Source organism: Arachis hypogaea, chromosome 6 (assembly GCF_003086295.3).
Source record: "Arachis hypogaea cultivar Tifrunner chromosome 6, arahy.Tifrunner.gnm2.J5K5, whole genome shotgun sequence".
Lineage (NCBI taxonomy): Eukaryota > Viridiplantae > Streptophyta > Magnoliopsida > Fabales > Fabaceae > Arachis > Arachis hypogaea.
The window spans coordinates 36,577,346-36,721,524 of NC_092041.1; the positions used below are offsets into that span (position 1 = coordinate 36,577,346).

Here is a 144,179-nt window from a genome sequence, read left to right on the forward strand (position 1 = left end):
TGAAATGTAGCCAACAGAATTGTAAATGACATGAAATTTAAAGTTACAGAAAGTAAAATTGCATAAAACTTAAAGTGCAAGAAAGTAAAATAGCGGTAACTTAAATTGCACGAAATGTAAATTGCATTAAATGTAAAGGGGATTGGGTGCAGGAAATTTAAAATTCAACAAGAAAATGTAAAGAGCATTCAAGCAGAGGAGTAAAATATGAAATAAGTGCAGCAGATTTAAACAGAAATAGAAAATTGCTTGAAGAAGCAACACAGAATGTAATTAAGCTCAATTGTGAAATTTAAAGAGACAAATGAAGATCTCAGGGAATCAAAGAGACTAGAAAACAAGTCTAGATCTCAAGCCCTTCCTTGATTCAACAACAGGCAGATCTAAGAAGAAATGAAGATGAAAGCAGTAGGAGAACTTTGATTTAAATTGCAATTCACTGAAATTATGCAGCAAGGCAAAACAAAGAGAAATCTCAAAGGGAGAATGAAACAGAATTCCTTCAATTCTCCACCCAAGATTCAAACTCAGAAAAGAAAAACTAAAGAGAGAGCTCTCTACTACTACTCCTAATGCTCCCTAGTGGAGCTAGCTTTTCCTAACGGAGCTCCCTTCTGAAATGAGAGTGATGCCTTTATATAGGCTGTTTACAAAATGAAAATAAAATGAAATTGAAATTAAAAACAAATTCACAAAATGAAATTCCTAATCTAGCTTCTCTATGTGCCTTTGAGTCATGTTGAGTGGGCTTTATGATTTGGTGGAGAATTGAATTAAAATGAATTTTTAATTGAATTTTTGTTGATTTTGGCCCATATGTTGCTCCCAGGAGGCTGTGAGAGCAGAGCAGTGGAGCTTCCAAGGGGAGGTACCCGGTTCAAGCCTTGGTGAAAGCACTCCACGCCAATTTTCTTTAAATTTTTATGAAGAGAGCACGAAAGTGCCCTCCAAGAGAGCACTCTGCTCTCCTTAAGGGCAGACTTCCTTGGTTTCCTTGTGTCTCCCTCTTCGATCCTTGGTGGAAGCACTTTGGTTCATTTTCGCTTATTTTTTTCCTTAAAGATGCCTTTCACTCATGCCTCAATTGTATGTCAAATATGGATTGCTATATATCGTTGCAAAGCTCTGAATGTCAGCTTTCCAACACAACTAGAAGCACATCAATTGGACGTCTGTAGCTCAAGTTATAGTCCTTTGAAGTAGGCATGGTCATCTTGTGAGAGCTCAGATTTTAACTTAGCAAAAATTTGCTTCCAACCTCACTTTGTTTCACCAAGATATTGCCCTGCTCTTGGCAAGGGCAGAGCAATGTGCGTGCTGGTTGCTTCCTTCTTTGATTTGGTCATGGGCCACGCTTTTAAAAGCGTGGCCTAAGGCTCCAAAGTGTGCTCCAACTTCAAAGTGTGCCCGAAAGCTCTTTTTTTCTCCTTTTTAGCTTATTTTGTGCTTCTTTGCTTCTTTTTCTTCTTATTTCCTACAAGATTTATAAATTTAAAAGATCAAGGAAATATTCTAATTAAGCACAAAAGAATGCAATATTTAAGCACTAATCATCAATTTATTGTATGAAAAGCATTGAAAAATAGGTATATGATGACTTGTCTTCAGACGATTACCCCAAGCTTCCGACCTTATTAAATGACGGACCCAAGTTTTTCCTTTTAATGGACACCTCATTTGAAACATCTTCATCCCGCATATATTCCAAGGCGATTTGATAAATTTTCTCCATAGATTTTATATTTTTAGAGGTCAAGTGTCGCCTACAATTGATAGGCAAAATTGTGACTCATACTTTTCACAACTCGAACAATTCCTAGCAATGGCTCTAAAAACTTGGTGCACAATACTATGGTTCATACAGATTCTTCACAACTTCACATAACTAACCAGCAAGTGCACTAGTCGTCTAAGTAATAAACCTTACATGAGTAAAGGTCGATCCCACAGAGATTGTTGGTATGATGCAAGCTATGGTCATCTTGTAAATCTCAGTCAGGCATATTCTAATGGTTATAATGGTTTTCGAATATAAAGATAAATAAAGCATAAAATAAAGATAGAGATACTTATGTAATTCATTGGTGGGAATTTCAGATAAGCGCATGAAGATACTGTGTTCCTTCTAAATCTCTACTTTCCTATTGCTTTCATCCAATCATTCTTACTCCTTTCCATGCCAAGCTGTATGTTAGGGGATCATCGTTGTCAATGGCTACCGTCTGTCCTCTCAGTGAAAATGGTCCAGGTGCGTTATCACCGCATGGCTAATCATCTGTCGGTTCTCGATCATGTAAGAATAGGATTTACTATCCTTTTGTGTTGTCACTACGCCCTACAGTCGCGAGTTTGAAGCTCGTCACAGTCATTCAATCCCTGAATCCTACTCGGAATACGAGACTTTCCGAATTCTCAAGAATGCTGCCAATGGATTCTAGCTTATACCACGAAGATTCTGATTAAGGAATTCAAGAGATATTCATTCGAGCTTATTTGCATGTAGAACGAAAGTGGTTGTCAGGCACACGTTCATAAGTGAGAACGGTGATGAGCATCACATAATCATCACATTCATTAGGTTCTTGGTGTGAATGGATATCTTAGAATAAGAATAAGCATGAATTAAATAGAAGAACAATAGTACTTTGCATTAATACCCGAGGAACAGCAGAGCTCCACAACTTAATCTATGGTGTGTATAAACTCCACCGTTGGAAATACATAAATGATAATGGCTCAGGCATGGCCAAACGGCCAGCCTCCACAAAAGTCTAAGATAGCATAAAACTAATCAAAGATCCCTAGTACAATAGTAAAAAGTTCTATTTATACTAAACTAGCTACTAGGTTATAGAGATAAGTAATTGATGTAGAAATCCACTTCCGGGGCCCACTTGGTGTGTGCTTGGGCTGAGCTTGAGCTTTACATGTGCAGAGGCTTCTCTTGGAGTTAAACTCCAAGTTATAATGTGTTTTTGGTGTTTAACTCTGGTTTGTGACGTGTTTTTGGCGTTTTACTCCAAAATGCAGCATGGAACTGGCGTTGAACGCCAATTTGTGTTATCTAAACTCGAATAAAGTATGAACTATTATATATTGCTGGAAAGCCCTGGATTTCTAATTTCCAAAAAAATTAAGAACGTGCCATTTAGAGTTCTGTAGCTCTAGAAAATCTATTTCGAGTGCAGGGAGGTCAGAATCCAACAGCATCTGTAGTCCTTTTTCAGCCTCCTATCAGATTTTTTGCTCAGGTCCCTCAATTTCAGCCAAAAAATACCTAAAATCATAGAAAAACACAAAAACTCATAGTAAAGTCCAGAAATGTGAATTTTGCATAAAAACTAATAAAAACATCCCTAAAAGTAGCTAGATCCTACTAAAAACTACCTAAACACAATGCCAAAAAGCGTATAAATTATCCGCTCATCACAACACCAAACTTAAACTGCTTGTCCCCAAGAAACTGAAAATCAAATAGGATAAAAAGAAGAGAATATACTATAAATCTCAAAATATCAGTGAATATTAGTTCTACTTAGATGAACGGGTCTTGTAGCTTTTTGCTTCTGAACAGTTTTGGCATCTCACTTTATCCTTAGAAGTTTAGAATGTTTGGCATCCATAGGAACTCAGAGTTCAGATAGTGTTATTGATTCTCCTAGTTAAGTATGTTGATTCTTGAACACAGCTACTTTTATGAGTCTTGGCCGTAGCCCTAGGCACTTTGTTTTCCAGTATTACCACCGGATACATAAATGCCACAGACACATGTCTGGGTGAACCTTTTCAGATTGTGACTCAGCTTTGCTAAAGTCCCCATTTAGAGGTGTCCAGAGCTCTTAAGCACACTCTTTTTGCTTTGGATCACGACCTTAACCACTCAGTCTCAAGCTTTTCACTTGGACCTTCATGACACAAGCACATGGTTAGGGACAGCTTGATTTAGTCGCTTAGGCCTGGATTTTATTTTCTTAGGTCCTCCTATCCATTGATGCTCAAAGCCTTGGATCCTTTTTACCCTTGCCTTTTGGTTTTAAGGGCTATTGGCTTTTTCTGCTTGCTTTTTCTCTTTCTTTCTTTTTTTTTGCAAGCTTTGTTATTCACTGCTTTTTCTTGCTTCAGGAATTAATTTTATGATTTTTCAGATCATCAATAACATTTCTCTTTTTTATCATTCTTTCAAGAGCCAACAATTTTAACATTCATAAACAATAAGATAAAAAATATGCACTGTTCAAGCATTCATTCAGAAAATAAAAAGTATTGTCACAACATCAATATAATTAAACTAATTTCAAGGATGAATTTGAAACTCGTGTACTTCTTGTTCTTTTGTATTAAAAACATTTTTCATTTAAGAAAGGTGAAGGATTCATGGAATTATTCATAGCCTTAAGACATAGTTACTAAATACTAATGATTCTGTAGTAAAGACTCAAAACATAGACAAACATATAGCATAAAATTGAAAAACAGAGAGATAAGAATAAGGAAGTTAAGGAATGAGTCCACCTTAGTGAGGGTGGCACCTTCTTCTTGAAGGACCAATGGTGTTCTTGAGCTCCTCTATGTCTCTTCCTTGCCTTTGTTGCTCCTCCCTCATAGCTTTTTGATCTTCTCTAATCTCATTGAGAATGATGGAGTGCTCTTTGTGTTCCACCCTTAAGTGGTTTATGTTATGACTGAATCCTTCTAGAGAAGTGTTGAGTTGTTCCTAATAGTTGTTTGGAGGAAAATGCATCCCTTGAGGCATCTCAGTGATTTCTTGATGATGAGCTTCCTCATACGTCTCTTGGGATCCCTGAATGGGCTCTCTTGTTTGCTCCATCCTCTTCTTAGTGATGGGCTTGTCCTTTTCAATGAGGATGTCTCCTTCTATGACAACTCCAGCTAAGTTGCATAGATGGCAAATGAGATGAGGAAAAGCTAGCCTTGCCAAGGTGGAGGGTTTTTTGGCTACTTTGTAGAGTTCTAGAGAGATGACTTCATGAACTTCTACTTCCCCTCCAATCATGATGCTATGGATCATGATGGCCCGATCCACAGTTACTTCGGATCGGTTGCAAGTGGGGATGATGGAGCGTTGGATGAACTCCAACCATCCTCTAGCCACAGGCTTAAGGTCCAGTCTTCTCAATTGAACCGGCTTGCCTTTTGAGTCTCTTTTCCATTGAGCTCCTTCCACACATATGTCAATGAGGAATTGGTCCAACCTTTGATCAAAGTTGACCCTTCTAGTGTAGGGGCGTGCGTCTTCTTGCATCACAGGCAAGTTGAACGCCAACCTTACGATCTCCGAACTAAAATCTAAACATTTCCCTCGAACCATTGTAAGCCAATTCTTTGAGTTTGGGTTCATGCTTTGATCATGGTTCCTAGTGATCCATGTGTTTGCATAGAACTCTTGAACCGTTAAGATTCTGACTTATTGAATGGGATTGGAGAGAACTTCCCATTCTCTTCTTTTAATCTCTTGTTGGATCTCCGGATATTCACCCTTTGTGAGCTTAAAAGGGACCTCAGGGATTGATGAGCGGATAATTTGTACACTTTTTGGCATTGTTTTTAGTATGTTTTTAGTATGTTTTAGTTAGTTTTTATTATATTTTTATTAGTTTTTGGTTAAAATTCACTTTTCTAGACTTTACTATGAGTTTGTGTGTTTTTCTATGATTTCAGGTATTTTCTGGCTGAAATTGAGGGACCTGAGCAAAAATCTGATTTAGAGGCTGAAAAGGACTGCAGATGCTGTTGGATTCTGACCTCCCTGCACTCGAAGTAGATTTTCTGGAGCTACAGAAGCCCAATTGGCGCGCTCTCAACTGCGTTGGAAAGTAGACATCCTGGGCTTTCCAGCAATGTATAATAGTCTATATTTTTCCCGAGATTTGATGGCCCAAACAGGCATTCCAAGTCAGCTCAAGAATTCTGGCGTAAAACGCCAGAACTAGCACAAGAATGGGAGTTAAACGCCCAAACTGGCATAAAAGCTGGCGTTTAACTCCAAGAAGAGTCTCTACACGAAAATGCTTCAATGCTCAGCCCAAGCACACACCAAGTGGGCCCGGAAGTGGATTTTTATGTCATTTACTCATCTTTGTAAACCCTAAGCTACTAGTTCTCTACAAATAGGACCTTTTGCTATTTTATTTGACATCTTTTGATCACTTTATATCTCTAGATCATCTTTGGATGTCTAGTTCTTAGATTATGGGGGCTGGCCTCTCGGCCATGCCTATACCTTGTTCTTATGTATTTTCAACGGTGGAGTTTCTACACACCATAGATTAAGGTGTGGAGCTCTGCTGTACCTCGAGTATTAATGCAATTACTATTGTTCTTCTATTCAATTCAGCTTATTCTTGTTCTAAGATATCACTTGTTCCTCAACTTGATGAATGTGATGATCCGTGACACTCATCATCATTCTCACCTATGAACGTGTGCCTGACAACCACCTCCGTTCTACCTTAGATTGAGTGGATATCTCTTAGATCCCTTAATCGGAATCTTCGTGGTATAAGCTAGAATTGATGGTGGCATTCTTGAGAATCCGGAAGGTCTAAACCTTTTCTGTGGTATTCTGAGTAGGATTCAAGGATTGAATGACTGTGACGAGCTTCAAACTGGCGATTGTGGGGCGTTAGCGACAGACGCAAAAGAATCACTGGATTCTATTCCGACATGATCGAGAACCGACAGCTGAATAGCCGTGCTGTGATAGAGCACGTTGAATATTTTCAGAGAGGACGGGACTGTAGCCATTGACAACGGTGATGCCCAACATACAGCTTGCCATGGAAAGGATTAAGAAGGATTGGATGAAGACAGTAGGAAAGCAGAGAGACGGAAGGGACAAAGCATCTCCATACGCTTATCTGAAATTCTCACCAATGAATTACATAAGTATCTCTATCTTTATTTTAAGCTTTATTCATAAATCATTCATAACCATTTGAATCTGCCTGACTGAGATTTTACAAGATGACCATAGCTTGCTTCATACCAACAATCTCCGTGGGATCGACCCTTACTCGCGTAAGGTTTATTACTTGGACGACCCAGTGCACTTGCTGGTTAGTTGTGTGAAGTTGTGATAAAAAGTTGAGATTGCAATTGAGCGTACCATGTTGATGGCGCCATTGGTGATCACAATTTCGTGCACCAGGGATCACCTTTTTCTTGGCCACAACTTCATAGAAGTGGTCTTGATGGGCTTTTGAGATGAATCTCTCCATCTCCCATGACTCAGAAGTGGAAGCAATTGCCTTCCCTTTCCTCTTTCTTGAGGTTTCTCTGGCCTTAGGTGCCATCAATGGTTATGGAAAAACAAAAGCTATATTTTTACCACACCAAACTTAGAATGTTGCACGCCCTCGAGCAAAAGAAGAAAGAATAGAAGAAGAAGAAGAAGATATGGAGGAGAGGGAGAGAGGTGTGGGTTTCGGCCAAGGGGGAGAAGAGAGGGTAGTGTTGTTTGAAAATAAAGAAGGATGGAGGGGTTTATATCATGGAGGGAGAGGGATTTGGGTTCGGTCATTTAGGGTGGGTTTGGGTGGGAAAGAGATTTTGAATTTGAAGGTAGGTATGGTTTATGAGGAAGAGTGGATGGATGTGATTGGTGAAGGGGTAATGGGGAAGAGAGATTGAGGTGATTGGTGAAGGGTATAGTGGTATTGGATTGTGTGAAGAAGAGAGAAGTGGGGTAGGTGGGGATCCTGTGGGGTCCACAGATCCTGAGGTGATCCGATGGAGTCCACAGATCTTGAGGAGTCAAGGATTTCTCATCCCTGCATCTTTTAGGCATGTAAAATACCCTCTGTATGCAATCCTGGTGCCAAATTGCAGCTTGCGTTAAACGCCCATATGTGGCCTATTTCTGGCATTTAATGCCAGCCTGATGCTTGTTTCTGGTGTTAAACACCTGACAGATGCTTGTTTCTGGCGTTTAAATGCCAGACAGCTCTTTGGTGCATGAAAATTACACTCACACTATGTAATTCCGCATAACTAACCAGCAAGTGCACTGGGTCGTCCAAGTAATACCTTACGTGAATAAGGGTCGACTCTCACGAAGATTGTTGGCTTGAAGCAAGCTATGGTTATCTTATTATTCTCAGTCAGGATACCAATAGGGTTCTTTAGTTTCGATTGAAAAAAGTGAAAGGGCATAAAATAAGTAATTGTTACTCAATAATGGAGAATATGTTGGAGTTTTGGAGATGCTTTGTCTTCTGAATTCCTGTAACATAATGCTTTCTCACTTTCAAACATGCAAGGCTCCTTCCATGGCAAGCTGTATGTAGGGCGTCACCGTTGTCAATGGCTACTTCCCATCCTCTCAGTGAAAATGGTCCAAATGCTCTGTCACAGCATGGCTAATCATCTGTTGGTTCTCGATCATGTCGGAATAGGATCTATTGATCCTTTTGCGTCTCTCATTATACCCAACACTCGCGAGTTTGATGCTCGTCACAGTCATCCAATCCTTGAATCCTACTTGGAATACCATAGACAAGGTTTAGACCTTCCAGACTTTTAAGGATGCTGCCAATGGATTCTAGCTTATACCATGAAGATTCTGATTAAGGAATCTAAGAGATACTCATTCAATCTAATGTAGAACGGAGGTGGTTGTCAGGCACACGTTCATGGGTTAAGAATGGTGATGAGTGTCACGGATCATCTCCTTCTTCATATTGAAGTGCGAATGAACATCTTAGATAGGAACAAGCGTGCTTAAATAGAAAACAGAAATAATTGCATTAATTCATCGAGACGCTGCAAAGCTCCTCACCCACAACAATGGAGTTTAGAGACTCATGCCATCAAAAAGTACAGAGTTCAGATCTAAAATGTCATGAGCTCTAAAATAAGTCTTTAAAAGTTCTTTAAATACTAAACTGGTAACCTAGGTTTACAAAAAATGAGTAAACTAAGATAGATGGTGCAGAAATCCACTTATGGGGCCCACTTGGTGTGTGCTGGGGCTGAGACTTGAGCTTCTCACATGCCTGGGCTGTTTCTGGAGTTAAACGTCAGGTTGTAACCAGTTTCTGGCGTTTAATTCCAACTTGCAACCTGTTTCTGGTGCTGAACGCCAGAATACAACATGGAACTGGCGTTAAACGCCAGTTTACATCATTTATCTTCGCGCAAAGTATGGACTATTATATATTGCTGGAAAGCCCTGGATTTCTACTTTCCAACCCAATTAAGAGCGTGTCAATTGGACTCTTGTAACTCCAAAAAATCCATTCCGAGTGTAGGGAGGTCAGAATCCAACAGCATCAGCAGTCCTTTTTCAGCCTGAATCAGATTTTTCCTCAGCTCCCTCAATTTCAGCCAGAAGCAAACTGGAACTGTTGAACTGTTGCTTGTCCCCAAGCAACTATATAAATAAAATAGGATAAAAAGAAATCAAGAAGCAATAGTATCTCAAAGCTTTAAGTGAAGCTCAGATTCTAATTAGATGAGCGGGGCTAGTAGCTTTTTGCTTCCGAACAGTTTTGGCATCTCACTTTATCCTTTGAAATTCAAAATGATTGGTATCCATAGGAACTCAGAATTCAGATAGTATTATTGATTCTCCTAGTTTAGTATGTTGATTCTTGAACACAGCTACTTGATGAGTCTTGGCCGTGGCCCTAAGCACTTTGTTTTCCAGTATTACCACATGATACATATATGCCACAGACACATAACTGGGTGAACCTTTTCAGATTGTGACTTAGCTTTGCTAAAGTGCCCAATTAGAGGTGTCCAGAGTTCTTAAGAACACTCTTTTGCCTTGGATCACGACTTTAACCACTCAGTCTCAAGTTTTTCACTTGGACCTACATGCCACACGCACATGGTTAGGGACAGCTTGATTTAGCCGCTTAAGCCTAGATTTATTTCCTTGGGCCCTCCTATCCATTGATGCTCAAAGCCTTGGATCCTTTTCACCCTTGCCTTTTGGTTTAAAGGGCTATTGGATTTTTCTACCTCTTTTGATTTTTTTCACTGCTTTTTCTTGCTTCAAGAATCAATTTCATGATTTTTCAGATCAGCAATAATATTTCTCTTGTTCATCATTCTTTCAGGAACCAACAATTTTAACATTCATAAAATTCAATATCAAAAATATGCACTGTTCAAGCATTCATTCAGAAGACAAAAAGTATTGCCACCACATATAAATAATTAGAATTTTCCTTATTAAGAACTCGAAAAATATTGCCTTTTTATTCTAAAAATCTACTATTTTATTCATGTTTGATGATGATGAGAAAAATAAATTATAGCTTAATTAGAGATAAAATCAAAATAGAGATACTAATTACTACTACTTCATATATAACTTCTAAGGTAAATTCCTAATAAGAACAATTATCACAGAGTTAAAACTAAGATTAGGACTCAACAACCTTTATTTTGGGAGGTGGATGCTTCTTTAATCTGTGGGGTGCTTGGCCCTTCAAGAGACAGCTTCTGACGCTTTAGTTCCCTCAATTCACGCCCATGTTCTTCTTGTTCCTTAAGCAGTTTGCAAAGCATGCTATTTTGATTTTGTTTTTCTTCCTTTAGTTGCTCCATAGCTTCTTGCAAATTGGTGACAGATGCTTCAAGGCACTCCCAGTATTCAATTTGAGGGATTTCTGGGAGGAACTCATGTGCTCTCCTCTTGATGGGGTCATTCTGCACCTATTGTCCCTCCATTGACTTTTTGGTGATTGGTCTCTCAACTGAGATATACTCAGTTACTCCCATCTTTACCCTAGCATCTTTACATAGCATAGAAATTAAGCTTGGATAAGCCAATTTGGCATCTTTGGAGTTCTTGTTTGCAATTATGTAAAGTTCACACGAAATCAGCTCATGAACTTCCACTTCTTTTCCCAACATAATGCAATGGATCATTACTGCTCTTTTAATGGTGACTTCAGAGCGGTTGCTAGTGGGCAGTATAGAATGCCCAATGAAGTCCAGCCAGCCTCTGGCAACTAGTTTGAGATCATCTCTCTTGAGCTGATTTGGGACACCCTTTGTGCTGGTTGTCCACTTGGTTCCAGGGAGGCATATATCCTCTAGAATCTTGTCCAAGCCCTTATTTGTTCTCATCATTTTCCTATTAAAGGAGTCTGGGTCATCTTTCAACTGAGGTAGCTTAAAGATCTCCCTGATTTTGTCAGGGTGGATGTGAACAATCTTTCCTCTGACCAAGTCCGATAGTCATAGAGGGCAGTTCCAAATATTCTCTGCCTGTCTGTTTGCCACAGATTAGAGTAGAATTCCTGAACCATATTTCTTCCCACCTTTGTTTTAGGAATAGCTAGGATTTCCCAGCTCCTGTTTCGAATTTGCTCTTGAATCTCCAGATATTCATCTTCTTTCAAATCGAATTTGACTTCCGGGATCACTGATCTTAGACCCATTATCTTTTAGTAATGGTCTGAATGTTCTTTGGTTAAGAACTTCCCTTGATTCCAAAGTGGTTTTGGAATATTCTCTTTCTTGCCTCTTTGAGTGGTTTGCTTTCCCTTAGGAGCCATAATCTTAGTCGGTATGGCTTAGTGATCACGGATAAACACACCAAACTTAGAGGTTTGCTTGTCCTCAAGCAAAAGAAAGGAGAGGAGATGGATAGAAGGAGAGCTAATTTTGAATGGTGGATGAGAGGAGGGAGGCCGAATGTGAGCCTAGAATTAAACAGCAAAACTTTCTGTCCTGGCTCAAAGACTCTGGATGACATCTTCTTGTCATGCCATCTTTTTGCTTTCTCTTTGTAAATTTTTGCATTTTCGAAAGCATTGATTCTGAATTCCTATAGCTCATTTAACTGGAGCAATCATTTTTCTCCAACTAACTTGGCATCAAGGTTTAGGAATCTAGTTGTCCAATAGGCCTTACGTTCCAGTTCCACTGGCAAGTGATAGGCTTTTCCATACACAAGCTGGTATGGAGAAGTTTCTATAGGAGTCTTAAATGCTATTCTGTATGCCCACAGAACATCATCCAAGCTTCTTGCCCAATCCCTTCTACGGTTAATCACAGTCCGTTCCAGCATTCTTTTAAGTTCTCTATTAGAGACTTCAGCTTGCCCATTTGTCTGTGGATGATATAGAGTAGCTACCCTGTGGCTAACTCCATATCGAACTAAAGCAGAGTAAAGCTGTTTATTACAGAAATAAGTGCCCCCATCACTGATTAGTACTCTAAAGATACCAAATCTACTAAAGATGTATTTCTGGAGGAATTTCAGCACTGTCTTAGTATCATTAGTGGGTGTTGCAATAGCTTCCACCCATTTGGATACATAATCCACTACCACCAGAATATAAGTGTTTGAGTATGATGGTGGGAAAGGCCCCATGAAGTCAATACCCCATACATCAAACAACTTAATCTCCAAGATCCCTTGTTGAGGCATGGCATAACTGTGAGGCAGATTGCCAGATCTTTGGCAACTGTCACAATTAAGTACAAACACTCGGGAGTCTTTATAGAGAGTAGGCCAGTAGAAGCCACATTGGAGGACTCTTGTGGCTGTTCGCTCACTTCCAAAATGTCCTCCATATTGTGATCCATGGTAGTGCCAGAGGATCTTCTGTGCTTCTTCTTTAGGCACACATCTACAGATTACTCCGTCTGCACATCTCTTGAAGAGATATGGTTCATCCCAAAGATAGTACTTTGCGTTCGTGATCAATTTCTTTGATTGCTGCCTACTGTACTCTTTGGGTATGAATCTCACTGCCTTGTAGTTTGCAATATCTGTGAACCATGGCACTTCCTGGATGGCAAAGAGGTGCTCATCCGAAAAGTTTTCAGAGATCTCAGTAAGTGGAAGAGACGCCCCTTCTACTAGTTCTATTCGAGATAGGTGATCTGCTACTTAGTTCTCTGTCCCTTTTCTGTCTCTTATTTCTATATCAAACTCCTGCAGAAGCAACACCTATCTGATGAGTCTGGGTTTTGAATCCTGTTTTGTGAGTAGATATTTAAGAGCAGCATGGTCAGTGTACACAATCACTTTTGATCCTACTAAATAAGATCTGAACTTGTCAATGGCGTAAACCACTGCAAGTAACTCTTTTTCTGTGGTTGTGTATTTCTTCTGTGCGTCATTTAAAGCACGACTGGCATAGTAAATGACGTGCAGAAGCTTGTCATGCCTTTGTCCCAACACTGCACCAATGGCATGGTTACTGGCATCACACATCAGTTCAAATGGTAATGTCCAGTCTGGTGCAGAGATGACTGGTGCTGTGACCAGCTTAGCTTTCAGAGTCTCAAATACCTACAGACACTCCTTATCAAAGATAAATGGCGTATCAGCAGCTAACAGATTACTCAGAGGTTTGGTGATTTTTGAAAAATCCTTTTTAAACCTCTTATAGAATCCTGCATGCCCCAGAAAGCTTCTGATTGCCTTAACATTGGCAGGTGGTGGTAATTTTTCAATTACCTCTACCTTAGCTTGATCCACCTCTATTCCCTAGTTCAAAATTTTGTGTCCAAGGACAATTCCTTCAGTCACCATAAAGTGACATTTTTCCCAGTTTAAAACCAGATTAGTCTCTTGGCACCTCTTTAGAACAAGTGCTAGATGGTCAAGAAAGGAGCTGAATGAGTCTCCAAATACTGAAAAGTCATCCATGAAGACTTCCAGAAAATTTTCCACCATATCAGAGAAAATAGAGAGCATGCACCTTTGAAAGGTTGCAGGTGCATTGCACAGGCCAAATGGCATCCTTCTGTATGCAAATACTCTGGATGGACATGTGAATGCTGTTTTCTCTTGATCTTGGGGATCTACTGCAATTTGATTATAACCTGAATATCCATCCAGGAAGCAGTAGTATTCATGACCTGCCAGTCTTTCTAGCATCTGGTCTATGAATGGTAAAGGAAAATGATTCCTTCTGGTGGCTGTATTGAGTCTTCTATAATCAATACACATATGCCACCCTATGACTGTTCTTGTAGGAACCAGTTCATTTTTTTTTCATTATGAACCACTGTCATACCACCCTTCTTAGGGACGACTTGGACAGGGCTTACCCAGGGGCTATCAGAAATAGGATAAATAATCACAGCCTCTAGTAATTTAGTGACCTCCTTCTGCACCACCTCCTTCATGACTGGATTCAGCCGCCTCTGTGGTTGAACCACTGGCTAAGCGTCACCCTCCAATAGGATTTTGTATATGCATCTGGCTAGGCTAATGCACTTAAGATCATTGATAGACCACCCAAGAGTTGTCTTGTGTGTCCTTAGCACTTGAATTAGTGCTTCCTCTTCCTGTGGCTCTAAGGTAGAACTTATGATTACAAGAAAGGTATCACCTTCTCCTAGAAATGCATATTTCAGGGATGGTGGTAATGGTTTGAGCTCGAGTTTAGGAGGTTTCTCCTTTTCCTAAGGGATTTTCAGAGGTTCTATTATTTTCTCTGGTTCCTCCAGATCAAGTTAAGCATCTTTAAAGATATCCTCTAGCTCTGATTCAAGACTCTCAGTCATATTGACCTCTTTTACCAGAGTCAATAATATCAATGCTCATGCAGTCGTTTGGGGTGTCTGGATGCTGCATAGCTTTGACAACATTCAACTTAAACTCGTCCTCATTGACTCTCAGGGTCACTTCCCCTTTTTGGACGTCAATGAGGGTTCATCCAGTTGCTAGGAAAGGTCTTCCTAGAATAAGAGTTGCACTCTTGTGCTCCTCCATTTCCAGCACCACAAAGTCAGTGGGAAAGGCAAATGGCCCAACCTTGACAATCATGTCTTCAATCACGCCTGATGGTATTTAATGGAGCCATCAGCAAGTTGGAGACATATCCGGGTTGGTTTGACTTCTTCAGTCAAACCAAGCTTTCTGATAGTAGATGCAGGTATTAGGTTGATACTTGCCCCTAGGTCACATAGAGCTTGCTTGGTACAAGTACCCTCTAGTGTGCATGGTATCATAAAGCTTTTGGGATCTTTAAGCTTCTCAAGTAATCTTTTCAGAATGACTCCACTGCATTCTTCAGTGAGGTAAACTTTTTCAGTTTTCCTCCAATCCTTCTTATGACTTAAGATCTCTTTCATGAACTTAGCATAAGAGGGTATTTGCTCAAGTGCCTCTGCAAATGGAATCTTTATTTCAAGAGTCCTGAGATAGTCTGCAAAGTGGGCAAATTGTTTATCCTGTTCCGCTTGGCGGAGTTTCTGAGGATATGGCATTTTGGCTTTGTATTCCTCAACCTTAGTTACTGCAAGTTTATTGCCTACAGATGTGGTTTGAGAAGCCTTTTTAGAGGGGTTACTATCAGCACTTGTATGTGTCTGATCCCCCACTGGCGTTTGAATGCCAGGGGTGGAAGCTGAAGTGGCGTTAGACGCCAACTCCTTACCTATTTCTGGCGTCTGAACGTCAGAACTGTGCTTTCTTTGGGTGTTCAACGCCAATTCCTTGCCTCTTTCTAGCGTTGAACGCCAAGACTGAGCATGGGTTGGGTGTTCAACGCCAGCTCTCCACCCTTTTTCTGGTGTTTGAGCGCCAAAATTATTCCTCTCTGGGCTCTGACTGTCCTCAGAGAGATTTTGGGTAGCAGTTTGTTCATTTCTTGGCTTCCTGCTGCCTTAAAGTGAGGTATTTAATGTTTTCCCACTTCTTAATTGAACTGCTTGGCACTCTTCTGTTATTTATTTTGATAACTGCTGTTCTGTTTGCTTTAGCTGCACTTCCATATTCATATTAGCCATTCTTGTCTCTTGTAGTATCTCCTTGAATTCGGCTAGCTGTTTTGTTAGAAAATCTAATTGCTTATTGAATTCAGTAACTTGTTCTGCAAGATATAGTTCAGCAATTACTATTTTAGCCTCTTCTTTCATGGAAGGTTCACTGCTTAGGTACAGATGCTGATTTCTCGCAACTGCATCAATGAGTTCTTGAGCTTCTTCAATTTTCTTTCTCATGTGTATAGATCCACCAGCTGAGTGGTCTAAAGAAATCTGAGCTTTCTCTATAAGCCCATAATAGAAGATGTCTAACTGCACCCACTCTGAAAACATTTTAGAGGGGCATTTTCTTAGTATCTCTCTGTATCTCTCCCATGCATCATAAAGAGATTCATTATCTATTTGTTTAAAGTCTTGAATGCTCAGCCTTACTTGTGTCATCCGTTTTGGAGGAAAATATTGATTCAGGAATTTTTCTGATAGCTGTTTCCATGTCCTTATGCTAGCCTTAGGTTGATTATTTAACCACCTCTTAGCTTGGTCTTTTACAGCAAATGGAAACAGTAACAATCTGTAGACATCCTGATCTACTTCCTTATCATGTACTGTGTCAGCAATTTGTAAAAACTGTGCTAGAAACTCTGTAGGTTCTTCTTGTGGAAGACCAGAATACTGGCAACTTTGCTACACCATGATAATGAGCTGAGGATTCAACTCAAAACTACTGACTCCGATAGAGGGTACACAGATACTACTCCCATATGAAGCAGTAGTAGGGTTAGCATATGACCCCAGAGTCCTTCTAGACTGTTCATTTCCACTTAGGTCCATGATGGAGAAAGGGAGATGATGTGGATTTATTTTATTTATATTAGTATAAAAAAATAATTTTCGAAATAAAAAAATAAAATAAAATAAAAACTAAAATAAAAAATAAAAATAAAATTTAAAAAATATTTTAAAAATTTTCAAAAAAAATGAGGAGAGAAAAAGTGGTTAGGATATTTTTGAAAAAGATGTGATTTTTTTAAAAAAATTCTTAAAAGGATAAGATTTTGAAAATTTTTGAAATTGAAATCTGAATTTTTATAGAAAATTTTGAAAAATTTGCTTAAAAATAGTTAGAAAAGAAAATTTTTTTATTTTTGAATTTTATGATGAAAGAGAAAAACACACAAAAGACACAAGACTTAAAATTTTTAGATCTAATGTTCCTTACTTTCGAAAATTTTGGAGGAAAAATACCAAGGAACACCAAACTTAAAAATTTTAAGATCAAAACATAAAAAAGACTCAAGAACACTTTGAGGATTCACAAGAACAACAAGAACAAAATAAAGAACACCAAACTTAAAATTTTTTTGAAAACCAAACTAAATTTTCGAAAAATAAAGAAAATTAACAAGAGAACACCAAACTTAAAGTTTCGCACAAGATTCAATCAAAAAAAATTATTATTGAAAAAGTTTTAAAAAGGAGATACCCAATTGCCAAGAACATAAGCCAATGCTCTAGCCACCTGAGCTATAAATTTAACGTGTTTTAAAGAGGTAATTAATAAATAAATTTTTTTTTGAAAACTAAAAATTTGAAAAAGCACAAGAAAAACAAGAAAAGACACAAAACAAGACAAACCAAAGATCAAACAAGAAAAATTGAGAAGAACAATTTAAAGATCAAGGAAAAATAAGAACACACAATTCGAAAAATTGAGAGACAAAGAAAAGCATGCAATTGACACCAAACTTAGAACATGACACTAAACTCATAAAAAAATGAAAATTCAATTAAAGAAAAATAATATTTTTGAAAAATTTTTAAAAGAAATAATAGAAGATGCAATCCTAGTGACTCTAAACCAAAAATACAAATTTTTCCTAATCTAAGTAACAAGAATCACCATCAGTTGTTCAAACTCAAACAATCCCCGGCAACAGCACCAAAAACTTGGTGCACAAAAATTACACTCACACTATGTAATTCCGCACAACTAACCAGCAAGTGCACTGGGTCGTCCAAGTATACCTTATGTGAGTAAGGGTCGAATCCCACGGAGATTGTTGGCTTGAAGCAAGCTATGGTTATCTTATTATTCTCAGTCAGGATACCAATAGGGTTCTTTAGTTTCAATTGAAAAAAGTGAAAGGGCATAAAATAAGTAATTGTTACTCAATAATGGAAAATATGTTGGAGTTTTGGAGATGCTTTGTCTTCTGAATTCCTGTAATATAATGCTTTCTCACTTTCAAACATGCAAGGCTCCTTTCATGGCAAGCTATATGTAGGGTGTCACCGTTATCAATGGTTACTTCCCATCCTCTCAGTGAAAATGGTCCAAATGCTCTATCACAGCACGGCTAATCATCTGTTGGTCCTCGATCATGTCGGAATAGGATCCATTGATCCTTTTGCGTCTGTCACTACGCCCAACACTCGCGAGTTTGAAGCTCATCACAGTCATCCAATTCTTGAATCCTACTCGGAATACCACAGACAAGGTTTAAACCTTTCAGATTCTCAAGGATGCTGCCAATGGATTCTAGCTTATACCACGAAGATTTTGATTAAGGAATCTAAGAGATACTCATTCAATCTAATGTAGAACGGAGGTGGTTGTCAGGCACAAGTTCATGGGTTGAGAATGGTGATGAGTATCACGGATCATCACCTTCTTCATATTGAAGTGCGAATGAACATCTTAAATAGGAACAAGCGTGTTTGAATAGAAAATAGAAATAATTGCATTAATTCATCGAGACGCTGCAGAGCTCCTCACCCCCAACAATGGGGTTTACAGACTCATGCCGTCAAAAAGTACAGAGTTCAGATCTAAAATGTCATGAGCTCTAAAATAAGTCTCTAAAAGTTGTTTAAATACTAAACTGGTAACCTAGGTTTATAGAAAATGAGTAAACTAAGATAGATGGTGCAGAAATCCACTTCTGGGGCCTACTTGGTGTGTGTTGGGGCTGAGACTTGAGCTTCTCACATGGCTAGGCTATTTCTGGAGTTAAACGCTAGGTTGTAAGCTGTTTCTGGCGTTCAACTCCAACTTGCAACCTGTTCCTGGCGCTGAATGCCAGAATACAACATGGAACTGGCGTTAAACGCCAGTTTACGTCATCTATCTTCACGCCAACCTGTTTGGACTATTATATATTGCTGGAAAGCCCTGGATGTCTACTTTCTAACCCAATTGAGAGCGCGCCAATTGGACTTCTGTAGCTCCAAAAAACCTATTCCGAGTGCAGGGAGGTCAGAATCCAACAGCATCAGCAGTCCTTTTTCAGCCTGAATCAGATTTTTGCTCAGCTCCCTCAATTTTAGTCAGAAGATACCTGAAATCACAAAAAAATACACAAACTCATAGTAAAGTCTAGAAATATGAATTTTGCCTAAAAACTAATAAAAATATACTAACAACTAACTAAAACATACTAAAAACTATATGAAATTACCCCCAAAAAGTGTATAAAATATCTGCTCATCACTCTTCCTCCAGGGTGTGCTTTTACTTCTGTTGTTTTTTATTCTATTTTTAAATTTTTGAAATTGTTTTGTGACTGCATATGATCATAAACCTAATAAAACATAAAAGAACAATAAAAATATAGATAAATAAAAATTGGGTTGCCTCCCAATAAGCGCTTCTTTAATGTCAATAGCTTGACAGTGAGCTCTCATGGAGCTTCATAGATGTTCAGAGCATGATGAGGGCCTCCCAACACCAAACTTAGAGTTTGAATGTGGGGGCTTCTCAACACCAAACTTAGAGTTTGGTTGTGGCCTCCCAATACCAAACTTAGAGTTTGATTGTGGGGGCTTTGTTTGACTCTATATTGAGAGAAACTTTTCATACTTCCTCTCCATGGTTGCAGAGGAAGATCCTTGAGCTTTAAACACAAGGTAGTCCCCATTCAATTGAAGGATTAGCTCTCCTCTGTCAACATCAATCACAGCTCCTGTTGTGGCTAGGAAAGGTCTTCCAAGGATGATGCATTCATCCTCATCTTTCCCAGTGTCTAGGATTATGAAATCAGCAGGGACGTAAATGCCTTTAACCTTCACTAACACGTCCTCTACCAATTCATAAGCTTATTTTATTGACTTGTCTGCCATTTCTAATGAGATTCTTGCAGCTTGTACCTCAAAGATCCCCAGTTTCTCTATTACAGAGAGTGGCATAAGATTTATACCTGACCTCAGGTCACACAGAGCCTTCTCAAAGGTCATGGTGCCTATGGTATAGGGTATTAAGAATTTACCAGGATCTTGTTTCTTTTGAGGTAAAGTTTTCTGAACCAATGTATTTAGTTCACTAATGAGCAAGGGAGGTTTATCTTCCCAAGTCTCATTACCAAACAACTTGGCATTCAGCTTCATGATGGCTCCTAGATATTGAGCAACTTGCTCTTCAGTTACATCTTTATCCTCTTCAGAGGAAGAATAGTTCTCAGAGCTCATGAATGGCATAAGGAAGTTTAATGGAATCTCTATGGTCTCTATATGAGCCTCAGATTCCTTTAAGTCCTCAATAGGGAACACCTTTCTGTCTGGAGGACGTCCCATTAGGTCTTCCTCATTGGGATTCATGTCCTCCCCTTCCTATTTGGATTCGGCCATTTTGATTATATTAATGGCCTTGCACTCTCTTTTTGGATTCTCTTCTGTATTGCTTGGGAGAGTACTAGGAGGAGTTTCAGTGATTTTTTTACTCAGCTGACCCACTTGTGCCTCCAAGTTTCTAATGGAGGACCTTGTTTCATTCATGAAACATAAAGTGGCCTTAGATAGATCAGAGACTATGTTTGCTAAGCTAGAGGGGCTCTGCTCAGAATTCTCTGTCTGTTGCTGAGAAGATGATGGAAAAGGCTTGCTATTGCTAAACCTATTTCTTCCACCATAATTAAAGCCTTGTTGAGGCTTTTGTTGATCCTTCCATGAGAAATTTGGATGATTTCTCCATGAGGGATTATAGGTGTTTCCATAGGCTTCACCCATGTAATTCACCTCTGCCATTGCAGGGTTCTCAGGACCATAAGCTTCTTCTTCAAAAGATGCTTCTTTAGTACTGTTGGATGCATTTTGCAATCCATTCAGACTCTGAGATATCATATTGACTTGTTGGGTCAATATTTTGTTCTGGGCCAGTATGGCATTCAGAGCATCAATTTCAAGAACTCCCTTCCTCTGAGGCGTCCCATTACTCACAGGATTTCTCTCAAAAGTGTACATGAATTAGTTATTTGCAACCATGTCAATGAGTTCTTGAGCTTCTGCAGGCCTTTTCTTTAGGTGAATGGATCCACCTACAGAATGGTCCAGTGACATCTTAGAGAACTCAGATAGACCATCATAGAATATATCCAAAATGGTCCACTCTAAAAGCATGTCAGAAGGACACTTTTTGGTCAACTGCTTGTATCTTTCCCAAGCTTCATAGAGGGATTCATCATCTTTTTGCCTGAAAGTCTGAACATCCACTCTAAGCTTGCTTAGCTTTTGAGGAGGAAAGAACTTGGCCAAGAAGGCCATGACCAGCTTATCCCAAGAGTCCAGGCTATCTTTAGGTTGTGAGTCCAACCATGTTCTAGCTCTGTCTCTTACAGTAAAAGGGAAAAGTATGAGCTTGTAGACTTCAGGATCTACTCCATTAGTCTTAACAGTATCACAGATCTGCAAGAACTCAGTTAAAAACTGATAGGGATCTTCTGATGGAAGTCCATGAAACTTGCAGTTCTGTTGCATTAGAGCAACTAGTTGAGGCTTCAACTCAAAATTGTTTGCTCCAATGGTAGGGATTGAGATGCTTTTTCCATAAAAATTGGAAGTAGGTGTAGTATAATCACCAAGCATCCTCCTTGCATTATTGTTGTTGTTATTATTTTCGGTTGCCATCTCCTCTTCTTTTTTGAAAATTTCTGTAAGGTTTTCTCTGGATTGTTGTATTTTAGCTTCTCTTAGTTTCTTCTTCAAAGTCCTTTCAGGTTCAGGATCTGCTTCAACAAGAATGCTCTTGTCCTTGCTCCTGCTCATATGAAAAAGAATAGAACAGAAAATAATAATAGGGATCCTCTTTACCACAGTAGAGATATTCCTTTATGTGAGTAGAAGAAAATAAGAAGAAAATCTGAACACAGGTAGAGGGGAGAAGAGGTTCGAATTTTGAGTAGAAGAGAAGTGTTAGTAGATAAATAAATAAATAGAAGAAGATAAGAGAGAGGAGTTTTCGAAAATTAACTAAAATAAATGAAAAATATTTTTGGTTTTATTTTAAATTAAAGTTAAAATTCAAATTTATAAAAAGGAATAAAATTAAAATTTAAAACAATTAGTTAAATAAAAGATTTTTGGAACAGAGGGAAGTGATTTTCGAAAATTAGAGAGAGGAAAGTAGTTAGGTGGTTTAGAAAAAGATAAGAAATCTTTATAGTAATACAAATCGGGAGCCTATATGCTGACGTGGCACTCATACGTTAAGTCTGGGAGTTTATTTGCTTACGTGTCGTCACTAGAAAATTTTTAGAATTGTATTTATAAATTATAAATTATAAATTATTTTTTGCCTAGGTTGTTATTTTCAAATTATTTGGGTTATTATTTTTTAAATTTCAAATTATTTTATTTAAGTTGTTATTTTTTAAATTTTAGATTGTTGTACTTAGGTTGTTATTTTTTACATTTTAAATTATTTTACTTAAATTGTTCTTTTTTATATTTTAACACTATTTTTTAAAAAATCTTTTGTTGATTTTTTTTTAAATTGCAGGTACATAAATTCTTTTAAAGAAATTTAGAGTTTTAAAAAAATTTTATGTGTTAATTATACTTTTATAAATTATAAATTATTCATAAATTCTTTTAAACAAATTTAGAGTTTTAAAAAAAAATTTACGTGTTAATTATACTTTTATAAATTATAAATTATTATTTTTCTAGGTTGTTATTTTTAAATTTTAAGTTTGGGTTGTTTTACTTAAATTGTTATTTTTTTATTTTAAATTGTTTTATTTGTCTGGGTTGTTTTACTTAAGTTGTTATTTTTTAAATTTTAAATTACTTTATTTATTTTATTTAAGTTGTTATTTTTTAAATTTTAGATTGTTGTACTTAGGTTGTTATTTTTTACATTTTAAATTATTTTACTTAGATTGTTCTTTTTTATATTTTAACACTATTTTTTAAAAAAAACTTTTGTTGATTTTTTTTTAAATTGTAGCTACATAAATTCTTTTAAAGAAATTTAGAGTTTAAAAAAAATTTTATGTGTTAATTATACTTCGGTTGATTCATGTTAGTTTAGAGTTTTAAAATTATTATTTGTTTAGCTTGTTATTTTCAAATTTTAAGTTTGGGTTGTTTTACTTAGTTTGTTATTTTTTAAATTTTAAATTAAAGTCAACAAAATTTAAGAAAATTTAGATATGATGCAACTATAAAAGTATAAGTTATGAGAGATGTAAAGCACCACAATTTAAAGTACATCAATCATTTTCTTTTTATATATCCAAAATCTCTATACTTATTACAATGGCTGGTATTCACAAAATTGCTGACATAAATCCTACAATCAACAATTTGTGTGTACGTATACAAGTGATACGGTTATGGACACTACCAAGTTATGAAAATTCTCCATTGCCATACTCAATTGAGATGGTTTGGCTCGATGAAGACATAAGTTTTCTACTAATATTTATCTATTTTATATTTTAAATTTATTTGTTTATTCCCATCTAATCATTTTTTATTTTTGTTCATTAATTCTAGGGAGGAAAAATACACGCCTCAATTAAGAGGGTTTTTGTGTCTCGATTCATGAATTTGCTGGAAGAAGAAATATCTTACCAAATAAGATATTTTGGTGTTAGACTCAACAATGGTTACTTCAAGACTACACATCATGAGTATGTGGTTAATTTAAACCAACGTACTGATGTGCACATACTTCCAGAATCGTCGATCCCACGATATGGATTTAAGTTGAGTTTGTGAGTTTTGACACTCTCAATGCTCCTGGGTATGATTGCACCTATTTAGTTGGTAAGTTTATTATTTTAGAAAAAAATTAATTTATTTTAAATTATTTCAAATGTTGTTGGATATCTTGTTGGAATTGGGAATGAGAGGATTCTTGAAAAGGATGCAAATCTACCAAATATACTGTTATCGAGTTAGAGATTGATGATGGATAATTATCTATTTATTTTTATAAATATAAAAATTTTGATAATCTCATCTTTTTAAATTAATATTTTAATTTATTTTATTATAAATATTTTAATTCATATTATTAATAAGTAACAAATGTATCTTAACTAACATTAAGCTTAGTTAAATTTTTTTTATATTCAAAGGTACGTTTAAAGACGTCTAAGTATTTAAATTTTTTGAAAAAATCACTTCGGATTGATTTAAAAAAAATTCAGATTTTACAAAAAATTAATAAAAACCGTTCTTTCCTTTCATTTGTTACTTACGAATTTAAAATAATTAATTAATTATTTATTAATTTTTTAAATTGTATTTGACATTTTAATTTTATTATTAATTTTTAAATTTTAAAAATATAAAATATAATTAATTTGATATTATTTTATTGGTAGTTACTTTTTTAGTTATAACTATTTTTTATTTATTTTGTTATAAAAAAATATATTTAACATTAAATATTCTATTTGATATAGAAAAATAATGGAATGTGCACTTTTTGGCAACTATGCACATCAATTAAATGCTTTTCTGGGATCCGGCAATAAGGATGGAGCTGTTGTCGTCTTACAGTTTGTTAAAGTGAAATTATATAACGGTAATATTTATCTATAATTTTTAACAATATATTTTTATATGTGAACTTTTACTTATTGTTTATGTGAATTTTTAATCATTTTGTATTAAATTAAATTTTTCAGAAAAGATTGTTTTACAAAATTCTATGTATGGCACAAAGATGTTCTTCAATCTTGAAGATGCAAGTGTCATCCAATTTAAAAATAAGTGGATATTTTTTTTAATTCTTTAGTTTCATACTATGTGTATGTTATCTAACATAATTTTTTTTTGCTTTATTTATCTAGCTTTATAAGATTTGGAGAACCTAGAGGTAACATCAGCGGAATTCCAAATGAGGCTGCATTCTTAAAAATTTATCAAGGCAAAATCATTGAGCAGTTAAAAGAATTAGATACGATAATTTCCTTTTTTGAAAAAAAGTTGAGAAAAAAATAATTGAAATTCGTTGTACATAGATTATTTTTGTTTATTCATCTTATTTATTTAAAAACTCACAAAATTCAGGGAATCTAAATCATTATTTTTTTTTAGAATGCTGTTTGTGTTGTCTTGGCTACTATAAGTCATATTATGGATACTCCAGACTGGTGGTACGGCCAATGTGAATGCATCAGGTCCACATATGCTTTTACAAAAACTTTCAAATGTTCAAGTTGTGGCCGTCTCCTTTTATTCATAACTCCAAGGTTATTTATTTATTTTTTTAAATTAAAGTCTATGCACATTGGATTAGATATTGAATAAGTCTATATTTAATTTTTTTTATGTTATTTTCTTTTTTAAGCAGGTACCGAATAAAGCTTGGTGTCATTGATGATTCTGACTGTGCATGTTTTGTGGTCTTTGACAAGGAGGCAAAACAAGTTTTGGGAAAGAGCTGTATAGAGATACTTGATCCACTCCTATTGGTAATATATTTTTATTGGTAAAAACATTAGTGAAGATATTTTTATTGGTAATTTTTATATTATTTATTATTAATATATTATGTAATACCCTGTAGAAAGGAGATCTATCGGATACACCTGCAGTTTTGCTCAATCTAATTGATAAGACCTTTCTCTTCATCATTGAAGTTCAAATATATGATAATCCACATTTTTCACCTTCTTACAAAGTTAAGAAGATGACTGATAACGTGGACCTCATAAATAAATTCAAAGAGGCTCACCCTATTCAAATTGTGAGTATAATTATAAGTTTACTTTTTATGAAAAATTAATTATTTTTTGCTTCCTTGGTCATTAGTAGTATCTAATTTATAAATAATAATTAATAATTAATTATAATTTTAGGATGTTGACTACACTGGAGGTTTGCTTCCAATTTCAAAAACATCCTCAATCATTGAAGGGGAAAAAGTGGAAGGTGCTAAGATAATTTGTACAAAAAATAAATTTTTTTTGTTTGTTCTCTCAAAATTAGATCTTAATTTTATTCAAAAAATATTAGTGAAATAAAATCAAAGGTTAGAAAGAAGTCTTTAATTTAACGTGGTATTTTATACAGAATTTGTTGCTTGAATTCTCCAATAAAGTTGCGGCCAACGATGAATCCGAATTGTTAGAAAATGCTATTACACCAACTAAGTGACTATCTTCGGAGTCGGAAGAATCGAAGGTGAAAGGAGATACCTCAACTTGGAAGAAGATTGAGAAAGAAACTTGAGAATTTGGATGCACATGTTTTGGAATCCCTTTTAGAGTCTATCTAATAGAATAATGCTAAACATATGTTCGTTTTGGTGGAAACATTGTCTTTTCTTGAGTTGTTATTTTTCTTTTGGTTCTTTTCGATTTTTATGTTTGAAATTTAGAATTTTTTTAAATATAAATTGAAGTTATTTAGTTATTACTTATGGTTTTATTTTTAATTTGATTTTCACCGTTGATATTCTGATAATTTCTAATTTAATATTTAATATCATAAAGTTATAAATTTCTTCTCTAAATTATTGTTGACACAATTAAGTTAGTTACTAATTTTTAATATGTATTTATTTTAAAAAATCTAATTATAATTTTTTAATTGAAGTATTATGCTTAGAATTTAAAATTTAAATTCAAATATACTTTTTTTAATCTTTACGTAAGCAATTGGGTTTGAGAATATTTTTTAAAAATTTATATAATTTATAAGCTACTATGCTAATTACAAAGGATTATAATAAAGTAACTAGAATTATCAGTCTTACTAAAATGTGAGATTATTTATACTATTTAAAAAAAATGTATTACTATTTAAATTTTATAAAAGGTATAATAAATTTAATACTATTTATGACAAAAGTAAAAAAAATTATTTTTAAATTAAAAAATTTCTATATTCCTAATGGACAACGAACGTTTGATTAGAATATTTTATTTAAAAATTTAAAATTTATATTAGCTAATTAAAAAATTTTATTTAAAATTTTAAAATTTGAATTTCTAATACTAATTTCTAATTAGCTAAGTTTTTAACCATTTCGATTTTTAAATTTAAATTTTTTTACTTGCCACATTTATAAATTTTTATTATTATCTTTTAGATTGTCTCTCCATAATAGAAATACTTTCATCTTTTTCTTTCTTTTTAAATATTTTTTTCTAAATTTACGTAATTTATAAGGTTATTAATTTTTAGATTCTATTTAATTTTATTTATTTTTTATCGATAAATAACAGGATTGATATTATTTATGACGAAACTAATAAAATTATTTTTAAATTAACAAATTCTTATATTCTTAATGAACAATAAACACTTAATTAAAAAAGTTTATTTAAAAATTTTTTATTTGCACTAGCTAATTAGGATACTCTATTTAAAAATTTGAAATTTAAAATTCTAATATTAATTCCTAATTAAGTGACTTCTTAACGGTTTTGATTTTTAAATTTAAATTTTTTTATTTGTCACATCTATAAATTTTTTTTGTTTACTTCGTTTACATTGTTATTTTTTAGATTATTTCAACACAACCATAGAGGTACTTTCATCTTTTTCTCTCTTTTTACTTATAAGTTATTCATTTTCAATCTCTTTTTTTAAGGAAATGAAAAAAAATATTTTAACTATAAATTAAATTTATTGATCGTGAGATTAAACTTATATTTATTTGAAACTAATGGGTGTTTGTGTATGACCATGTATTTCATCATTGTTGTCTCAGTAAACAAACACTATACATGTACTCATGTGTACTCCCGTGTCTATGTCTTGATGGACATGTATACCAAAAACAAACGCTGCCATATGTGTACTCCTGTGTACTTTTTTTTAATAATATAAAAAATTTGATAATAAAAATGTATTATGTATAATGTATATATATTTTTAATTGGTTAAAAAAATTATTTATTTGATATTTTCAGGTATATATTGAAAGATGTAAAAAGTTCAAAGAGAAGTAAGATTGAAGAGAAAATTGATATTAAAAGACAAAGAAAATATAAAGCGGAGCACAATTGAAAGTAGATTTCATACAAAAAAACTAACATGTCATGAGTATTTTGGTCGAATGAAAGCTCATAAAATACAATATTTTCTATATATTATTTAGCTATTGACAAGTAATAAATTATTAATTTACATTGTTTTCGTAATATGTTACTAAATTTGTTTATGAAAAAATTACAGAAAATTCCAGTGGTGGTTCCAATGGTGTGCATTTTCAATCGGTGTCGTCAAACATTACAAATAGCATTAATACAGGTTAATTTTTGGATTTTTTTTTGAACTTACTTATGTGAATGTACATGCACTTTATGTATTTTGATTTTCCTACTATTTATTCAATTATAATCTTTAATAGGAAATAAGTTCAAAACTAACATCTCGAGTTATTGTATTAGATAATAACCCAACACCATATCGATCAAGGTCTCCAACTACTAATCTACACCAAAAAGAACGATGTTCCAATATTAGTGATATCAATAATTCGGGTATCACACGTGAAGTATATGATAGCCCATGTCGTTAGACAAGTCAACAACAGCTTCAACAAACATCAAACAATATCGACCAGTTGCAAAGCCAGCGTATGTTAATATGTTTTTATTACTTAAAGATTAAACATTTAACTTTTCAATTGGTCTATTGAAAATAATCTTTGGTATCTGCTAAATAACTATTATAGATTCATTGGAGTACACAAATCGAATTAGATTGCAAAGGGATGCAAGACTGAATAGGAAGACTATGCTATTTCAAAAGAGACATGGTAAGATAAGCATGATAGATTGTAATTATCACAAAGCTAAAATTTTACTTCTTTTATCTTTACTATAAATTCAAACATTGAACATATATTCATTTTTCTTTTTTTATAATATAAAGTACCTTATATATTATCTCTAATGATTATAGGAGCAAGTACATCTAATTCAAATTTAGATACTAAAGAATTAGAAGTGTGTATAGCTGAAAAAGGAAGACACCTGAGACAAAGAAAAACATTCTTGAAGGAATTGGCTATAAATCTTTCAAAAATTTTTGAAGAAGTTGAGGATATTACTGAAAATACGACTATATTAGATGATTCTATGCAAATTAAATACCCAGCCATATTCGATGTTGCTGAGAATACAGGTAATCTAAGAAGTAGCAATATCAGCACTCTATTATTTACTATTGTTATGCTTTTTATAAACAAAAAATATCGTTTAAATTGCAATCTTTGGTAATCTTTTATAAATATTATTTTTATACTTAACATGGTGAAAGAAAGGTATATTTTTATATAAAGTATTTGTTGCAAATATAACTGAAACATAATTTATTATTTTGGTGATTATTAGATGTGATAGATATTGGTGACACAGAATTTTTTGTCGGCATTGCGACGCCATGATGTGGTATGAGGAGAGATTAGAGAGGTCCAAAACAGAATCCAATATTGAGTTCTCAATATGTTGTATGCGAGGGAAGGTACAACTGCCGTTTTTGCAACGTCCACCTCAGCTCTTGTAAGGTTTAATATCTGGAGTAGACCAGAGAAGCAAACACTTTAAGGATAATATAAGAACTTATAATAGTATGTTTTGCTTCACGTCCCTCGGAGGTAAAATAGAGACCTCCATCAATGATGGGACAGGTCCTCCCCAGTTCATTTTGAGTGGACAAAACTACCACAGAATTGGAAGCTTGGTGCCAATTGAGAGACAAAGACCAAAATTGGCGCAGTTATATATTTATGATACAGAAAATGAGGTCTCAAACAGGATAGAGATTTTTAGGTTTGTATCATGCATTTCAAATTGATTAAAAATATATTCAGGTAGTTCGTACATTGATATTGGTTAATTATGAATACTAATATTTTTCAATTGATATTTTATACAGTTCAAGAACAACCAACAACAACATTGACCAGTCCTTAGTTCTAGACCTCAAGAACATGATCGATCAACATAATGTTCTTGCTCACACATTTAGGATAGTGAGAAACTACCTGAATCAAGGAGATATCGCAAATATAAGGCTACGGTTGTACCGGAAAAGATCAAAGGACGCGAGAGTCTACAATTTACCATCTTCTAATGAGGTCGCAGCTCTAATAGTAGGAGATTTTGATTCTGGAGATGCAGGGCGTGATATTATAGTTCAATTAAAGTCCGGACATTTGCAAAGAATTCATGAGACACACACCGCATTTATTCCTCTTCAGTACCCTATGATGTTTCCTTACGGTGAAGATGGCTACCAAGAAGACATTCCTTTGCGAGAATCTCATAGGGCTAATGAAAATAGAAAGAGACAGTGTGTGAGTTTAAGGGAGTTCATAGCATTTAGAATACAAGAGAGAAAGGTCGAGTATGCAACCATTGTCAATGGTGGAAGATTATTTCAGCAGTTCTTGGTTGATTGCTTTTCTATGATTGAAGCACAAAGGTTGACCTACTATTGAAACAACCAAACCAAGGTGAGGAGTGATATATACAAAGGGATTCAAGATGCAGTTGTTAGGGGTGAGACACGTGCTTCCAAAGCAGGTAAACGTATCATCCTACCTGCGTCCTTCACTGGTGGCATGAGATACATGTTTAATAATTGTCAAGATGCTATGGCAATTTGTAAGAAATATGGATATCCAGATCTCTTCATCACAATGACATGTAACTCGAGTTGGCAAGAGATTGGTGATGAGCTGATAATTTATACGCTTTTTGGCGTTGTTTTTAGTATGTTTTTAGTATATTTTAGTTAGTTTTTATTATATTTTTATTAGTTTTTAGTTAAAATTCACTTTTCTATACTTTACTATGAGTTTGTGTGTTTTTCTGTGATTTCAGGTATTTTCTGGCTGAAATTGAGGGACCTGAGCAAAGATCTGATTCAGAGGCTGAAAAGGACTGCAGATGCTGTTGGATTCTGACCTCCCTAGACCTTGTTCTTATGTATTTTCAACGGTGGAGTTTCTACACACCATAGATTAAGGTGTGGAGCTCTGCTGTACCTCGAGTATTAATGCAATTACTATTGTTCTTCTATTCAATTCAGCTTATTCTTGTTCTAAGATATCACTTGTTCCTAAACTTGATGAATGTGATGATCTGTGACACTCATCATCATTCTCACTTATGAACGTGTGCCTGACAACCACCTCCGTTCTACCTTAGATTGAGTGGATATCTCTTGGATTCCTTAATCAGAATCTTCGTGGTATAAGCTAGAATTGATGGCGGCATTCTTGAGAATCTGGAAGGTCTAAACCTTGTCTGTGGTATTCTGAGTAGGATTCAAGGATTGAATGACTGTGACGAGCTTCAAACTGGCGATTGTGGGGCGTTAGTGACAGACGCAAAAGAATCACTGGATTCTATTCCGACATGATCGAGAACCGACAGCTGAATAGCCGTGTTGTGACAGAGCGCGTTGAACATTTTCACTGAGAGGACGGGACTGTAGCCATTGACAACGGTGATGCCCAACATACAGCTTGCCATGGAAAGGAGTAAGAAGGGTTGGATGAAGACAGTAGGAAAGCAGAAAGACGGAAGGGACAGAGCATCTCTATACGCTTATCTGAAATTCTCACCCATGAATTACATAAGTATCTCTATCTTTATTTTATGCTTTATTCATAAATCATTCATAACCATTTGAGTCTGCCTGATTGAGATTTACAAGATGACCATAGCTTGCTTCATACCAACAATCTCTGTGGGATCGACCCTTACTCGCGTAAGGTTTATTACTTGGACGACCCAGTGCACTTGCTGGTTAGTTGTGCGAAGTTGTGATAAAGAGTTGAGATTACAATTGTGTGTACCATGTTGATGGCGCCATTGATGATCACAATTTCGTGCACCAATTGGCAAGGTTAACAATCCAAAGAATTTAAAGGTTGAAGACCGGCCGGATATATCGTGTAGAGTGTTCAAAATTAAGCTTCACATGATAATCTCAGATCTTAAGCAAGGAATTTCATTTGGAGTGCTAGATGCAGGTATTGCTCATTGATGAGCGGATAATTTATACGCTTTTTGGCATTGTTTTTAGGTAGTTTTTAGTAAGTTCAGGCTACTTTTAGGGATGTTTTCATTAGTTTTTATGTTAAATTCATATTTCTAGACTTTACTATGAGTTTGTGTGTTTTTCTATAATTTCAGATAATTTCTGGCTAAAATTGAGGGACTTGAGCAAAACTCTGAAAAAGGCTGACAAAAGGACTACTGATGCTGTTGGAATCTGACCTCCCAGCACTCGAAATGGATTTTCTGGAGCTACAGAACTCCAAATAGCGCGCTCTTAACGGCGTTGAAAATTAGACATCCAGAGCTTTCCAGAAATATATAATAGTCCATACTTTATTTGGAAATTGACGACGTAAATTGGCGTTGAACGCCAAGTACATGCTGCTGTCTGGAGTTAAACGCCAGAAACACGTCATGATCCGGAGTTGAACGCCCAAAACACGTTATAACTTGGAGTTCAACTCCAAGAAAAGCCTCAGCTCGTGGATAGATCAAGCTCAGCCCAAGCATACACCAAGTGGGCCTCGGAAGTGGATTTATGCATCAATTACTTACTCATGTAAACCCTAGTAGCTAGTTTAGTATAAATAAGACTTTTTACTAGTGTATTAGTCGTCTTTTGACCACGTTTCATCTTTGGTCTCAGTTTTGTTTTATTCTTCAACTTAGGAGGCTATTGATCATGTTTTAGCGGGCTGGCCATTCGGCCATGCCTGAACCTTTCACTTATGTATTTTCAACGGTGGAGTTTCTACACACCATAGATTAAGGGTGTGGAGCTCTGCTGTACCTCAAGTTTCAATACAATTACTATTACTTTTTATTCAATTCTCTTTTATTCTTATTCCAAGATATACATTGCACAACACTTTGATGAATGTGATGATCCGTGACACTCATCATCATTCTCACCTATGAACGCGTGTGACTGACAACCACTTCCGTTCTACTCTAGGCCGGGCGCATATCTCTTAGATTCCCCAACAGAATCTTCGTGGTATAAGCTAGATAGATGGCGGCATTCATGGGAATCCGGAAAGTCTAACCTTGTCTGTGGTATTCCGAGTAGGATTCCGGAAATCTGGAAAGTCTAACCTTGTCTGTGGTATTCCGAGTAAGATTCCGGTATTGAATGACTGTGACGAGCTTCAAACTCCTGAAGGCTGGGCGTGACGACAAACGCAAAAGAATCAAGGGATTCCATTCCAACCTGATTGAGAACCGACAGATGATTAGCCGTGCTTTGACAGAGCATTTGGACCATTTTCACTGAGAGGATGGGATGTAGCTATCAACAAGGGTGATGCCTCCAGACGATTAGCCGTGCAGTGACAGCGCATAGGACCATTTTCCCGAGAGGATTAAAAGTAGCCATTGATGATGGTGATGCCCTACATACAGCTTGCCATGGAAAGGAGTAAGAAGGATTGGATGAATGTAATAAGAAAGTAGAGATTCAAGAGGAGCACAGCATCTCCATGCGCCTATCTGAATTTTCCACTATTGATTTACATAAGTATTTCTACCCCTTTTTATTTTCCATTTATTATTAATTTTTGAAACCTATCACCAATTAATCTGCCTAACTGAGATTTACAAGGTGACCATAGCTTGCTTCATACCAACAATCTCTGTGGGATCGACCCTTACTCACGTAAGGTATTACTTGGATGACCCAGTACACTTGCTGGTTAAGTTGAACGGAGTTGTGAGCTTCTCTAACAGTGCCTAGAACTCTTTTATCAAAATTTCGTCCACCAAGTTTTTGGCGCCGTTGCCGGGGATTGTTCGAGTATGGACAACTGATGATTCATCTTGTTGCTCAAATTAGGTAATTTTCTTTTCAAAAAGTTTTCAAAAATCTTTCAAAAATATTTTTTTATTATTATTTTTCGTTTTTCCAAAAATATTTTCGAAAAAAAAATTAATAAAAATCTAAAAAAATTAGAAAATCATAAAAATAAAAAATATTTTGTGTTTCTTGTTTTTCGTCTTGAGTCAATTTTTAAGTTTGGTGTCAATTGCATGCTTTAAAAAATTTTTCTTGCATTTTTCGAAAATTCCATGCATTCATAGTGTTCTTCATGATTTTCAAGTTGTTCTTGATAAGTCTTCTTGTTTGATCTTGATGATTTCTTGTTTTGTGTTGTTTGTTGTTTTTCATATGCATTTTTCGTTTGTTAGAGTCTATGCATTAAAGATTTCTAAGTTTGGTGTCTTGCATGTTTTCTTTGCATCAAAAATTTTTCAAAATTATGTTCTTGATGTTCATCATGATCTTCAAAGTGTTCTTGGTGTTCATCTTGACATTCATAGTGTTCCTGCATGCATCTTGTGTTTTAATCCCAAATTTTCATGTTTTGGGTCATTTTTGTGTTTGTCTCTCTCATAATTAAAAATTCAAAAATCAAAAAAATATCTTTTCCTTATTTTTCTCATAATTTTCGAAAATTTAAGTTGACTTAGTCAAAAAAATTTTCAAAATTAGTTGTTTCTTACAAGTCAAGTCAAATTTTCAATTTTAAAAATCTTATCTTTTCAAAATCTTTTTCAAAAATTATATCTTTTTCATTTTTTTCTATTTTTCAAAAATTTCAAAAATCTTTTTCAAAATATTTTCAAAATCTTTTTATTATCTTTATATCAAATTTTCGAAAATATGCTAACAATTAATGTGATTGGTTCAAAAATTTGAAGTTTGTTACTTTCTTGTTAAGAAAGGTTCAATCTTTAAATTCTAGAATCTTATCTTGTAGTTTCGTGTTAGTTAAGTCATTTTAAAAATTAAATCTTTTTCAAAATACCTTTCTCTTAAAAATCTTATCTTTTTATCTTATCTTTTTCAAAATTAAATCTTTTTCAAAAACTTGATTTCAAAATATCTCATCTAACTTCCTATCTTCTAATCTTTTCAAATTTGATTTTAATATCTTTTTCAACTAACTTTTGGACTTTGTGTTTGTTTCTTATCTTTTTCAAAACCACCTAACTACTTTTCCCTCTCTAATTTTCGAAAATATCTCATCTCTTTTTCAAAAATTCTTTTTTGTTTTAAATTTTAATTTTAATCTTATCTTATATCTAATTTTCGAAAATTACTAACACCTTCTTTAAAATTATTTTTGAAATTCTCCCTCTCTTTTCTTATTCTATTTAATTATTTATTTACTAACACTTCTCTTCACCTCTCTTCATCTAAAAATCCGAACCCAATATATCCCTTGTGTTTGGATTCTTCACTTTTCTTTCTTCTACCCCCTTTCTTCTTCTACTAACATAAAGGAATCTCTATACTATGCCATAGAGGATTCCTCTTCTTTTCTTGTTTTCCTCTCTTTCATATGAGCAAGAACAAGGAAAAAGGCACTCTTGTTGAAATTGATCCAGAACCTGAAAGGACTTTGAAGAGAAAATTAAGAGAAGCTAAGTTACAACAATCTAAAGGTAACATTTCAGAAACATTAGAACAAGAGAAGGAGATGGCAGCCGAAAATAATAATAATGCAAGGAGAATGCTTGGTGACTTCACAAAGCCAACGTCCAAGTTTGATGGAAGAAGTATCTCCATTCCTGCCATTGGAGCCAATAACTTTGAGCTGAAACCTCAGCTAGTTGCCTTAATGCAACAAAACTGCAAGTTTTATGGACTTCCATCTGAAGATTCTTATAAGTTTTTAACTGAATTCTTGCAGATCTGTGAGACTGTAAAGACGAATGGAGTTGATCCTGAAGTCTACAGACTCATGCTTTTCCCTTTTGCTGTAAGAGATAGAGCTAGAATATGGTTGGATTCACAACCTAAGGATAGCCTGGACTCCTGAGATAAGCTGGTCACAGCCTTCTTGGATAAATTCTTTCCTCCTCAAAAGCTAGCAAGCTAAGAGTGGATGTTCAAACCTTCAAACAAAAAGATGGTGAATCCCTCTATGAAGCTTGGGAAAGATACAAGCAGCTGACCAAAAGATGTCCATCTGACATGTTTTCAGAATGGACCATATTAGATATATTCTATTATGGTCTATCTGAATTTTCGAAAATGTTATTGGACCATTCTGCAGGTGGATCTATTCACCTAAAGAAAACTCCTGAAGAAGCTCAAGAGCTTATTGACATGGTTGCAAATAACCAATTCATGTACACTTCTGAGAGGAATTCCATTAATAATGGTACGCCTCAAAGGAAGGGAGTTCTTGAGATTGATGCTCTGAATACCATATTGGCTCAGAACAAAGTGTTGACTCAGCAAGTCAACATGATCTCTCAAAGTCTAAATGGATGGCAAAATGCATCCAACAGTACTAAAGAGGCAGCTTCTGAAGAAGCTTATGATCCAGAGAACCCTGTAATGGCAGAGGTTAATTACATGGGTGAACCTTATGGAAACACCTATAACTCATCATGGAGAAATCATCCAAATTTCTCATGGAAGGATCAACAAAAGCCTCAACAAGGCTTTAACAATGGTGGACACAATAGGCTGAGCAATAGCAAGCCTTTTCCATCATCCTCTTAGCAGCAGACAGAGAATTCTGAACAAAATACTTCTAATTTAGCCAATGTAGTCTCTGATCTGTCAAAGGCCACTTTCAGTTTCATGAGTGAAACAAGATCCTCCATCAAGAATCTGGAGGCACAAGTGGGCCAGCTGAGTAAGAAAGTCATTGAAACTTCTCCCAGTATTCTCCCAAGCAATACAGAAGAAAATCCAAAAGGAGAGTGCAAGGCCATTGATATAATCAATATGGCCGAATGCACAAGGGAGGAGGAGGACGAAAATCCTAGTGAGGAAGACCTCCTGGAACGTCCCTCAAGCAAGAAGGAGTTTCCTATTAAGGATCCAAAGGAATCTGAGGCTCATATAGAGACCATAGAGATTCCATTAAATCTCCTTCTGCCATTCATGAGCTCTGAAGACTATTCTTCCTCTGAAGAGGATGAAGATGTGATTGGAGAGCAAGTTGCTCAATATTTAGGAGCTATCATGAAGCTGAATGCCAAGTTGTTTGGTAATGAGACTTGGGAAAGTGAACCTCCCTTGCTCATTAGTGAACTAGATACCTGGATTCAGCAAATTTTACCTCAAAAGAAACAAGATCCTGGCAAGTTTTTGATAACTTGTACCATAGGCACCATGACCTTTGCAAAAGCTCTATGTGATCTAGGGTCAGGGATAAATCTTATGCCACTCTCTGTAATGGAGAAGCTGGGGATCACTGAGGTACAACCTGCCTTGTTCTCATTACAATTGACAGACAAGTCATTGAGACAAGCTTATGGAATAGTAGAGGACGTGTTAGTAAAGGTTGAAGGCCTTTACATCCCTGCTGATTTCATAATCTTAGACACTAGGAAGGAAGAGGACGATTGCATCATCCTTGGAAGACCTTTCCTAGCCACAGCAGGAGCTGTGATAGATGTCAACAGAGGTGAATTAGTCCTTCAATTGAATGGGGATTACCTTGTGTTTAAGGCACAGGGCCATCCCTCTGTGACAAAAGAGAGTAAGCATGAAGAGCTTCTCTCAGTTCAGAGTCAAAGAGAGCCCCCACAGTCAAACTCTAAGTTTGGTGTTGGGAGGCCACAACCAAACTCTAAGTTTGGTGTTAAGACCCCATATCCAAACTCTAAGTTTGGTGTTGGGACTATACAACATTGACCTGATCACCTTTGTGGCTCCATGAGAGCCCACTGTCAAGCTATTGACATTAAAGAAGCGCTTGTTGGGAGGCAACCCAATTTTATTTATCTAATTTTTATTTTATTCTATTTTATTGTTATTTTGTGTTTTATTAGGTACATGATCATGTGGAGTCACGAAACAAATATAAAAATTAAAAATAGAATCAAAAACAGCAGAAGAAAAATCACACCCTGGAGGAAGCACAGACTGGCGTTCAACGCCAGTAAGGAGCATCTGGCTGGTGTTCAACGCCAGAACAGAGCATGAATCTGGCGCTGAACGCTAGAAACAAGCAACATTTTGGCGTTTGAACGCCAGGAATGTGCCTAGAGGAAAAGCTGGCGCTGAACGCCAGTAACAAGCATGAAACTGGCGTTCAACGCCAGAAACATGTTACATGTGGGCGTTGAATGCCCAGAACGTGCACCAATGGGCGTTTAAACGCCAGAATGGTGTGCAAAGGCATTTTACATGCCTATTTGGTGCAGGGATGGAATTCCTTGACACCTCAGGATCTGTGGACCCCACAGGATCACCTCAGGATCTGAGGACCCTACAGGATCACCTCAGGATCTGTGGACCCCACAGGATCCCCACCTAACACATTCCCACCTTACCTCCTAATCCTATTTTACTCTTCCCCATGTCACACTTCCCAAAACCCTTCACCAATCACCTCAATCTCTCTTTCCAATTACCCTCTTCAGCATTCACATCCATCCACTCTTCCCCATACACCCCACCTACCTTCAAAATTCAAAATCCATTTCCCATCCAATCCCACCCATATAGCCGAATACACACATCCTTCCATCTCCTCCATATCTTCTTCTTTTTCTTCATCTTTTCTTTCTTCTCTTGCTCGAGGGCGAGCAATTTTCTAAGTTTGGTGTGGTAAAAGCATAGCTTTTTGTTTTTCCATAACCATTGATGGCACCTAAGGCCAGAGAAACCTCAAAAAAAAAGGAGAGAAAAGGGAAGACAAAAGCTTCCACCTCTGAGTCATGGGAGATAGAAAGACTCATCTAAAGGGTTTATAGCTCAGTGGTAGAACATTTGACTGCAAATCAAGAGATCCCTAAGATACCTCAGGGGATAAATTGTCCTCCACACAATTATTGGGAGCAACTAAGGATAGGAGCACCAAAATTACTAGGAATCATTCAACAGAAGCAAGGAAGAGACATAGAGGAGCTCAAAGAGCACCATTGGTTCTTCAAGAAGGCGCCACCCTTACTAAGGTGGACTCATTCCTTGTTCTTATTTTTCTGTTTTTCAATTTTTATGCTTCATGTTTATTTTTGTTTTGTGTCTCTACTTCATGATCATTAGTGTTTAGTAACTATGTCTTAAAGTTATGAATAATTCCATTAATCCTTCACCTCTCTTAAATGAAAAATGTTTTAATTCAAAAGAACAAGAAGTACATGAATTTCGAAATTATCCTTGAATTTAATTTAATTTTATTAATGTGGTGACAACACTTTTTGTTTTCTGAATGAATGATTGAACAGTGCATATTTTTGATCTTGTTGTTTATGAATGTTAAAATTGTTGGATCTTGAAAGAATGATGAATAAGAGAAATGTTATTGATAATCTGAAAAATCATGAAATTAATTCTTGAAGCAAGAAAAAGCAGTGAAAAAGAAGAAGCTTGCGAAAAAAAAAAGAGAAGAAAGTGGCGAAAAAAATAGAAAGATAAAAAGAAAAAGCAAGCAGAAAAAGCCAATAGCCCTTAAAACCAAAAGGCAAGGGTAAAAAGGATCCAAGGCTTTGAGCATCAATGGATAGGAGGGCCCAAGGAAATAAAATCCAGGCCTAAGCGGCTAAACCAAGCTGTCCCTAACCATGTGCTTGTGTCATAAAGGTCCAAGTGAAAAGCTTGAGACTGAATGGTTAAAGTCGTGATCCAAAGCAAAAAGAGTGTGCTTAAGAGCTCTGGACACCACTAACTGGGGACTCTAGCAAAGCTGAGCCACAATCTGAAAAGGTTCACCCAGTTATGTGTCTATGGCATTTATGTATCCGGTGGTAATACTGAAAAACAAAGTGCTTAGGGCCACGGCCAAGACTCATAAGTAGCTGTGTTCAAGAATCAACATGCTTAACTAGGAAAGTCAATAACACTATCTGAACTCTGAGTTCCTAGAGACGCCAATCACTCTAAACTTCAAAGGAAAAAGTGAGATGCCAAAACTGTTCAGAAGCAAAAAGCTACAAGTCCCGCTCATCTAATTATAATTAATATTCATTGATATTCTGAAATTTATAGTATATTCTCTTCTTTTTATCCTATTTGATTTTCAGTTGCTTGGGGACAAGCAACAATTTAAGTTTGGTGTTGTGATGAGCGGATAATTTATACGCTTTTTGGCATTGTTTTTAGGTAGTTTTTAGTAAGTTCAAGCTACTTTTAGGGATGTTTTCATTAGTTTTTATGTTAAATTCACATTTCTGGACTTTACTATGAGTTTGTGTGTTTTTCTGTAATTTCAGGTAATTTCTGGCTGAAATTGAGGGACTTGAGCAAAACTCTGAAAAAGGCTGACAAAAGGACTGCTGATACTGTTGGAATCTGACCTCCCAGCACTCGAAATGGATTTTCTGGAGCTACAGAACTCTAAATGACGCGCTCTTAACGGCGTTGGAAATTAGACATCCAGAGCTTTCCAGAAATATATAATAGTCCATACTTTATTCGGAAATTGACGACGTAAATTGGCGTTGAACACCAAGTACATGCTGCTGTCTGGAGTTAAACGCCAGAAACACGTCATGATCCGGAGTTGAACGCCCAAAACACGTTATAACTTGGAGTTCAACTCCAAGAAAAGCCTCAGCTCGTGGATAGATCAAGCTCAGCCCAAGCATACACCAAGTGGGCCCCGGAAGTGGATTTATGCATCAATTACTTACTCATGTAAACCCTAGTAGCTAGTTTAGTATAAATAAGACTTTTTACTAGTGTATTAGTCATCTTTTGACCACGTTTCATCTTTGGTCTCAGTTTTGTTTTATTCTTCATCTTAGGAGGCTATTGATCACGTTTTAGGGGGCTGGCCATTCGGCCATGCCTGAACCTTTCACTTATGTATTTTCAACGGTGGAGTTTCTACACACCATAGATTAAGGGTGTGGAGCTCTGCTGTACCTCAAGTTTCAATACAATTACTATTACTTTTTATTCAATTCTCTTTTATTCTTATTCCAAGAGATACGTTGCACAACCCTTTGATGAATGTGATGATCTGTGACACTCATCATCATTCTCACCTATGAACGCGCATGACTGACAACCACTTCCGTTCTACTCTAGGCCGGGCGCATATCTCTTAGATTCCCCAACAGAATCTTCGTGGTATAAGCTAGATAGATGGCGGCATTCATGGGAATCCGGAAAGTCTAACCTTGTCTGTGGTATTCCGAGTAGGATTCCGGAAATCTGGAAAGTCTAACCTTGTCTGTGGTATTCCGAGTAAGATTCCGGTATTGAATGACTGTGACGAGCTTCAAACTCCTGAAGGCTGGGCGTGACGACAAATGCAAAAGAATCAAGGGATTCTATTCCAACCTGATTGAGAACCGACAGATGATTAGTCGTGCTGTGACAGAGCATTTGGATCATTTTCACTGAGAGGATGGGATGTAGCTATCAACAAGGGTGATGCCTCCAGACGATTAGCCGTGCAGTGACAGCGTATAGGACCATTTTCCCGAGAGGATTAAAAGTAGCCATTGATGATGGTGATGCCCTACATACAGCTTGCCATGGGAAAGAGTAAGAATGATTGGATGAATGTAATAATAAAGTAGAGATTCAAGAGGAGCACAGCATCTCCATGCGCCTATCTGAAATTTCCACTATTGATTTACATAAGTATTTCTACCCCTTTTTATTTTCCATTTATTATTAATTTTTGAAACCTATAACCAATTAATCTGCCTAACTGAGATTTACAAGGTGACCATAGCTTGTTTCATACCAACAATCTCTGTGGGATCAACCCTTACTCACGTAAGGTATTACTTGGATGACCCAGTACACTTGCTGGTTAAGTTGAACGGAGTTGTGAGCTTCTCTAACAGTGCCTAGAACTCTTTTATCACAATTTCGTCCACCACTCATCATCCAACCTTATTTTTAGATAAATATTCCTTTAGATTGTTATAAAATAAATGGAAAAATATTTTCTTACTTAGCATATTATTGATTTTTTATTATCATCCTTAATTTATCAAAGCACATACATAAAATAGATAGTTTAAATATAACATATTTTTTTTGTCTTTTTGGTATAAGGAATGTATACGGTGGAATTCCAAAAAAGGAGGTCTACCACATGCTCACATTCTTTTATGGTTAAGTGGAGACCATAAGATAACAACGACAACTCAAATTGATCAGTTAATATCTTCAGAGTTGCCAGATCCTGTTCGGCACCCAAAATTGTTTAGAGTTGTATCTACATATATGATTCATGGACCATGTGGTAGAGCATTCTCAAAATCTCCCTGCATGAAAGATGGGTACTGCACCAAATATTATCCCAAGACATTCAGTAGAACCACGGTTATCGATGATAGTGGATACCCATCATATAGAAGACGAGACACAGGGGCGGTTACTGAGAAGAAGGGAGTCCATATGGATAATAGGAATGTGGTTCCATATAATGCATATCTGCTGATATCTTATCAAGCGCATGTTAATTTAGAGTACTGTAACAAGTCAAATGCTATCAAATATTTGTTTAAGTACGTGAATAAAGGTCCAGACAGGGTAGCAGTTGGAGTTACAAAGGAAACTTCCAGTGGAGAGGATGCTCAGGTTATTGATGAGATCAAACAATTTTATGATTGCAGATATTTGTCTGCATGTGAGGCTGTGTGGAGAACCTTAGCATATGATATTCATCAAAGGTGGCCTTCAGTGATGAGATTAACTTTTCATTTGCCTGGAGAGCAAAATATCATCTTTAAAGATGATGACGATCTTGAAGAAATCGTGGAAGAAGAGGAAGGAAAATGTACGATGTTCTTAGCATGGATGGAGGCCAATAAAAAATTTGAAGCAGGTCAAACTTTGACGTATGCTGAGTTTCCAAATCAATTTGTTTATGATAGAGAATCAAGGGAATGGCATCCATGAAAAAGAGAGTATTCTATCGGGAGGTTAAATTATGTTCCGCTGGGTACAGGTGATATTTATTATATGAGAATTTTGTTAGCTGTTCACAGAGGTTGCACAACATATAAGTCTATTAGGACAGTTAATGGAATTACATATTCTAGCTTCCAAGATGCTTGCTATTCCATGGGACTACTGTGCGATGATAGGGAATTCATTGCAGCTATTAATGAGGTAGCTGAACTTGCATCTGGTGGTCAATTGAGAAAATTATTTGCGATGCTACTGATATCTAATAGCATTAGCAACCCAGAGCGTGTTTGGAATGCAACTTGGACATTATTAGCTGATGGAATACTATATGAGAGGAGAAAAGCTTTGAAATATCAAGGTATTTTACTATGTCTTTTTTTTATATCAAGATTTTATTCTCTTATTATCTTTATTTTTATTAATAATATTAATAGTTTTATTTTGAAATTACTTATTAAATATTTCATAAAATCACCATGTGCTTTTGCTAGGAGTAAACGTGACTGATGATGAATTGAAAAACCTCTGCCTTATTGAGATTGAGAAGATACTTAACAACAATGCGAGATCTTTAAGAGACTATCAATCAATGCCATATCCTGTGATGTCTGATGTTTGCCTTTTTCAGAATAAGCTGATAGAGGAGGAGTTAGCATATCACACAAATGAGTTGACTCATACAAACTTATATACGGAACAAAAGATGACTCATGAGCAAAGGTTAGTATTTGATGAGATACTCAATGCTGTTATTACAGACTCTGGTGGCTTTTACTTTGTTCATGGGCATGGTGGGTGTGGTAAGACATTTATTTGGAATGGACTTTCTTCTGCTATTCGGTCTAGAGGAAAGATCGTTTTAAATGTCACATCCAGTGGAATTGCTTCTTTACTCCTACCTGGTGGCAGAATGGCTCATTCTAGATTTTCAATGCCCATTACAATTACTGATGAATCTACTTGCAACATCAAGCATGGCAGCTTGAAGGCTGAGCTGCTCATTCAAAGTAGCTTAATAATTTGGGATGAAGCTCCAATGCTCAATAAAATGTGCTTTGAAGCACTTGATCGGACGCTCAGGGATCTTATGTCAGTTACCGATCAACATAAGACACATCAACCATTTGGTGGTAAGGTTGTTGTTCTAGGAGGTGATTTCAGACAGATACTTCCGGTGATTCCGAAAGGGAGTAGACACGATATATTGGCATCTACTATTAACTCATCCCATCTGTGGTCGTTTTGTAAGGTTCTGAAACTGCATACGAATATGAGACTTCTAATGTCTTCTTCGGATCAAGATGAAGGTGAAATGAAGAGATTCGCTAATTGGATACTTGATATTGGAAATGGAAATATTGGCTCTATTGTTGGTGATGAATCAGAAGTTGAAATTCCAGATGATCTATTGATTACAACTACTGATGACCCTCTCTCTCATTTGGTAGACTTTGCATACCCAAATTTGTTGCAAAACATGTCAGATTACAGGTATTTTCAGAGTAGGGCAATTCTTGCACCCAAGCTTGAGAGTGTCGAGAAGGTAAACGATTTTGTCTTAACAATCTTTCCAGGAATAGAAAAGGAGTATTTGAGCTCTGACACAACACGTCAAGCTGATGAGAATGAAGATGTACAACAGGAGTGGTTCACACCAGAGTTCCTAAATGACATCAAATGTTCGGGACTACCCAATCACAAGTTGACTTTGAAGCGAGGAGTCGCTATAATGCTACTGTGAAACATAGACCAGACTTCAGGTTTATGCAACGGGACAAGATTAATAGTTAACAAACTTGGCAGCAACGTAATTGGAGCGACGGTAGTGACTGGTAGAAATATTGGAGATAAAGTGCACATTCCAAGAATGAACTTGATCCCTTCAGATTCAGGATTGCCATTTAAGTTCCAACGGAGACAATTTCCATTAACAGTGTGCTTTGCAATGACCATTAACAAGAGTCAGGGTCAATCATTATCACATGTAGGGCTTTATTTGCCAAAATCAGTTTTCACACATGGACAACTTTATTTTGCTTTGTCAAGAGTTGAGAGTCGCAGTGGCCTGAGGGTTTTAATTCTAGACGAAGACGGCAATCCAAAGTCATCAACAACAAATGTCGTGTTCAAAGAGGTTTTTAATAATATTTAGGTAAGAATAATATTATTTTCATTTTAATAGCAAGTTATGATTCATACTTTTGTAAAATATTTACTATAGATATAACTAATTTATCTATAACTCTTTTTTCAGATTTGAAATGAAATGTATAACAAGGAGCACAACATCCTATGCCAATTTCTTTTCTAATGAAGTTAGTAAGATATTAGGTTGCCGATAAATTTTTATTAGCTTTTTAATATAAAATTTAGTGTAAAATTAACATGCTATTATTACAGTTATATATGTTCTTTTTTTTTCATGTCTCCCTCCTTATGGTTCAAGAATATTATAAACTTCAAACTCTTCTATTTATATTTTACTTTGAATAAAGATAAAACAACATATTTAACATGTTTATTATATAACGACGATGATAGTATTATACTAAATTTAAAAAATATATTATTATAAAATATTATTTTTAATTTAACTTATTAAATTTAAATATAAGCCCGTGCATCGCACGGGTTTAACACTAGTAGTAAAACAAACAAAAAGTCAATTAGTTAGTTGAAAAAGATTTGAAAATCAATTTTGAAAAGATAAGGAGTTAGAAAAGATTTTGAAATTGATTTTGAAAAAGATATGATTTGAAAAGATATGATTGAAAAGATATTGTTGAAAAAGATTTGATTTTTAAAATTAAAATTGATTACTTGACTAAGAAGAAACTAAAAGATATGATTCTAGGATTTAAAGATTGAACCTTTCTTAATAAGAAAGTAACAAACTTCAAATTTTTGAATCAATCACATTAATTGTTAGTAAAGTTTTCGAAAATTATGAAATAAAATTAAGAAAAAGATTTTGAAAATCAATTTTAAAATTTTCAAAAAATAAGAAGAAAAATGAAAAAGATTTGATTTTTGAAAAAAAAAATATTTTGAAAAGATAGGATTTTTAAAATTGAAATCTTGACTTGACTAACAAGAAATAACTTATTTTAAAAATTTTTGACTAAGTCAACCCAAAGATTTCAAAATTTATGAGAGAAATAAGGGAAAGATATTTTTTTATTTTTGAATTTTTAATGAGGAGAGAGAAAAACACAAATATGACACAAAACATGAAAATTTTGGATCAAAACCAATGATGCATGCAAGAACACTATGAATGTCAAGATGAACACTAGGAACATTATGAAGATCATAATGAACATCAAGAACTTATTTTGGAAAAATTTTCAAGAAAAGAAAAACATGCAAGACACCAAATTTAGAAAATTTTAATGTTTAGACACTATCAATTAAAAAATGCATATGAAAAACAACAAAAGACACAAAACAAGAAAATATGAAGATCAAACAAGAAGACTTACGAAGAACAACTTGAAGATCATGAAGAATGCAATGCATGAAATTTTCAAAAAAAATGCATAAATTTTAAAAACATCCAATTGACACCAAACTTAAAAATTGACTCAAGACTCAAACAAGAAACACAAAAAAATTTTTGATTTTTTGATTTTATTAATTTTTTGGATTTTTCGAAAATTTCATTTCGGAAAAACGAAAACAAATAAAAAATTTTTGAAAGATTTTTGAAAAGTTTTTGAAAAGAAAATTACCTAATCTGAGCAACAAGATGAACCGTCAGTTGTCCAAACTCAAACATTGCTTAGCAATGCCGCCAAAAACTCGATAGGCAAAATTATAACTCATACTTTTCACAACTCAAATAATTCCTAGCAATGGCTTCAAAAACTTGGTGCACAATACTACGGTTCACACACATTCTTCACAACTTCGCACAACTAACCAGCAAGTGCACTAGGTCGTCCAAGTAATAAACCTTACGTGAGTAAGGGTCGATCCCACAGAGATTGTTGGTATGAAGCAAGCTATGGTCATCTAGTAAATCTCAGTCAGGCGGATTCTAATGGTTATAATGGTTTTTGAATATAAAGATAAATAAAGCATAAAATAAAGATAGAGATACTTATGTAATTCATTGGTGGGAATTTCAGATAAGCGCATGAAGATACTATGTTCCTTCTGAATCTCTGCTTTCCTACTGCTTTCATCCAATCATTCTTACTCCTTTCCATGGCAAGCTATATATTGGGGGATCACCGTTGTCAATGGCTACTGATGAGCGGATAATTTATACGCTTTTTGGCATTATTTTTAGTATATTTTTAGTATGTTCTAGTTAGTTTTTAGTATATTTCTATTAGTTTTTAGTTAAAATTCACTTTTCTGGCGTTTACTATGAGTTTGTGTGTTTTTCTATAATTTCAGGTATTTTCTGGCTGAAATTGAGGGACTTGAGCAAAAATCTGATTCAGAGACTAAAAAGGACTGCAGATGCTGTTGGATTCTGACCTCCCTGCACTCGAAGTAGATTTTCTGGAGCTACAGAATCCCAATTGGTGCGCTCTTAACGGCGTTGGAAAGTAGACATCCTGGGCTTTCCAGCAATGTATAATAGTCCATACTTTGCCCAAGATTTGATGGCCCAAACTGGTGTTCCAAATCAGCTTTAAAACTGCCCGGCGTTAAACGCCGGAACTGACACAAGAATGGGAGTTAAACGCCCAAACTGGCATAAAAGCTGGTGTTTAACTCCAAGAAGAGTCTCTACACGAAAATGCTTCAATGCTCAGTCCAAGCACACACCAAGTGGGCCCGGAAGTGGATTTTTATGTCATTTACTCATCTTTGTAAACCTTAGGCTACTAGTTCTTTATAAATAAGACCTTTTGCTATTGTATTTTCATCTTGGTAGCTATCTTTGTTCTTATGCTATCTTAGATCATTGGGAGGCTGGTCTCACGGCCATGCCTAGACCTTGTTCTTATGTATTTTCAACGGTGGAGTTTTTACACACTATAGATTAAGGTGTGGAGCTCTGCTGTACCTCGAGTATTAATGCAATTAATATTGTTCTTCTATTCAATTTGGCTTATTCTTGTTCCAAGATATTCATTTTCACCCAAGAACATGATGAATGTGATGATTATGTGACACTCATCATCATTCTCACTTATGAACGAGTGCCTGACAACCACTTCTGTTCTACAAGCAAACAAGGCTTGAATGTTTATCTCTTGGATCCCTTAATCGGAATCTTCGTGGTATAAGCTAGAATTGATGGCAGCATTCAAGAGAATCCGGAAGGTCTAAACCTTGTCTGTGGTATTCTGAGTAGGATTCAATGATTGAATGACTGTGACGAGCTTCAAACTCGCGATTGTGGGGCGTTAGTGACAGATGCAAAAGAATCACTGGATTCTATTCCGACATGATCGAGAACCGACAGCTGAATAGCCGTGCCGTGACAGGGTGCGTTGAACATTTTCACTGAGAGGATGGGAGGTAGCCACTGACAACGGTGAAACCCTACATACAGCTTGCCATGGAAAGGAGTAAGAAGGATTGGATGAAGACAGTAGGAAAGCAGAGAGACGGAAGGGACCAAGCATCTTCTTACGCTTATCTGAAATTCCCACCAATGAATTACATAAGTATCTCTATCTTTATCTTTATGTTTTATTCATCATTCATAACCATTTGAGTTTTCCTGACTAAGATTTACAAGGTGACCATAGCTTGCTTCATACCAACAATCTCTGTGGGATCGACCCTTACTCGCGTAAGGTTTATTACTTGGACGACCCAGTACACTTGCTGGTTAGTTGTGCGAAGTTGTGATAAAGAGTTGAGATTGCAATTGAGCGTACCATGTTGATGGCGCCATTGATGATCACAATTTTGTGCACCAAGTTTTTGGCGCCGTTGCCGGGGATTGTTCGAGTTTTCGGCAAGCTTTTGGTCCGGTAACATCAGTGCCAAATTTCTGATCCGGCAACAGCACCAAGTTTTTGGCGCCGTTGCCGAGGATTGTTGAGTTTGGACAACTGACGGTTCATCTTGTTGCTTAGATTGGGTATTTTTCTTCAGAGTTCTTAAGAATGAATTCTAGTGTTTCAAGGTGATGTTCTTATCATCACCAAAGCTGATTGATTTTCATCAATTTAGCTCTTGAATGCAATGTCCTGCTGAAGCTTGTTCAGCCATGTCTAATTTCTTTAGACTGAAGCTTTAGACTAACATTGCATGATTCTTGGAATTCTCATTAAGAATTTTGATATTTTTATTTTTCCTCTTCACTTAATTTTCAAAAAAAATCCAAAAAAAATTTACAAAATCATAAAAAAACCAAAAATATTTTATGTTTCTTATTGAGACACTAGTCTCATGTTAGGTTTGATGTCAATTGCATGTTTCTGTTCTCCTTGCATTTTTCGAATTCATGCATGTGTCCTCATTAATCTTCAAGTTGTTCTTGATGATTTCATTGCTCTAATCTTTAAATTCTCTTGACTTGAGTGTTTTGTGTTTCTCATGTGCATTCTCATTTTGTTAGTGTCAGTAGTATACAAATTGCTAAGTTTGGTGTCTTGCATGCATTGTTATTTGATTTTAGTTGCATTTTGATTATTCCTCATTATTAAAAATCCAAAAAAAAAAATTAATTTGTGTCTTTTCAAGTCAATAATACAGAGAATTGAAGATTCAGAATATACAACAGAGGAATTATACAGAAAAAGCTGGGTGTTCAAAAATGCCCAGTGAAGAAGGCAAACTGGCATTTAAACGCCAGCCAGGGTGCCTGGTTGGGCGTTTAACGCCCAAAAGGGTAGTGGTTTAGGCGTTAAATGCCAGAATGTGCACCATTCTGGGCGTTTAACGCAAGGATGGCACAAGAGGGAAGATTTTGTTTTCAAATCATTTTTTTTAAGTTTTCAAAATCTTTTCAAAATCAAATCTTTTTCAAATCAAATCTTTTCAATCAAACCTTTTTCAAAATCAATTTCTTTCCATTTTCAAAGATACCTGCTATCAATTAATGATTTGATTCAACATTTCAAGTATGTTGCCTTTTCTGTTGAGAAAGGTTTAATGTTTGAATCATATCTTTTCTTGTTAGCCAAGTAATTAATTTTCAAAATCAAATCTTTTTAAATTGTTTTTCAAATCATATCTTCTCAATCACATCTTTTTATAACCATAACTTTTCAATCATATCTTCCTAATCACATCTTTTTCAAAATAGTTTTCAATCATATCTTTTTAATTTCTAATTTCAAAATTTTTTTTCAAAAAATCACTTGATTTCTTTTTTTTCACTCTTAGTTTTTGAAAATCAATTATTGTTTTTCAAAATGTTTTTAAAATCTTTCACTTAATTTTCGAAAATTACTTCCCTTTTTCTCACATCCTTCTATATATGGACTAACACTACTCCTCAATGCACAATTCGAACTCCATCTTTCATTGATAAGTTCGAATTCTTCTACTTCTTCCTTCTATTTTTCTTTTCCTCTGACATCTCAAGGAATCTCTATACTGTGACATAGAGGATTCCATATTTTCTTGTTCTCTTCTCTTTCATATGAGCAGGAGCAAAGACAAAAGTATTCTTGTTGAGGCTGACCCTGAACCTGAAAGGACCTTGAAGCGAAAGCTAAGAGAAGCTAAGGCACAACTCTCTGTAGAGGACCTAACAGAAATCTTCAAAGAAGAAGAAGACATGGCAGCCGAAAACAACAACAATGCCAACAATGCAAGGAAGGTGCTGGGTGACTTTACTGCACCTACTCCCGACTTCTATGGGAGAAGCATCTCTATCCCTGCCATTGGAGCAAACAACTTTGAGCTTAAGCCTCAATTAGTTTCTCTAATGCAACAGAATTGCAAGTTCCATGGACTTCCATTGGAAGATCCTCATCAGTTTTTAGCTGAGTTCTTGCAAATCTATGACACTGTCAAGACTAATGGGGTTGACCCTGAGGTCTACAGACTTATGCTATTCCCTTTTGCTGTAAAAGACAGAGCTAGGGTATAGTTGGACTCACAACCTAAAGAAAGCCTAAACTCTTGGGAAAAGCTAGTCAATGCCTTCTTAGCAAAGTTCTTTCCACCTCAAAAATTGAGTAAGCTTAGAGTGGAAGTCCAAACCTTCAGACAGAAGGAAGGAGAATCCCTCTATGAAGCTTGGGAAAGATACAAACAATTGATCAGAAAGTGTCCCTCTGACATGCTTTCTGAATGGAGCATCATAGGTATTTTCTATGATGGTCTGTCTGAACTGTCCAAGATGTCTTTGGATAGCTCTGCTGGAGGATCTCTTCATCTAAAGAAGACGCCTGCAGAAGTTCAAGAACTCATTGAAATGGTTGCAAATAACCAATTCATGTACACTTCTGAAAGGAATCCTATGAACAATGGGACGAATCAGAAGAAAGGAGTTCTTGAGATTGATACTCTGAATGCCATATTGGCTCAGAACAAAATATTGACCCAGCAAGTCAATATGATTTCTCAAAGTCTGTCTGGAATGCAAAATGCACCAGGCAGTACTAAGGAAACTTCATCTGAAGAAAAAGCTTATGATCCTGAGAACCCTTCAATTGAACAGGTGAATTACATGGGAGAATCCTATGGAAACACCTATAATCCTTCATGGAGAAATCATCCAAATCTCTCATGGAAGGATCAACAGAGACCTCAAGAAGGTTCCAACAACAATAATGGTGGAAGAAACAGGTTTAGCAATGGCAAGCCTTTTCCATCATCTTCTCAGCAACAGAGAGAGAATTCTAAGCAGAACTACTCTGACTTAGCAACCATGGTCTCTGATCTAATCAAAACCACTCAAAGTTTCATGACTGAAACAAGGTCCTCCATTAGGAATTTGGAGGCACAAGTGGGACAGCTGAGCAAGAAAATTACTGAACTCCCTCCTAGTACTCTTCCAAGCAATACAGAAGAAAATCCAAAAGGAGAGTGCAAGGCCATCAACATGGCCAAATTTGGAGAGGAGGGAGAGGCAGTGAACGCCTCTGAGGAAGACCTCAATGGACGTCCACTGGCCTCCAATGAGTTCCCCAATGAAGAACCATGGGAATCTGAGGCTCCCACTGAGACCATAGAAATTTCATTGGATTTACTTCTGCCATTCATGAGCTCTGATGAGTATTCTTCCTCTGAAGATGATGGAGATGTCACTAAAGAGCAAGTTGCTAAATACCTTGGAGCAATCATGAAGTTAAATGACAAGTTATTTGGTAATGAGACTTGAGAGAACGAACCTCCTTTGCTCACCAAAGAACTGGATGACTTGTCTAGGCAGAAACTACCTCAAAAGAGACAAGATCCTGGGAAGTTCTCAATACCTTGCACCATAGGCACCATGATCTTCAAGAAGGCCTTGTGTGACCTAAGGTCAAGCATAAACCTCATGCCTCTCTCTGTAATGGAGAAGTTAGGAATCTTTGAGGTGCAAGCTGCAAAAATCTCACTAGAGATGGCAGACAATTCAAGAAAACAAGCTTATGGACTTGTAGAGGATGTTCTGGTAAAAGTTAAAGACCATTACATCTCTGCTGATTTCATAGTCCTAGAGACTGGGAAGTGCATGGATGAATCCATCATCCTTAGCAGACCCTTCCTAGCCACAGTAAAGGCTGTGATTGATGTGGACAGAGGAGAATTAATCATTCAAGTGAATGAAGAATCCCTTGTGTTTAAGGCTCAAGGATATCCCTCTGTAACCATGGAGTGGAAGCATGAAGAGCTTCTCTCAAAACAGAGTCAAACTCTAAGTTTGGTGTTGGGAAGCCACAACTAACTTCTAAGTTTGGTGTTGAACCCCCACATTCAAGCTCTAAGTTTGGTGTTGGGAGGCTCCAACATTGCTCTGAGTATCTGTGAGGCTCCATGAGAGCCCACTGTCAAGCTAATGACATTAAAGAAGCGCTTGTTGGGAGGCAACCCAATCTTATTATATTTATCTATTCTCTTTTGTTATTTTATGTTTTCTGTAGGTTGATGATCATGAGAAGTCACAAAATCAATTGAAAAAGCAAAAACAGAAAGAAAAACAGAAAGAAAAATAGCACACCCTGGAGGAGAATTTGCTGGCGTTTAAACGCCAGTAAGGCTAGCAGATGGGCGTTTAACACCCAGTCTGGCACCATTCTGGGCGTTTAACGCCAGAAAGGGGCACCAGACTGGCGTTAAACGCCAGGAAAGGGCAAAAAGTTGGCGTTAAATACCAGAAATGGGCATCAGCCCGGCGTTTAACGCCAGAATTGGCATGAAGAGCAATTTTGCTCGCCACTTGGTGCAGGGATGACTTTTCCTTGACACCTCAGGATCTGTGGACCCCACAGGATCCCCACCTACCCCACCACTCTCTCTCTTCTTCACCCATTCACCAATCACCTTAACACCTCTTCCCCAAAAACCCTTCACCTATCAAATCCCATCTTTCTCTTCACCACTCACATCCACCCTTCACAAAACCCCACCTACCTCACCATTCAAATTCAAACCAGTTTCCCTCCCAAACCCACCCATATATGACCGAACCCTACCCCTCTCTCCACCCCTATATAAGCCCATCTTCACTCCTTCATTTTCACACAACCTAAACACTACTTCTCCCCCTTTGGCCGAACCACAAAGCCTCCTCCATCTCCTTCATTTCTTCTTCTTCTACTCTCTTCTTTCTTCTTTTGCTCGAGGACGAGCAAACCTTTTAGGTTTGGTGTGGTAAAAGCATTGCTTTTTGTTTTTCCATAACCATTTATGGCATCCAAGGCCGGAGAAACCTCTAGAAAGAGGAAAGGGAAGACAAAAGCTTTCACCTCCGAGTCATGGGAGATGGAGAGATTCATCTCAAGGGTGCATCAAGACCACTTCTATGAAGTTGTGGCCTTGAAGAAGGTGATCCCCGAGGTCCCTTTCAAACTCAAAAGAGTGAATATCCGGAGATCCGACATGAGATCCGAAGAAGAGGTTGGGAAGCTCTTACCAACCCCATTCAACAAGTCAGAATCTTAATGGTTCAAGAGTTCTATGCCAATGCATGGATCACCAAGAACCATGATCAAAGTGTGAACCCGGACCCAAAGAATTGGCTTACTATGGTTCGGGGGAAATACTTGGATTTTAGTCCGGAAAATGTAAGGTTGGCATTCAACTTGCCCATGATGCAAGGAGATGAACATCCTTACACTAGAAGGGTCAACTTTGATCAAAGGTTGGACCAAGTCCTCACAGTCATTTGTGAAGAGAGATTCAAGAGGAAATCCGGTTCAATTGAGAAGGCATGACCTCAAGCCCGTGGCTAGGGGATGGTTGGAGTTTATCCAACGCTCAATCATTCCCACTAGCAACCGGTCTGAAGTTACTATAGACCGGGCCATCATGATTCATAGCATCATGATTGGAGAGGAAGTAGAAGTTCATGAGGTTATATCCCAAGAACTTTATAAGGTGGCGGACAAGTCCTCTACCTTGGCAAGGTTAGCCTTTCCTCATCTCATTTGTCACCTCTGTTATTCAGTTGGAATTGACATTGAGGGAGACATCCCCATTGATGAGGACAAGCCCATCCCTAAGAAGAGGATGGAGCAAACAAGAGACCCCTCTCATCATCAAATCCCTGAGATGCCTCAAGGGATGCACTTTCCTCCACAAAACTATTGGGAGCAACTGAACACCTCCCTAGGAGAATTGAGTTCCAACATGGGACAACTAAGGGTGGAGCACCAAGAACATTCCATTCTCCTCCATGAAATTAGAGAAGATCAAAGAATCATGAGAGAGGAGCAACAAAGACAAGGAAGAGACATTGAGGAGCTCAAGCACTCCATAAGATCTTCAAGAGGAAGAACAAGCCGCCATCACTAAAGTGGACCCGTTCTTTAATTTCCTTGTTCTTTCTTTTTCTGTTTTCCGAAAAAAATCATGCTTATGTTTATCTATGTTTGTGTCTTGTGATCATTAGTGTCTTAGTGTCTATGCCTTAAAGTTATGAATGTCCTATAAATCCATCACCTCTCTTAAATGAAAAATGTTCTTAATTGAAAAAGAGAAGAATCGCATGAATTTTAAATTTTATAATAGATTAATTATTTTGATGTGGTGGCAATATTTTTGTTTTCTAAATGTATGCTTAAACAGTGCATATGACTTTTGAATTTGTTGTTCATGAATGTTGGCTCTTGAAAGAATGATGAAAAAGGAGACATGTTACTGAGGATTTGAAAAATCATAAAAATGATTCTTGAAGCAAGAAAAAGTAGTGAATACAAAAAAAAAAGAGAAGGAGAAAAACGAAAAAAAAGGGAGAAAAGAAAACGAAAAAAACGAAAAAAAAGAGAGAGAAAAAGAAAAAAATAAAGTTGTGATCCAAGGCAAAAAGAGTGTGCTTAAGAACCCTGGACACCTCTAATTGGGGACTCTAGCAAAGCTGAGTCACAATCTGAAAAGGTTCACCCAATTATGTGTTTGTGGCATGTATGTATCCGGTGGTAATACTGGAAGACAGAGTGCTTTGGGCCACGGCCAAGACTCATAAAGTAGCTGTGTTCAAGAATCATCATACTTAACTAGGAGAATCAATAACACTATCTGGATTCTGAGTTCCTAAAGAAGCCAATCATTTTGAATTTCAAAGGATAGAGTGAGATGCCAAAACTGTTCAGAGGCAAAAAGCTAAAAGCCCCGCTCATCTAATTAATACTGATCTTCATAGATGTTTTTGGAATTCATTGTATATTCTCTTCTTTTTATCTTATTTGATTTTCAGTTGCTTGGGGACAAGCCACAATTTAAGTTTGGTGTTGTGATGAGCGGATAATTTATACGCTTTTTGGCATTGTTTTTAGTATGTTTTTAGTATGTTCTAGTTAGTTTTTAGTATATTTCTATTAGTTTTTAGTTAAAATTCACTTTTCTGGTGTTTACTATGAGTTTGTGGGTTTTTCTGTGATTTTAGGTATTTTCTGGCTGAAATTGAGGGACTTGAGCAAAAATCTGATTCAGAGACTAAAAAGGACTGCAGATGCTGTTGGATTCTGACCTCCCTGCACTCGAAATGGATTTTCTGGAGCTACATAAGCCCAATTGGCGCGCTCTTAAAAGCGTTGGAAAGTAGACATCCTGGGCTTTCCAGCAATGTATAATAGTCCATACTTTACCCAAGATTTGATGGCCCAAACCGGCGTTCCAAATCAGCTTTAAAACTGCCCGGCGTTAAACGCCGGAACTGGCACAAGAATGGGAGTTAAACGCCCAAACTGGCATAAAAGCTGGCGTTTAACTCCAAGAAGAGTCTCTACACGAAAATGCTTCAATGCTCAGCCCAAGCACACACCAAGTGGGCCCGGAAGTGGATTTTTATGTCATTTACTCATCTTTGTAAACCTTAGGCTACTAGTTCTTTATAAATAAGACCTTTTGCTATTGTATTTTCATCTTGGTAGCTATCTTTGTTCTTATGCTATCTTAGATAATTGGGAGGCTGGCCTCACGGCCATGCCTAGACCTTGTTCTTATGTATTTTCAACGGTGGAGTTTCTACACACTATAGATTAAGGTGTGGAGCTCTGCTGTACCTCGAGTATTAATGCAATTACTATTGTTCTTCTATTCAATTCGGCTTATTCTTATTCCAAGATATTCATTTGCACCCAAGAACATGATGAATGTGATGATTATGTGACACTCATCATCATTCTCACTTATGAATGAGTGCCTGACAACCACTTCTGTTCTACAAGCAAACAAGGCTTGAATGTTTATCTCTTGGATCCCTTAATCGGAATCTTCGTGGTATAAGCTAGAATTGATGGCGGCATTCAAGAGAATCCGGAAGGTCTAAACCTTGTCTGTGGTATTCTGAGTAGGATTCAATGATTGAATGACTGTGACGAGCTTCAAACTCGCGATTGTGGGGCGTTAGTGACAGACGCAAAAGAATCACTGGATTCTATTCCGACATGATCGAGAACCGACAGCTGAATAGCCGTGCCGTGACAGGGTGCGTTGAACATTTTCACTGAGAGGATGGGAGGTAGCCACTGACAACGGTGAAACCCTATATACAGCTTGCCATGGAAAGGAGTAAGAAGGATTGGATGAAGACAGTAGGAAAGCAGAGAGACGGAAGGGACCAAGCATCTTCTTACGCTTATCTGAAATTCCCACCAATGAATTACATAAGTATCTCTATCTTTATCTTTATGTTTTATTCATCATTCATAACCATTTGAGTTTGCCTGACTAAGATTTACAAGGTGACCATAGCTTGCTTCATACCAACAATCTCTGTGGGATCGACCCTTACTCGCGTAAGGTTTATTACTTGGACGACCCAGTACACTTGCTGGTTAGTTGTGCGAAGTTGTGATAAAGAGTTGAGATTGCAATTGAGCTTACCATGTTGATGGCGCCATTGATGATCACAATTTCATGCACCAGCTACCATCCGTCCTCTCAGTGAAAATGATCTAGGTGCGCTGTCACCGCATGGCTAATCATCTGTCGGTTCTTGATCATGTAAGAATAGGATTTACTATCCTTTTGCATTGTCACCACGCCCTACAGTCGCGAGTTTGAAGCTCGTCACAGACATTCAATCCCTGAATCCTACTCGAAATACCACAGACAAGGTTTAGACTTTCCGGATTCTCAAGAATGCTGCCAATTGATTCTAGCTTATTCCACGAAGATTCTGATTAAGGAATTCAAGAGATATTCATTCGAGCTTATTTGCATGTAGAACGAAAGTGGTTGTCAGGTACACGTTCATAAGTGAGAATGGTGATGAGCGTCACATAATCATCACATTCATCAAGTTCTTGGGTGCGAATGGATATCTTAGAATAAGAATAAGCGTGAATTGAATAGAAGAACAATAGTACTTTGCATTAATACTCGAGGAACAGCAGAGCTCCACACCTTAATCTATGGTGTGTAGAAACTCCACCGTTGAAAATACATAAGTGATAATGGTTCAGGCATGGCCGAATGGCCAGCCTCCACAAAAGTCTAAGATACCATAAAACTTATCAAAGATCCCTAGTACAATAGTAAAAAGTTCTATTTATACTAAACTAGCTACTAGGGTTACAGAGATAAGTAATTGATGTAGAAATCCACTTCCAGGGCCCACTTGGTGTGTGCTTGGGCTGAGCTTGAGCTTTACACGTGCAGAGGCTTCTCATGGAGTTAAACCCCAAGTTGTAACGTATTTTTGGCGTTTAACTTTGGTTTCTGATGTGTTTCTGGCGTTTTACTCCAGAATGCAGCATGGAACTGGCGTTGAACGCCAGTTTGTGTCATATAAACTTGAATAAAGTATAAACTATTATATATTGCTGGAAATCCCTGGATGTCTACTTTCCAACGCAATTAAGAGCGAGCCATTTGGAGTTTTGTAGCTACAGAAAATCCATTTCGAGTGCAGGGAGGTCAGAATCCAACAACATCTGTAGTCCTTTTTCAGCCTCCTATCAGATTTTTTTCTCAGGTCCCTCAATTTCAGCCAGAAAATACCTGAAATCACAGAAAAACACACAAATTCATAGTAAAGTCCAGAAATGTAAATTTCTAATAAAAACATCCCTAAAAGTAGCTAGATCCTACTAAAAACTACCAAAAAAATAATGCCAAAAAGCGTATAAATTATCCGCTCATCAACAATCACCTTCCAACAATCCTACAATAAGACACAAGAACACGACTTCCGGTGTTTGTGTGTACAATGCTTTGTTAAAACAATCCAAGTAATCTCGGATACTCTCACCAACTTTTTGTTCTACATGAAGCAACAAAATTGGACGCTTGTCTTGAGTTCTTCTGGTGGTGAAATGTGCAAGAATTTTTAACTTGATATCGGTAAAAGAAAAATGAATTCAGACGGTATGGAATTAAACCAAGTAATTATTGGTCCCGACAATGTTACCGAAAAAGCTTTACATCAGATAACATCTCATACTCCTTCTAGATTCGATCATTCTTGCTTAAAATGTATCTATGTACTCTTAAGGATCTGATATTCTTTCATACTTCAAATTTGTTGGTTTGTCAAAGCTTTTTGGCAATCGGACTTATAGGACGTGAGAAGAAAATGATGTCTATCCCATGATAACATGTTCCAGAGTATCGCTATGCCTTTTAAGACTTTCACTCCTTTGCGAAGTTCTTCTCCTTTTAGACTGACTGGTCGAGATTTTGTTCATGACCTTCTTCCTGGCACACAATGTCCTCCCTCACGTTGGGGAGACTCCCTTCTATTTCTCTAAGGAGAGTGAAACTGATGATGATCATCCTCCTGATGTCGCCTATGTCCTTGGTTTGGGGTCTTTTGTCGCAACTATCATGCCAGTCTCTTGTCATACGACTTCAAGATCGAGGTTGTCGTGATTACTATCGTTCTACAAGATGGTGTTCTAACTCTTGCTCACGATGGCACATTTCTTATATAGCATGGACATAATCCTCCCCTAAGCCAACAAAGTACTGACCTCCGGTGTTTTGACCTTCTCGATGACCAAACCCAAGGGGTTTGATCTTGACATTCTCTTTCATTGGGATTGGGAGTAAAGTCAGTCTCGTGTCCATCGTCACCGTCTTGTTTTTCCTTGTGAGGTGTTACCGAGTGAACAATTGAATGTATTCAATCATCCATGGTGCCAACAACTTAGGATCTCCACAGATGATGCCAGGGCATTTTGGCCAGTTTCACTGACCTTTTCTTTATTGTTTTTAGGGTAGTTTTATGCATTTTCTTAGGAAATAAGCAAGTATTTGGTTGAAAATGCAATCATACCATGATTCAAACAAATATTGTGAATTTTGAATGATTTCATGAGAATTATGCATGAATTATATGATAAATTGGATGATGCATGATCCCATGATTAAGAGCAAGACTTTGATGCACTTTGTTTGATTGACTTCAGGCCAAAAGAAGAAGAGAAGAGCCACATTAGTGGCCACGTTAGTTACACTAACGTAGGCACTAACGTGGAAGGAAGGAAAGCCCCAACTTTAGTGAGAAAAGTTAGTGGCATTAACTTTGAAGAAAGGAAATGGAGCCAACGTTAGTGACACTTAACATTATCACTAACTTTGGACCAAGCTCATAAGTGGCCACGTTAGTTGCCACGTTAACTTAGTTAACGTGGCCTCTAACGTTAAGAAGAAAAGGGGACGCCAACGTTAGTGACATTCAACTTTATCACTAACGTTGGCCAAGTCACAAGAAGCCACGTTAACTCCCACGTTAACCTAGTTAACGTGGAAGCTAACGTGAAGAAACAAGGTTGTCGACAACGTTAGTGACACCAAACATTGTCACTAACGTTGGAAGAAACCCACACTATCCCCAAGAAGCCACGTTAACTCCCACGTTAACTTAGTTAATGTGGAAGTTAACGTGAAGAAGAAAGGTGATCGCCAACGTTAGTGACACCCAATATTGTCCCTAACGTTGGAAGGAGCCCACACAAGCCACCATGAGCCACGTTAACTCCCATGTTAACTTAGTTAACGTGGTAGTTAACTTGGGCAAAAGTCCCACCTCAGAGCCTGACCATGCCTTCTTCAAACATGCATAACTTGAGCCACAGAACTCCAAATGAGGTGATTCCAGTGGCATTGGAAAGTATGATTCCAGAGCTTTCCAAGCATATATGGCACTACATGATGGACACTAAATTTGAGGGAGAAAACTTGCCTCGAAAGTGCAAAGATGAACATGGTATCAACCTGTAGTAAGGCTAGCTGACCTCTTCACCTTCCAAGAAGTGTAACTCGAGTTGTAGAGCTCCAAATGATGCGCTTCCAAATGCATTGGAAAGTAGACATCCAGGGATTTCCAACAATATATAATAGTATGGGGTGGACACTAATTTTGAGCTTCAGAAACTGGCAATAATGAAGCCCTAATCGCTAGCGTTATTGGCACTCAAGTTTTTCATTAACGCTAGCAACTAGGCCAGCGACCATGTCCATTTCAAAGGAGCATAACTTGAGCTACAGAGGTCCAATTGTGGTGATTCTAGTTGCTTTAGAAAACTGACATTCAGAGCTTTCCAACGATATATAATACTCTATAGTGGGCATGAAATTGGAGTACAAACAAGAGGCATCTATTAAGCCCCAAAAACACCAACTGGGCAGCAAGTGCAACGTTAGCCACAATAACTTTAGCACTAACGCCACACTTGTAGCATTAGTGTGGCTAACTTTAGCACAAACTTTAGCACCTGGACCTCAACTTGACTCACTTCTCTCTTAAGTCCACTACAAAGCTCAAGCAAGCAAGCCCACAAGTGTCAACCAATCAAGGCCACAAGAAGCATCTAGAACAGGAATTTTCATTTTATTGTAATTTGCTTTTAATTTCATTTTCTAATTTAGGAGAGCCTATATAAAGGCCTTAGTTTTTACATTCAAGTAAGGATGGGATCTGGACAATTCTGGAATGGGGGATTGAAGAGGGGTCTTCGGACTCCCTCCCCTCACACACTTTTCCTTCTCTTTCTTTTAGTTGTAATTTTTATTTTATGAATGTTGAATTTTCAATTTCAGTTTGAATCTTCATCTTTACTTTTTTGCACTTTCTCTCTTTTCTATTTTTGTAGAGCAATGATCAACTAACTCTTTACATTGGGTTAGAGAGCTCTATTGTGATTCAATGGATCAATTGTAGTTCTTATTATTCTTCTTCTTTCTTTTCTCTTGATTTTACTTGAAAGCTTTCGATCTTCATCCAATTGGGTAGTATCTTGGAAAAGAGGCTATTCAAACTTGGATCTCTTCTGAACCTTGAAAGAGGAATGAAGAGATCATGCTAGAAATGCTTTCTCATGCTGGACCAAATTGGGTTTAGATGGATTTGTGACTATAATCCTCTCAACACTTTATTTGGAAAATGCATGTGGTATAATCAGTGACCATACTTCATCTCTTCCCATGAGCAATTGACTAAGGAATTGGCTATTAATCAAGATTTGAGAGATTGAATTACAAGAAATTGTAATTCGATCAATTAAGATTGCCAAGGAGATCAATGAGTGCATTGATTGAGGAAGAGAATAGAATGAACATGATCCGGAGGATTGCAATATCTCTTGATCCCAATGTTCATTACATTTACTTTTCTTGCCATTTTATTTTTCTGTACTTTATTGCTTTCTTTACTTTTCTGTAAATTTACAATTCCTGCTGCTCATCATCCAAATCTGAATCGTCTAACTAGGATAATCAATTAACCATTGATTGCTTAATCCGTTAATCTCTGTGGGATTCGACCCCACTCTATTGTGGGTTTTACTTGACGACAAATTGGTACACTTGCCGAAGGGGAATTTGTTGCGAGACAAGTTTTCCATGCATCAAGTTTATGGCGCCGTTGCCGGGGATTAATCGTGATTAACAAACTACCGGTTGATTGATTTACTAGATTAGACACTTTTCTTTTGTCTTTGTTTTCTTTTGTTTCTTTATTTTCTTTTGCTAACTAACTGTTTGTGATATTGCCTTACTGGAAATTTTCTCATCTGTGACAATGGAGATTCCAATTTCTTTTGGTGATTATTGTTTGAGACAGAGCTCTCTGCAGGAAAGAAAGGAGCATCCATCATATTTTAGTCAATCAAATTTCATGGGAAACTCTCCACCACCACAGAATGATTCACTTTACTATGCTCATGGTGGGTGGGAGTATCAAGAACATGAAATGGGGTATTTTCCAGAGCCACAAAATGATCCATATTTTGGTGAAATTGATCACTACTCAAGTTGTGGCTGGGAAGATCATAATCAAAGAGATTTCACTTATTCATACCCAATTCATCAAGAGCCATCACCTCTCAATTATACAACCTCACCTCTAAGTATTATATGCCTAAATTCTTCATCATTTGAGTATGCCTCAGCATAAAAGTCTTTACCAAATCCATACAACTCATTTTACCATCCACAAAACTCAGTCCACTACCCACAAGAGTCATACCACTTTCAGAACACACAACCACAAAACAACCAATTCCATTCACAAACCAACCCCGCCTAACCATTACAACCTACCCCAACCACCTTTAGATAGACTTGCTAGGATGGAACTCTTCATGGAAGAGCTCAAAAGAAGTAGAGAAGAAGAGAGACTCACTAGGATAAAACTCCTCCTTGAAGAAATAATGAAGACAAACGAAGAGGAGAAAATAGCAAGAAGGGACCATGAAGAAAAATTGAGACAGAATACACTACTCTATTCTAAAGAACAATTCATTGAAGAGCCGAGAGCACAAAGAGAGACCACTTCACTCTCTCCAGAAACAGAGGAGTTCATTCAAAGGTCAAGAACAATGGAGGAAGTCAATCAAGGGAGCCCACACTCCAATGAAACAGAGAGTTGCATAGAGGGTGAGTTCATTGAACCACCAATTCAAGAAGTTCTTGATGAAGAGGATGCTCCACCCATCATACAATACCCAAATTCTGAAATCAAGGTGGTAAAGGCAATCAACATGAACCCTAAAAAAAGGATGGTGACCAAGAAAAGAAGGACAACATTTATGAAGAAGAAAAGGTCAACCAAAAGCCATCCCACCCCTACCCCAACAAGCAAGTTTACTCAAGCTAACAACAGAAGAAGGCTTGCTGGGGAGAGGCACTCAAAACAAGGGGCATTAACTGGCTCCTCTTTCCTCTTGAGGTCATTCCTCTTAACAAACAGGAAGAAGAGGAAGAAAGTCGTGAACAACATGTCAAGCTAATGACATTAAAAGAGCGCTTGTTGGGAGGCAACCCAACCGTAGGTAACATTTCCTTGCTTTGCTTAGTTTACTTTCAATAATTTGGCATATGATTGCACTCTAAGTTTGGTGTTGCCATGCAACAATTTGAATTTCAATCTTCACTGGGTACTTGCAACATTCTAGATTGACAGTGGCACACTAAGTTTGGTGTTGCCACTAAACTTTCATGCAAAGTACCATGCCAACACCACTTGTTAATGCAATCAAAATATCTCTGTTTGTATCTCTTGTGTCCTTATTGTATCCTTAACCCTGCTTGCTGAAACACATGCATACTTACACTTCATTCTAAGACATTCATGATCCATCATGAACCCCATCACCGCTGTTTTAATTGTTGCTTGAGTATAAGCAATCATTCTATGTCTGGTGTGGGAAGGGGAAGAATAGGAGGAAAAGGGCAACAACAATGAAGATAAAATACAAGGTGGTAAAGTTCCTTTCTCCTCTTACTTATTTCCAGCACTTTAATTTGTATGATTGTCTTCAATGTTCTTTGTATGTATGTGTGCTTGCTCCTTGTGAATAAGCATGTCAAATCTGTCTTTTAAACTTTTTATTGATTAAAGCTGTGTTTTCTAGTCTGAATGTCATTACTGCATCCTTACTTTGCTTACTTGTATGCTTGTCCCATTTGAATCAAATGAAAAGAGAATGAGTGTTTTATAAAAGGCCAGAGTGGAGTTCATACTATGGAATAAGTTCATGAGTTTATGGTGTGGTCATAAGTTAGCTAAGTTGGTTCAACCACAAGGTGGGAAGACAACTATCTGTCCTGAATCATATGCTTTGAACACACCTCATTAGACTAACTAAATAACAAGATCCTAATAAGAAAAAGGGGAAAAGAAAAATGAAAGTGGAAAAATAAAAGAAAAAGAGTAAGCAATAAGGCTAGGCACCAATGGTTTTAATCTTGAAGCATGTGTCTGTGGTGTTCTTGTGTGAGGGATTTACTTGGATGAATAAGCTCTTAGGGGTGCCTTATCACTTGGTAACTTGGGTTAACTAACTCGGGATTATCAGCTGAAAATCCACTATCAAGAGTAACCCTCACTACAGAGCATTTAGTAACCCAAAGAGGTGCTGGACACCAAGGTCTCAAGAAAAGAAAATAAACAAACCATGTGCCTGTGGTGTGTATGTATGGGGAAGAGACTTGAGTAAGTAAGTCCGTAGGGGTGTTTCAACACCTAGCACCTTGAACCAACTGGTTCGGGAGTGCTGGCTAAAAGCTTACTTTAAAGAGTTGCCCCCTTACAGAGCACTTAGCCTAAGAACACAAATAAGCCCTGAAATGACAACAAAAGGAGCAATGAATAAAAGTCTCATAGGATGCAATCACAGTGAGTATTCTAGGACATGATAAAGGTCTGAAAGCCAGGAATGAACCTAAGTTGCTATGCATGAAACCACCATAAAACCAGAGACATGACTTCCACAAGAATGACTCATTTCTCTTGGCATTCCATTCATCATTCTCTTGTTCCAGTACTTGCTTAGGGACAAGCAAGCTTTAAGTTTGGTGTTGTGATGCCAGGGCATTTTGGCCAGTTTCACTGACCTTTTCTTTACTGTTTTTAGGGTAGTTTCATGCATTTTCTTAGGAAATAAGCAAGTATTTGGTTGAAAATGCAATCATACCATGATTCAAACAAACATTGTGAATTTTGAATAATTTCATGAGAATTATGCATGAATTATATGATAAATTGGATGATGCATGATCCCATAATTAAGAGCAAGACTTTGATGCACTTTGTTTGATTGACTTCAGGCCAAAAGAAGAAGACAAGAGCCACGTTAGTGGCTACGTTAGTTACACTAACGTGGGCACTAATGTGGAAGGAAGGAAAGCCCCAACGTTAGTGAGAAAAGTTAGTGGCATTAACTTTGAAGAAAGGAAATGGAGCCAACGTTAGTGACACTTAACATTATCACTAACGTTGGACCAAGCTCATAAGTGGCCACGTTAACTTAGTTAACGTGGCCTCTAACGTTAAGAAGAAAAGGGGACGCCAACGTTAGTGACATTCAACTTTATCACTAACGTTGGCCAAGTCACAAGAAGCCACGTTAACTCCCACGTTAACCTAGTTAACGTGGAAGCTAACATGAAGAAACAAGGTTGTCGACAATGTTAGTGACACCAAACATTGTCACAACGTTGGAAGAAACCCACACTATCCCCAAGAAGCCACGTTAACTCCCACGTTAACTTAGTTAACGTGGAAGTTAACGTGAAGAAGAAAGGTGATCGTCAATGTTAGTGACACCCAACATTGTCACTAACGTTGGAAGGAGCGACACAAGCCACAATGAGCCATGTTAACTCCCACGTTAACTTAGTTAACGTGGTAGTTAACTTGGGCAAAAGTCCCACCTAGCAGCCTGACCATGCCTTCTTCAAACACGCATAACTTGAGCCACAAAACTCCAAATGAGGTGATTCCAGTGGCATTGGAAAGTAGGATTCCAGAGCTTTCCAAGAATATATGGCACTACATGGTGGACACTAAATTTGAGGGAGAAAACTTGCCCCGAAAGTGCAAAGATGAACATGGTATCAACCTGTAGTAAGGCTATCTGACCTCTTCACCTTCCAAGAAATGTAACTCGAGTTGCAGAGCTCCAAATGATGCGCTTCCAAACGAATTAGAAAGTAGACATCAAGGGCTTTCTAACAATATATAATAGTATGGGGTGGACACTAAGTTTAAACTTCAGAAACTGGCAATAATGAAGTCCTGATCGCTAGCATTATTGGCACTCAAGTTTTTCATTAATGCTAGCAACTAGGCCAGCGACCATGTCCACTTCAAAGGAGCATAACTTGAGTTACAGAGGTCCAATTGAGATGATTCTAGTTGCGTTAGAAAGCTTACATTCAGAGCTTTCCAACGATATATAATACTCTATAGTGGGCATGAAATTGGAGCACAAACAAGAGGCATCTTTTAAGCCCCAAAAACACCAACTGGGCAGCAAGTGCAACATTAGCCACAATAACTTTAGCACTAACGCCACACTTGTAGCGTTAGTGTGGCTAACTTTAGCACTAACTTTAGCACCTGGACCTCAACTTGACTCACTTCTCTCTTAAGTCCACTACAAAGCTCAAGCAAGCAAGCCCACAAGTGTCAACCAATCAAGGCCACAAGAAGCATCTAGAATAGGAATTTTCTTTTTATTGTAATTTGCTTTTAATTTCATTTTCTAATTTAGGAGAGCCTATATAAAGGCCTTAGTTTTTACATTCAAGTAAGGAGGGGATCTGGACAATTCTGGAATGGGGGATTGAAGAGGGGTCTTCGGACTCCCTCCCCTCACACACTTTTCCTTCTCTTTCTTTTAGTTGTAATTTTTATTTTATGAATGTTGAATTTTCAATTTCAGTTTGAATCTTCATTTTTACTTTTCTGCACTTTCTCTCTTTTCTATTTTTGTAGAGCAATGATCAACTAACTCTTTACATTGGGTTAGAGAGCTCTATTGTGATTCAATGGATCAATTGTAGTTCTTATTCTTCTTCTTCTTTCTTTTCTCTTGATTTTACTTGAAAGCTTTCGATCTTTATCCAATTAGGTAGTATCTTGGAAAAGAGGCTATTCAAACTTGGATCTCTTCTAAACCTTGAAAGAGGAATGAAGAGATCATGCTAGAAATGCTTTCTCATGTTGGACCAAATTGGGTTTGGATGGATATGTGATTATAATCCTCTCAACACTTGATTTGGAAAATGCATGTGGTATAATCAGTGACCATACTTCATCTCTTCTCATGAAAAATTGACCAAGGAATTGGCTATTCATCAAGATTTGAGAGATTGAATTACAAGGAATTGTATTTCGATCAATTAAGATTGCCAAGGAGATCAATAAGTGCATTGATTGAGGAAGAGATGGGAATGAACATGATCCGGATGATTGCAATATCTCTTGATCCCAATGTTCATTACATTTACTTTTCTTGCCATTTTATTTTTCTGCACTTTATTGCTTTTTTTACTTTTCTGTAAATTTACAATTCCTGCTGCTCATCATCCAAATCTGAATCGTCTAACTAGGATAATCAATTAACCATTGATTGCTTAATCCGTTAATCTCTGTGGGATTCGACCCCACTCTATTGTGGGTTTTACTTGACGACAAATCGGTACACTTGCCGAAGGGAAATTTGTTGCAAGACAAGTTTTTTGTGCATCAACAGATAGTGCCAAATGCATATACCTAAAGCAGAATTTCTGAACTAATGAGTTACAGGTAGGGATGTGCATGGTTCAGTTTTTTCATAAACTAAATTGAAACTTCACTAAACCATTTTCAATTGTTTAGAAACTAAACCAAACTGCTTTGTCATATAAGAAACTAATTTTAAACCAGTTTACAATACAGTGCACTAGTTTAAACCAGTTCATAAAAATAAAATCAGTTTTAATTAAAAAAAACTAGTTTAAACTGGTTTAAATGCTAAAACTAGTTTTAACATATAAAAAATAGTTTTTACATTCTCTCTCCCCCTCTCTCTTATTCTCTCCCTCTCTCTTCTATCTCCCCCTATCTCTCTCTCCCTTTTCTCTCTCTCCTTTTCTTTCGTTCCCATATTCCTCTCTCTCTCTCTCCCCCCTCCTCTCTCTCTCTCTCTCTCTCTCTCTCTCTTTCCTCTCTTTCTTCCCTCCGCTCTCTTTGGCTTTCTTTCTCTCTCTCCTTCTCTTCTTTCTCCCCCTCCCCTTTCATTCTCTCTCCCTTCTCTCTCTATCTTTCTCTCCCGCTCTCTCTTCATGCTCTGTCTCCTCTCCCTTTCTCTCCTTCTCTCTCCCCCTCTTCTCTCTCTCTCTCCCTTCTCTCCCTCTCTATCTCTCTCTCTTTCTATCCATCTTTCTCCCCTTCCTTTCTCTCTTTTTTTCTCTTTGTCTTTGCCTTTTTCTTCCCCTTCCTTCTCTCTCTTCCTTTCTCTCTTTTGTCCCTCTTCTCTCTCTTCATCTCTCTCCTTTTTTCTCTCTCTCTTTCTCTATCTCATCCTCTCTCTCTTCTCTCTCTCTCTTTGGTTAGAAGAGGAGAAAAGAGAGAGGAAAGTGAGAGAAGGCGAAGAGAGAAAGAAAAAAGAGAGAAGAGGAGATAGAAAGAAGAGAGAGAGAGGAGGAGAAGGAGAGAGAGGAGATGAGAGAGAGAGAAAGAAGAAAAGGGGACAGAGAGGAGCAAAAGAGAAAAAGAGAGAAAAGAAAAAAAGGGAGGAGAGAGAAAGGAGCGAGAGGGGAGAGAAAGGATGAGGAAATTAGAGAGAAGGGGAGAGAGAGAAAAGAGAGAGAGAAAGAAAGAGAAGAGGGGGAGAAAGTGGAGAGAGAGAGAGAGAAAAAAAAAGAGAGAGAGATGAAGAGAGAGAAGGGAGGGAGAGAGAGAAAAGGGGAGAGAGAGAGAGAGAAAAAAAGAGTATGTAAAAATTAATTTTAGAGTTTGAATAAAACCAGTTTTAATTTGGGTTAAAACTAAACTGAACCATAAAAACTGATTTTTAGTAAACTATTTTTCATAAAAACTATAGTTTCAGTTTAGTGAAATCAGTTTTTTTGCACACCCTCTAATTATTAGGGTTCCTAATCTACATCGAGTTAATACCAGACTGAGAAAACAACTTACAAAATATTCTAATGCTTAAGTCAATAATATTTTTATGAGATAGTTAGAGAATTATATGTACCTAGTGTATTCCCCTTCTTCCTTAATAACATCTTTTCGATGTAATCATTCAGACATTTACGACTTTAATACTATGATTTGGCAATGTATCGAATTACTTCTCTTTATGCCTTTTAATTAATTTTCCGTTAGATTTTATTGAGCTCATAATATAATATCCTCACTTAGCTTTAGTTTGATAAAATTTTTACTTTTTAAAAGTAGCTTATAAAAGTTATTTTTTAAAAGATAATTTTTTAAAAGATGTAGCATTTATGTTAGGTAAATCAAAATTAGCTTTTAAACACAAGCAACATCAATTACATTTGGGAAAATAGCTTTTAAAATTTAAAAATATTATAATAGAAATAAATGTAAGCATTAAATTTAAAAATTAGTTAACATATGAGGTTATATTAGACTTTAAAATTTTGAAAAATAAAAGTCAACTTTAAAAGGTTCTATTTTAGATATTTTCAAAAGTATCCCGATCTTTTAAAAGTTACAAGCACAAGTACATAATTTTTTTATTTACCAAACACAAAATGAAAAGCTTGAACTTTTAAAAAATATAAGTATCTTTTTAAAAAACTTTATCAAACCAAGCTTTAATCAGTATCGAGTAGTTATTCTTGTCCATAACAATTCTAATTGGAGGTCTTGGATTCGATTTTAAGCATGATAACTATTCTTATTTTGATTAAATTTATTTTAAAATTTATGTTTCATTAGTTTGTACTTGCACCGGAATAAAAGCAAATGGGCTGGGAAGTTCTGTTAACTCTATATATGTCTATCGAATATTTATTTTATCAAAATAGTTATGTACACATAAAAAGTTAGGTATTAAGTTAGTTATTTTATATTTATTATAAATATATGTATAATTTAATATATTTTAAATATATATTATTTAAATATATTTTATATTAATAATTGATACGAGAACTAATTTTAATATACAACTAACACCATGTTAATTTATAAGTTGGATGAAAAGTAGAAGTAGTATAATTTGAAGGTTTTATTTTGTGGAGTCTTTGATCTTTTATATGTTGACCGCGATTGTGACCATGCACACGATCTGAGCGTCCACATATTTCTTATTATGTTAAATCTTGGCCCTTTGTTCAACTTTGAGTTTATCACGTTTTCTATATTAGCTATGCACACGTTTTAGACATGAAAAATAAGTGGTTTTTTGAACTATTTTTCTCCACAAAAGAGAAAAGACACATCCTTTTCACAATTTCTTTCATAATAAAAACTTCTCATGTCATATATTTTATATCGGTATAAAAAATCTTAAAATAGAATTAATTACTATTACACATACTGCAAACCGAATTATTTGTTAACAAACTATAAAAATTTCATCTTTTAGTTTTATTTTATCTTTATTGACAATATACTTGTTAACACATTTATCAATTATCACATATTAATCCTCTTATACTTTGTTGCTAAAAATTTTAATAATTATTATAATTATCAGTAAAGATTTTTTTAGTAGTCATAAAAACCTATAATTTGTCATTATAATATATGAATATGATGAAAAATATACAATTATCACAAAAAAATTAACTAAAAACATAGGAGCAATAATAATGCTGCTACCGCTAAAAATTTACTATTAGAACTGATTTTTCTTATAGTAACAATTAAGTTAAAAAATATTAGATGATACAATTTTTCTTTTAAAAACAAAAATTAGTCGACTCTATTTTTTCTACTAAAAATATCAATTCGCTGACATTCCGCTTGAATTAAAGGAAAATGTAACCAATGATAAACATACTTTTCACTATTCACTAATGGTGGTCATCATATCTAAGAACGAAGTAGAGGATTTCTATAGAGGTTATGTAGTCTCCTTAGTCCCATTGAATCAATATTTTTGTCTTATGTTCCTCATGTGGTTGAAAGATGAATAATATAATTAAAAGATAAAATAAACTAAACATGTCATCAAGATGAATTAAATGTGTTAAAAGACCCTTGATGAATTATAGGACCATTAATAAACTTGTCATCTAATTAAAAGACCATGGGAATTTTCGGATCAATCTCTCTGGTCACACTTTCACCAGTATTAACTAGATTAATAATAAAATTGTCAAATTCTCCATTAGAATGATGGAACTCATCTTACATCAGAGAAGCTTACAAGCTAATATACCAGTTGACTAATTATAACTGCCAACTAACTCTACAGCTGTCAACTAAGCAACTTAACCATAGATAAACCATTTAGAATAATTAACTTAACCATGCCTATAACCATTAGCTACCAGGTTGGCAGATTGTCGTCTAACCAATCACAACTAATTAAATAATAATTTGGCTTAGATTTAAGGCCAATTTTCTCGTATCTTTAATTTTGGTGTGGAAATTATCGAAGTTATTTTTTTAAGTAAGTTTTAAATATTAAAAAATTGTTTATTTTTATATTCTTTAATTTAAATATTAATTTTTATCTTTTTTTAGTAAGTTAGACAAGTGTACATAGACACCATAACATACACCTAGATTTAATGCATATATCATAATGAACAAAGGAATAAAAAAGACTTATTATTGCAATGGCTCTCTTCTATTATACCCTTGCAAGGGAATAAATTAAAGTAACCACAACAACAAAGAAACACAAAATACAAGAAGAAGATCATTAATGCATGTATGCAAAATCCTTACTGCTAACGACAAACTAAATATATAAAAAGTGATTAATTAATTAATTTTTGGTGGAAATGATTGTCTTCAAATAAAGAGGGTCACAAGGAATAGCAAGTGCGCCCTCCTGAGAGAAACCGTACTCCTCTTCAGCTTGCTTTAAGAGTTGAACAAAGTCAGGGTTATCCAAATGCCCCAATTCAATGAAGAACCTCTCTTCCTTCCAACCTTGTGTTGCAATCACCACAAAATGCCCCTCTTTCACTCCTTTCTCATCATCACGTGACGATGATGAGAACAACAATTTCTTCATCATTGGTAACAACCCTCCCTTTCCCTTCCTCCATAATAATCCTCCTCTACTACTAATACTTCCTCTTTTAGCCATGTGTCTAGAGAAGAAAAGGTTCATCTATTGAAAAACTGTTGCATGCAATATCCCAATATATATAGAGGCTGCTGTGAGATACTTAATCAATAATGGGAAGTAATTGATTAAATCTTGGTACGTATAGATAAGCATATATATATATATATATATAGTATAATCGACAATGGCATGTGAGTTCTCATTAATGGTGACTATCACTGTTTCTCCAATTTCGGGGAAATTTTAGCTAAGAGATAGGAAGATTCTCAGATGATGTCACAATAAGAATGTTTGGCATTTAATTATTTGCGTTTTTCTGAGAGCGTTTAAGGCCTAAAGAGTAGGTAATGTAGTCATTGCTAAATTATTGTTTAGCTATTGAGTTTGGAAGAATTCCAATAAGACAAATTGATCAAGATTTATTGATTTATTTATGTATTTATTTATTTCTTTACTATTATTATTATTATTATTATTATTATTATTATTATTATTATTATTATTATTATTATTATTATTATTAGTTTAGATTCTGTTGGTATTAAAAAATGAGTTTTGTCTTTCATTGATGGAAAACTGGGGAAGAGAGAATTGAAAAGTGTATGATTTGATCATTTGAGAGATAACAGATTGGTATGTTATTGTGTTATTTACATAGCTAGTGGAGGGAAACATAAGCAACTAATTCTATTATGAAATTTAGAGACTAACAGTTATATCTTGCTTTGTATGAGCTGATTCTGGATCACTTTTACTTCTGCATGGGTTATCTGTTATCCTCCCTCAAATTCATGTTACTCTTTGTGACCCTGAATTTGTCTCTAAATTTCTCAAACAATATCATGGACAATGACTTCGTGAATATATTTGCATCTTAAGAAAAAGATAGACTGCGCACCACATGTAGTTTTTGTTGATTAACTCTTTAATACACGAAATGCAAGTCCAATTCAAAGTGTTTGGTTCAACTATGAAAAATTGATTTGCCGGCAAGAGAACTGCACTACTATTGTCGCAGAATAAGCTAGGAATAGCTGAGGATGAAATGCGAAGCTCTTGCATCAGATACTGGATCTAGATGATGTCAAAGTCAGTAGCAGTGAGTACACGATATTCAACTTCAGAAGATGACCAGTTCAATGAAGTTTGTTTTCTACTCAACGATGATACTAGATCTAGATGATGTCAGAGTCAGCAGCAGTAAGTACACGATATTCAACTTTAGGGGATGATCAGCTTACTGAAACATGTTTTCTACTCAACCATGATACTAAATTCAATCCTAGATAGATACCATAACCACAAGTTGATCGTTGATAGTTAATATTAGACTCCAGTATGAGTTTGCAAAGCCAAAAATGCTCAATTAGAACAAACATGAAAAGTAAGTCCAACTACAAAAAAAAAAAAATGATCTATGATCATGGTAAAACTAGTGAAAAGGGTGGCTAGAGATCTATGGTCACGGTTTATTTTACCGTAGCCTATTTTGTCATGGTCATAATTTTATGATCACGGTTTTTTAGTTATGGTCACGGTTTCAATTTTTAAATTCTAACATTTTAGGCCACGTTTTTTTTTTTTACCGTAACCATAGATTACTTTATGTTCATGCGTAAAAACTGTGACCATAGCCACGGACGAGGAAGCAACGACGATGACAACAGACGCACAGGGAGCACCAAAACGCGACGACATAGTACAGTGAGCCACGGATGGAGGCGACGACACCATAAATTCAACGACGACGCAGGGAGCAGTGCAGTGGTAGTAGCCAGTGCGACGATTTGGCCAGTGACTGCGAGCAAAAGACCCTTTCTAAGTGTATTAGTGTGTGTGAGAGACATTGAGAGACTCGAGTGAGGGGAAGTGGGAATTGGGGTTAGGTTTTTTTTTTTTTTTTAACAACAACAAAACGATGCCATTTTGGGTGGGGGCAAAGGGGGTGGTGGGGACAAAAAAAGGACCAAAGACCTCTTTAGGTTACCTCCAAGAACTGAAATCATAGACCCCTTTTAGATCATCCTTTTGTAAAACCACGACCATAGACCTTTTTAGGTCACGCACCAAAACCGTGAAGACGCCTTTAGGTCACCTTCAAAAATTGTGACTATAGACTCCTTTTAGGTCACTCTTTTTCAAAAAACTGTAGCCATAGACCCATTTAAGTCATTCCCAAAATTGTGACCATAGATACCTTTAGGTCACTCTCTAAAATCATGCATGACCATACACCCTTTTAAGTCACTCTTCAAAACTTTGACCATAGACCCTTTTAGGTTACTCTTTCGTAAAATCGTGACTATAGACCTTTTTAAGTTATCTCCTAAAACTGTGACCATAGACCCTTGTAAATCACTCCTTAAAACTTTGATCATAAACCCCTTTAGGTCACTCACTAAAATCGTGACCATAGACCCTTTTAGGTCATTTTATTTTAAAAATCGTAACTATAAATTCTTTTAGGTCGTCTTCTAAAACTGTGACTTACATTTCTTTTTAGATCACCCCATAACTATGACCATAAACCTTTTTAGGCTACACCCTTTTAAAAAATTCCATGACCATAAATTCTTAGGATTATGATTTTTTACCATAACAAAAAAAATCATAGCCATAGACCTAAAAGTGTTGTGGTGTATGTCCCTGATTCACACTACTAGCCAACTACTTTAATATTCTACTCTTAACACACTTCCAATAACTTTCTAAGGGCTTATGCATGTACTGATTAACTTTGTTAAGAAATAATGAAATTTTAGGGCAAGTTGAAGTTATATATTGTAAAGAGCCTACAAGGATCAATATAAAAAGAAGGTTTTGCAAATACATCATCCCCATATTAGATAATTTCATAGAGGTAATCATAAGGGTTGGTACAGCAACAGTATTACTCATGTTTGCTTTAACTAAACCATCTTTAATATTTTATGTCTGACACAAGTGAAAAGAATTAGAGGACAATTTATGTACTTCTATGCCCAAAATTAAGGGAATTCAACCAAGTCATCATGTGAGAAAATATTGTTTAGTTTAGAAATTATAGATTGAATTTTAAAATTATCATTATCCATAATTAAGATGTCATCTACATACACTAAAAATGTAAAAAAAAAAAATATCAGATTGTTTAAAAACAAAGAAGTTTTTAAGTGATCTCTTTGGAACACAAACAAAGCCAGAGTTGATGATAGCTTGATAAATCGAGCTCTAAGTTTTTGCTTAAGCACATAGAGTAATTTATTAAGTTTGCATATATAATAACCCAGTTTTTCATAAAATAATTTTTTAGATTTTCTGTAATTGGAATTCATAAAATTTGAGAATTACAGTTCACTTCGTGTTAACAAGGCAGGTCATTATTAAAAGTAAAAAAAAATATAAAATAAATTTATCTAATAAAATATTATTTTTTGTATAAGACAAAAAGTCCTTCTCAATGATGGCAATTAATTATCGGATCCAAATTCATTCGATAAAGAACTTTTACAACTATTCTTTTATCTGTTTAACTTCACCAAAATATTTTAAAAATATTTTAGAGCTAAAATAATATATGATAATGGTATTTCTCATACTAATATAATTATCTACTTTATTTGATACAATAAAAATAAGTGATCAAATAATTACTATTTTTGGTAATTATTCTCCAAAAATTTATCCTTCCTACATATTTTTTTCACTCATATATACATCTCCTTTTACCATTTCTTAATCACCACAAATTAAATTTACCATGTAGTGAATTTACCTAAAGATAAGGATAATTAAGTCATCAAATTACATCATCATATGACACTCAAAATTACCCAAAATTTATCCCCTAAAAATTTGGCACTTCATCTCCTCTAAAACCATCATATGTTAACATTTATATGGTTAATTGGTCACCAAGAGAGAATATTAGAGATAATATTACATAAGTAAAAGGGAAAAGAAAATTAAAATTTTCAATCTTATCTCTCCTATTTCTCAATGTCATTCTTTCTCTCTTTTCTTCTCATTATTGTCTCATCCTTATTACAAACATCAACAATTTAATAAAAGAAAAAGAAAGAAAAAAAGAAAAATGTAACATTTTCACTATCAGAATGTCATGCATGCTTCTGACTGCATCACTCTGATAACAAAAATATTACGATGAGCTTTATGTATATAATATAATTAAGTAGGAGCCTTGAACTGAAAACTTTATTGACTTTTCTTTGAAAAAACGAAAATATTTTTCTTTTTTACGTACATATATACATACAAATGATCACAATACTATTACATATCCAAGAAGAATTAAACAAGCATATATATATATATATATATATATACACACACACACAAAGCCATATCATAAAATCAACTCCTATCCCTCTTTACAAAATATAGTGATAAGGCTGTAGTTGGTGAGAACCTAACCAGACAGTCTCACCAGAGGAATTTTAGAATTGTCATAAAAGAATATATTTAAGAAAATTTGTTTTACAGTAGTGATCATTGCTCGTCTTATGATTCTTTTTGATAAATTATCCTTTCCTTAAATATCGATCATTGGGCCTTTTTTTAAATAAAAAAGTGCTTTTATACAACCACTCTTACCAAGAATTCATCCGATCACAGCCTCCGACTCAAAACTAGTTCACGTTCAAATAATCACGGCCTCCTGCCCAAAATACACCATAACACATCAATACATGTCAAGAGATTGATGTGTGCACATATTTAGTATTTTTATTTACCTCCAAAACCAAGAAAATCATTTTTAATAATATTCAACCAAATCAACTTTCAAAAATCATTTTTATCAACAACAACACACGATTCAAGCAATCAATAATTCAATCCAGTAAAAAACCACATCTATAACTCACATAATCACAGAAATAGATTATTTACATTAATATCTATTTATAATAATTCTGTATTATAAAATAAATTTTAAGAAAAACCCCTAACCCTACGCCCACTGGCGCCCTGTTCTCCCTCCTTACCTTCTCCTCTATTCCCCATTCCCGGATCTCTCTCTCTCTTTTTCCCCTCTCTTTCTTTTGTTTTTTTTCGCACGTGTGTGTGTAACGAAAGGGGGTGGGGATGCAGCTGAGGGTGAGTGATGGTGAGGTGAGTGTTTAGTTTCTAGGGTTAAGATAAACATTAGGTAAGGGTAATTTTGTAATTTTAATAATAATAATATCTATAAAAATACTATTTAATTATCAACTAAAAGTTTATTTTTAAATAAATACTCGAATTCAATAATTAGAGGTAATTACACCGATTTCTTTTTATTACTAAATATTTAAAATATAGTATCTAAAATTCTCATTATTATTACTAGCGGCTCAACAGGCACTTCAACCGCTTTTCTATTATTGTGAAGAGATTAATTTTTATAATTTTATTTTTAAAATTATAAATTTCATAAAATAATCTAAACATTGAAAATAAAAAAATTAAAAACAAAATAAAAATTTTATAAGTTATTTAACTTTTAGAATGTATAAAATTTATAAATTTAAATTAAATAAGATATTAAACAAATTTACTATATTGTTATTATGTATAACAAAATAAAAATAAAGATTTAGAAACATTATTTAAAATTAACTATTTAGAAACATTATTAAATTTATTTATTTATTTTTAGTAGTATTTAATTTGAAGCAGAGATAAAAATTTATATCTAAAACACTTTTATCTTGCATAATTCTATTTGATAATTCTTTTTTTTTATATTTAATTTTGTAAACTATCTTTAACTGCATTATTTTTTTCAAAATTATTAATCTATAATTTTATTATATCGCTTCATTGTATCAAATACTATTCTTTCTCTTACTATATATTGTCCTCTATATACATATATGTCATTGTCTCATCGCCACTATTATATTATCTTGCTCTCCTTTCTCATTTCTTTCTTTTCCTTTCACATTCTCTTTATCCAATCATTATTAATTATTACCAAGAATTATCGTCGCAACTTTTTTTCTTGTCTATCACTTTGATTTATAACTATTGATTGTGTTAACTTTTATAAGTTGTTGAAGTTTTGCTAAAAGAATTAAGATATAAAGTATTTAAAATTTTTCAAAATTATCAAAATTTAATGTCAGTAATCCTAAAAAACAATATCAAAATATATTATTTTCAACCAAAATAGGAAAAAAAGTACATAATTGTAAATTTTTTAACTAATAATTATAAACTTAAGTCGCAGTTTAATATAGTACCTTAGGACAGAAGGCAACCATTGTTATCCATATTTGACTACTATTTTATAAGTTTCATATTTTTTTTATTGTGCACATCAATTAAACTATAATTTATTATTTCATTTTACATGTTTTGAAATAATATCATCGTATTATAAGGATGAGATTAATTTTCATAATCTATATGAATCTTCTTATTATTTTGTTCGTCATTTGAATACTATCCAAAAAAAAATAGTTAGTTAAAGTGAAACACTATATAAAGAGACACAGAAAACTTTTAGATTTATTGTTTTGGTTTGTTTCTTAAACCTCACTTAATATACTCAAATTTAATAGCTTTGATGGTGGTGATTCTTTGTAATTAGTTAAAAAGTTACAACTTTCTCTTTCTCTTTCTAACTCTCCATACGATTTTGAACAAATTTAATTTTATTATTAAATAATTTTTTAAGTTTAGAATATTTTTAACTTCCTATATATAATAAGTATCTTTTAAATTATCTAGTGCATAAAAGGTTACAACTTTTTATGTATCTTGAAAGTTAAAAATTAAAGTTAAATGATATTAGTTTTTTTTGTTAAGTACAAAAAAAAACAATAAATCTAAATGATATTAGTTCCTTTATTAAGATAGAGAAATTTCTTGAAAGGGTAATATTAAGTTCCATATTCTTATATATGAGAACATGTATCATTTATTATATTATATATAATCTTTGTACCATATAAAAAAAGGTGAAAATCTATAAAGTCAATACAAAGAGTTGCCCACAACTTTAGTTTTCAAGACTATATTTACCCTCTAACAAACCATTTCATAAAGCAAATTATAAGGACAAAATAGTCATAAAATTTATTTTAAAAAATCTAATAATTTCTCACTAACATAAAAAATAGTTTTATTACTCCTATAACCATGATAACACATCTCCCAACAAATAAATACAGAGTGTCTGTAAATTGTTAATAAATAAAAAATGGACTAAGTAAACATCAATGTCTTCACATTTTTTTACCATCTTCGTATTTTGTTTAATTCTATGTTAGGTTTAGTTTATATCCTTTATTTTATCAATGTCTTTATATTCTTCACTATAAAACTCGGTTAATTAATGACTAATTAATCCATAAATTAGAATTTATTTTAGAAAGCCAAAAATATAATTTTTATGGCTTAATATGATAGAGGAGATTGAGACAAGAATTTTGATACCAATTTTATAGAGATCAGACCAAGATTGGACCGAACGGGCCAAACCGGGACAACCGAACCCATATTGGGCCCTTGACCTAACATAACTAAACCTAAAATCCTACTTTGCAGCACTCTCTCTTCTGTCTACACACAATGCAAGAACATGCTAAAATTACAAGGAATGGGGGAAGAACACTCTCTCAAAGTTCTAACCTTCGTTTGATCTTCAAACCACCAAAACTTTTGATCTAGATCTCTAATTGCTGCACCGTTTGCGGCCACCCATTCAACACAAAGAGATCTACAAAACCCACTACTTTGTTCTTGAGGTAAGCCAGGATTTTGTTCAGTTCTTCATCCCTTAATTTTGAATTTCATGGAGAAAAGTGTTGAGATTTTGGGCTCTTTGATGTTATAGGACCCAACTCTCTTGAAGGAGAAGATTAATCTTGTCTCCTTGAATCTTAGGTGTAGTAAGATTCTCAACCCTAGTATAATTTATTGTTCTATGATGATTGGATATTGAGTTGTTGTGTTTGGGTATGATAATTGTGGCTTAGGTAGTGTGTATGTGAATATTGAAGCTTGATTGAGATTTTGGAAAGCTTGGAAAAGGGCTTTGGTGTGCTAAAAATCTGTTCTTGGAGGTGTTGAGACCTTGAGAGCTTGTGGAAAAGTGATTTGGAAGTACTTCGATTGAGCGGGGAAATCGGCTATCGGTTTCCTGTATCTAAAATGTAATATGGTGTGAAAACTTAGGCTAGAGGCCCTAAGATAGGCATTGAATTGTTGATGTTGTTGAATGGTTGAGATATATTATGTGGTCATATATGTGATTATGAATATTGATGCCTTGATGGTGTGATGTATGAGAAAAATGCATGTTGTGATATATGCTGTGATGACAAGTCATCATATACCCATTTTTCAAGCTAATTTCACTTGTTTTATTAGTCTTTATGCACTTTCTTGCATCCTAAGTAAGTGATTTGGAGTGAAAATGCATAACTTCTCTAAATCAAACAACCACCATGAAATTAATGTTAACTCATAAGGTTTAAGCTAAATTTAATGGATTTTTAATTGATTTATAAGCCTTGTGAATTTAGTGATACTTTGAGTAGTTGTTTTGGTTGACTGTAGGTGAAGAAAAGAATAAAAGAGAAAGCGTGGCCCAAGAAAGTGTGGCCAAAGGAGAAAAAGGCGTGGCTTATGAAGGAGGAAAGCAAGCATTGCCCTCCACAAGGGCACACTGCCCTCTATGAGGGCAACATAAGGGAACAAAGCGTGAAAGGCAATTCTGCCCTGCCCACAACAAGGACAGAGCACAAATCTGTGCCTTGGAATCAAGAAGATCAAAACATTGCCCTGCCCTCCTCAAGGGCAGTATCGGGCTCACCAAGGGAAGAAATTCAAAGAAAAAGTTCACCTATGCTTACTACAAGTCTCGAACACGGCACAATGAGGAAGCAAGGAACTAGGCTTCATTATGGTGCCAAGAAAGCCAAGGAAAATGAGTAGCGTGTGTATCATCCAAGATTCGAACACGGGGCTTCAAGGTGGAAACACTGCCCTGCCCTCTGCGAGGGCAGGGCAGCATTTTGTTGTGGCACGGCCAGCGCACCAATCTGGCGCATTAAAGCATCATTCGGCAGCACCAGCAGCGCACCAAGGCACCAATCTGGCGCACCAAACTTTTCTGCCCTGCCCTCTGCGAGGGCAGGGCAGCATCCTGCAGCGCACACCAACGCACCACACCCGCACCATGGCCGCACGCACCAAATCCTGCCCTGCCCTCCACAAGGGCAGGGCAGCCTCCTGGAAGCTATTGTTTTTGGGCTAAAATTGGATTAAAAATCCAATAAAATTCATTTTCTTCACCAAATCAAAAGCCCATCCAAATCTTATGATCCAAGAATAGAAAGTGTATAAATAGGAGCTAGTTTAATGTAATTAGGACCTTTTCCTTTACTTTTAAACTTTGAATTTTCCTTTGAATCTTTACTTTCATTTTGAGCTTTTGAACTTTCCCTTGGGAACCTGACTGAGATTTCAGAGAATTAGGGAGGAGAATTGATCTCTCTTCTTCCTCGTTCTTGCTTGGGCACTTTTACTTTTCTTGTTTTGAGTTTTGGGTGTGAAGAATTGAGGAAATTCTGTCTCAATCTCCATTCAAAATCTCTTTAAATCTTTTCTGCATAATTAAGTTGAATTTCAATTCCTTTACTGCTTCTTCTTCAATTTCTTGTTAATTGCTTTGTGGACTTGGATCTGGGAAGGCAATTGAGATCTAGACTTTGCTTTCTAGTCTCTTGAGACCTGAGATCCCATTTTCCTTTTTGGTTCTTCTGTGAACCCTGCTGCACTTTAATTTCAATTTCTGTTTGAATTCTAGTTGTTTCTAATTCAATTTCTGCTCTATTAATTGTTGCAATTTACTTTCCTTTGCTGAAATTCTGAATTCCCAATCCTCAAATCCCTTTTCCATTCAGGAAATTTATATTTCTTGCCATTTAAGTTACTGCAATTTACATTTCTTGCATTTTAAGTTTCAGTCATTTAATTTCTTGTCCTTTAAGGTTCAGTCTATTTTACCTTCCTGTCTTTTAATTTACTGCAATTCTCCCCTCTCCCTTTACATTCCAAGCAATTTAGCTTCTGTTAAGGATAAATCACTCAACCAACATTTGATTCGCTTGACTAAATCAACCACTAAACTAAAATTGCTCAATCCTTCAATCCTTGTGGGATCGACCTCACTCATGTGAGTTATTATTACTTGATGCGACCCGGTACACTTGCCGGTGAGTTTTGTGTTGGATCGCTTTCCACACATCAAGTTTTTGGCGCCGTTGCCGGGGATTGATTAGATCAACAATGATTAAGTGGGTGAGAAGTCTAGATCAAGCATTTTTTTTTTGTTCTCTGTTCTAAGTTGAAACCAAGGTGTTTATGTTTTTGCCTCACTAAGAAATTCTGTCTCTGTGACATGACTTTCAATTTTCAATGGTGTTGTGTTTTGCAAAATTCAAATGGAGTTCACCTCATCTTTTAGTCAAACAAACGTCATGCGATATTGCCGCCATCACAATATGATTCAAGTCAGTATTCTAATTATGGTTGGGAATATCACCAGGAAGACACAAATTTTGACCACTCCAATCCATGGAGATTTGCTTCAGAACCCCAAGATGAGCAAGAGAATTATGAGGGATACCAACCACCACTACAAAATGATTCATATCATTATCCTCATGGTGGATGGGAGTATCACCAAGAAACTACAAATTCTGAGCAGTCAAATCACATGAAAAATTATCCATCCTCACTTCCCAGTTTCTCATTTGAAAATTCTTCATCAATTAACTATGCCTCAACACAAAATCCATCCCATGACTCACAACCAACACAAACTTCCACAAGCCAAGGACTCTCAAGGATTGAGTCCATGCTCAAAAGATGTTGGGAGGAGGAAAAGAAATTCTGGAAAAGAAAAGAGAACTTTTTCACAAACATGGAAGTGCACATAGCTCAATTGTTGAGTGCAACAAAGAAAGTGGAAGGGCAAGATGAGGAAGCCTCTGTGTCAAGCAAAATTTTAATGAAAAATGAGGTGGAGGAGGCATTTGATCCTGAACTTTTACATTCACAAGAGCCACTTGAGGTGACAATGAAACATAAAGATTCCCTCCCAGAGGCATTAATGGAAAATCATGAAGAAGAAAGGGAGGAAGACACTCAAGAGAAGTCAAACTCAAGTGAAGCAGAAAATCACATGAAGGAAGGGGTCATTGAACCATCACTGCAAGGAACTCTTGATGAAGACAAAACTCCGACAATTACACAACCACCAAGACTTGGACTCAAGGGAGTGAAGGCAATTGACAAAAACACCAAGAAGAGGATTGTGACCAAGATATCAAGGACAACATTCAAGAAAAGGTCAACTGCAAACAATCTTCCCCCTGATCAAGCAAGTAAACTCAATGAAGCTAATTTCAAAAGAAAGCTTGCTGAAAGGAGACCAAGACAGGGGATAATAGCTGAAACTCCTCCTTCCTGGAAGTCATTCCTCTTAACAAACTGGAAGAAGATGAAGAAAGTGAAGAGCAACATGTCAAGCTAATGACACTAAAAGAGCACTTGTTGGGAGGTAACCCAACCGTAGGTACATTTCTTTTCTATGCTTTGTTTAAATTCAATAAATTGGCATATGGTTACATTCTAAGTTTGGTGTTGCCTTGCAACAAATTGTTTTCAATCTTTTTGGATGATTGCATCAAATCAAAAATGAAAGTGACACACCAAGATTTTAAGTTTGGTGTGCCACTTATTTTCTATGCAATTCATTCAAGCAACACTACTTGTCTGCATGATCATAATGCCTCTATAGTGTTATTTTTTTTCTTTCTTTTAATTTGACACTTTGTCATTCTACTTTCTTTAGTCATTTTTCTGTTTTTAAATGCTTTCATTTTAGTTTGCTTATTTACTGTGTTTGTTAATACATTATCAAGAAAGCTTCATTCATGACAGATTCTTGGCTCGGTGATTGTACTTAACAAATAACAGTTTCACTTGTTTAGTTTTAATTCAAATAAATTGACATATGGTCGTATTCTAAGTTTGGTGTTGCTATGCAACAAAATTTGGTTCTAATCCTTACAAGATACTTGCATCAATTCCAAGTGAAAGTGTCACACTAAGTTTGGTGTGCCACTTATATTTTTTTTTATGCAATGTATCATGCACACCATCTTATGTTTGCAATCATAGTGTTTTTATTTCTCCGTGCCTTGATTTTTATCATCAATTTCGCTTGCTTGAAACACATGTACTACTAACATTTCATTGTGTAAGACATTCATGATCCATCTTAGCCCCATAGCCATTGTTCTAATTATTGCTTGAGGATGAACAAGCATTCTGAGTTTGGTATGGGAAGGAGGAAACTGGGAGGAAAATGACAACAATAGAGAAGATGAACTACAAGGTTGTAAAGTTCCTTTTCCTCTCATTTGTTTCATAAACTGCATGATTGTCTTTACCTTCTCTGTATACATGTGTGTATGAATAAGCATAGCTTGAATTTTGATTTATAATATGTTGCTGTGGCATTATAACTACCAACTTGAGCTTTGTGAATTCAAAAGCAATAAAGCATCATGATCATAAACAAACAAGGCATTAAAGAAGATTTTAGCATATGCATACAAGTATTGGAAAGCTAGTATGATTTATTGTTGCTCAATTGCATTGGATTTTATTTAATTGAAGTTTTTTCATCTAGTACATTTTGTGAAATCTTTTGAAATCATGAAAACCTTGAAGAAGCAAATACAATTAAAGCAAGAAAAGAAAAAGGGAAAGAATGAGAAAGCTGAAGGCTCTGAGTACCAATGGCAATTTATTTGTTAAGTGCTTGTGGTGTTTATGTATGAAGCCAAATGCTTGAAAACAAAACACTTAGAAGTCAAGGCTAGGCTCAAGTGCAAAAGCACTCCCTCAAAGCTCAAGGCTCTGAGCATCAATGATTAGAGAGTCAAGAAAAGAAAAGAAAAATGAGCTTAATGAAGTCCTCTAATTATATGCTTGTGGTGCTTATGTATCAAGTGGTAATACTTGAAAACAAAGCATTTAGAAGTCGTAGCTTTGTTATCAACTCATGGGGCAAAGCACCCAAAAGGAGAAGCTAAAAAAAAAAAATCAAAAGCTTGTTTCAAGGAAAAATTATAAGAAAAAGATTTCATAAAATAAGCTAGATAGAAGCATCAATCATTTACATCTCTTTTGTAATTGTAGCATGCATAGAAAACTAGCTTGCCATGAACATTAACTTGCTACTCTTCTTACCTTGGATTGTCAATTTCTATTGCATGATTCTTTTCTTGCTTGGGGACAAGCAAGGTCTAAGTTTGGTGTTGTGATGACAAGTCATCATATACCTATTTTTCTATGCTTTTTCATACAAGAAATTGATGAATTGTGCTTAAATATTGAATGCTTTTGTACTTAATTGGTATATTTCCTTGATCTTTTAATTTTATAAATTTTGTAGGAAATAAGAAGAAAAAGAAGCAAAGAAGCACAAAAAAAGAGAAAAAAAAAGAGCTTTGGAGCACACTTTGAAGTTGGAGCACACTTTGGAGCCTTAGGCCACGCTTTTAAAAGCGTGGCCCATGACCAAATTAATGAAGAATAGGCAATCAGCACACACTGCCCTGCTCTTGCCAAGGGCAGGGCAGAATCGTGATGCAAAGTGAGATTGGAAGCAAGAATTTCGCTAAGGTAAAATCTGGGCGCTCACAGCATGACCATGCCTCCTTCAAAGGGCTATAACTTGAGCTACAGATATCCAATTGATGTGCTTCTAGTTGCGTTGGAAAGCTGACATTCAGAGCTTTCCAACGATATATAGCAATCCATATTTGGCGTAAAATTGAGGCAGGAACGAAAGGCATCTTTAAGGGCCAAAAACAAGCGAAAATAAACCAAAATGCTTCCACCAAGGCTCGAAGAGGGAGACACAAGGAAACCAAGGAAGTCTGCCCTCAAGGAGAGCAGAATGCCCTCTTGAAGGGCAATGTCGTGTTTTCTTCATGAAAATTCAAGGAAAAATTGCAACAACTTCCTCCACCAAGTTTCGAACACAAGACCTCTAGGAAGCCAAGCCTTAGGCGTGAATTAGGTGCCAAGAAGAAAAAGCCAAGCAATGCACTCCATGGGATTCGAACTTGGCACTCCCCAAAGGAAACATTGCCCTGCCCTCCGCAAGGGCAGGGCAGCATTTTGGTGATGCACACACGCGCACAAGATTGGCGCACCAAGGAGTTCGGCAGCAACACAGCAGCACGCACGGGCATCATTTTGGCGCACCAAAAATTTCTGCCCTGCCCTCCACAAGGGCAGGGCAGCATCCTGCAAGCATCAGCGCCCAACTCGCACGCACCAACGGCCGCACACACCATTTTCTACCCTGCCCTCCACAAGGACAGGGCAGCCTCCTGGGAGCAACAGATGGGCCAAAATTCAATTTAATTCAATTCCTCACCAAATTGAATCAAGGCCAACCAAACCCATTTCTCCCTCAAATCCAAAGCAAGCAAAAGCCCACTCAACATGACTCAAAGGCACACAGAGAAGCTAGATTAGGAATTTCATTTTTGTGAATTTGTTTTTAATTTCAATTTCATTTTATTTTCATTTTGTAAAAGAAGCCTATATAAAGGGCATCATTCTCATTTCAGGGGAGGTGGGCTCCAATAGAGAGCATTAGGAATAGATAGATCTCTCCTTTAAGTTTTCTTTTCTGCTTTAAATCTTGGGTAGAGAATTGAAGAAATTCTGTTTCAATCTCACCTTGAGATCTCTTGTTTACTTTTTCTGCATAATTGAAATTCACATACTGCTTCATCTTCAATTTCTTGTTAATTGCTTTGTGGACTTGGATCTGGGAAGGCAATTGAGATCTAGACTTTGCTTTCTAGTCTCTTGAGACCTGAGATCCCATTTTCCTTTTTGGTTCTTCTGTGAACCCTGCTGCACTTTAATTTCAATTTCTGTTTGAATTCTAGTTGTTTCTAATTCAATTTCTGCTCTATTAATTGTTGCAATTTACTTTCCTTTGCTGAAATTCTGAATTCCCAATCCTCAAATCCCTTTTCCATTCAAGCAATTTATATTTCTTGCCATTTAAGTTACTGCAATTTACATTTCTTACATTTTAAGTTTCAGTCATTTAATTTCTTGTCCTTTAAGGTTCAGTCTATTTTACCTTCCTGTCTTTTAATTTACTGCAATTCTCCCCTCTCCCTTTACATTCCAAGCAATTTAGCTTCTGTTAAGGATAAATCACTCAACCAACATTTGATTCGCTTGACTAAATCAACCACTAAACTAAAATTGCTCAATCCTTCAATCCTTGTGGGATCGACCTCACTCATGTGAGTTATTATTACTTGATGCGACCCGGTATACTTGCCGGTGAGTTTTGTGTTGGATCGCTTTCCACACATCATGCTTGATGAATGATTCAGGTTGTTTTGTGGGTGAAACCATGTTGATGGTGAGTATGACATTGATTATGTATAATGATGGTTGATTAGGAATTGTGTTGTTGGAAATTGAGATGAGGAAGGATGTATGACATGTTAATGTGTTATATAGCCATTTGATTGATATGGGTTGAAATAGTGGGATGGTGGTTGTGAATTTTAATGTATGAATTGAGGAGGCTTGAGGTTGACTTTTGGTATGTCTTGGTTGATTTTGAAAAGGGTTGAAATTGGTTTATTTTCAAAATAGCACTTTGTGGTTTTGTATGAAAATGTGGTTTTTGGGCCTACTTTGACAGAGCATAACTTGAGCACCAGATCCCTGCTTTATGCCAAACTTATTTAGAAATGAAATTGGATCCGGGATGTGTATGCCGTTTGAAGAACGGGCGAAAAATGATTTGAAACGGAGAAGTTATGTCCATCGGAAGATTGGGGTTTGAAACTATGAATTCTGCAGCTTTTAACTTAGAAAAATTTTGGTAGAACGCACCCGCACGCCTAGGCGTGATTGACGCGGACGCGTCGTTTTCACTACCCACGCGTGCGCGTGGCCGACGCGTACGCGTCAATGGGCTGCACCAATTGCCTAGCCAAATTCCCGTTTGTTGTGCGAGAGTTGTGCTAGTTTTGTGCGTGGGGCACAAACCGCACCCACGCGTACGTGTGGCTGATGCGTAGGCGTCACTTAGCCTTTCTTCCATCCATACGTGCACGTAGGCTATGCGCACATGTGACCCTGTTTTCTCTTCAAAGTTGATTTTTGAGTTTTTAAAGCCAACTTTCATACTTTTAAGCCTCCGATCTCACCTCTTATCTGTTAAATCGTTATGATATGCCTAGCGATGGGAAAGAAGCTAGGGAGTGTGGTAACTTGTGAATGAAGGAAGGGGAGAAATAATGATCAATGATGATCAAATATGAGCCGATGGGTGGTGGAAGTGCTTTATGTGCCATGAGCCGATGGGCTGTATTTGTTAATAAATTGGCTGGATATGGATTGAATTATGAGCCGGATGGCTGAGTTATTGCCGAATTATGACAGAGCCATTTTTTATTTATGGCTTAGTATGATTGCATATATACATATTGAATGAAATGTGAATGTTGCACTTCCACTATCTGAGATACGAGTTTCCCTAGGTGAAAGTAGTGGCTAGCCACCACATGCTCTAGGTGGAGACTCGATACTCTGCTGACCCTATGTCGTAAGTGTGGCCGGACACTGTGAAAGTTCCGGATGAGCTCTTCCAAGTGAGTATGAATTATGAATTATGTTGAGTATAACTCGAGTTGAGGATGCACGACAGAGGGTGATGAGCGGATAATTTATACGCTTTTTGGCATTGTTTTTAGTATGTTTTTAGTATGTTTTAGTTAGTTTTTATTATATTTTATTAGTTTTTATTTAAAATTCACTTTTCTGGACTTTACTATGAGTTTGTGTGTTTTTCTATGATTTCAGGTATTTTCTGGCTGAAATTGAGGGACCTGAGCAAAAATCTGATTCAGAGGCTAAAAAGGACTGCAGATGCTGTTGGATTCTGACCTCCCTACACTCGAAGTGGATTTTCTGGAGCTGCAGAAGCCCAATTTGCGCGCTCTCAATTGCGTTGAAAAGTAGACATCCTGGGCTTTCCAGAAATGTATAATAGTTCATACTTTGCCCGAGATTTGATGGCCCAAACCGGCATTCTAAATCAGCTCAAGAATTTTGGCGTTTAACGCCGGAACTGGCACAAGAATGGGATTTAAATGCCTAAACTGGCACAAAAGCTGGCGTTTAACTCCAAGAAAAGTCTCTACAAATGAAAGATTCAATGCTCAGCCCAAGCACACACCAAGTGGGCCCGGAAGTGGATTTTTATGTCATTTACTCATCTTTGTAAATCCTAAGCTACTAGTTTTCTACAAATAGGACCTTTTCCTATTGTATTAGACATCTTTTGATCACTTTAGATCTTAGGATCATCTTTGGACATCTAGTTCTTAGATTATGGGAGGCTGGCCATTCGGCCATGCCTAGACCTTGTTCTTATGTATTTTCAACAGTGGAGTTTCTACACACCATAGATTAAGGTGTGGAGCTCTGCTGTACCTCGAGTATTAATGCAATTACTATTGTTCTTCTATTCAATTCAGCTTATTCTTGTTCCAAGATATTCATTCGCATTCAAGAACTTGATGAATGTGATGATTATGTGACGCTCATCATCATTCTCACTTATGAACGCATGCCTGACAACCACTTCCGTTCTACAAGCAAACAAGGCTTGAATGTTTATCTCTTGGATTCCTTAATCAGAATCTTCGTCGTATAAGCTAGAATTGATGGCGGCATTCTTGAGAATCTGGAAGGTCTAAATCTTGTCTGTGGTATTCTGAGTAGGATTCAACGATTGAATGACTGTGACGAGCTTCAAACTTGTGATTGTGGGGCGTTAGTGACAGATGCAAAAGAATCACTGGATTCTATTCCGATATGATCGAGAACCGACAGATGAATAGCCGTGCTGTGACAGAGCGCGTTGAACATTTTCACTGAGAGGACGGGACTGTAGCCATTGACAACGGTGATGCCCAACATACAGTTTGGCATGGAAAGGAGTAAGAATGATTGGATGAAGACAGTAGAAAAGAGAGAGACGGAAGGGACAAAGGATCTCCATACGCTTATCTGAAACTCTCACCAATGAATTACATAAGTATCTCTATCTTTACTTCATATTTTATTATTCCTCCATAACCATTTGAATTCGCCTGACTAAGATTTACAGGATGACCATAGCTTGCTTCATACCAATGATCTCCGTGGGATTGACCCTTACTCGCGTAAGGTTTATTACTTGGACGACCCAGTGCACTTGCTGGTTAGTTGTGCGAAGTTGTGATAAAGAGTTGAGATTGCAATTGAGCGTACCATGTTGATGGTGCCATTGATGATCACAATTTCGTGCACCAAGTTTTTGGCGCCGTTGCGGGGGATTGTTTGAGTTTGGACAACTGATGATTCATCTTGTTGCTTAGATTAGGTATTTCTCTTCAGAATTTTTAAGAATGAATTCTAAAGTTTCAAGGTGATGTTCTTATCATCACCAAAGCTGATTGATTTTCATCAATTTAGCTCTTGAATGTAATGTCCTGCTAAAGCTTGGCTAGCCATGTCTAATCTTTTTAGACTAAAGCTTTAGACTAACATTGCATGATTCTTGGAATTCTTATTAAAAATTTTGAATCTCTTTATTTTCTTTCTCCACATAATTTTCAAAAAATCCAAAAAAAATACCAAGTCATAAAAATAAAAAATATTTTATGTTTCTTGTTTGAGTTTAGTGTCTATATTTAAGTTTGGTGTCAATTGCATGTTTCTGTTCTTCTTGCATTTTTTCTCGAATTCATTCATGTGTCTTCATTGATCTTCAAGTTGTTCTTGATGATTTACTATACCCATGAGACTAAGATAACAGCAAGATCCTAATAAGAGAAAAGGAAAAGAACAATGGAAGTAAAAAAATAAAAGACAAAGAATAAGCTATAAGGCTAGGCACCAATGGTTTACCTTAAGACATGTGTCTGTGGTGCTCTTGTGTGGGGGATCTACTTGGATGAATAAGCTCTTAGGGGTGCTTTATCACTTGGTAACTTGGGTTAACCCGGGATTATCAGCTGAAAATCCACTATCAAGAGTAACCCTCACTACAGAACACTTAGTAACCCAAAGAGGTGCTGGACACCAAGGTCCCAAGGAAGAAAATAAATGAACTAGATGCCTGTGGTGTGTATGTATGGGGGAGAGACTTGAGGGAGTAAGTCCTAAGGAGTGTTTCAATACCTAGCACCTTGAACCAACTGGTTCGGGAGTGTTGGCTGAAAGCTTATCTTAAAGAGTTGCCCCCTTACAGAGCACTTAGCCTGAAGAACACAAACAATCCTTGAAATAACAATAAAAGGATCAATAAATAAAGGTCTCATGGGATGTAACAAAGTGAGTATTTTTAGGAGATGATAAAGGTCTGAAAGCCAGCAGTGGAATGAACCTAAGTTGCTATGCATGAAACCACCATAAAATCAGTAATATGACTTCCACAAGAATGACTCATTTCTCTGGAGATTACATTCATCATTCTCTTGTTCCAGTACTTGCTTAGGGACAAGCAAGATTTAAGTTTGGTGTTGTGATGCCAGGACATTATGGCCAGTTTCACTGACCTTTTCTTTACTGTTTTTAGGTAGTTTCATTGCATTTTCTTAGGAAATAAGCTAGTTTTGGGTAGAAAATCATTTACATCCCGATTCAAGCATGCATTGTGCATTTTACATGATTTCATGAGGATTTTGCATGATTTTAATGACAAAATTGATATTGCATCCCCCATGACTTGGATTAGAACTTTGATGCAGTTTATTGCTTGATTTCAGGACAAATGAAGCAAAGAATGGGAGTAACTTGCAAGGCTAAGGAGAAAAGTGATTGCCAATAACACTCTCAAAAGCCATCAATGCCACGTTAAGGAGTCACGTTAACTAAGTTAACGTGAACTCTAACGTGGAGAAGAGAAGTTGAGCCAACGTTAGTGACACTTAACATTGTCACTAACGTTGGTAATTGCTCACAAATGGCCACGTTAGGAGCCACGTTAACCTAGTTAACGTGGCCTCTAACGTTAAAGGGGGAAGAGAAGCCAACGTTAGTGACACTCAACATTGTCACTAACGTTGAAGCAGCCACACAACCCCCAAGAGTCATGTTAACTTCACCGTTAACTTGGTTAACGTGGAAGCTAATGATGAGGAATGAAGGATGGGCCAACGTTAGTGACACTCAACATTGTCACTAACGTTGGGATGGCTAAGAGTGGCCACGTTAGAAGCCACGTTAACCTAGTTAACGTGGACTCTAACGTATGACCTATGGGCACATTGGAACGTTAGTGACAATGTTGAGTGTCACTAACGTTCTCGAAGGTTGGCAAAAGCCACGTTAGAAGCCACGTTAACCTAGTTAACGTGAGCTTTAACGTGAGGCTAAGGGGTGCATTGGAATGTTAGTGACAATGTTAAGTGTCACTAACGTTCTCAAACTAATACTTTCACTAAATGTTAAACACCCCTAACATCTTGAGCTAAAGTCTCTACCGACTTCACACTTTCTCTCTGCAAGTAAAGCCAAGCCCAAATGAAGAAAGGAACTGCTTCAAACTCAAGATCCAAAGGCCCAAGACTTGAAGAGCCAATTAGAAGCTAAGAGGAGTAGTATATATAGGAGTAGCTTTGAATTGAGAAAGGACGGACGGAGAGCTAGGAAATAGAACTACTCTTTGTATTTTACTTTCTCTGCACTTCTAGCTTTATCATGTATTCTCCATCTTTGATTTTGATTTCTAGAGCTATGATCAACTAAACCCATTTCATTGGGTTAGGGAGCTCTGTTGTAATTTGATGGATCAATACTAGTTTTCATTATTATTCTTCTATCTTTCCTCTTGATTTTACTTGAAAGCTTTTGATCTTCATCCAATTGGATAGTTATCTTGGAAAAGAAGCTATTCAAACTTGGATCTCTTCGGATCCTTGAAAGAGGAATGAAGAGATCAGCTAGAAATGCTTTCTCATGCTGGACCAAATTAGGTGTGGATGGGTATGTGGCTATAACCCTCTCAACACTTGATTTGGGAAATGCATGTGGTATAATCAGTGACCATACTTCATCTCTTCTCATGAGCAATTGACCAAGGAATTGGCTATTGATCAAGATTTGAGAGATCGAACCACAAGAAATTGTTGTTCAATCACTTAAGATTGCCAAGGAGATCAATGAGTGCATTGATTGAGGAAGAGATGAGAATGAAATTGATCCGGAGAATGCAACATCTCCTGAGCCCAATGAACTCCCCATTTCTGATCTTACCCATTCTCTTTAATTTCTGCAATTTACTTTTATGAGCAATTCCCCATTCCCAATTACAATTCTGCAATTTACTTTCAGTCATTTACTTTCCTGCCGTTTTATTTTCTGCAAGTATCAACTCTATTCATGGATTCGCTCAACTAGAACATTCCTCTAATTAACGTTGCTTGATCAATCAATTCCTGTGGGATTCGACCTCACTCTATTGTGAGTTTTTACTTGACGACAAATTCGGTACACTTGCCGAAGGGAGATTTGTTGAGAGACAATTTCCACGTGCATCAAGTTTATGCTGGCATTGTGCTGGGAGCACAATCTCATCCGCGCATAAGCGCAAGGTGCGCACGCGCGCGGATTATTTATGCTGCATCCGCGCGTAAGCGCGCTGTGCGCGTGCGCACGGATTGTCCCTGTTGCATCCGCGCGTGCGCGCGCGCGGATTTGTCCTCTGCTTTTCTCCTTTCTCCTCTCTCCTTTCTCCTTTCTCCTTTCTTATTCTTTCTTCTTTTCTTCTTCTTTCTTTCTATTTTTTTCTTCTTCCTCTCTTGGAAATTTTTTTTCTTTTAATAAAAAAAAAACAAATTTTAATAATAATAAAAAATAATATAATAATAATAAATAAATAAATAAATAAATAAATAAATAAAAATTTTTTTCTTTTCCTCCATTTTCTTTTATTGCATTTGCTTATTTTCATTCATTGCATTTTAGTTTTGTTTTTCTACCTTGTTCCCATTTTATTTTCTAAGTTTCTCATTTTAATAATGGTGTTGAATTCTTATACTCAATTGTTGAGAATCTTCTTGCATTCTTTTGGTGCTCATGAACTTGTTTGATATTGATGGGTGATGAAATTTCTATGTCAATGCTTAACATTTGATGATTTTTGCATCCTTTATGCATTGGCATGAACTTCTATTGTCTTTCATGACCCACTCTTTCTTGTTTGAACTTGATGCTTTTAAATGCTCTTCATGCTTTGACTTTACTCTTGCATCAAGTATTAATTGATATGCCCTTTGCCTATATTGTTTTCTCACTCATATGTTGTGGCTACCATGTAGTAGAGAACCCTACTTTTATTTGGCATTAGCCCCTGCCTATGTTCTATTTGCTTTGATATCTTTGTTATAGGCTTAATTTTTCTTTCAAGAAGGGAGAAAGGAAAAGCTTTAAAATGGGGCAACAAACAAAGTCATCCGCACAACCTTTCGAAGAAGCTCATCAGTTGTAGCAACCCATCCACCTTGCTCTTCTTTACACGCACCGAAGACGGTGCAATCTTCAAGTGTGGGGAGGTCGTTCGACCGATCTCCGTGGGTAACAATTTTCTTTCAACACCAATGTTATCTAGTTGTTGCATTTCATGATAGGTTGCATGTTAGTTATAATTTGTACATATTTTACCACTTCTTTCCTATTAGGACTACTTGGTTATGGTGATGATTTCTTTTCCAAGAAATTATTTCTTTTAGGGCACCCTACCAATTTAAAAATTTTTTTGTTGAACTTGCTTGAAAGAATTTTTTTTAGAACATGGTTTTTGAGCTAAGAACACAAGCTTGTGAGATTTGAGCCTAATGGTGTGGTTAAATCTTATAACCATTTATTTTCCCTTCTTGTGTGCATTATTCTCTTTCTATGATTGTAATCTTTGATTTGTTTGATTCTTTATGTCCATTATTTTGTGTATACATTCATCTATATGATTGAGGCCATCATTTCATTAACTCACTTATCCAAATAGCCTTACCCCTTATCATCCATTGTTAGCCAATTTGAACCTACAATTAACCCACTTTGTTCTTAATTTAGCACATTACAAGCCTTAAAGCAAAAAATAATAAATGTCCTTAATTTGGATCTTTGATTGGCTTAGGCTAGTGTGTGTGTGTATTATTCAAGTGTGGGAAACTTGGGACATTGGTTGGGAAAAAGGGTGTGTTTTTGTTTTGTATTTCTATATTGGGAATTGGGTACATACTCATGTATTAATTAAAATGTATAGACCTTATGCATTAATGTTCTTGTATGTATCTTGAAAGAAAGAAAAAATAAAAAATGAGAAAAAAATGAAAGAAAAAAAAAGAAAAAAATATAATAAATGTGAAAAAGAAAAGAAAAGAAAAAAATAGAAAAAAAGAGAAAAAAATAAAAAGGGGACAAAATGCCCCAAAGCGAAGCTCAATAAAGATCAATGCATAGGTGTTGTGAAATGAAAAAATGCATGAGTATGTGAAAAAGTGAGGAATGGGTAGTTAGGTTAGTACTTAATTGTATAGGTTGTTATATAGGTTAGGTGGGAGGCTTATGTTAATCAAAGATTCAAATTCAAGCTCACTTAACCAAATATACAATCCTACCTTGACCCTAGCCCCATTACAACCTATGAAGAGACCTCATGATAATTGTGTGCATGCATGAAATAATGGTTGATTGTTAGATGAAAAATAAATCTTGAAAAGCATGATTAGGGGAGAACTGAGAGGAGTGCAAACACTTTTGGTGAGGGTTCGATGCTCAATTCCTTGATTCTCGGCTTTCATAAGCGTTCTTCTTGCAAGTGTATTAGAACTTCATTTTTATATTTGACTTGGTAGGATTCATGAATCGTCATATGATCTTGGCCCTACTTGTGCATGTATGACTTGGAGGATTGATTTATTTTTAACCAAGTAGGTAAAACCATTTTGCATTTAGTTGCATCCATTTAGATAGTTGCATATAGTTTAGGTTGCATATAGTTTATTTACATTATAAATGTCGATACCCTTTGTTTCTCTCTTGGCTTAAGCATGGGGACATGCTTGGTTTAAGTGTGGAAAGGTTGATAAACACCCATTTGTAGAGTTTATCTTGTATTGATTTTTGGGGATTTCATCACTTTTGACCCACATTTATTTAATGAAATAGCATGGTTTTGTATATTCTCCTTTAATTGTGCTTAAGAGTGAAAACATGCTTTTTAGATCTTAAAATAGGTAAATGTAATTTACCTTGATTCCATTAGATGCCTTGATATGTTTGTTGAGTGATTTCAGATTTAGGAGGCAAAGATTGGATCAAGGGAATGAAGAAAAAGCATGTAAAGTTGGAGAACTCATGAAGAAATGATGGAACCAAAAAGCTGTAAAGCCTGACCTCTTCGCACTTAATTGACCATAACTTGAGCTACAGAGGTCCAAATGATGCAGTTCCAGTTGGATTGGAAAGCTAACATCCGGGGCTTCGAAATGATATAAGATTTTCCATAGTTGTATTGCGTATAGGGGTGCGCACATGCAGAGTACGTGAACACACTGATGGTTGCACACAATTCACTTAATGCAACTCGTGGCAAGCGATTTTAGAAGCCTTGTGGGCCCAATCCAACTCATTTCTGATGCTATTTAAGCCAAGGATTGAAGAGGGATGAGACATCTAGTTACCATTAGTTTAGTTTAGCTTAGTTTAGTAGTTAGAGTTAGTTTTTAGAGAGAGAAGCTCTCACTTCTCTATAGAATTAGGATTAGGTTTAGTTCAATAATCTTAGAACTAGATTTTAATTCATGATTTCATCTTCTTCTACCTCTTAATTCTTTGTTGTTACATTCATCATTCTTTTACTCTTCTGCTGTAATTTCCTTTATGTTGTTCTCATACTTTATTGTAGATCTACTCTTGTCTCTTTTATTTTCTTTCAATTCAATTTGAGGTAATTCATAATAATTGTGTTTCTTTTGATTGTTGTTATAAATTCCTTGCAATAATTGTTGTTAGATTTCATTGTTGTTGTCAATTTACTATGCTTTTTTTTCATGCCTTCTAAGTGTTTGATAAAATACTTGGTTGGATTTTAGTATAAATTTTGTTCTTCTTGGCGTAGGTAGAGTAATTAGTGACTCTTGAGTTATCTAATTCCTTTGTTGATTGATAATTAGAAGTTGCTAATTGATTTGAATGCCTCTAAAGCTAGTCTTTCCTTTAGGAGTTGATTAGGACTTGAGGAATCAAATTGATTCATCCAGTTGACTTTCCTCCATGGTTAGAGGTTAGCTAAGTGGTAGTAATGAATAATTTGTGGTCACAATTGAGGAGGATAACTAGGATAGGACTTCTAGTTCTCATATCTTGCCAAGAGCTTTGTTAGTTGTTAGTTTATTTCTTTTGCCATTTATATTTCTTGTCCAAAATCTCAGAAACCCCAAAATAACTCATAACCAATAACAAGACACTTTATTGTAATTCCTAGGGAGAACGACCCGATGTTCAATACTTCGGTTTATAATTAGGGGTTTGTACTAGTGACAAACAATTTTTTGTATGAAAGGATTAGTGTTGGTTTAGAAACTATACTTGCAACGAGATTTCATTTGTAAAATTCTAAACTGTCAAAAATCCAATCATCAGATAAATCAATTTAACACCTAAAGTCCCAGTCAACTCCTGAGGAAAGACTAGAGTTATAGGAATCTAAATCAATCAGCAAAGATATCAATTATTAATCACAATGCGTTTGACAACTCAAGAGGCACCAATTAATCAACCAAAGCCAAGAATGTAGAAAGCTAAATAAAAATCATATATATGAAAATACCTCAAATTGCATTAGTTAAGAAGATCCTAACATGAAAAGTTCATAAGCCAATTTGGCAACATAAATCAAATAAAAGCATTAGAATATCTAAAATGGAAGAGAAACATAAATTAAGGTAACATTGAACCTGTAATTGAAGAAATCATAGCCTAATCCTAATAGAAATCCTAAATCCTAAGAGAGAGGAGAGAGCCCCTCTCTCTCTCTAAAACTACATCTAAATCCTAAAACTATGTATGAATGTATGTTGTATCAAGTATATTAATGAATGGATGGATTCCCTAACTTATAGCCTTTAATCTGTGTTCCCTGGGCTTGGATCTGGATCAAAACGCGGCCCAAAAATCATCTTCAGCGTATTCTATAATATCTGCAGATTGCGCAAGTCACGCGTCTGCGTGGGTCACGCGGTCGCGTCATCTGGAGTTTTGCTCTTCCACGTGGTTACATCATTCACACGTCCGCGTCAGTTGTGTTACGCGCGAGTCACGTGTTCGCGTCATGCACGCGTTCGCGCGGATGCCAGTTTAAGCAAAGCACGCATTCGCGTCATCCACGCGTTCACGTTGCTGCCAGTTTCTTCAAAAACTCCATTTTGTGCTTTCCTTCCATTTTTGTATGTTTCCTTTCCATCTTTTAAACCATTCTTGCTCTATGAAACCTGAAAATACCTAACACACAAATCATGGCATCGAATGGTAATAAAGGATAATTAATTTTAATATTTTTAAAGCATAGGAAACATGTTTTCACATATATCATAAAACAAGGAAGGAATAGTAAAACCATGCAATTTACATGAATAAGTGGGTGAAGATTTGATAAAAATACTCAATTTAAGCACAAGATGAATCACAAAATAGGGGTTTATCAAGTACCAAACTCTTCTTTTTGATCTAACCAAATTATTACCAGTTGAGTCCTTACATTTAGCTCTTGAAATATCAACCTTGATGAGCCTTGATTTGCAACTCCAACCACTAAACATTTTTCTCTTACGCTTAATGCCACAAAGCTTCCTGAGTTGGCCGTCCGTTTTAAGAATACCGTACTCAAGTGGGATAGGAAGATGAATAGAGATAAGTTTTACCCACTCAAGTGAAGGAGTAGACGGCAACCTAGGTGGAGAGGTCTCTAATGACCTTGACAAGGCATTTCCAACTCCCGACTAATCTTCCTGAAGGACTTCCAGTCCCACATTATTCTCAGATTAAATCGAAGAAGGATCTTCATATTCAGTGGGTTTATCACTAGGAGGACTTGATTCATGGTCCTCATCACCAAGGGAACTTGCTTCTTGATCTATCTCATCCAAGTCTTCATAGGGAACATGCCATGGAGGGTGTGCACTAGCCTCCTTGACATCAATCTCAATCTTCTTGGAGGAATACTCTATAATTCTGGATTCCCATGGAGGTTCAGCGTCTCCTAAGTCTTCAACCACTTCTTCCTCTTCAACTATTATGGCTTCCTCCACTTGTTCCAATACAAACCGATGTTCCTCATTGTCTACCAGAGTTTCTAGTGTCTCCTTCATGCTTCGCTCTTCTATTGATTTTCCACATGTAGCCATGGGAGTATTTTGAGTGCTTAGATGTTGGGAAGCTAATTGATTTACTACCTCAGTTAAGGCAGTCGCGAATTCTAGTACATCCCTTTTCATCTTCACTTGTCCTTGAAGAAGACCACGAAGGATGTCATCCATTGGATATTGGGGTGGATATGAGGGTTCATTACTTGGGAGGAAGGGTTCATGATAAGAGGGTGGTTCCTCATGATAAGGATGTGGTGGTTCATCACTCTTCATCTTTTCCACTTGTTGCACCACACACTTTAGTTCCTTGTTCTCAAATTGAGATTATTTAGCCATGAGAGCTTTGGGTGCCATTTTGCTTGGATATCATAAGTAGGACCATAAAGCTCCTGGATTGATGGATTTAGATGTGGTGTATATGGAGGTGGTGGTTATTAGGAGTAATCGGGTTGGAATTAGGGTGGATCTATGTATGGCTCATATGGCTCATAGGGTGGTTGATATGGTGGATAAGGGTTAGGATCAGATGAGGGTGTTTGTTAGTAGGGGACTTGTGAGTGTGGTGGTTCAAAGGTGTGTTGGGGAGGTGATTCATAAGCATATGGTGGGCTTGCTGGTAATTTACAAAGGGGACCACCATATTCATCATATTGGTACGCTCCCTGGAATGGCTCTTGACCATATTGTCTTGGCATGCATTGTAGAATGGTCGTCGTCCATGGTATTTTGGAAAGTGTTGTTGCCTAAAGGGTTGATCAGATCCTCATGGCTCCATCCATCTTTGATTATTTTGACCTTGATGCATGTTCCTGTTATAGCTTCCATTCCTTTCAACAATATTAGAACCTAAGAGAGAGGAGAGAGCCTCTCTCTCTAAAAACTACATCTAAAACTAAAATTTTGTATATAAGAAGTTTTATCTATGTGTATTGAGTCTCTGCATGTTCCCTGTCTTTATTCTTTGCTTCTGGGCCAAAAACTGGGTGAAAATGCGACCCAAAATTGCCCCCAGCGATTTCTGTTAATTCTGCAGATCGCGCTTGTCACGCGTACGCGTCGATCACGCATACACGTTGTTTGACGATTTTTCTCTCCATGCGTGTGCGTCAGGCACGCGTTCGCGTCGTTTGTGTGAACTCTAATCTTGACGCGTACGCATCACTGCGATTTTGTCCAAATCGCGCGCACACGTCAGCCATGCGTGCGCGTCGCTGTTCGCTGGTTGTCTGCTTTATTTGTTGTGCTCTTTCCCTTTCCCTTTTTGCAAGCTTCCTCTCCATTCTCTAAGCCATTCCTACCCTATGAAGCCTGAAACACTTAACACATAGATCACTGCATCGAATGGTATAAATGAGAATTAAAATACACAATAAAAAAGATCTCTAGGAAGCAAGTTTTCAACCATAGAACAAATTTGGGAAGGAATTGTAATATCATGCTAATCATATGAATAAGTGAGTGAAAAGCTGATAAAAACCACTCAAGTTAGCACAATATAAACCATAAAATAGTGGTTTATCATTACTCCAACAACTGGGATCGGGAGAGCGATCCAAACGAAGAAGTAAAATCCGAGGTATATTTGACCGTTCGAGGTGTTAAGACGGGTCGGGCCAGTGGCTTATCAAGTAGCCTTACTACCACATCTTTCTAACTTACATGACGTATTCTATGTGGCATAACTTCGTATGTACACACCGATTACGGCTAATGTGTTAGAGCCAGAATCGATTGAGTTAAAGGAGAACCTGATTTTTCAAGTGACACCTGTGAGGATTAATGACTCGAGTGTGAAGAAGTTGCGCGGGAAAGAAGTTCTATTAGTGAAGGTAGCCTAGAAGTGAGCTAGAATGGAAGCGCATACATGGGAATTGCAATCAGAGATGCAGAAGGATTAACCAGAATTATTCTCAGGTAATTCCTAAATTTTTGAGACAAAATTTCTAATTTGGTGGGGAGAATGTAAGAACCGAAAGTTGTTAACCATTTAATTAAAATAAAATAATAATTTAATTTCCTGGAATTGGTTCGATAATTTAGAAATATTAATTAGAAAATATAAAGGTGGGATTTGAATTTAGAAGATTTTTTCGAGTAGGAAAATGTAATTTTCTGCGAAAAATTGCATAAAAATGCATATCGGTAAATTAGTCAGGCAGTACTGGCTTGAGTTTATCCAGTACTGTGTGAGAGAAAATAAAACTGTAAAAATCATTAGAAAAATATTTTTAATTAAAAACTAGGAGTTAATTCTAAAGGTTTTGGCCCAAGGTTGGGCCAAACGAAATAAAAACTGCTAAACGGTTGGATCGGACCTAAGTTGAGCCCAAGCCCAACATATAAATACTTTATTATAAGGCCATTCAGCTCACTAAACACAACAAAGAGAGGGAGAGTTGCTGAGATTGAAGAAGAAGAACCCTAACAAGTTTACTATTCATCTTCTGCTTCATTTAGTCATATCTTGAGCTACGGTGCTCCAATTTGCGTGATGTTTGCAACAATGTGAAGCTCTTGCTGAGCTCTTCGATTTCATTTGAAAAACTTCTCGGCCCTAACAATTTCGTGATTTTGGGTTTTCTCATTAAGTAGATTTTTTTTTTAATTTTGATTATTTATTGGTCATCTAACATTGTATTATTGTTAGATTTTGCTCCTAATACTGTCAGATAAGGCAAGTCACTTTGAAATCCTTGACATTTGGTGTATTTGTGAGCCCTGGTTATTAATTATGGTAATTTGAATATATAGCTTGAATTCTTGTGATTGGAGTGAAGTTGGTGGATTGAAATTGCTTGGAATTGTGAACTTGGGGTTGAAACTTTGTTAAACTTGTTTGGAGGATAATTTTGGTCCTTTGAGCTTGTGTGGGAATCGGCTAAGATATGGTTTTGGTTTTCCTTAGTTAATATGTAATGTTTCGTGAAACTTAGGCTAGTAGACCTTAAGATATGATTAAATTAAATAAATGGTTGATTGAATTGTGTATGTGGCATATGAATTGTGATGAAGATTGAATGAGTTGTATGTGTTAGGATATGATTATGGTGATTATAATATGATGATGATTTATGATTGATAATGATTGTAAGCATGGTACATAAAAAGGGATGATGTTGTTGAATTTGGAAAATTGCGGATTCAATGGATTGATGGATTGGTGAATTGAATAATATTGGGTGTTAAATGGTTGAGAAAGTGGTTGAGAAGAAATTGATCACATGTATAGGAGTGTTGCTATTGAATGGTACGTTTTGGTATTAATTAGAGTGTGTTTGAATTTGGTTTGGTTTGGTGTTTTGGAAAATTAAAGAACTTTGCAAGTTTTGATAAAACCTCATTTTTAACCAACTCCAACGATCCATAACTTGTGCTCCGGACTCTCAATTTTGATGAAACTTAATTTGAATGAAAGTTAGGTCGGAGAAGTTTAAGACATTCAAAGAACGGATGAAAATGTTTAAAAATGAAAAAGTTATGCGCATTTGAAGTTCGGTACAAAAATCTGAATTCTACAGCAAACAACCTTTTCCAAGATTTTTGAGGCGTGCTAATGAGTCCATATTTGATGACATATTCTGACTCAATTTGGATGGATTCTAGCACATAAACTCACACTTAAGCACCCAAATAGCATACTTTTTGTGTTTTGTCCCTAATTTGATCCTAAATGTGAAAACATGCGATTTTATACTTGAAATGAGCAATTTAATTTCACTTTTATTCCATTTGATGCCATGATATATTTGTTGAGTGATTTTAGGTCATAGAGGCAAGAATGGATAGCCAAAAGTGGAAGAAAGCATGTACAAAGGAGAAAACATGAAGAAAACAAGGAAAAGCACACACAGCAAAGTGTGTGCGCGCACAACCTCCCGTGCGTGCGCACGAGAAGGAATTTCCACGAGTGCATGCGCACAAGCACCTGTGCGTATGCACAGGTCAATTTTCAACCGAGTGTGAGGACGTTCTGTGTGTTTGCACATGTCCCTGCACGTGATTGCATTAATGAAACATGTGCTGCGCGAATTTGGAGGCCTCTTGGCCCATTTTGGAAGGCTTGAAGGCTGAAATTGGATGGTATATGAAGGGGAATTCAACACATTTGAAGGCATTATGACTTAGACATAATTTTCTATAGTTTTAGGAGTAGGAGTAGTCTAGATTAGGGAATTCTCTCTTAGGGTTTAGTTAGGTTTTGTAGCATTTTATACTTCAAGTCTTGCTTTTGGATTTTTCAAATTACATTGTAAGTATTTCTTTAATTGTCTCTTTCAGTTACATCACTTGTTCTACACTTTCTCATTATTCCCATTTGCCTTGTTTATATTTACACAGTCTTGCAATTTTGGATTCATAGTTGTTTAATTTGATGTTTGATGATCATTATATGTTTGTTTGAGTTGCTTTTATTGATTTTGATTATTTATGGTTCATAGCTTTTACCATTTTTTGTAATTTTGTAATGTTTTATGTTTATAACCTCTATGTGTTTGATGAAATGCCAATTTTGATTATGGGGTAATTTTCACCCCTTGGCTTGGGGAAAATGATTTTATGGATTACTAGAGCCATAATGTCTAACATTTAGTGATAATTCTTGGGTTGTTAGTTGTTATTGTTTCCACTAACGCTAGCTTTTTACTAAGGTAATTAGTAAGTTAGCTAGGACTTGTGGATTGATAACAATTATGCTCACTTGACTTTCTCTCTGATGTGAGGGTTGACTTAGTGAGATTAGTCCATCATAATTATCATAGTTGTGGTTATGGCAAGGAAGGAATTCCATAACTCATGCTAAGTCAATGTTTCATTTATGTTTTGAACCATTTCTCAATCACTTTATAGTTTTACTTGTTTATATTATATACTTTGTTCTTTTGTTCTTTTATTTCCTTATTAATTGTAATTTTGTCTTGTTCTTTAATTCCTTTATGTTGTTTGCATTCAATCTATTTAATTCCGAATTGGTATAATTCTGTCTTATCACATGCGTACGCGGATAGTGCACGGGACACGAGATTCGGCCGCTGCCAAGAACTCTCGCATATTGATAAACCACAATTTTATTGTTTATCTTGTATTGAATTTGGTGGATTTTATCAACTTTTCCCACATTTATTCACTAAAATAGCATGGTTTTGTAATTCTCCCTAATTTGTGCTTAAGAGTGAAAACATGCTTTTTAGGTCCTAAATTTGCTAAATTTAATTCACTTTAATTCCATTCGATGCCTTGATATATTTGTTGAGTGATTTCAGGTTTATAAGGCAAGGATTGGATTGAAGAAGTGAAGAAAAAGCCTGCAAAGTGGAGAATTCATGAAGAAATGAGGAATTGGAGAAATTCATAGGGACATGTACGTGTGACCCACGCGTACGTGTGACAAGCGACACATTACCTCATTAAAGGGAATATGTTGGGGGTGATTTCTAGACTTGCTGAAACCCAATCCAACTCATTTCTGAAGCTATTAAAGGCCAAATTCAAGATGGACAAGGGAGAGAGCAATTAGGAGTAGTTTAGTAACATGCTTTAGGTTATATTCTAGAGAGATAAGCTCTCTCTTCTTTCTAGAATTAGGGTAGATTATATTAAATTTCTCTTAAGTTTAGCTTTTAATTGTTACTTTGATTTATTATCCTTGAAATTTATTGTTTTTACATCTTTGTTCTTTTGGTTTTATTTGATACTCCTTTTATTTTGTTACTTTTATGTTCATGCACTCTTGTTGGATTTTCATTTTCATTAATACAATTTATGTTTTATGTTTCTTCTTATTTAATTTAGTTGTTATTATTTGTTTCCTGCAATTTATAGTTGTTAGATTTTATATTTCTTGTCATTTTACCATGCTTTTCTTTTATGCCTTCCAAGTGTTTGATAAAATGCTTGGTTGGATTTTAGAGCAGATTTTTGTGTTCTTGGCTTAGGTTGAGTAATTGGTGACCCTTTAGTTGTCAAATTCTTTTGTTGATTGGTGATTGAATATTGCTAATTGGCTTGAATTCTACTAAAGCTAATCTTTGATTTGGACTTGTGGATTAGAGTCAATTTTGTTCGCTTGACTTTCCTTCAATTGTTAGAGGATGAATAAGTGAAAGCAAGAGACAATTACCATCACAATTGAAGATGATAATGAGGATAGGACTTCCAATTCTCATTTCCTGCCAAGACTTTTCTTAGTTGTTAGCTTATTTCTTTTGTTCTTTACATTTCTTGTCCCTTTTTACAAAAAACCCAAAATATTTCATAACCAATAATATGTACACTTCCCTGCAATTCCTTGATACACGACTCGAGGTTTAAATACTCTCGATTTTTATTGATTTGTATTGTGATAAACAAAATTAAACTTTGATTGAGGGTTAATTATTGGTTTGGATCTATACTTCAATGGAATTATTCTGTGAAAATTCCTAACCGACGATTTCCCTCATATCACGTATGGGACTGGCATGCGTACGCGAGAATGGCATTTTTACTGGCATTCGTACGTGACTTATAACACGTGACGCGGAGATTTCCTTTTGTTTTGGGAGTCTCTTGTACTCGGGTAGGGTCTTGCGTACGCGACCTTGCTTTTATCAACCCATGCGTACACGGACAGGGGGCATGCGTACGCATGACCCTTGTGTTGCTAAAAACTTGATTCTTTTGAAAGTTTAACTATTTCTCTAGTTTTCTAATCTTTTTTAATTACTATTTAAGACTTTTAGCTAGTGATTAGCCTTTGAGAGTAGTGAAGATGTGTTAAGTAACTTAATTAGATATTTTCTGTTAATGAGTTTAGAAGACGGTGACTTAGGCTTGGGAAGTACTGTGGGTGGACTAGTTAAGTGAATTGGGAGAGTGCTACATTGACGATGAATTTGAGAAATTGAGAACTGATGATGGTTATGATATGTTTGGAACTTGGAAAGGAATGATGAACCTGTTGGATACTAAAAGTGATCATTGAGCTGTGTAATATTTCTGATTTGTTATAATTCGGTAAGACATTATGCGCTTGGCAAGGACGGTGGTTAATCCCATTTACGTTGAGATGTGAGGTCTGAGGCTGAGTATCCCACCCGAATCCTTTCGAGTCACAAGAGTAGGCTAGACACTATATCCCTGGTGTACCAATTATTCGTGACCGAAAGGCAACATCCCAAGGGAATGTGTTGGGTTGGCAGTTGAACTGACAAGTGATATCATGGCCAATAGGATAGGCATTCATGATGTGCATCTTCTATGTGTTTTCTTGCTTTGCCTAGTTGCATCTATTACCTAACTGTATAACATGCTTACCTGCTTCTAGAAGTTCCTACTGTAAATGTATATTACCTGTGCTTTACTTGCGTGGATTATCTATGTTTTCTGCTCGGATTGAGGAGGTTCTATAGGCGGTGGCAATGAGATTACATGAAGAATAGGATGGCAAAAACTATGAGACAGCGGTGTTTCGGTTAGTTTAGAATTCCCTTAAGATAGATAACCCTTTTATGGTTTAAGTTTAATTTTAACTGGAGTCTTTATATTTCAGTTTGTATTTCTAGGATTGCGTTTTGGCACCCTGGAAACTTATACTTTATCTATTAGGCACTATTACCATACTAGGAATCCCCGGTTCTCATACCATATGTTGTTATTTTTCAGATGTAGATCGCAACCCACCTTAGTGAGTTTGCAGATGGTGATAGAGCGAAGGGTGGCTCTCTTTTGGTCTTTTGATTATTTTGGCGTAGTTATTCTCTCACTTTTGTATATTGTACTTGCTGCCTTAGAGGCATAACTTTGAGAGACAAGATTTATCTGTTTAACTTTCAAAAACTCTGTTGTATCTATTGTTACTAGTTGGCTTAAACTTCGCAGGCCGTGACTAAGTTTCTTTTGGACATACTGTACATAATTATTCCTTGTCTATCTTTTGTCTATACGTCTTTTCTTACCTTTACACTTTTGGTTATCAAGTGTGAACGCTTCGCACTTTTGTATCTCTGTTTTCTACGTCTTTGAGCTTTGTTCCTTCATCGGGCTTCTAGTATATTATATTCTTTGATTATATATTATTGTATGAGCTTTAGAACTGTTGTGGCACTTTGTCACCATTTTGCTTTACTGCTAAAGGTAAGGCTTAGGGTTATAGGGTGTTACACCTTGCCGACGCTACCTTTTTTGCACAATCTTCTATCAATTGGCTTTTAGTAACCAATTCAGCAAAGTTCCGTATCTCTATTGAAATCATAGTGTTCATCAAATGTTCACGAAATCTTGCTTCAAACTTCAGGCACTTTTATTCTTCAAGTTCTGTTGGGGCTCATTGGCAAATTATGGAAAAGGCACAAATTTGCGTGTATATTCCGCCACTGACATACTTCCCTATCTTAACTGGATCAATTCCTTTTCCTTATCATTTCACACTGCTCATGGGAAGTATTTCTTATAGAACTAAATTTTAAAAATAGTCCATGAGATATCTATATCCTCTTGTTGCAATAGACTCTGAATTCCTTGCCACCAGTACTGGGAATCACCTTCCAACATGTAAGATGCAAATTCCACATATTGCCCTTTCGGTACATGTTAGGCCCACAACGACTTTTCTATACTACGGAACCAATTATCAGCCTCAGTTGCAATAATTGTTCGTTTAAATTGAGACGGATTCACTTTTAGAAAAGCAGCTAGAGACATAGGCCTATCATACCCAACCAGATTAATTTCATTGTCGCCATTGTTACTCTCATTTTGTTCTCCCAAACGGTTAACAACCTTGGTAGTAGTAGTCACCATTTCATGCACAGCCTTAGCCATGGTGTTCATTGTAGCCATGAAAGCATTCGTATCCAGTACCAGAATATCACTGGGAGTCCCACTACCTATCCTAGGAGGTCTTCCCTGAGGACTCCATCCTTGTGCAACCATCTAGGTCCTATTTATACCAAACAATCATCATTAAATTGATCAGTCTTAATATTTTCGGTTAAGTGTAAATATTTTCTAAATGAATGTACGCAGACAATCATGTAACACATACCATTAAGATATTCTATCAGCATGAAACATACAAGTAGAGCATGCAATGGAGCATGATTCAGTCCAATCTCCAGGCTCTATTGGGATGAACTGCTCTGATACCAAAAATATACCGATCCAACTCCCAATACGCCATTATCATACTAATATTAAAGTGTTACTAACTTGTTTACCTTATATATCTATATATATTTAAAAGAGAAATTTTATTGAAAAGATGAGGTAGTCCATACGAATCAACTAACAACATACTACCAAAGAAAAAGAATACAGGTATTAAATAAATACATTCTATACACGCACACACGCGCACACCCACACAAACACACACATATGTATATTACAGAGTACAGTTATCCACTACACCCCTTCATAATAGATACATAATACATACATATATGTACTTCCGACATCCGAGGGCCTGACCCATTCAAAAAGTATCTAAGCTAGTGCCCAGGCTAACCAACCGTCTAGGTATCTCTAGCCCCTCCTATACTCTAACAAAAGTAGGGTAACTCTTTTAAGCTCCTTAAGTCATGCCTAACCGGATGCCATCAAAAGTGTGGTGTCATCGTGGTCTGATTCTAAGATCACACATCACCATTGTGCAGGTCTGCAGGTTGCCCACCCACTGGTTGTACATCTCCCTCAGCCTATCCAATGTCCTCCTCCTCTAGGACCTCCTCACTAATAGAGTCGCTAAAGTCCCCATTTGCATGGTTAGGTCCAAGTATATGCTGGTGTGACGGCTCATCTAGTGATCTATACTGGCGGCTAGGTAATCTATACTGGAGAGAGTAGAGGCTATGGCTCTAGAGGTTTAGCTACCTCAGGTGGAGGCTCAGGGATATGCATGCCATCTAGGTCAAGATCAAGTGAAGCCTTATGCGCTGGATGAGCAGCAAACATGTGTGCAGGTCCGTCCGGATGTAATCATGATAAAGGGAAGTCGTACGACATATCTGGGTCATAATCGGGACAATCTAAGGGGTGCAGGATTGGTATGTTACATAGTATATAAAATCTAACACAAGGTATCAAGGTATCACACAAATGAAATAACTCCTAAAAATAAGATCCTCGTAAACGAATGGCTCGCACATCTCACAAAACATGACGCATGTTTCCATCTGTTGGGAAAAAGAGAATAAGGGGTGAGAACTTGGAATTCTCAGCCTAGATTTCACACAATAGTATTCCTTTTACCTTCTTTGAGATTAAAAATTTAGTTCTTCTTAGTTCTAATTAAATGCATTCAAAATCATCCATTCTAGACATATTATAAAATATCACAAAATCTCAAACAAAAAGAGACAAACATAAACACACACATAGCAGTATCATTAGAGAAGTTATGCAGCAAACAAATATGATTTATGTCTATTCCTATATAGACCATGAGCTCACGTGTTGGTTGATTTTCCATATCCCGACACCATTTCCAAGATTGGCATTGCGTACCGCCATCCTTATAGAGAAACCATCCTTCCGATCTCAAGTGGGAGATACACATTGATGGGAAATTTTGCAATAGCACAACTCGGCAAATGTACCGAATCTTATTAGGTAATACCACAGTGAGCGGGTTATCATTCCCATGAGGATTAATGGATTAAGCAATAATGACTAATTGACTATTATAATTAGGCAAATCAAGAAAAAGAGGAATAAATGAGAAATTAAAAAAAACATGTAAATAGAGGACAATAAAAGTAGCAAACAGTGAATGTGAAGACAATGTTGGTGAGAATGTTAAGGTTTCAGAGATGTTCACTCTCTAGGAAAATAATCCTTGTGTTCATTTATTTGAGGCATGCAGAGATCAATCATGATAAATCATAAATAATCAAATTCCAATTCCTTAGCAATTCAATTTCTCTTTGACCTAATTAATATCTAATTCCTTAGTCAATTATTTACGAAAAAATGTTAGGCACAAAACTGATTTAATTTCAAATAAGATTCAAGAATAGTCCTTAGGTTGAATTTTATGTCACTTATCCAAGCTAGTCCTAAACAATTGAAGCATACAAACTGTCGCATACTCTTTGAAACATAATTCCTAGTTAAATAAAAAAGTAGTGAGAAAGAGTTTTCAAGCTAATTCAAATATTACATTTTTCAAAACAATATTCAGAATCCAAAATAGAGTTAGAATATTTTTTAACAATTCTAAATCTTTAGAAATAAAGAATAAAAACTCAATCATGAAATAGATTAAAACATAAACCTCAAATAAAGTAGAACACTTAGATTAATAATCCATAAAAAGATTAATAGAGCTCTTAACCTTAACGGCGGAGATTAGTTGCTCATGATCAAAGAAAAACCTAGAATTATGAATTGTAAAATGGCTCTAAGAGAAGAGAGGAGATAGACTATGTGAGTGTCTCTCCCCTTTAAATACTAACCCTAAGTTTAATTAATTAGAATTCAAAACAAAATCAAATTAAAATAAAATCAAATCTAAACTAATTAATGATTATTTAATAGTTGTCAATCAATGCTTCAAATCATAGGCCTTGTGCTTAGAATTTAATAATTAATTCAAGTGCTTCAAAGGATTGGAGATTAGTGAGAGATTTGGCAAGAGATCACAAGCCTATGGAAGTAGACCAAGACCATATGTAAAGTGCACGGCTTACATGCAAAGCGCAAGCCCATCAAAGAGGAAAGTCTCTATAAACCACATGTAAGGCGCATGGATTGCATGTAAAGCTCATGATTGAAAGGCAACAGCTAGAGGTGAGAATTTCCCACATGTGAGGCACATAGAGTACATGTAAAGCGCATGGAGCATATGTGAGGAGCATGAATGCCTATGTGAGGCGCATGATTGAGGGGGCTGCATTCAACTCAGGAAAAGACTGCTTTAGATATATGACTACTATAGACTATTATACATCGTTGGAAAGCTCTAAAAGTTTTTTTCCAATGCCTCTAGAACTACCTCATTTAGACCTCTACTGTTCAAGTTACGCTAATTGGAGTTTGGCAAGGTCAAGGTTGCAAATTCGAGCATATGTAAAGTGCATCAAACCACATGTAAAGTGCTTGGGAGCCTATGTAAAGCGCATGGTTGTGTATGTAAAGTATATGTGCTTATATGTGAAGCATATGGGCGAATTGTAACCCCCAGGAGTTAGTTTGGAGGCTTGCTTTCCTAGGAGCTCTCTTGTAATGAATTGAAATCCTCTACTTTGTCCGAAAACTTTTTTATTTAGTTCCTTCCATCCTTGTCTTGCTTGTTTCCATTACTTTCTCCTCTTCCTTCTTGTCTTTATTTGATTTCAACAATTTTCACACATACCAAAGCTTAAAACAACTTCTAGAAGCATTGATTAAAACACTAAAAATCTCAATTAAGAATACGAAAATTACTAACTTTATTCAACAGAAATAATAATAAAAAAACAAATAAAGAAGCTCATGCATCACATATCACTATCCCTACTGAGCTTTATCTTTCGGGTCTCAAGTGGGCATTACGTATTGCCGTCCCCACTGAGCTTCATGCACAATATCTCAAATGAGCATTAGGTTTTGCTTTTCTCTAGAGATTGTTCTCAAAATCAAATTCTTTGATTTAATTGTTTCATTTTCCACAATCCTTTACCTAAATATCTATTCCTCATACCTTAAAGCTTATTCCTTTAAACTTTAAACTTTAATTTAAACCCTAAATCCTTAAACCTCAAACCTTAATTTCTTAAACCTTAAACTTTAATTCTTTAAACTCTAAACCTTAAATTTTAGACTCTAAACCTTAACCTTATACCTTAATTTCTTAAACTTAAACTTTTATATCTTAACAATTTTCTTTAAACGTTTTCCTTAACATTTAATCACTTATTATTCCGACTTTAAACTTCAGATCCACCTCATAAACAACATTAAACTAAACTTAAATTAACCTTTTTCAGAAACATCTAAGACTCGACTAAAACAATCTTGAGAAATACCAATTTTTTAGACTTATATTATATATACAAAAAACAATCAACCTCAAACAAGTACTTAAACATACGTTTCCAGTCATCAAATATCAAATTTATAAATTACATATCCAAAATACAATTCACACAGGTTAATTTAACTAAACTCTTACCTTTTCTTAGGTTCGAAATTGGTTTCCTTCTTAGAACTTCTAACATCCATTTCTTTCCTAGTTTTCAACCAAAACAGTCAAGAAATTCAAGTTTTCTCCGTACTTACTTCAAAACCAAAGCTATTAAGGAGAAAAGAAAAAAAACAATAATCCTACCTCAATTTACTTCAAAGAAATTAGTATGAAATTGAATAGGAGGATTGTAACACTCTACCCTTCAAAGCCTTATACTTAAGTAATAATTCAATGAGGGTTTAGTGCTATGACAATTTGCCGATCGTTCACACTCAATAACAAACATCGAAAAAGTAGATAATTAAAAGCTTAAAGAAATAATAAGAGCAAAGAGACATATATAGGTATATATAAATATCTACTAGTATTGTCCTACAAAGATTAGGCCGACTAGTGTTACAATGGAAAAACAGTTTGATATACATACCCTATCTCTCCAAATATACATCAAAATCCTCTAAAGGCAAGTTTTTTTTAAAAAAAAATACATCAGATAATTTTATTCAAAAGAAGGAGAGAATCTAAAAACCAAAAAAGAAGCAAAAAGTCTTTATCGCCATCTTCCAGATAAGACTCTCGCTCACTGAGGAGCGCTGGAACCTGCATCTAAAATGCAAAAGTAATATATGGGTGAGAACCCAAACCGCCGGGTTCCCAGTATGGTAAAAGTGTTGAATCGTTACAATATAAGATAACAGGAACTCTCTAAATAATCTTGATCTCCAAAGTTTCATTGATCAAACCTTAAGGTTATCACTAAACCAGAAAATGGCAACTTGCCTAAGGATTTCTAATCTATCTGTATATTCTCAATTTTCTGCAAACCTCCAATCACAGTATCAGGAACAACCTTTAGCGTCACCACCACCAGCATGAGGGATCTCTCAATTGTTCAAACACATACAAAATAGTACAAAGAATACACAAGTAGAGAAAAGAAATAAAACAATTAGATCAAATAACATATAGGTACAATTATTCAAAAAGGAAAGCCAAATACAAGATGCACACCCAAATAATACACACAAATACAAATGATGCATGCCTTCCCTATGACCAATGAGCTCATCTATCAATTTTAAGCCAAAACCTGACATATTCATTCATTTATAATCTCTTGGGAAAATCATCCAAAAGGGTCTAAATGTCCAGCCACATCTTGCGATGGAGGGTCAACATAGTCTCAAATTTTAACCCGGAGCAGGTGGGGAACCACAGCACCTACATCTACCTAGGGAGTTCCAAGCTCAACCGAGAGCAAGTAGGGTGAACCACAACTCTTATATCTATTTAGGGAGTTCCCATATCAAATATCCAAGAGGAACAAAAAAGGAGATCCTAACATTCCACCATCTCCCTAGAGGCAAACTTATATTCCCAGGAGGAACAAAGAAGGAGATCATCACCTTTCAACATTTCACTTAGGTCACACTTTATAGGAAAAAGTGCCCAGGCACAAACAATCATGCTCAACGCATAATCATAATGACAACATATGTCTTCAAACTCATTTCCATCCTCCTATCATATCAACGCATCACTTCAATCACTTTCCAATACTTTCTACCCTCTAATCCACTATCTCCATACTCATTATAGGGGTTATAGAAGTTTACAAGCTTACTGAAAAAGCCTAGCACTCAAAAACATAGATTTTGTGAGAAAACAAGACTTGTGCGTACGCATCACCCCTGTTCGTACGCACAAATCAAAAGTGCATCCCAGCTTGTGCGTACGCACAACTTGTAAAAATCCCACTCATGTGTATTAATCCCTAGCACGTATGCACGACCTGACTACTGAATGAAAACATCGCGCAGGAGACCATTTCTCGCACGTGTGACTCCCCAAAATTCTGGTTTTCTACCTAGGTCTGAATTTTTAGTTTTTAATACCAGTTTTCAATCATTTATAACTTTTTCTACAAAATTCTACTTTTTCTTCATCCTTAAACAAATTTAAAGCTCTAATCACCATCTTTAATTTAAGATAAATTTCATCAAGTTCCAAACTTCGAGCGCCAAGTTTTGCCTTGTCAAAGTTAGTTAAAAACTCATTTTTACCAATTCCACACAAACCATCAATTTCATCAATTCTCAATCCAATTCAATCCTAAACCATTTTAAAACCATTTCTACACATTCCAAACACTTATCTATCAATTGTCAACCATTCCAAGCCTAATAAACACACTTCTAACTTATTTAAGACATTCCATCCATTATATCTATTCTCAATAATAACACACAATATTTATACATCCAAATTCTCAATCAAAACTTTAGCATACATACTTAATCTCGTGCAACAATTCACACCACTTACCTTAACTTACCACATAGGGGATTCCTCACCCTATCAGGTTCTATGGCCCAATTTCCATATCGATGCCTCAATAGGCAATCAGTTCACAACATTTATTTAATAACAATTTCATTCAAACTCAATCAAAGCCATGTTTAGTATGCAAACCCACACTTTATCTCAATAATACTTAATCATCAACCAACATATATCACAATTTTCACTAAACCAACATTCAACCATGACAATTCAACAATAATTCTAAGGCCACTAGCCTAGGACTTCATATCATATTACATGGTATTTACCTGAAACTAAAATACATATCTTAATGTGAAAAATCTCAAGCTTCTGGTGGACAAAATTGTGATTAAAGAGTTTCAGGCACTGTTAGAGAAGCTCACAACTCCGTTCAACTAACCAGCAAGTGTACTGGGTCGTCCAAGTAATAAACCTTACGTGAGTAAGGGTCAATCCCACAGAGATTGTTGGTATGAAGCAAGCTATGGTCACCTTGTAAATCTCAGTTAGGCAGATTAAATTGGTTTATGGGTTTTTGAAAATAGAAATAAGAAAATAAATAATAAAATGGATAGAATACTTATGCAGATTCATTGGTGGGAATTTCAGATAAGCGAATGGAGATACTGTATGGCTCAAGGACGCCTGCTCTCCCACTCCTTCAACTCAATCCTTCTTTACTCCTTTCCATGGCAAGCTGTGTATAGGGGTTCACCATCAGCGGTGGCTACTTTCAATCCTCTCGGGAAAATGATCCTATGCGGCTGTCACTCGCACGGCTAATCGTCTGGAGGCATCACCCATGGTTGATGGCTACATCCCATCCTCGCAGTGAAAACTACGCTCACGCACTCTGTCACAGCACGGCTAATCACTGGTTGGTTCCTGCGCCTACTGGAATAGAATCCCTTGATTCTTTTGCGTCTGTCACTAACGCCCAGCACTTGCAAGTTTGAAGCACGTCACAGTCATTCATTACCGGAATCCTACTCGGAATACCACAGACAAGGTTAGACTTTCCGGATTTCCAGGATCCTACTCGGAATACCACAGACAAGGTGAGACTTTCCGGATCCTCATAAATGCCGCCATCTATCTAGCTTATACCACGAAGATTCTGTTGGGGAATCTAAGAGATACACATTCAAGCTCGGTTGCATGTAGAACGGAAGTGGTTGTCAATCACGTGCGTTCATAAGTGAGAATGATAATGATCGTCACTTTCATCATTACACTCATCATGTTCTTGGGTACGAATGAATATCTTGGAATAAGAATAAGAGAGATTTGAATAAAAGAAAATAGAATTGCATTAATACTTGAGGTACAGCAGAGCTCCACACCCTTAATCTATGGTGTGCAGAAACTCCACCGTTGAAGATACATAAGTGAAAGAGGTTTAGGCATGGCCGAATGGCCAGCCCTCTCCATGATCAAGTGACCGAATATTCAAGAGATTAAACTGTCAAAAGATGTCTAATACAATAGTAACTTATCCTATTTATACTAGACTAGCTACTAGGGTTTACATGAGTAAGTATTTGATGCATAAATCCACTTCTGGGGCCCACTTGGTGTATGCTTGGGCTGAGCTTGATCAATCCACGAGCTGAGGCTTCTCTTGGAGTTGATCTCCGAGTTATGACGTGTTTTGGGCGTTCAACTCCGGATCATGACGTTTTTCTGGCGTTTAACTCCAGACAGCAGCATGTACTTGGCGTTCAACGCCAAGTTACGTCGTCAATCTCCGAATAAAGTATGGACTATTATATATTGCTGGAAAGCTCTGGATGTCTAATTTCCAACGCCGTTGAGAGCGCGCCATTTGGAGTTCGGTAGTCCCAGAAAATCTATTTTGAGTGCAGGGAGGTCAGATTCCAACAACATCAGCAGTCCTTTTGTCAGCCTTCTTCAGAATTTTGCTCAAGTCCCTCAATTTCAGCCAGAATTTACCTGAAATCACAGAAAAACACACAAACTCATAGTAAAGTCCAGAAATGTGAATTTAACATAAAAACTAATGAAAACATCCCTAAAAGTAGCTTGAACTTACTAAAAACTACCTAAAAAGAATGCCAAAAAGCGTATAAATTATCCGCTCATCACAACACCAAACTTAAATTGTTGCTTGTCCCCAAGCAAATGAAAATCAAATAGGATAAAAGAAGAGAATATACTATAAATTTCAGAATATCAATGAATATTAATTTAATTAGATGAGCGGGACTTGTAGCCTTTTGCTTCTGAACAGTTTTGGCATCTCACTTTTTCCTTTGAAGTTTAGAGTGATTGGCTTCTCTAGGAACTTAGAATTTCGGATAATGTTATTGACTTTCCTAGTTCGGCATGTTGATTCTTGAACACAGCTACTTATGAGTCTTGGCCGTGGCCCTAAGCACTTTGTTTTCCAGTATTACCACCGGATACACAGATGCCACAGACACATGACTGGGTGAACCTTTTCAGATTGTGACTCAGCTTTGCTAGAGTCCCCAGTTAGTGGTGTCCAGAGCTCTTAAGCACACTCTTTTGCTTTGGATCACGACTTTAACCACTCAGTCTCAAGCTTTTCACTTGGACCTTCATGACACAAGCACATGGTTAGGGACAACTTGATTTAGCCGCTTAGGCCTGGATTTTATTTCCTTGGGCCCTCCTATCCATTGATGCTCAAAGCCTTGGATCCTTTTTACCCTTGCCTTTTGGTTTTAAGGGCTATTGGCTTTTTCTACTGCTCCTTCTTTTTCTTTCTATATATTTTTTTCGCCATTTTTTTTTCGCAAGCTTCCTTTTTCACTGCTTTTTCTTGCTTCAAGAATCAATTTCATGATTTTTCAGATCATCAATAACATTTCTCTTTGTTCATCATTCTTTCAAGAGCCAACAATTTTAACACTCATAAACAACAAGATAAAAAATATGCACTGTTCAAGCATTCATTCAGAAAACAAAAAGTATTGCCACCACATCAATATAATTAAATTAAATTCAAGGATAAATTCGAAATTCATGTACTTCTTGTTCTTTTGAATTAAAACATTTTTCATTTAAGAAAGGTGAAGGATTAATGGATTTTATTCATAGCTTTAAGGCATGGTTACATACTAATGATCATGAAATAAAGACACAAAACATAGATAAACACAATACTAAAAACCAAAAACAGAAAGAAATAAAGAACAATGAATGAATCCACCTCTAGTGGCGTCTTCTTCTTGAAGGGCCAATGATGTTCTTCAGCTCTTCTATGTCCCTTCCTTGCCTTTGTTGCTCCTCCCTCATTGCTCTTTGATCTTCTCTTATTTCTTGGAGAATGATGGAGTGCTCATGATGTTCCACCCTTAATTGTTCAACATTATGGCTCAAATCTTCTAAGGAGGTGTTGAGTTGCTCCCAATAGTTGTTGGGGGGAAAGTGCATTCCTTGAGGCATCTCAGGAATTTGTTGATGATGAGCTTCCTCATGCACTTCTTGGGGGCTGTGAGGAGCTTCTCTTGCTTGCTCCATCCTTTTCTTGGTGATGGGCTTGTCTTCTTCAATGGAGACATCTCCATCTATGATAACTCCAGCTGAGTAACATAGATGGAAAATAAGGTGAGGGAAGGCTAGCCGTGCCATGGGTGAGGACTTGTCAGCTATTTTGTAGAGTTCATTGGAGATGACCTCATGAACTTCTACTTCCTCTCCAATCATGATGGCCCGATCCACAGTAACTTCAGATCGGTTGCTAGTAGGAATGATGGATCTTTGGATGAACTCCAACCATCCTCTAGCCACAGGCTTGAGATCCAGTCTTCTTAGTTGAACTGGCTTGCCTTTGGAGTCTATTCTCCACTGAGCTCCTTCCACACATATGTCCATAAGGACTTGGTCCAACCTTTGATTAAAGTTGACCCTTCTAGTGTAGGGGCGTTCATCTCCTTGCATCATAGGCAAGTGAAACGCCAACCTCACATTTTCCGGACTAAAATCTAAGTATTTCCCCCGAACCATTGTAAGGTAGTTCTTTGGATTCGGGTTCATACTTTGATCATGGTTCCTAGTGATCCATGCATTGGCATAGAATTCTTGAACCATCAATATTCCGACTTGTTGCATGTGGTTGGTTATGACTTCCCACCCTCTTCTTTGAATTTCATGTCGGATTTCTGGATACTCATTCTTTTTGAGCTTGAAAGGGACCTCGGGGATCACCTTCTTCTTTGCTACAACATCATAGAAGTGGTCTTGATGGCTCTTGGAGATGAATCTCTCCTTCTCCCATGACTCGGAGGTGGAAACTTTTGTCTTTCCTTTCCCTTTTCTAGAGGATACTCCGGCCTTAGGTGCCATTGATGGTAATGGAAAAACAAAAAGCTTATGCTTTTACCACACCAAACTTAAAATTTTGCTCGCCCTCGAGCAAGAAAGAAAAGAAAAGTAGAAGAAGAAGAAGAAGAGAATATGGAAAAAGGGGAGAAGTGGGTTCGGCTACGTGGGAGAAGAAGGGGTTGTGTTGTGTGAAAAATGAAGTAGAAGGGAAGGGTATTTATAGGGAGAGGGAGGGTGGGTATTCGGCCAATTTGGGTGGTAATGGGTGGGAAAGTGAATTTGAATTTGATGAAGGTAGGTGGGGTTTATGGGGAAGAGTGGGTTGATGTGAAAAGAAATACCATTCCTTCACCATATAGGCATGTAAATTGCCTTCGTGCATCATTCTGGCGTTCAAACGCCCATTGGTGCACGTTCTGGGCGTTCAACGCCCATGTAATGCATGTTTCTGGCATTAAACGCCAGTTTCATGCTTGTTGCTGGCGTTTAACGCCAGCTTGTCTCCTTCTGGCACATTCCTGGCGTTCAGCGCCAGGATGTTGCTTGTTTCTGGCGTTCAGCGCCAGAATGGTGCTCTGTTCTGGCGTTGAACGCCAGCCAGATGCATCTTACTGGCGTTGAACGCCAGTCTGCGCTACCTCCAGGGTGAACAATTTTTTTCTTCTGTTTTTGACTCTGTTTTTAATTTTTTTGATTTTTCTCGTGACTCCTCATGATCATGTACCTAATTAAACACAAAAATAACAAAGAAACAAAATAAAATAAAATTAGATAAATAAAATTGGGTTGCCTCCCAACAAGCGCTTCTTTAATGTCAATAGCTTGACAGTGGCTCTCATGGAGCCACAAGGTGATCAGGTCAATGTTAGTGTGTAGTCCCAACACCAAACTTAGAGTTTGGATATGGGGTCTTAACACCAAACTTAGAGTTTGGCTGTGGCCTCACAACACCAAACTTAGAGTTTGACTGTGTGGGCTCTTCTTGACTCTGAACTGAGAGAAGCTCTTCCTGCTTACTCTCTTTTGTCACAGAGGGATGGCCATGTGCTTTAAACACAAGGTAGTCCCCATTCAATTGAAGGACTAATTCTCCTCTGTTGACATCTATCACAGTTCCTGCTGTGGCTAGGAAAGGTCTTCCTAGGATGATGCATTCATCATCTTTCTTCCTAGTGTCTAGGATTATGAAATCAGCAGGGATGTAAAGGCCTTCAACCTTTACTAGCACGTCCTCTACTATTTCATAAGCTTGTCTCAATGACTTATCTGCCAATTGCAATGAGAACAAGGCAGGTTGTACCTCAATGATCCCCAGCTTCTCCATTACAGAGAGTGGCATAAGATTTATCCCTGACCCCAGATCACATAGAGCTTTTTCAAAGCTCATGGTGCCAATGGTACAAGGTATTAAGAACTTGCCAGGATCTTGTTTCTTTTGAGGTAGAGTTTTCTGAATCCAAGTATCTAGTTCACTAATGAGCAAGGGAGGTTCACTTTCCCAAGTCTCATTACCAAACAGCTTGGCATTCAGCTTCATGATAGCTCCTAAGTATTGAGCAACTTGCTCTCCAGTCACATCTTCATCCTCTTCAGAGGAAGAATAGTCTTCAGAGCTCATGAATGGCAGAAGGAGATTTAATGGAATCTCTATGGTCTCTATATGAGCCTCAGATTCCTCAAAATCCTTAATAGGAAACTCCTTCTTGCTTGAGGGATGTCCCAGGAGGTCTTCTTCACTAGGATGTTCGTCCTCCTCCTCCCTAGTGCATTCGGCCACTTTGAGCAAATCAATGGCCTTGCACTCTCCTTTTGGATTCTCTTCTGTGTTGCTTGGGAGAATACTGGGAGGAGTTTCAATGACTTTCTTACTCAGCTGGCCCACTTGTGCCTCCAAATTTCTAATGGAGGATCTTATTTCATTCATGAAACTGAAAGTGGCCTTTGACAGATCAGAGACAATATTGGCTAAATTAGAAGTGTTTTGTTCTGAATTCTTTGTCTGTTTCTGAGAAGATGATGGATATGGCTTACTATTGCTCAGCCTATTGCGTCCACCATTGTTAAAGCCTTGTTGAGGCTTCTGTTGATCCTTCCAGGAGAAATTTGGATGATTTCTCCATGATGGGTTATAGGTGTTTCCATATGGTTCACCCATGTAATTAACCTTTGCCATGGCAGGGTTCTCAGGATCATAAGCTTCTTCAGAAGCTACCTCTCTAGTACTGTTGGATGCATGTTGCAATCCATTCAGATTTTGAGAGATTATGTTGACCTGTTGAGTCAACATTTTGTTCTGAGCTAATATGGCATTCAGAGCATCAATTTCAAGAACTCCTTTCTTCTGAGGTATCCCATTATTCACGGAATTCCTCTCAGAGGTGTACATGAACTGGTTGTTTGCAACCATGTCAATGAGTTCTTGAGCCTCTTCAGGCATTTTCTTCAGGTGAATAGATCCACCTGCAGAATGGTCCAGTGACATTTTCGAAAATTCAGAGAGACCATAATAGAATATATCTAATAGGGTCCATTCTGAAAACATGTCAGATGGACATCTTCTGGTCAACTGCTTGTATCTTTCCCAAGCTTCATAGAGGGATTCACCATCTTTTTGTTTGAAGGTTTGAACATCCACTCTCAGCTTGCTCAGCTTTTGAGGAGGAAAGAATTTATCTAAGAAAGCAGTGACCAGCTTATCCCATGAGTCCAGGCTATCCTTAGGTTGTGAATCCAACCATATTCTAGCTCTGTCTCTTACAGCAAAAGGGAAAAGCATGAGTCTGTAGACTTCAGGATCAACTCCATTCGTCTTTACAGTCTCACAGATCTGCAAGAACTCAGTTAAAAACTGATAAGGATCTTCAGATGGAAGTCCATAAAACTTGCAGTTTTGTTGCATTAATGCAACTAGTTGAGGCTTAAGCTCAAAGTTATTGGCTCCAATGGCAGGAATGGAGATGCTTCTTCCATCAAACTTGGATGTTGGTTTTGTGAAGTCACCAAGCATTCTCCTTGCATTATTATTATTATTATTTTCGGCTGCCATGTCCTTCTCTTGTTCGAAAATTTCTGAAAGGTTGTTTCTGGATTGTTGTAATTTAGCTTCTCTTAATTTTCTCTTCAGAGTCCTTTCAGGTTCTGGATCAATTTCAACAAGAGTGCCTTTTTCCCTGTTCCTGCTCATATGAAAGAGAAGAAAACAAGAAAAGAAAGAGGAATCCTCTATGTCACAGTATAGAGATTCCTTTATGTTAGTAGAAGAAGAAAGAGGTAGAAGAAAGAAGAATGATGGATTCGGATTTTTGGATGAAGAGAGGTGAAGAGAAGTGTTAGTAATTAAATAATTAAATAGAATAAGAGAAGAGAAGAGAAATTTTCGAAAATAATTTTTGAAAAAGAGGTTAGTAATTTTCGAAAATCAAAGACAAAATATAATTAAAATTAAAATTTAAAACAAAAAGAATTTTTGAAAAAGAGAGGGAGAATTTTCGAAAATTAGAGAGAGAAAAGTAGTTAGGTGGTTTTGAAAAAGATAAAAAACAAACAAAAAGTTAGTTAGTTGATTGGAAAAGATTTGAAATCAAATTTTGAAAAAGATAAGAGGATAAGAAGTTAGATAAGATATTTTGAAATCAAATTTTGAAAAAGATAAAATTTTTGAAAAAGATAAGATAAAAGATAAAAAGATAAGATAAAAATTTTAATAAAAAGATATTTTGAAAAAGATTTAATTTTTAAAAAGACTCAACTAACAAGAAACTACAAGATAAGATTCTAGAACTTAAAGATTGAACCTTTCTTAACAAGAAAGTAACAAACTTCAAATTTTTGAACCAATCACATTAATTGTTAGCTAATTTTCGAAAATTTGATATAAAGGTAAGAAAAAGATTTTGAAAATATTTTGAAAAAGATTTTTGAAATTTTCGAAATTTATGAAAAAAATGAAAAAGATATGATTTTTGAAAAAGATTTTGAAAAGATAAGATTTTTAAAATTGAAATTTTGACTTGACTTGTAAGAAACAACTAATTTTAAAAATTTTTGACCAAGTCAACCCAAAATTTCGAAAATTTGGAGGAAAATAAGGAAAAGATATTTTTTTTGATTTTTTGAATTTTTAATTATGAAAGAGAAAAACAACAAAAATATTCAATGCATGAAATTTTTAGATCAAAACAATGAATGCATGCAAGAGTGCTATGAATGTCAAGATGAACACCAAGAACACTTTGAAGATCATGATGAACATCAAGAACATAATTTTGAAAAATTTTTAATGCAAAGAAAACATGCAAGACACCAAACTTAGAAATCTTTAATGCATGAAAAATATGAATGCAAAAGTGCACATGAAAAACAACAAACAACACAAAACAAGAAATCATCAAGATCAAACAAGAAGACTTTGTCAAGAACAACTTGAAGATCATGAAGAACACTATGAGTGCATGAGATTTTCGAAAAAATGCAAGAAAAAATTTTAAAAAGCATGCAATTGACACCAAACTTAAAAATTAACACAAGACTCAAACAAGAAACATAAAATATTTTTGGTTTTTATGATTTTATGATTTTTTTGTATTTTTATTAAATTTTTTTGAAAAACATTTTTTTGAAAAACAAAAAATAAAAGAAAAATTTTTGAAAAAGATTTTTGAAAAGAAAATTACCTAATCTGAGCAACAAGATGAACCGTCAGTTGTCCATACTCGAACAATCCCCGGCAACGGCGCCAAAAACTTGGTGGACGAAATTGTGATTAAAGAGTTTCAGGCACTGTTAGAGAAGCTCACAACTCCGTTCAACTAACCAGCAAGTGTACTTGGTCGTCCAAGTAATAAACCTTACGTGAGTAAGGGTCGATCCCACAGCGATTGTTGGTATGAAGCAAGCTATGGTCACCTTGTAAATCTCAGTTAGGCAGATTAAATTGGTTTATGGGTTTTCGAAAATAGAAATAAGAAAATAAATAATAAAAGGGATAGAATACTTATGCAGATTCATTGGTGGGAATTTCAGATAAGCGAATGGAGATACTGTATGGCTCAAGGACGCCTGCTCTCCCACTCCTTCAACTCAATCCTTCTTTACTCCTTTCCATGGCAAGCTGTGTATAGGGGTTCACCATCAGCGGTGGCTACTTTCAATCCTCTCGGGAAAATGATCCTATGCGGCTGTCACTCGCACGGCTAATCGTCTGGAGGCATCACCCATGGTTGATGGCTACATCCCATCCTCGCAGTGAAAACTACGCTCACGCACTCTGTCACAGCACGGCTAATCACTGGTTGGTTCCTGCGCCTACTGGAATAGAATCCCTTGATTCTTTTGCGTCTGTCACTAACGCCCAGCACTTGCAAGTTTGAAGCACGTCACAGTCATTCATTACCGGAATCCTACTCGGAATACCACAGACAAGGTTAGACTTACCGGATTTCCAGGATCCTACTCGGAATACCACAGACAAGGTGAGACTTTCCGGATCCTCATAAATGCCGCCATCTATCTAGCTTATACCACGAAGATTCTGTTGGGGAATCTAAGAGATACACATTCAAGCTCGGTTGCATGTAGAACGGAAGTGGTTGTCAATCACGTGCGTTCATAAGTGAGAATGATAATGATCGTCACTTTCATCATTACACTCATCATGTTCTTGGGTACGAATGAATATCTTGGAATAAGAATAAGAGAGATTTGAATAAAAGAAAATAGAATTGCATTAATACTTGAAGTACAGCAGAGCTCCACACCCTTAATCTATGGTGTGCAGAAACTCCACCGTTGAAGATACATAAGTGAAAGAGGTTTAGGCATGGCCGAATGGCCAGCCCTCTCCATGATCAAGTGACCGAATATTCAAGAGATTAAACTGTCAAAAGATGTCTAATACAATAGTAACTTATCCTATTTATACTAGACTAGCTACTAGGGTTTACATGAGTAAGTATTTGATGCATAAATCCACTTCTGGGGCCCACTTGGTGTATGCTTGGGCTGAGCTTGATCAATCCACGAGCTGAGGCTTCTCTTGGAGTTGATCTCCGAGTTATGACGTGTTTTGGGCGTTCAACTCCGGATCATGACGTTTTTCTGGCGTTTAACTCCAGACAGCAGCATGTACTTGGCGTTCAACGCCAAGTTACGTCGTCAATCTCCGAATAAAGTATGGATTATTATATATTGCTGGAAAGCTCTGGATGTCTACTTTCCAACGCCGTTGAGAGCGCGCCATTTGGAGTTCTGTAGCTCCAGAAAATCCATTTTGAGTGCAGGGAGGTCAGATTCCAACAGCATCAGCAGTCCTTTTGTCAGCCTTCTTCAGAATTTTGCTCAAGTCCCTCAATTTCAGCCAGAATTTACCTGAAATCACAGAAAAACACACAAACTCATAGTAAAGTCCAGAAATGTGAATTTAACATAAAAACTAATGAAAACATCCCTAAAAGTAGCTTGAACTTACTAAAAACTATCTAAAAACAATGCCAAAAAGCGTATAAATTATCCGCTCATCAGCTTCCAAGCTTTTCTTTCCAAACTTCCCAAGCCTCAAATGGGTTCACACCAATGTCCAAGCTCAAATTCCATAATTTCACTAAACAAAGCTTTCAATTACTCAATCTAACACCATATCATAAAATTTGGCATAACATCGAAACTAGAGTTCATATAAATTGATGTCTAAGAGAAAAAAAGGAGTTCTTACCTTTACCCATTGAAATTGGTAATGAAAACCACCAAGAACACAATCTAGAGAACTCCTTGATCATCAAAATCACCAAAAACCCTCAATACCCAAGCTCAAAACATGAAATCAAGTTTGAATGAAAAACTAGAGCTGGAATTTTGAGTTACTCACCAAATTAATCGAATAAAATTGAAAAACAGGAGATAAGCTTCGCATGGCCACAAATGATGTGGCAATTGGAGCTCCATAGCAAATGTTATGGTGATTTGAAGGTGATGAAAGCTAGGGTTTTCTTCTTCCCCTTCTCTCTTCTATCCGGCCCTCCCTCTCATGAAAGTTGTTGAGGGTGGGGTGTTAGTGTGCGGGTTTGGACCTTTGGCACAACTGATGCCCAATCTGGGCCAATCTTTTTAAGATAAGTGCTCAAGTTTAAGTTCTAAATTTATTCCTTGTCATTTTCACAGTTTTAGTTTTTCTCACATGCAGTCCCAAATAGATTGAAGCTGGTACAGATAATTTTAACACCGGTACACATTTTTCTCAAAATAATTTTATTTTCGCGCGCTCAATTTAATTTTCTTAATTCAAATTTTACCATTAAATTTTGAAAATATAATTTTTAATATTTTTACATATTCTTAGCGTCTTAATCCCAATTAACGCAGTATTAATTAATCATTTTTCTTAATTTAATTTTCTCGAATTTTACGTCTTCTATACTTCAATAAAAATTTTGTCCTCAAAATTTCGATTACAAAAAGAAAACAGATGAGAGTAGTGCTTCTTTACCTCAACTCCTGATTCCCCAATTCTCTACTGACCTTTGGATGCAGCAAACTGCAAATTTGAACCAACAACGTTCACCTATACTAATAATACATCTTAAACATATCTCTTTCACATCATAACAGCCCTAAAGCCAACAAGTCGCCACGTACTTGTCATCGTCAGGTTCCGACCATCGAGGACTATACCTCTTTCAACTTTCGAATATTCAACATACTTAGTTACCAATGCAATGCTTTTAAGAATCATAAATCCCCTTGTTAAGAGAGTAACTTCCCCAAATTACGCTCGGCGAGGTCCAACAGTTATACTAGATGTTTTAGACTCAACTTTAGGTTTAATCATAGGGGTCGTTCTAGTTTTGTCTCAATATGTATTTTCAAATCTTAGAACTTAAAGGCTATATACTTTTCACCATATTGATGCTCCAACCTGCTTCCGCTGCATCACTTTGATTGTTAGCCACTAAGAATCTAATTATTGATCGACGTCATACTTCTATTATCAGATCACAAAAACATATCGCTCACTTCAAAGCTTTCTCTAGGTTTAAATCAAAATGTCATTCCTCGACATTAATCTAAACCTCAAAAATCCTAAACCTCAAGGGCCTTAACGCCTTAATCAACCCTGGAGAAACTCACAATTATCATCCACACCAACCAATTGCACATAATCAAATGCAAATTAATATCAAACCCAACTAAATTTAAGCCTAAATCATACTTATTTATCTTACCACTAGCCCCATCTAGCTTTTTGCTTAGTAACTCACCCAATTTCAATCTCACCAAATCAATCCCAAACTAACTTCAAATTACCCAGTACTCTAAATTCAATGTAAATCCTCTGTTTTCGTGGGTATAGCCATTACTAAGGCAACTCGACTTAATAATCAATCACTTAATGCTAACCATGTCTATCTTTAACAAGCATCATCCAAACACCTTAGTTTTTGTCAATCCATTGTAACATAAACCACATACTCACACTTTCAATTCCCAAAACCAAGTCTAATCCAATCAGCGGCAAACAAATGAAATCATGCAAGTTAAAATCTTACTTCGATACCTTTAATCCTAAGTCCTCAGCTTTATCAAAGGTTATAAATAAAAGTTATGCTCCAGTATCATACAAGGCAAGTAAAATCTCATTACCAATCTTGTATTTACCTCGAATAAGAGTATCTGACCTAGCAGCTTTGTCTACCGACATGGTGAAAACACGACCATGCTATTGATCTCTTCAGACATTCTGATTTTTCCTCTCCAGACAATTCCACGACATGTGACTGGCACCACCACAAAAGTAACATAAGCCCAAATCAGCTCTACACGGAGTACCAAGATGATAGCTTCATTGTGAGGAACTTACTTCCCTCTTTCTCTTCCTTGGTAATTATTGTTATTTTTCTTTTGAATTTGTTCTAGCCATGGTGGGGTTGCAAGGGGTAGCCGCCTCTCTTAAAATTTGGACCTCTCGATGCAAAGGTTCGGCATTGTCCTCTGTTGTAGAAACCTCCAAGGTTATCCCTTGCCACTAAGCCCCTTTTGGAGCACTCAACCACTCGGCTTTTGTTAACCAATTCAGTGAAGTTCTTGATCTCTAGTGGTGCCACAACTCTCATTATATCATCTTGAAGACCATCCTGATATTTAAGACACTTCCACTTCTTGTAACCTTCAGGCGCTCCTTGGCAAATCCTTGAAAAATGACACAGCTCCTTAAATTTGTTGGTATACTCTGCTACAGACATAAACCCTTGCTTTAATTATAGCAACTCCAACTCCTTATCTCCCCTTACAAAATTTGGAAAGTACTTCTTGTAGAATTCATCTTTGAACATCTCTCAAGTAATAACTTTATCCCTATTCCATTGTTGCAATAGATGGTGAGCTCCTTGCCACCAGAATTGAGCCTCTCAAGCCAGTTGATAAACAACAAATGCTACGAATTGGTTTTCAGGTACATACTGAGCTTGTAATGCCCTTTTCATAGCCTAAAACCAATTGTCGTATTCAGTAAGACTAGTTGAACCCTTGAACACTGAAGGATTCACCTTCAAAAATATAGCTAGTGTTATCAGACCACCATCATTCCCGTTCTTACATCTTGTTCCATCCTCTCCATTGCTTGATTACTAGCTACAACATTTGCATGCATAGCATTTGCGAGATTAGTCCTAGCTGCCAAGAACTGTGACTGGTTTATCTACCAGTGCGCCTTCCTCATTTCCTCTCAATTTATGGGTTCGACCGGGTCTACGAGTTGCCATTAGGGTCCTGTCCTTACAAATAAGCGATGTCAAGGGATCATTTTCAATAGCTCAAGTTAAGTGTTTCAAAATCCCAAAAGTATACTCATGAACTTTATGCTATGTTTAGCAATCAGATATCCAAAATAGCACAAAACGTGACTCAGAATATACTCAAAAGCATCGGCAATCCAACCCTCAGGCTCACAAGGATGAACTGCTCAAATATTATAATGTAACACCCTACCCTTCAAAGACTTATGCTTAGGTCATAATTCAATGAAGGTTTGGTGCTAAACATAAGGCTCAGATATAAATGCTTATGTATAGAATGAAATATTAAGCTAAAAGCCTATAAATGGATTTACCCTAGATAGAAGATAATTTGCCAATCGTTCACACTCGATAACAGACATAAGCACGTCAGAAAAGTAGATAATTAAAAGCTTAAAGGAAGAATAAGATCAAAGAGACATATATAAGTATATATAAATATCTACTAGTCTCGGCCTACGAAGATCAGGCCAGCTGAAGTTACAATTGAAAAAAAAGTTTGATACACATACCCTATCTCTCCAAATATACATCAAAGCCTCTAAAAACAAGTCTTTAAAATAAATACATCATATAATTTTATCCAACAAAAAGAAAGAATCTAAAAACCAAACAGACGTAAAAAGTCTGCTTTGCCATCTTCTAGATAAGCTCTCACTCACTGAGCAGCGTTGGACCTGCATCTAAAAAACAGAAATAATATATGTGTGAGAACCTAAACCAACAGATTCCAAGTAGGGTAAAAGTGCTGAATCGATACAATATAAGGTAACAGAAACTCCCTAAGCAATCTTAATCTCCAAAGTTTCATCGATCCAAGCCTAAGGTTTTTACTAAACTAGAAAATGGCGCTGCCTAAGGATTTCTAATATATCTATTTATTCTTAGTTTTTTTTGCAAACCTCCAATCAACACATCAGGAACAATCCTCAACGTCACCACCGCTAGCATGAGGGATCTCTTAGTTGTTCAAACACATACAAAACAGTACAAAGAATACACAAGTAGAGAGAACAGATAAAGCAATTAGATCAAATAACATATAGGTACAATTATTCAAGAAGGCAAGCCAAATACAAGATGCACACCCAAACAATAAACACAAATACAAATGATGCATGCCTACCTGCCCTACGGCCAATAAGCTCATCTGCCTACCTCTTGGTGCATGCATCCTCAAGAGGTATTCATATTCATATTCATTCATTCATCATTTCTTGGGAGAATCATCTGAAAAGGTCTAAGTGCCCAGCCACATCTTGTGATAGAGAGTCAGCAAAGTTTCAAATCTTAACCCACAACAAGTGGGACCAACCACAACCCTTGCATCTACCCCAGAGAGTTCCAATCTCAACCTAGAGAAAGTGGGACAAACCATAATCCTTGCATCTACCCAGTGAGTTCCAATATCAATCCAGAGTAAGTAGGGCAAACCACAACCCTTGCATCAACCCAGGAAGTTCCCATATCAAATATCCAGGAGGAATAAAAAAGGGGATTCTAACCTTCCACCTTATCACTGGAGGCGAACTTAGATTCCCAAGAAGAACAAAGAATGGGATCCTCACATTCCACCATCTCACTAGGGTCACACTTTACAGAAAAGAGTTTCCAAGCACAAATAATCATGCTCAATTCATAATCATAATCACAGCATATGTCTTCAAACTCATTTCCATCCTCCAATCCTATCAATACATCCCTTCAATCACTTCTAGCTCATTTCGACTCATTAATTTTCTTCCTAAGGCTTTTTACCCTCTAATCCACCGTCTCTATACTCATTATAGGGGTTACGAAGTTTACAAGCTTGCCAATAAAGCTAAACAGTCAAAAACAAAGATTTTATGACAAAACAAGACTTATGCGTACGCATCACCCTTGTGCGGATGCACAAATCAAAAGTGTGTCCCAGCTTGTGCATATGCATGACTAGTTGTGCATACGCATAACTTGTAAAAATTCCTCTCATGTGTACGCATCCCTTGCACATATGCATGACCTAACTCCCGAATGAAAACACTGTACAGGCAACCATTTTTCATGCACGCAATTCCCCAAAATTATGTTTTTCTGCATAAATCTTAAATTTTAGTTTTTAATACCAGTTTTCAATCATTCATAACTTTCTCAACAAAATTATATTTTTCTTCACTCTTAAACTTATTTAAAGTTTTAATCCAAGCACCAAGTTATGACCCATCGAAGTTTGTTAAAAACTCATTTTTACCAATTTCATCAATTCTCAATTTAATTCAATCTGAAACCATTTCAAAACCATTTCTATATATTCGAAAAACCTATCTATCAATTATCAACCATTCTAAGTGATGAGTGGATAATTTATACGCTTTTTTGGCATTGTTTTTAGGTAGTTTTTAATAGGTTCTAGTTACTTTTAGGGATGTTTTCATTAGTTTTTATGCTAAATTCACATTTCTGGACTTTACTATGAGTTTGTGTATTTTTCTATGATTTCAGGTATTTTCTGGCTGAAATTGAGGGAGCTGAGCAAAACTCTGATAAGGAGGCTGACATAGGACTGCTGATGCTGTTGGAATTTGACCTCCCTGCACTCGAAATGGATTTTTTGGAGCTACCGAACTCCAAATGCGCATTCTCAACGGCGTTGGAAAGTAGACATCCAGAGCTTTCCAGCAATATATAATAGTCCATACTTTCTTCATGATTAGATGACGTAAACTGGCGCTCAACGCCAGTTCCATGTTGCTATCTGGAGTCAAACGCTAGAAACACGTCACGAACCGGAGTTGAACGCCCAAAACACGTTACAACTTGGCATTCAAATCCAAAAGAAGCCTTAGCTCGTGGATAGATCAACCTCAGCCCAAACATACACCAAGTGGGCCCTGGAAGTGGATTTATGCATCAATTACTTACCTCTGTAAACCCTAGTAGCTAGTTTAGTATAAATAGAACTTTTTACTAGTCTATTAGACACCTTTGATGGTATTATTCAATCTCTGGACGCCTAGTCCTTAGACCTTCATGGGGGTTGGCCATTCAGCCATGCCTGGACCTTTCACTTATGTATTTTCAATGGTGAAGTTTCTACACACCATAGATTAAGGGTGTGGAGCTCTGCTGTACCTCAAATTTCAATGCAATTACTACTATTTTCTATTCAATTTGACTTATTCCTATTCTAAGATATTCGTTGCACTTCAACTTGATGAATGTGATGATCCGTGACACTCATCATTATTCTCACCTATGAACACGCGTAGACTAATAACCACTTCCGTTCTATCTTAGGCTGGGTGCATATCTCTTGGATTTCTTAATCAGAATCTTTGTGGTATAAGCTAGAATTGATGGCGGCATTCATGGGAATCCAGAAAGTCTAACCTTGTCTGTGGTATTCCGAGTAGGATTCGGAGATTGAATGACTGTGACGAGCTTCAAACTCCTAAAGGATGGGATTCTATTCCAGCCTGATTGAGAACCGACAGATGATTAGCCGTGCTGTGACAGAGCATTTGGACCATTTTCACTGAGAGGATGGGATGTACCCATTGACAATGGTGATGCCCTACATACAGCTTGCCATGGAAAGGAGGAAGAAGGATTGGATGAAAGCAGTAGGAAAGCAGGGATTCAACAGAGACAAGCATCTCTATACGCTTATCTGAAATTCCCACCATTAATTTTTATAAGTAGTTCTATCCTTTATTATTTAAGCCAGTATCTCTTTATATTTCCCATAACCAATTATTATCCACCTGACTGAGATTTACAAGATGACCATAGATTGTTTCATACCAACAATCTCCATTGGATCGACCCTTACTCACGTAAGGTATTACTTGGACGACCCAGTGCACTTGCTGGTTAGTTGTGCGGAGTTGTGACTAAGTGTAATTCACGTGTGAGAGCTACCAAGTCATTGGAGCCATTGTTGATGATCACAAATCCGTGCACCACTAAGCCTAATCAACCTACTTCCAACTTATTTAACACATTATGTCCATTATATCCATTCTCAATAACAATACACAATATTCATGCATCCAAATTCTCAATCAAAACTATAACAAACATACTTAATCTCATACAACAATTCAAACAACTTACCTCAACTTACCACATGGGGGATTCCTTATCCTATATCGACGCCTCAATTGGCAATCAAATTAGAAAATTTATTCTGTTCCGAGGGTTACCTGAAACTGTAGGTCGATCTCGGACGAGATCTTCTGTGCTGGTCGGAGCTGTTGTGTCCGACTTTGTTGGACATGATAGTAGTGCCGATCCTTCATTCCCGGAGGGTGGGGGTACCTACAAGGGACTCCGATGCTAAAGTTAGCAAGGGTATTAAGCAGGTATTGAGTAGAATCAGAGTTTGAGTTATACCCGGGATTCCAGTGTATTTATAATGGTGTAGAGCGACCTTTCTTAGATAAGATAAGTTAGTTATCTTATCTTATCTTTATCTTTGAGCAAGGTCATCTTATGTTTAAGGGAACCGCCTTTATCTTCTACGGGCTTGGGCTGACCTTGGATTCGGGTCGTGTTCCTCTATTTGGGCCCTTTATTGGGATTTCCTAGTAGTTTGGCCGAGCTCTTTGACAAGAGGTCGGATTGTCCTGTCCTGATGAGGTCGGTCGCTTTGTCGGTAGAACATCCCGGGTCGGACATCTCGACCCAGGGCATGAATAGTGCCCCTGCTCGAGCTCGGTCTTCCTTTTGAGGTCGAGTCTTTAGTCTGTAGGACTTCGGACTTTCTCGGGTGAAGCCGAACTCGAGCATTTTGTTGATTTCTTTTTTATAGAGTTCTTCTTTGAATGTGGAATGTTCCTTTTGAATTTTGAAAACGTGCGTCTCCCTGCTTTGGGAATGCGTGAGGGTTTAATAACCTCATTAATTCTTTTAATGCTCCAATTCTTCGTTCATTTTGAACCATTTCACAAAAACGGTTTCTCTTCTCTTGGTCTTTTGCTGTAACTTCCCCTTTTCTTTCTCTTTTTCTGTTTTCATATGCATTTTACATTTTTGCGTTTCTCTTGTGACGTCTCTTGGTAATTGTTGACGCTTTTGCTTCGAAGAACATCTTTCGTCGCTTCGTCTGTCGACCTTTCCAAGCTTTTCTCCTTTTTCTAGGTTGGTTCTGCTTTCTGCTCCCTTACTTCTTTCGTTGCTTTACCTTTGATTTTTGATGAAGCTTGATTTTTTCTTTAAATAAATGCTGGAAGGTTTGATTCTTTTCGTATAACTGTGCGCCTGCTTGTGTACTGTTTCGATGGTTTTTCCTGCTTTTGAGATGGTCCATCTGTTTTCTAGGGTTCATACTGCTTGTTTTTTCTTCCTTTGCGAAATGCATGAACCTGCTTATTTTTCTGGAAGATTGCTCCTTTGATGTTTTTCGTCGTGCTGATAGCTTTCTTTGCTGATGAATCCCGTAAAAGAATTTTTTTTCTTTTGGTGGCTCGTTTGATTTTTTTCGCGTTGTTTTGCTTTTGTTTGATAAACTAAGACTGTGAATTTGGAAGGTAGCTATCTTGATGGCCTTCTGGTGGTAATGACTTTCTTTTTTCTTTCTGGGATGTTGCTTTCTTAGAAAGGATTTCTCTTTGTTCTTGCTGCGAGTTTTTGTTGAGACGTTAGCTTTGTGGATTTTCCTGAATCTTTGTTCCCTGACTACCTCCAAAGGATGCCCCTGGACCTTTTTGGTGTGGGTCATGGGGTTTTCTTTTGCTGCTTGTACTGTGTTGGACTGTGCTGGTTGAGTTGTTTTGATTTTGCCCGAGATGTTTTTAGTAATCCAATCTCCTTTTCTTGTTTATAGAACTTGTTGGCTATGTCTTCTCGCAAAAATATTGTAGAGACGTCCTCTAAGGTTCCTGAGGGTATGTTCGATTGGTTGGACTCCCTTGTCTTGATGTGTGTTTCTGTGGTCAATACTGAATTCTGTGTGGAGCTTAGGAAACATCATCGTCTTTGTAAGAGTAGGGATCAAGAGAAGAATTATGAGTTGGTGGCACTTGACTCTGAGGAGAGGGTTTGCTTCCATGTCCTGACCCAGGGGGAGTGCCTTTTCTTTTATGCTTACGGCTTTTTCTTCAGCCAGTTGGACATTGATGAGCGGATAATTTATATGCTTTTTGGCATTGTTTTTAGGTAGTTTTTAGTATGATCTAGTTACTTTTAGGGATGTTTTCATTAGTTTTTATGCTAAATTCACATTTCTGGATTTTACTATGAGTTTGTGTGTTTTTCTATGATTTCGGGTATTTTCTGGCTGAAATTGAGGGAGCTGAGTAAAACTCTGATAAGGAGGTTGACAAAGGACTACTGATGCTGTTGGAATCTGACCTCCCTGCATTCGAAATGAATTTCTGGAGCTACCGAACTCCAAATAGCGCAATCTCAACGGCGTTGGAAAGTAGACATCCAGAGCTTTCCAGCAATATATAATAGTCTATACTTTATTCGTGATTAGATGACGTAAACTGGCGCTCAACGCCAGTTCCATGTTGCTGTCAGGAGTCAAACGCCAGAAACACGTCACGAACCGGAGTTGAACGCCCAAAACACGTTACAACTTGGCGTTCAACTCCAAAAGAAGCCTTAGCTTGTGGATAGATCAAGCTCAGCCCAAACATACACCAAGTGGGCCCTGGAAGTGGATTTATGTGTCAATTACTTACTCTTGTAAACCCTAGTAGCTAGTCTAGTATAAATAGGATAGTCTACTACTGTATTAGACATCTTTGGTCTCAGTTTTATTTTATTATTCATCTTAGGAGACTATTGATCACGTCTTGGGGGCTGGCCATTTTGCCATGCCGAACCTTTCACTTATGTAATTTCAACGGTGGAGTTTCTACACACCATAGATTAAGGGTGTGGAGCTCTGCTGTACCTTAAGTTTCAATGCAATTACTCTTATTTTCTATCCAATTCGATTTATTCCTGTTCTAAGATATTCGTTGCACTTCAACTTGATGAATGTGATTATCCGTGACACTCATCATCATTCTCACCTATGAACGCGTGTGACTGACAACCACTTCCGTTCTACCTTAGGCCGGGCGCATATCCCTTGGATTCCTTAATCAGAATCTTCGTGGTATAAGCTAGAATTGATGGCGGCATTCATGGGAATCCGGAAAGTATAACCTTGTCTGTGGTATTCCGAGTAGGATTCCAGGATTGAATGATTGTGACGAGCTTCAAACTCCTGAAGGCTGGGTGTTAGTGACAGACGCAAAAGAATTAAGGGATTCTACTCCAACCTGATTGAGAACCGACAGATGATTAGCCATGCTGTGACAGAGCATTTGGACCATTTTCACTGAGAGGATGGGATGTAGCCATTGACAACAGTGATGCCCTACATACAGCTTGCCATGGAAAGAAGTAAGAAGAATTGGATGAAAGCAGCAGGAAAACAGAGATTCAGAAGGAACACAGCACCTCCATGCACCTATCCGAAATTCCCACCATTGGATTACATGAGTAACTCTATCTTTACTTACTGATTATTTTTATTACTCATATTTAAACCAATAATCTCTTAAATTAGTTAAATCTGCCTGACTGGGATTTACAAGATGACCATAGCTTGCTTCACACCATCAATCTCCGTGGGATCGACCCTTACTCACGTAAAGTATTTCTAGGACGACCCAATGCAGTTGCTGGTTAGTTGTGTGATACGTAAAAATGAGATTTCACGTACAACCGGCAAGTATACCGGATCGTATCAAGTAGTAAGACTCGCTAAGAGTGAGGTCGATCCCACGAGGATTGGTAGACTAAGCAACTTTAGTTAAATGGTAGATTTAGTCAAGCAAACATAGTTTTGATTTCATGAGCATTTTGATTTTTGAACATAATTGCAAGAATTTAAATGGCAAAGAATGTAAAGAACGAGAAGAGAGAAATAAAGTGAAAGTAAATAACGAAAACTTAAAGTGCAAGAAACTTAAATGACATCAAAGATAAATTGCAAGGAATTAAAGTGCTGAATTCTAAAGAGCAAGAGAGTAAGAAATAAAGAAACAGAATGTAAATGACAAGAATAATAAATTGCAAGAATGTAGAAGGGAATTGGGCAATGGGTTTTCAAACACTAAGAACAAGAGAAATGAGAATTAATGATAGAGAGGATCATTAGGGATCAGAGATGCTAGTTTTCATGAATTGATGTTAGTCAAATCTTCCTCAATCATGGGTATAGATCCATGGCAAGTGGGTGATTGAATCCCAATCTCTTGGTGATTCAATCTCTCTCAACATAACCAATTGCCACTCTCGTGATCTAATTGTTCATGAGAAGAGATGAGGCTCAATTCTAATCCAGCCACACAATTCCCAAAGTCTCAACCATGGAAAGTTACATCTCACATACTAACCAAGGTTTATTGATTGAGGGAATCATGAAAGGATGAACTCTAAACTGAATTATGTGGCTCATTCCTCAAATTCACCACACAATTCTCATAGATTAACCCCTCTCTCGATGGTGGTTGAATCTTTGAAGAACAAGAGTTTCCTCTTTGGATCAACCACATGAATTGAGGAGGAAAAGAGGAGTTCATCAATTCATTGTAACAAGCAGAGCTCTTCCCCCTAATGAATGGTGGGGTTTAGTGAATCATAGCTCCAATTGAAAACTAAATTGCATGAAACTAAAGTGCATGAAAATAAAGAGTGAGACTTCAAAACAGAAATTGAGAATTCAAGAATTCATAGATGAAAACTACAAATTAAACTACACTACTACTAAGGAAGAAGAGAAGGGGAAGTGAAGAAGAGTGTATGAAGGGGAGGGGTCCGAAGACCCACTCTCAATGGAGTGTGCCAATTCACAGAATTTCAAATTGGTCTCCTCCCTCCCCCAATCCAAAACCCCCAATTCTATGAAACTATAGCCTTTATATAGGCTTTCCTAAATTACAAATTGAAATGAAATTAAAAGCAAATTACAATTAAATGAAAATCAACTATTCTAGATGATTCTTGTGGCCTTGATTGATTGAGATTTATGGGTTTTGCTTGCTTGAGGTTAGCTAGCTCATGAGTGGAGTTGATGCCCTTTTAAGGAAAACAGAGGAAGCAAAGCTTGTTTACATCAATTCTGGCCCAGTGAACGAGCGTTATTGGCAAACACTCCTTTGTTCTTTCAAGTTGCCAACGTGCTAACTTATGCTTCCTAGCTCCAAGCATTGCTGCGTTGTTGATGAGCACGCCAATGCATTCCCAAGTTAGCAACGTGCTCTTCATTCCCAAGGTTGCCTAGCTTGCTTGTATGATGCGTTGCCAAGGAACACGCCTTCAGAATTTGGCGTTGGCAACGTGCTTCACACCCTTCCTACCCAAGCCTTCTTGCTGCTGGAGTTGTCACCAAACACGCCTTTGTTGGTGGCGTTGGCAACGTCCAAATGAGCTTTCCAAGTTGCTTGGTGTTGCCTTCAAACACTCACCCTTTCTCCAAGTTGGCAACGTGTAAGTCCTCTGCCTCCTTGCCAAGCTTGATGTATTCTCAAGGCTTCTTGCTCCAATTCTTGCTCCATGACCTTCTTGCTTCATTACCTATCATTAACCAAAGAATTTGCTTCAAAGTTTTGCCATTCTATGCAACAATTTTCAAGAGATTCATTCATGCTAATTCATTTGTCAACTCCTTGAATTCTTTGCACAAATATGGCCAAATTCCACCTAGTTCTTGGTTCATGAATGCATGGAGAGAAAACTCACACAAATGCTTATTTATTCCAAAGAAAGTGAATGAAATTAAGCTAAAACTACTTAAACTAACTAGCTAATATAGCAAATATGCAAATGCATCACAACACCAAACTTAAACCTTGCTTGTCCTCAAGCAAGAAAAGAATCATGCAATAGAGATTGACAATCCAAGGTAAGAAGAATAGCAACTCAATGTTCATGGTAAGCTAGTTTTCTAAGCATGCTACAATCACAAAAGAAATGTAACTGATTGATGCTTCTATCTAGCTCAATTTATGAAATCTTTTTCTTATATTTCTTCCTTGAAACAAGCTTTTGATTTTCTTATTAGCTTCTCCTTTTGGGTGCTTTGCCCCATGAGTTGATAACAAAACTACGACTCTAAATGCTTTGTTTTCAAGTATTACCACTTGATACATAAGCACCACAAGCATTTAATTAGAGGACTTCATTAAGCACATTTATTTCTTTTCTTGACTCTCTAATCATTGATGCTCAGAGCCTTGAGCTTTGAGGGAGTGCTTTTGCACTTGAGCCTAGCCTTGACTTCTAAGTGTTTTGTTTTCAAGCATTTTACTTGATACATAAACACCACAAGTACATAACAATGAAATTGTCATTGGTACTCAAAGCCTTCAGCTTTCTCATTCTTTCCCTTTTTCTTTTCTTGCCTTAATTGCATTTGCTTCTTCAAGGTTTTCATGATTTTCAAAAGATTTCACAAAATGTCCTAGATGAAAACTTCAATTAAATAAAATCTAATGTACTTGAGCAACAATCAATCATACTAGCTTTCCAATACTTGTATGCACATACTAAATTCTTCTTTAATTCCTTGTTTGTTTATGATCATGATGCTTTTTTTGCTTTTGAACTCACAAAACTCAAGTTGGTAGTCATAATGCCACAGCAACATATTGCAAATCAAAATTCAAGCTATGCTTATTCATACCACACATGCATATAAAGAAGGTAATAAGACAATCATACAATTTAAAGTGCTGGAAACAAATGAGAGAAAAAAAAAGAACTTTACAACCTTGTAATTTATGTTCTCTATTGTTGTCCTTTTCCTCCTTTTCTTTCCCTTCCCACACCAAACTTAGAATGATTGCTTGTCCTCAAGCAACAATTAGAACCGTGGCTATGGGGCTAAGATAGATCATGAATGTCTTACACAATGAAATATTAGTAGCACATGTGTTTCAAGTAAGCAAAATTAAAGATAACAATTAAGGCACAAGAGACAAAGACATTTTGATTGCAAACTTAAGAAGGTGAGCACAATACATTGCATAAAAGATAAGTGGCACACCAAACTTAGTGTGACACTTTCACTTGGAATTAATGCAAGTATCCAGTAAAGATTGGAAACAAATTTTGTTGCATAGCAACACCAAACTTAGAATGCAATCATATGTCAATTTATTTGAATTAAAACTAAGCAAATAAAACTATTGTATGTTAAATACAATCACCAAGCTAAGAATCTGTCATGAATAAGGATCTCTTGGTAATGTATTAACAAAAACAGTTAATAAGCAAACTAAATGAAAGCATTTAAAGATAGAAAAATAACTAAAGCAAGTAGAATGCAAAAGTGTCAAATCAAAAGAGAAAACTAAAACTGCAGAGGCATTATGATTATGCAGACAAGTAGTGTTGCTTGAATAAATTGCATAGAAAATAAATGGCACACCAAACTTAGAATCTTGGTGTGTCACTCTCATTTTTGATTTGATGCAATCATCCAAAAAGATTGAAAACAATTTGTTGCAAGGCAACACCAAACTTAGAATGTAACCATATGCCAATTTATTGAATTTAAATAAAACAAAGAACGAAAACAAAGCAGAGAAGAGAAATTATACCTATGGTTGACATGATGTTCACTTTCTTCCTCTTCTTCCAGTTTGTTAATAGGAATGACCTTAAGGAGAAAGGAGATTCAGCTAGTGTCCCCTGTCTTGGCCTCTCCTCAGCAAGCTTTCTTTTGTTAATGGCTTGATTGAGCTTGCTTGCTGGATCAGGGGGAGGATTGCTTGTGGTTGACCCATTTTTCTTCATGAATATTGTCCATGATAGCTTGGTCACAATCCTCTTCTTGGTGCTTTTGTTAATTACCTTCACTTCCTTGAATCCAAGTCTTGGTGGTTGTGTGATTGTTGGAGTCTTCTTTTCATCAAAAGCCTTTTGAATTTGTGGTTCTATGAGCCCTTCCTTTTTGCACTTCTCTGTTTCAGTTGAGTGTGATTTCTCTTGAGTGTCTTCCTCACATTCTTGCTCTTCCACTTCTTCTTTTACACTCAACATTTGCTTTAACAGCTCAATCATGGAAGAGGTTTGTTGTTCTTCCCAAGATTTTTTCATCTCCTCTTCATATTTTTCGATCACAGATTCAAGGGAAGTTTGTGAGGGTTGTGAATGTTCATGTTCCTTTATCACCTCAAGTTCAATTTCATTCTCAGCCACCTCATTCTTCATTGAAATTTCACTTGACACATGGACCTCTTTTCCTTGTTTTTCCACTTCCTCACTCACAAATTGGTCTTCATCCTCAATGCTTGGCAATCCTAAATGTTTCCTTATTTTCTCTAAGTGCCCATCTATTTTCTCAAAAAGGCTCTCTCGTTCCTCCCAATATTGTTCTTGTCTTTCCAAGAGTTCTCTGGACGTTTGAAGGAGGTCCTCAGCTACTAGCTTAAGAGATGAAGGTTGAGAGAAGTTTTGTGGATATGGATGTGTTGTGGTGAGGTTGTTTTGAGTGGTATGGAATGAATCTTGTGAATTGTGGAATAAGTTTTGTGGTTGGTGGAATGAATTTTGTGGATGATGAGTTGAATTGTATGAATCTTGGAAGGAATTCTGTGTTGAGGCAAACTCAAGTGGTGAAGAATTTTGATATGAAAAATTTGGAGGTGAGGTTGGATAATTAAGAGGTGATGGCTCTTGATAAGTGGAGTATGGGCTCTCAAATGCTTTCTGGTTTTGCTCCTCCCAGGCACAACTTGAAGAATTGTTGAAATCATCATAGTATGGACAATCTTGTGGTCCTTGGGAGGAATCTTGCATGAATTTGTTACAAGCATAATCAAGAGATGATGTCTCTTGATGAATAGCATTTGGAGAATTAAAATTCCCTTCCCAGCCATAGTTTGTATCAATGTCATAACAGCATGGTTCACTTTGTGGCTCTGGGAGGAAATTCATTTCTCTTAATTGTTCACACTTTTGTTGATATGTCCAAACACCATGAGGGTAATGACATAAATCATTTTGTGGTTCTGGACAACATCTCATGTGATTAGCTTGATCAATTTGTGGCTCTGGAGCAAATCTCCATGGATTGGAGTGCTCATAATTTGCAAGTTCTTGGCGATACTCCCAGCCACCATTAGAGATTGGTGGTGGTGGGTGATATCCCAGAAAGTTTGTTTGATCAAAAGATGAGATAAACTCCATTTAAGTTTTGTAGAACACAATCACAAAGCAATTAAAATACATGTCTCAGATGAGAATTTCTTAGTGAGGCAATAACACAAACACCTTAATGTCAAAAAGAAAATAAAAAAAAATTAAAAGAACTGTACAAAGCAAAAACAAAGAAAATGCTTAATCTAAACTACCATTCACTTAATCATTGTCAATCTTTTCCAATCCCCGGCAACGGCGCCAAAAACTTGATACGTAAAAATGAGATTTCACGTACAACCGGCAAGTATACCGGATCGTATCAAGTAGTAAGACTCACTAAGAGTGAGGTCGATCCCACGAGGATTGGTAGACTAAGCAACTTTAGTTAAATGGTAGATTTAGTCAAGCAAACATAGTTTTGATTTCATGAGCATTTTGATTTTTGAACATAATTGCAAGAATTTAAATGGCAAAGAATGTAAAGAACGAGAAGAGAGAAATAAAGTGAAAGTAAATAACGAAAACTTAAAGTGCAAGAAACTTAAATGACATCAAAGATAAATTGCAAGGAATTAAAGTGCTGAATTCTAAAGAGCAAGAGAGTAAGAAATAAAGAAACAGAATGTAAATGACAAGAATAATAAATTGCAAGAATGTAGAAGGGAATTGGGCAATGGGTTTTCAAACACTAAGAACAAGAGAAATGAGAATTAATGATAGAGAGGATCATTAGGGATCAGAGATGCTAGTTTTCATGAATTGATGTTAGTCAAATCTTCCTCAATCATGGGTATAGATCCATGGCAAGTGGGTGATTGAATCCCAATCTCTTGGTGATTCAATCTCTCTCAACATAACCAATTGCCACTCTCGTGATCTAATTGTTCATGAGAAGAGATGAGGCTCAATTCTAATCCAGCCACACAATTCCCAAAGTCTCAACCATGGAAAGTTACATCTCACATACTAACCAAGGTTTATTGATTGAGGGAATCATGAAAGGATGAACTCTAAACTGAATTATGTGGCTCATTCCTCAAATTCACCACACAATTCTCATAGATTAACCCCTCTCTCGATGGTGGTTGAATCTTTGAAGAACAAGAGTTTCCTCTTTGGATCAACCACATGAATTGAGGAGGAAAAGAGGAGTTCATCAATTCATTGTAACAAGCAGAGCTCTTCCCCCTAATGAATGGTGGGGTTTAGTGAATCATAGCTCCAATTGAAAACTAAATTGCATGAAACTAAAGTGCATGAAAATAAAGAGTGAGACTTCAAAACAGAAATTGAGAATTCAAGAATTCATAGATGAAAACTACAAATTAAACTACACTACTACTAAGGAAGAAGAGAAGGGGAAGTGAAGAAGAGTGTATGAAGGGGAGGGGTCCGAAGACCCACTCTCAATGGAGTGTGCCAATTCACAGAATTTCAAATTGGTCTCCTCCCTCCCCCAATCCAAAACCCCCAATTCTATGAAACTATAGCCTTTATATAGGCTTTCCTAAATTACAAATTGAAATGAAATTAAAAGCAAATTACAATTAAATGAAAATCAACTATTCTAGATGATTCTTGTGGCCTTGATTGATTGAGATTTATGGGTTTTGCTTGCTTGAGGTTAGCTAGCTCATGAGTGGAGTTGATGCCCTTTTAAGGAAAACAGAGGAAGCAAAGCTTGTTTACA

General features: G+C 36.4%; 1 protein-coding gene and 2 non-coding genes across 3 annotated transcripts; all 3 read left to right on the forward strand.

The window, feature by feature from the left end:
• Positions 1-21,093: 21,093 nt before the first annotated feature.
• On the forward strand, positions 21,094-21,201 carry LOC112699888 (small nucleolar RNA R71). Its single transcript, XR_003152821.1, has one exon. It is a non-coding gene; the product is annotated as a small nucleolar RNA R71 (small nucleolar RNA).
• Positions 21,202-42,117: 20,916 nt separating this feature from the next.
• On the forward strand, positions 42,118-108,227 carry LOC140173655 (uncharacterized). The gene is made up of 5 exons (XM_072198158.1): positions 42,118-42,673; positions 42,845-43,165; positions 43,299-43,857; positions 107,866-107,908; positions 108,069-108,227. Exons 1-5 carry the CDS (start codon positions 42,118-42,120, stop codon positions 108,225-108,227), a joined length of 1,638 nt encoding a protein of 545 aa, XP_072054259.1.
• A 13,889-nt stretch (positions 108,228-122,116) lies between these two features.
• Positions 122,117-122,220, forward strand: LOC112700425 (small nucleolar RNA R71). The gene has a single exon (XR_003153334.1). It is a non-coding gene; the product is annotated as a small nucleolar RNA R71 (small nucleolar RNA).
• Positions 122,221-144,179: the final 21,959 nt, after the last annotated feature.

Excerpts from the sequence above, each read along its gene's own strand:
- LOC140173655 (XM_072198158.1), top strand. The coding sequence starts at position 42,118 with ATGATTCATGGACCATGTGGTAGAGCATTCTCAAAATCTCCCTGCATG. Across the intron at positions 42,674-42,844 it reads GGAAGAAGAGGAAGGAAAAT|GTGATATTTATTATATGAGA; the intron begins GTACGATGTTCT and ends CGCTGGGTACAG. Across the intron at positions 43,858-107,865 it reads GCTCCAATGCTCAATAAAAT|AACTGTTGTGGCACTTTGTC; the intron begins GTGCTTTGAAGC and ends TATGAGCTTTAG.